Source organism: Symphalangus syndactylus, chromosome 2, assembly GCF_028878055.3.
Source record: "Symphalangus syndactylus isolate Jambi chromosome 2, NHGRI_mSymSyn1-v2.1_pri, whole genome shotgun sequence".
NCBI lineage: Eukaryota > Metazoa > Chordata > Mammalia > Primates > Hylobatidae > Symphalangus > Symphalangus syndactylus.
In genome coordinates, this window is record NC_072424.2 from 84,388,134 (window position 1) to 84,532,312 (window position 144,179).

Consider the following 144,179-nt stretch of genomic DNA (forward strand, 5'->3'; position numbering starts at 1 on the left):
AGACAATAAAGTAGTTTAAGCTAGTAAAATAGAAGGTGCCACAGCAACCTGCAAAGCCGGTGTGAAGGAACAGCTTGAAAAAACCTGGAATTTCTACTGACTACAGACAAATCCAAGTGCTGATATTTTTATATCAATTACTGGCCAAAATGGTGTGTTTATTTTTTAAAGCTTGTACCATGGAATTTATAATCTAATCTGGAAAAATGTTTGAAAGGGATGGCTAGAAAAAAAATTTGGGTTCACAGGCACTCACCAAATAAGAACGCCAACAATCACTAAACTGCATTTTTATTTAAACAACATTAATTACAGTCTTTCCTCGTGCATGTCCTCTTTCCACCTTCAGGAAGGCTTCTGGAACTTCAGAAAAAGGAAAGGTTTGTTCAATAACTGGCCGGATCTGTAAAACATAAGAGGTTGACCGGTGGATAAAAAAGCCTACATCTTTCAAAGCAGATGGCATTGCTAATTAGTTTCTTCACAGTGTCCCTTAAGCCACAGTCTCTCTCGAGTGTCTCTCCAGTGGACCCAGGTCAGGCTCTCACACGGGCCATGATGCTGCCTCCACTCCTGCCTCACTGCCGCTTCTCTCTTTACGGCCCCTCCCACCCCACTGCCCGGTCTTACTTCTCCTCTATGCTGGTCTGTCACTCTCCTACTCAGATCCCTTCAACAGCTCCCACTCTGGCATTCGAAGACCAATAGCATCCTGAGCTCAGCCCTCATCCAGATTCCATGCTTTGCCAAAATGCTCTACCTGTCATTTTCTCCACATGGTATGTTTATGCCTCTGCTGGTACGAGTCAGTAAGCCCAGAAATCCTTCTCTGAAAATTCCACTGCCCTTCCCGCCCAGGTCTCACACTGTGTTTCCTCATGCCCCAGTTTGCAACATGTTGTCCCTTTCAACTACCACAGGAACCAAGTGGCCTTCCTCACAGACTGTAATTGTTACAGCTGAGTACACATCTCAGCCACTCTGTGCTGTATGGTAAATACCAAAGAGAACATCCCAAGGTCCTTGCTGTATGTATCCATCTGGCTCCTTACAGAGAGTGCATGGAAATAGTTTTGTTTTGTTTTGTTTTTTAATTTGTTAAGTGTTTGGCATATCTACCCAACCAGAGCATAAAGTACCTGTGGGATAGGGGACTAAGCCACTTTGCTTGCATCCCCCACAACACCCAGCATAATGCTAGACATACAGTAGGAGCTTCATCAATGTCACTTAGATGAAAGCTAATAAGGTAAGTGGAAAAAAAGCACCTCATGTGAGCTTTCTGGGCTTCGAGAATACTTGGCCCAGGCTGGAGCTGCCCTGGCAGGCTTTGCTAAACAACGGTGCAGCTGGTTACAATTTACAAGAAAGCCAGCTCATAAATGTTTCAATGCTGCTGGGTCTTTTCACTGTACTATCAGTAATGCCAGCAACCTCCTTCTGAAACTAGGTCCCAGGTAACATCCTCTCTCTTCATGCAAAAATCCAACTGAATTCTTCCTTTTCAAAACTTTAAGCAAAAATCAATAGTTATCTACCGGGTATCTCAGTGGCCTGCCTCCCATAGCTCCACTAGCAGGGATAAGTTATCAGAAGGCATAAGCCAACTCATACATTTTATGCTTTCCTTTTACAAGATGAAGAAGTGTTTTTGTGACATTCAGATGCATCTGATGAACCTTCCTCTTGGATGAATTTCACAGCCCAGCCACCAGAAGAGCATCTTAGACTCCAAAAGTTCCCTTCTCCAAAGAGCTGAAAATACTTTTGTACCCACAAATCACAATAAGCTGATAATAAAAGCAACAGCTGGCACATACTGGCCTCACTATGCGCCAGGCACTGTTTCAGGGGCTCTATAGATTTCATCTCATTTAATCCCCATAACGATTTTCTGGGGTAAATACTGTTATTCTCATTTTACAGATAAATAAATCAAGGAACAGAGTTAAATAAGTTGCCCAATGTCACATTTCTGATAAATAGCAAGTCAGGATTCAATCTGGTGCCATAATCTGCTGTTACCACTATGCACTGAGCCTTTCCTATAGCATCTGCTGCCTACGCCTACCCCTAAAACCTTAAAGGAAGAGAAAGGGAGCCAAGGACCATAAGGATTTATCACAGCCTGCATGTTGGCCTGCCTTCCTTGTGCCAGCTGAGGACCTGGTCTCTCGACCCTGTGTCCAGGCCACCAAGATGACAGATGTGTGGTATACGGGTGCCATCCATGCCTATGGAGGACATCATTATTGCTGATCCCCCGCAAGCTGAGCATGACCTCAGAATCTTCACCACTGCAACCACTATTAACTGCTCTGAGCTGGCTTGTGAGACGAAGCCTATTTGTCTTCTATTCTCTCCAAGAATAAGGCAGAGGGCTGTGGTGAGTTCCACTTTAGGGTGGACTGCATTAATGTTGCAGAATGGAATGCATTAACGTTTCTTGGCCCAGCGCAGTGGCTCACATCTGTAATCCCAGCACTTTGGGAGGCCAAGGCGGGTGGATCACCTGAGGTCAGGAGTTTGAGACCAGCCTGGCCAACATGGTGAAAGCCATCTCCACTAACAATACAAAAATTAGCTGGGTGTGGTGGTGTGTGCCTGTAATCCCAGCTACTCAGGAGGCTGAGGCATGAGAAGCATTTGAACCCGGGAGGTGGAGGTTGCAGTGAACTGAGATCACGCCACTGCACTCCAGCCTGGGCAACAGAGCGAGACTGTCTTCAAAAAAAAAAAAAAAACAAACAGTTGTTTCCTGTATGTCCCACATGAAACCTGAACCTATCACTCCTCCAAAGCCCCTGGGACGCTGTTTTCAGGATGCTGTTTACCTGGAAAAGGAATCACCGGAATGCATGCCTAAAATGCACAGTCCAAGGCCTCCTGTTAGAACAACTACATCAGAACCTGTAGGGGTGGGGCAGAAACAATGCTTCCCCGGTGATCTGCATGCACCCTAAAGTGGGACTCACCCAGCCCTTTGCCTTATTCTTGGAATCCCTAACTTGTACCGTGCACATACCCATCCATTCCACAGACTGACAAAGTGTCTGCCTCCTAAGGCACTAAACCAAAACAGGCTGAACTCAATGTTCAATTTAGAACTCTGACCGGGGACACAGATCCTGAACTGATGACACAGGCAGCTTACAGTTACTGCCCACTTTAATCTGGCTGGTCAGGCCTATTGTGGCAAATAACCCGAGAGGGCTGACCACGGCATAATGAGTCATTCAGCAATTCCCGTAAGTGACAATGGAAAAAAAGGTTTCAAATTGAAGGCAGGCAAATGCCACTGCTGGCTGAATCTGTGATAGCAAACAGAGATTAACTGGATAATGAGACAGTGTCTATGTACAGCCTCACATCAGACCTAGAATACTTGTTTGTTAAGGACAAAGGGATCAGAGTTAAAATCCAGAGCGGGGAAAGAAAGGTTACTCACAGTGAAGTAGGGATGTTTATGTGATGACGCTGCTATAGTCCACCTGGCACAGGGAGCCCCGTTATAAAGCAGGCAGGCTCAACACCATGCTTCCCACTGCGCAGACACACAAGGCTCATGGCCGGCCAGGGACGCTCACAGCAGCAGCCCTCATTCAGTCTTGGATTCATGTGTGGGGTGCTGATTGTGTCTCACATCCCTGCTACAAAGGCTGAACCAAGCCAAGCCCCAAGATTTGGCACCTGCTGCCTGACATCACTTCTGTGAGAATGTAGGGACGACGGGAACCTTAACCTCTCTGGATGTGGCCTTGGAATATTGCTGCTTACAAGCCGCTAGGCAAGTCCTCCCTCCTGCTGAGGCAAAAACCCTCTCTAACGCTTGAGGGGAAGACAGTACAGAAAACCTCTCGCTACTGCAAGAGCATGAGGCTGCTGGTGGAGAAGGACACTGTCTAGGCAGCCATGGCAGCAGGCAGAGGTTTTCCTTCAATTCCCGTTTTCCCAGTGACAATCACAAAACAGTAGAGTTAACATATCCGAGTGGGTCTCTTTTGATAGATTAGGAAACTGAAGTGCAAATGATTGAGTGGTAAGTGCAAGGTCAGAGCTGTCAATAGCAGAGCCAAAACAAGGACCCAGGACTCCTAATGTCATTACTGCATGGGATGGATGTAATCTGGGAAGTCACAGTCTATTCTACTTCTTTTCCTAGACCGTTGGCCTCTTCTTCCACCAGGCACAGACGCTGCAGATCTCAGAGGGTGAGGTGTGTGAGGGGACACTGACAGGTGACAAACACCAAGGAAGACCTAAGGGCTCCTGGTCTGAGTCCAAATCCACACATCTGTGGACAGGTACCAGGACCGCAGTTCCAGCACTACCTCCTGGACAGGTATGCCCCTGACCTCTGTGAAAGGTTCAGTATTTCCCAGGTTGGGGTAAAGGCGAAGAAGGGGACTTAAACTCAGTCTACCTTTAGATAAAAAGAAGACAAAAGGAATAGGTGAATTTTGCTCTCAGTTGCTATTTCTTGGAAACTTCCTGCCCCAGATGGCAAACTCAAAACTGGAAGATAGGGTGAGACAGGAGGGGGATGGCAGATGGGGGAACTCTCCAAGAGAGTAAATGTGCCATTTGGGAAAGCATCAAGGACTTGTCCCTAGCTATGCCTGAGAAATGCACTTCCAACAGCCAGAAGGTGAGAGGAGAAACCCCATATAAATTTCCTCATAGAAACAATTTCAGTAGCATCAGAAGAACCTCAGAAGCACTGAGGCCATGGGATCCATGAGATACTTGCCACATCAGGCAAGGCAGCCCTCTTCCAGTGGTCCTAGGGATTCTGTCCCTAATCATTACATTCTTTCTATGGAGCAAAATCCAGTGGCAATAAGGAACTTAAGGTTTAGAATGTACTTCGTTGCTAAACGAGGGCCCAGCTATTCAAGATGGACCTGGGAAATCACCTACCTCAGAACTCATTACATTTTTCTCGAAAGCTGCAGTATCCAATATAGTAGCCTCTAGACACGTGACTATTTACGTTAATCAAAAGTAAGTAAATAAAATGAAAAAGTCAGTCTCTCAAGTTGCATTTGCTACATTTCAAGTGCTCAGTGGCTTAGTGGCCACCAAGTGAATACTGCAGACAGAGAACATTTCTACCACTGCACAAAGTTCTATAGGACAGGCTGCTTGAAAGGTAACTGAGTGTGACCAACACATTTCTCCACCATCTACTGGGTCAAGTAAGTGCTAGTGGGCCTTCAGTAAGTGTTCTGAATTGAACTCAAATATGGTGCATAGGAACTATTCTGATGCTGGCTAAAATAAATCAACTGAGAAATCTATATCACTGCTCAACCAAGATGCTTGGCTGGCATCTAAGATTTTGAATATACCTGTGAACATTAAGCTCCTAACATCAGAAGGCTTACTAATTATATGAAGAATAAACATGTGTAAATAAACATTCAAAAATATCTTCCTGGCTGTGTGCAGTGGCTCACACCTATAATCTTGGCACTTTGGGAGGCCCAGGCAGGCAGATTGCTTGAGCTCAGGAGGTCGAGACCAGCCTGGGCAACATGGCAAAACCTTGTCTCTACAAAAAATACAAAAAATTTAGCTGGTCAGGGGCATACCTGTCCAAGAGGTAGTGCTGGATAGTGCTACATGGGGGGCTGAGGTGGGAGGATCACTTGAGCCCAGGAGGTCAAGGCTGCAGTGAGGTGAGATCACACCACTATACTCCAGCCTGGGTGACAAAGTGAGACCCTGTCTCAAAAAAAAAAAAAAAAATCTTCCTCCCATACTTCATTTTTAGCCATCTAGTTTCCCACCTCAGGAGCAACCAAGATTTCTAGTTGCTCTCATATCCTTTTGAGGTATTTTATGCATTGTGGTAGGCAGAATAATGGCCCCCAAAGATGTTCACATCCTAATTCCCAAAATGTGTGAATATGGCACCTTACATGGCAAAAGGACTTTGCTGGTGTGATTAAGTTAAGGATCTTGAGATGCAGAGATTATCCTGGATTATCCAAGTGGGCCCAGTGTAATCTCAGGGTCCTTATAAGAGAAAGGCAGGAGGGTTAGAGGTCAAAGATTAACAGAAGCAGAGGTTGGAGTGATGTAGCCACGAGTCAAGGGAGGTACAGCCTCTAGAAGCTGGAGAAGGCAAGGAAACAGATCCTCCCCTATAGCCTGCTTCCAGGAGGAATGCAGCCCTGCCCACATATTTGGACTTCTGACCAAAATCTTATTATTATAAGATAATAAATTTGTGTTGTCTTAAGCCACCACATTCATAGTAATTTGTTACTGCAATAGGAAACTAATACATGCATATATAAGAAAATATGTATAAATATTTTCCTTCAAAACACAGTTACACAGTCCTTCTTAGCAGCAGGTATCATCTGAAGACTGCCTCACCACCACCTCCTCTCAGTCCTGCAAGATACTGAGAAATACAAGATGACAGAGTAAAATACCAAGAATTCAAACTCTAGGTAACAATGTCGGGGTGATTATTTAAGCAGAAAACTATGAAGACTGTAGAAGGAACTGTCCGAAGGGTCAAGAGACCTGGGCCCTGCCTATGTGACCTTGAGCACATCATTTAATTTCTTAGGGCCTCTGTCCCTTCAAATGTGACATCACAGCAGGATGAGGGATAAAGGGATGAAGACAGTAAACTAGACAAGTGCAAGGCTTTCCTCTTTCCAGTCTGTGAGTATGCTATTCAATGGCATATGCGTGACCTGAATATAATTTTTGCTATATCTCCCCCCACCAAAAAGTAAGTGTGTTAAATAGTATGAAAACGGGAACTTTTCTGTGCTTAGGAGAAAATGCCAATAAACTGTAGGCACGAGGCATGTCAGTACCAACCCATTACGCTTAAGGGGATATTTATAAATCATTCTTTTTGAGAATGCCCAGAACAGCAGTTTGCAAACTAGTGTCCAAGAGCCCAGGGCTCCTTGGCTGTGTGGAGCAGCTGCGGGGAAAGAACATTTGCAGGCGAGGTCACTCCCTGCCACCACTTCACCAGCAGAGCAGCTCCTCCTCTGCCCATTCTGTAAACTGGAGCTTGGCCTGACTGGGTTTCAGTTAAAAAACATTTAACTACTAGTTTAAGATAAGGATCGGCAAACGTTTTCTGTAAAGGCCTAAATAGTGAATGTCTTAGGCTTTGCAGGCTTCACATGGTCTAAGTTCTTCTTCTTCTTCTTTTTTTTTTTTTTAACAAATCTTTAAAAATATAAAAACCGGCTGGGCGTGGTGGCTCATGCCCGTAATCCCTGCACTTTGGGAGGCCAAGGTGGGTGGATCATGAGGTCAAGAGATTGAGACCAGCCTGGCCAACATGGTGAAACACTGTCTCTACTAAAAATGCAAAAAATTAGCCGGGCGTGGTGGCGGGCACCTGTATTCCCAGCTACTCAGGAGGCTGAGGCAGGAGAATCGCTTGAACCCAGGAGGCGGAGGTTGCAGTGAGCCGAGATCATGCCAATGCACTCCAGCCTGGTGACAGAGCAAGATTCCAACTCAAAAAAAAAAGGTAAAAACCATTCTTGGCTCAGAGGATGTGCAAAAACAGGCCTCAGATTGAATGTGGCCCACAGGCTGTAGTTTGCCAAACACTTTATCTAAGATATAATGAAAATACTAGGTAACTTAAAATTCAAACTGAAATTGTGCCCAGATAGGATGAATATGGAGTCCTACGACATGCAATAAGGCTTTGTGATGACAGTCATGTGAAAACAATGCCTAAGACTGGATCTCCAGGAAAAACAGACTGTGAGGTCCCCACATATTTAGGAAATTTCATCTCCTCTTCACTTTTGAGCCTGACAATAGTGAGCACATTAAAGGCAGGAAACCAAAACATTTACTGAGTGCTGCACTGGGAGACAGCAAAGGTAGGGTTGGTGTTCATAAAGAAGGCAGAAGGACGATGCTATTAACAGACTGACAGAGAGTGCTCATTATTGTGGATATTAATATCGGTGGCTTCTCCATTTGTACTGGGGCATGCAGGGCTAACAAGCAGAATTTAGACTCTATCAGTAATACTCATTAATCCAGATTCTTTTTTTTTTCCCTTGAGATGGGATTGCCCTATGTTGCCCAGGCTGGTCTTGAACTCCTGGGCCCAAGCGATCCTCTCACCTCAAACTTTTAAGTAGCTGGGATCACAGGCATGAGCCACCACACCCAGCTCAGATATTAAGATAGTTTAGGCCAGGCACGGTGGCTCACGCCTGTAATCCCAACCTTTGGGAGGCTGAAGTGGGCGGATCATGAGGTCATGAGATCGAGACCATCTTGGCTAACACGGTGAAACCCCATTTCTACTAAAAATACAAAAAATTAGCCAGGCGTGGTGGCAGGCGCCAATAGTCCCAGCTACTTGGGACGCTGAGGCAGGAGAATGGTGTGAACCCAGGAGGCGGAGCATGCAGTGAGCTGAGATCGCGCCATTACACTCCAGCCTAGGCAACAGAGCAAGACTCCATCTCAAAAAAAAAAAAAAAAAAAAGATAGTTTAAATCACAAGTGACCAGTAACCAGATCTTCTTCACATTCTTAAAAACAAGTCTCTAATGAAGTAAAATGGTTCAGAGGGTAAGATAATGGGTAAGTAAAAAGATAAGGGGCTTAGAAGATAGGCCACAAGATAAATTCCAGACACTAAATATATATACTAGTTTTCAAAAGCTGTCTATTTTAATATCTGTCAAAGGCTGAGTGTGGTGGCTCATGCCTGTAATCCCAGCACTTTGGGAGGCCAAGGCAGGTGAATCATTTGAGGTCAGGAGTTCAAGACCAGTCCAGCCAACATGGCAAAACCCCATCTCTACTAAAAATACAAAAATTAGCCAGGTGTGATGGTGGGCACCTGTAATCCCAGCTACTCAGGAGGCTGAGGCAGGAGAATCTGCTTGTACCCAGGAGGTGGAGGTTGCAGTGAGCTGAGATCACACCACTGCACTCCAGCCTCGGCGACAGAGCAAGACTCTGTCTCAAAAAAAAAAAAAAAAAAATCTATCAAAATTATAAATGCATGTATCTTGACTCAGCAATTGCATTTCCATGAACAGAAATGGTTATATATACAATTAGGTACTAAACATAAATATTGGGTTATCCACTGAAGCATTATTTGCAAAAGACTGAAATTAAACAAATTATGGTACACCTATACAAATACTACGTAGCTGTTAAAAAAGGAATGAGAAAGCTTTTATATCCTGACATAAAACAAAGTTGAACATATGCTGTTAAAAAAAAAAAAAAAAAAGCAGGTTGCAGCACAGTATGTTATCCATTTTGTTAGGAGAGAAAGAAGAGAGAGAGAGGAAAAAAATTATTTTTCCTGTTTTGATAGAGTATCTTTGGAATACCCAAGAAACTAGTAATATTGGTTGCATCTGACAAGCAGAATCTCAGTGACTGAGATATAGCAGTCAAAAGAAGATCTCTTGAAATAACTTTTTCCATTTTTAGGGTTTTTGAACCTTATGAATGTATTTTTTCAAAGTTCAAGTATTTTAAAAGAGTTGGCTCTGTTGTTTCATAGCTTTTCACCATCAAAAAACAACTGTAGCTTTTCTGACAGTTACCTGCTAATGAGAATCATGAAGCTCTCAGCCAAAGCTTGGAAGAATTTAAATGTCCTCCTCCAATTTAACAAATCTCTACCAACCACACAACATGTAAGTAAGATCTGCTGTGTCATTCTTTCCAATTTCCCAAGATAAAAAGGCAATGACCTCTCACATCCACATAGAAGCAAGGACACAAGACAGCTGGCCTCATCAAGGCATCCAGTGCCACATACCAACTTCACAGTCCCAGAACCCCTCATTGCCAGAAATGACTCCCAAGCCCAAACAGCCTGTGCAGGAGAGGAGAATCAAAGCACAAGGCACATTTGCTCACTCAACCTCCTTGGAGAATACTTCAAGGACATCTTTTTTTGTTGTTGTTTATCATGTCCTATTTTAGCCATTACCAGTTATCTGCCAAATGTAATAGGTAGATATATACAAGTCACCTCTCATCTCTGTTGGGTAAACAGTAATTTCCAGGCAGAGAGAGAGTCACAATATTTTGAATACAAAGGAGCAGTGGTAAGCATGTGGACAGCCTGGAGCAGATACCAGGACAAGCACAATCGTAGACTTCTAGAGGACAAAGACCTCTCTAATAATGGGGTTCCAACCACATGAAGCACTTACTTGATGATAATTCATTCTCTTCTTCCTAGAAATAAAATAAGCATTCCTGTGGGATGTGGGAGAACCCCACAAAGAAGGAGTTACACAGTCACAATAACACTGAGCCCCTGTCCCTATCAGAACACACCAAAACTTAGAAGTCCACGAAAAGACACATAAGCCTGGAACCCAAATATTTGGGAAATAATAACAGGCCATCCTCTTTCTTATATAGTTCCTTGGCTGTGAGAGAAGAAAAACCTTAAATACATAAAAAGCAGCCATTAGTTCCCAAAAACATTCCTTTCCAAAATGGAAATGGAAAGATGAAATATGCCAGCAAGGAGCAGGGGCCAGAAGAAGAAAGCCCACCTCCAGGGGCTCTGTCCAAGTGTCTCAGAGTGGTTCACGCAATGCTAATGCTAGCCTGCTCTAACTCCAGTCCCTGCCCACTGCAAAGTGACAAAGATAAGACAATGTATGCTGAAGTCCCAAATCAGCTTCAAGCACTAAGAATACAGCTGAAAGGTGGAGAGGGAAAAGCACAAGAGTTTTGGTTCCATTTCTGCAAGTTTGAGCACATCCCGTTTTCTTGGTGAGTCGGCTTTTTCATCTGTAAAATGAGAATCACCCTATCCATGATCTCACACAACCCTCTAAAAGTTCTCCATCCTATAAGTCCATATAATCTCTCAATAACATAAAAAATATCAGCATCAGAATACCACCTTCTGGGTTACTCCTCTAGAGATGGGATGTCAGGGTGGTTTAGACCATGTAAAAACCCAAATAAGCAGGTGGCAGCTGAGGAAGCTTTCAATCCCCAGAATCCCTGAAAGACCCTTTGACATCCAAAACAGGATGACCAGATGGTAAGCAACAGTCCCTTTCCCACAGAGTCCACAGCAGGACAGACACTAGTAGGCAGAGTACACCAGCCAGTTGTCTTCACCCAAATCCCCATCAATCCTCACCCACCCTAGCCCTGGCCACTGACTGTCTCAGATGGACTATTTATTTGCCCTTGATTTTATTATACCCACCTAGAAATCAGGAGACCTGGGGATCTGACAAAATATTAGCAGCCCAATGTAGACCACAGCTGTGCTATGATCTAACCAAGTGTCTTGGAATCCTATAACCTCCCTGGGCCCGCCTCTTCATCTACTAAACCAAGGCAGTTTGACTAGATGAGAGAAGCTCTTGTGCAGATGGAGCAGTCTGTGTCTATGCCTCCCATGGAGGCAGAACCAAAGACACAGCATGTAAACTTGGCCATGTAAGGCAGCACAAGGTCAGGTGAGCAGGCTACCTCTGTAGAGTCCCCACTGACGAGGCTCAGTGGGTAGGTCTACAGGAGGTGCTCTAGAAATACAAAGGCTTCCAATCCAGGTTTCCAGGTGCACGTACCTTTCCCGCATCCACCAGTTCTGCAATGTCATCTAAACATGGACCACTGGCCATGAAAAATGCCCAGCGATAATGGACTCCTTTCCAGAAATGCTAAAAAAAAGAAAACAAACATGTGAAATACCGAAAAACATAAAATCTGACTAAATGCAGATTTAGGGAAAAGCATTTTCTGGATGACTATGACAAACTGATTTCTCATTTCATGCTGACAAAATGTGTGCACAGCACCTTGGCACAATGACTGACAGAGAATGGATGCTCCATAAATGTTTAAGAAATAAATAACTCAACAAAGACATATCCATGTCACTCAGGCTCTTTCTCTAAACTGTGACTGAAGAACAAGTAAGCACAGGAAAGCTTTCCTTAAAATGATCGTCTAAATGGTTTTCCACAGTGGGTTTCCTCCCCACAAGGAATCAGGGGCTGAGAACTCTAGGCTTTCCCTACTAAGGTTTGAATAAAGCCCAGAAGCACCAGAAAAGAGGTTTTCACCAAATTCAAAAATGTTTGGGGGACAATAAGTCACCAAAATATGATCTTAGACAAAAAGCCCAATCACAATTTTTTTTTTCTGACTCTGACAGGAATAAAGTGGCTTTAAAGGCAAAACAAAGTGCAAAGTTCCTTATACATCATGGCTGAATCTTTCCCTACGGTTATGGCAAATACAAAGCCATCTAATCTATTATGGGGCAATACCTCTCCAAATGAAGATGAGTAAAAATCTTACACCAAGAGGGTTCATGACCACTCTACTGCCACTTATAAATGTTATTCTTTGTTTATTTGAGAAAGGGTCTTGCTATGTTGCCCAGGTTGGTTTTGAACTCCTGGTCTCAAGCAATCCTCTCACCTCAGCCTCCCAAAGTGCTAGGATTACAGGCGTGAGCCACTGTGCCTGGCTGTAATTGTTATTCTTTATGTCAAAGGTAGGGTAGGCCATTATGGAAACAGCAAATGAGCTGAGGTTCTCCATGATACCTCAATGACCTGCCCAACCAAACCTTCATCAGATGGGAGCAATGTGAGGTAGCAGAGGGTCAGCCAGTACCACAGTGCTGCCCTCTCTACAACAACCCACAACTGCGAGGTGAGCTCAGACTTCTTTGCCACTGAGCTTACACTCAGTATGATATAAGCTACTACCATGGCGTGAGGCTGAAAAATGCAAAGGAAACCCCCTACAACAGCACTTACTAGTTGCATTATTTTTGTTTTGTTGTTTTTTTTAGTTATGTTATTTTTGTCAGGCTACCTCTTTCAGCCCATTTCCTGTAGAATGGTGGTACCACCACCTAGCTTGCAGGATTGTTGGAAGGATTAAATGAGAATGTATACAAAATGCCTCACACATAGGAAGTATTCGATCAGTACTTGTCCAGTGCTGAAAGTGAAGCTTATTGAGGAAAGACTGAGACAATACCAATTCAGTTTAAGAATGTGGAAAGAAAGAAAAAACTAAGCAGTTGCCTAGGCAAAGCTTCCCACTGGGTGTGCCAGAATGGCTTACTGGGTGAGTGACCCTATAGATTATTGTCTAACCCAGAAAACCGGTGAGAGTTAAAGGATTCATCATTAATAATTACCCCAGGACTACAGATGTAAAGAGAGTCAAGCTTACTCTAGAATTGGTGTGATGAGATATTGACTCCCTTTAGCCCTCAGGATAGCCAGGCAAAGCCAGGGCTGGTAGAAGTCTCCAGATTGGCTGGTCTTGGAGGAGCAGGGCTTGGTTTGTTCATCCCTATTACCCAAGGCAGCCTCAACGTGCTGTTCAAATACTATCATTTTCTATGTCTGTCATTCCATGAAAGATGTTGAGATGCACTGGTTTATGCAACTAACTTAAAAAGAAGAGACCAGGCACACTGGCTCACACCTATAATCCCAACACTTTGGGAGACTGAGGTGAGACGTTGCTTGAGGCCAGGAGTTCAAGAGTAGCCTAGGCAACATAGCAAGACTCTGTCTCTACAAAACAAGAAAAAGAAAAAAGCTGTTTGAAGGATTATGTGGCTAAATGCCAGAAGCACTGAGAATGTCCCAAGCTTACTGTGGATCCAGTTAATGACAATCACAGAAGATCTGTTCAGATACTTTTCCCTAAGGTCTGGCTTCATAGACTACAATTAAAACATTCTGGTAATTGTTTAGGGTATTAAAGAAGGAACAGAAATGGTCACAACTGCCACATCTATAACTCTTCACAGCATGTGGCTCTGTAAAGTGAAACTTTTGGTCTGTAATAGCAGAATTTTTATATTCTGCTACAAGAGGTCTGTGTTTTTCCCCCCAGGCCACTATAGGAGAGAAAGTAAACCAAAGCAAGCAGGAGAGTCAGACGCATGAGGCTTTAACTACGTGCACAATCAGAAAGACATTGAAAACTACTTAAAAGGTTTTCACTTGAGATTACCACTATCATCTTTCAAGTAGGAGGAAAAGAGAATGAAGAGAGCTGTGCCTGTTTTACTCTCCAAGGACAACTCTGAAGGTTAACTAGTAAGAGGTCTCACTGGAGTACAAACTGAAATCTTACAGAATACTTAAACTTACATTTTAAAGCACTGGAAAATCTGGGTTTTGTGAAAGAGAAAGAAGAGACAAAGGACAGCTAAGTGCCCTTTCTTCACCACAAAGTACCCTGTGGACACCGTTTCTGGCTACTGTCTGAATCAAATGAAAATAAAGAACACTACAGTGCAGGGCTTGGTTTGTTCATTTCTATTACCCATAATATTTCGTAAGAATTGAGTCATGGTCTCCTCCATCATGGCTCTTTGTTACGACCTCTAAGTATTTAGTTAGTACACAGAATTCAAGAGACCAAAGTCCTAAGTTTCATCCCCATAAAAGGTCCCAAGTTAATATCTGGAATAAATAAAATGCTAAAGATAATTATCAAGCCAGTCATCTCACAAACGTGAGTCAGTGTTGGTCGGACTGACACAGCGACTCACAGCCTTTTTACCACTGAGGAACTTTCTACTGCCTTGTTCCAGAGTCTCAAGTATTTTGCTTAATTTTAAAAAATAGAATTTTTTTTTTTTTGAGACAAGGTCTTCCTCTGTTGCCCAGGCTGGAGTACAGTGGCACGATCACAGCTCACATCCTCTGTCTCCCAGACTCAAATCCTCTGGCCTCAGCCTCCTGAGCAGCTGAACTACAGGTATACACCAACATACCTGGCTAATTTTTTTATTGTTTTGTAGAGATAAGCTCTCACTATGTTGCCCAGGCTGGTTTCAAACTTCTCAGACTTAAGCAATCCTCCCATCTCTACCTCCCAAAATGATGGGATTATAGGCATAAGACACCGTGCCCAGCCTATCTTTATTTTTTCTATCATGTATTCCATTTCAACATCAATTCATATTTTAAACCAATGATTTATAATCACCACCAGTTTATCCCATGAAATTATAAAAGCCTCTGTCCCCACTGTGATGACAACAGGCTATGAGGTAAAGTAGAGAGCACACACTCAAGCTCTGCTATTAGTATTGTAACTGAGGCTCATCTGCCCTAGTCTCCAAGGCCCACCACTCACTGATGTGTGCAATTTGGGTGAGATGTATTCAGTTTTGAGCTTCACACAGCCCTGGTAAAAGTGGCCCTGTTTCAGAGTCAGGCTGACTAACCAAGTCCCAGAAACTCCCATCATGCCATTAATAGCTGGAGTTTCAAATTTACACGGAATATGCAGTGTTAGAACAAGTTGATACAATCCCAGCAAAGGCATGAGTGGAGGCTTACTCAAGTAAAAGTACAACTTGTTTTACTCATAGACCTCTAAATGTCTGAAAGCCCAGTCTGGGAATCACTGGTCTATCCCAATACAATGAAAACAGCAGCTGTAAGTTTTCATCTTTATATACAAGAGACTTAACATCTTTATATATAAGACATGAAACAGAGAGAGGGTCATCAGGTAGAGACAAGAAGGAAGCACGGACAGTACATCAGATGTAATCAAGAGAGGCAATAAGTAATAATAAAGGCAACATTTAATAAGGGCTTTTTATGTACTAGGCATTGTGCCATGTCTCCATATGGACTACTTCATTTGATCCTTACAACAATGCGGTAAGGTAGATCTATTAACAGCCTCATTTTACAGGGGAAGACATTGGGGCTTAGAGACATTCAGTAACTTGCACAGGGTTACACAGCTACTAAGTAGAGGTCAGATTTTGAAGCCAGTCACTGTGACTGCAGAGTCCATGCTTGCAGCCACTGTGCTATGCGGCCTCCAAGAGAAGAGAAACTGGCTAGGTGGCAAACCAATTTCTAGCAGCAGAAGGCTGCTTGCAGTCACCAACCAAGACCCTTCTTCCTACCTTTAATGTCTTCGAACCTACAGTGACTCCTGTCTGCAACATGCCATCTGCTATGCCCAATCGGTCCATGTTCAGGAGGAAAGGAGTCACCAAAGTCACATAGGTGGCTCCTGACCATTTCTTGAGAAAATCTGGAGCCCATGTTTCAGTGGATCCGCCAACATTGTCAAGGATAAAATCAAACCTGGAGAGGAAGAACCAAATCAAAACATGGTTGTCAGGCTTTACACTGGACTCTGATCCTCATTCCCTTCCAGTACCAGTTGGCTTAGGGTTTATTTCAGTGACAAATCTTAAACTGTGCTGCACCTCGCCATCCTACAGAGGGGTGGCTGCTTTGATGGAGACGGAAGGACATACCCACTCGCTGGATCTATGACTTTTCTCCAAGGTAAGTTGAATGTGACTAATTTTTGTCATAAAATCATTTCATTTTCTAGTACTTTAGAATGGCTTCAGCAAGTAGTTCTGAACAGCGAGTGGTTTTGGCTCACTACAATGCACAGAATAGCCCCTCACAGCTAAAAAAATTTTCCAGCCCAAAATGTCAATAGTTGAGAAACTAAGGTTGCCAAGGTTGAGAAAGTCTGACTTAATTAAGCTTTGTAAAAAACTGCAAAGCCTTCTGTTCACTATAAAGTATTCTTTAGTGCACATGGATACTTGAAAGTAAAGTATGAGATTTTCACCTACAAGAATGATTTGCTTTTATTCTCTCTACAGTCAGAAATGCTCATGGAAGCATCCTCTTCACCTTCTGGAATTTTCTATCATTTGGCTTCAGGTACAGCATCAAGACAATGCAAAAGGAGAAATGAACAGCCTGTTCTAACACGCCAAAAAAATTCAGCCATAATGGAATCCACAGAAGCTGACAGATATTCAACTTCTTACATCTAACCTAAAACTTCTGTAATCACTATATTCTATTGAAAGGGGATAAAAATAAGCTTTGAAATAATTTTGAAAACAAAGATCTATATAGAGAATACATGCATATAAATTAGCAAATCAGTTGATGAATTCCTCTTTGGTAAATCTTTTCTCCCAAATTCATCTGGATGTCAAACATTAAAGTTCCTAAATCCGCTTTGGCCAACTTTGTGGATCTTGAGTCTTTTATAGAACTAAACTAAAGAAGGGCAAGGCCGGGTGCAGTGGCTCATGCCTGTAATCCCAGGACTATGGGAGGCCAAGGCGGGTGGATCACCTGAGGTCAGGAGTTCGAGACCAGCCTGAACAACATGGAGAAACCCTGTCTCTACTAAAACTACAAAATAAGCCAGACGTGGTGGCACATGCCTGTAATCCCAACTACTCAAGAGGCTAAGGCAGGAGAATTGCTTGAACCCGGGAGGCGGAGGTTGTGGTGAGCCGAGGTCATGCCATTGCACTCCAGCCTGGGCAACAAGAGCGAAACTCTTGTCGAAGAAGAAGAAGAAGACGAAGAAGACGAAGACGAAGAAGACGACGACGACGACGACGAAGAAGAAGAAGAAGATGAAGAAGAAGAAGAAGATGAAGAAGATGAAGAAGACGAAGACGAAGAAGAAAAAGAAGAAGAGAAGAAGACGACGAAGAAGACGAAGAAGACGAAGACGAAGAAGAAGACGAAGACGAAGACGAAGAAGAAGAAGAAGGGCAAATAAAATCTAAGGATATGAAATGCAGGAGCATGATGATCTTAATAGATGACCATTCTTTTCACTAAAAAAGTGTCTACTTCATTTCCAAGTTCTGAATGAACAAATCTGAGAATACTTAACTTAAAGAAAACTTAAGGGCAGCCTGGCATTATAGAACAGGCATTGTCTGAGAAAGAAATCTGGAGACCAGGTTGTGGATCCAGCTCTCCCAGCAAATGACTGGTGGCATGACCTCGAGTATGCAAAAACTCATAACTCCTCTGCCCTTCACTTTCTCAACTACAGCATCATAGGGTTGGACTGAAGGATTTCAAAGCCGGTTCTTGCTATAAAAGTCTAAGATTCAAATACCTAAAAAGCTGCTATTTGGAAGGAGGAACATATTTATCCTAGGTAGACTGAGAGGTCAAACTCCAGGCAGAAATTACAAAGATAAATTTTAACTAAAGCTATCAAAGAAAAGAAGTAGTAACGGCTTGCATTTATAAGCCACGAAGGTCCCCCTACTAGAAAAGTACAAGCAAAAGGAGCAAGACCATTTGCCAGGGAGAGATGCCAAGGAGGGAAGCATAGCACCAGTTTGGGAGCCTAGACTGAGTGTCCTCTAGCCTTCCATCTGTCAAGTTCTCCTATTCTCTGGTGACAAATTCCAGACATGTATAAAACTTAAGGTAGGCCAGGTGCGATGGCTCATGCCTGTAATCCCAGCACTTTGGGAGACCAAGGCAGGCAGATCACTTGAGGCCAGGAGTTCAAGACCAGCCTGGCCAACATGGTGAAACTATCTCCACAAAAAAAAAAAATAGAAAAATTAGCTGGGTGTGGTGGTGGGTGACTGTAATCCCAGCTACTCAGGAGGCTGAGGCACAAGAATCACTTGAATCTAGGAGGCAGAGGTTGCGCCAAGATCATGCCATTGCACTCCAGCCTGGGCAAGAGAGTGAGACTTCATCTCAAACAAAAACAAATACAAAAAAAAACAAAACAAAACCCCTTAAGGTAGATAGAGGGGAATGGGTAGAACTTGGCCCCAGTATCATGTTGCTATTCCTAGAAGCATCAGAAGATACAAGATCGGGCCGGGTGCAGTGGCTCACGACTGTAACCCCAGCACTTTGCAAGGCCAAGACGGGTGGATCACAGGGTCAGGAGTTCGAGACCAGCCTGGCCAACATGGTGAAACCCCATCTCTACTAAAAATACAAAAATTAGCCAGGCATGGTGGCGCACACCTGTAATCCCAGCTACTTGGGAAGCTGAGGCAGGAGAATCGCTTGAAACCAGAAGGCAGAGGTTGCAGTGAGCCAAGATCGCGCCACTACACTCCAGCCTGGGTGACAGAGTGAGACTCCATCTCAAAAAAAAAAAAAAAAAGATACAAGATCAACCTAAACTACTGCTTTCTAGAAGCCAGATCTCAGAGACCTGTCATGTCCTCACTCTCAAGGCGCTCAAAGAGGCTTAGGCCGTGACACACAGACAAGAGGGTAGCTGACAAAATCTCTGAAAGGGACAATGTTAGTCCTTAAACATGCCAGGCATGTTCCGGACATGGGAGCTTTAGGTTTGCTGTTCTTTCCAGCTGGAACAATTGTTCTCCTAGATTCCCTCAATAATTAAATAAATATTATTGAGCACCTACTACATGCTACTACACTCTTCCAGCTGGAAGGATACAGCAGGGAGCAACACACACACACACAAATCCCATTCATTTGGCTTGCTCACTAAAGCCTCCACTCAAATGTTGCTTCCTCAATGAGGCATTCTTTAACCTTGCTATTTATAACAGCCTCCTCCCTAGTCTATTCCCTTTCATTTTTTTTTCAGAGCACCTACCACTAAAACCGCCCAAACAAGAATGTAAGCTCCATGAAAGTGGGCATTTGTCTGGTTCACCACTGTAGCTGGTGTTTGGAACCCTGCCTGGCAAGAGTAGAAGCTCTCTGAACAGTTGAAGGAATGATGAGTTGCCTGGCTGCTGCTGGGTGCACCACCAAACGACTGCTAGAGGTTGGTGGCACTGGCTGAGAAAGGCTGGGCGGCACCAGATAAGCACTCCCTTTTTTCCTTTTTTCTTTCTATTTAAAAATATACTTCTACTCAATGTGGGCAAGAGTAGTTGACTTCTGAAAACTAATCAAAAGAGGGAAAACCTTTTAAACAGAAGCAGTAAAATAGCTTTCCAAATACTCCTCATTTCTGCTCTCAGCTTCAGCTTGGTCTTGGCTGGATAAAGGTCAGAGCTGGAGTCACAGTCAGAATCAACATGACCCAAGAGAATTCCTGAATGCATTCCTGCTTGGTACCTCAGGCCAAACCACAGCCTGGCATTCAGACACACTGGGAACATCCACAGTGCTCCCATTATCAAGATTTAGACTTATACCATTTCTCTTAAGCCTTTTTTAAGCCAAAACATGGAAAGTATGTTTTGGGCTAATCATGTATTTCATGAACTACTCTATATTCTTCCTGTGGTGACAGATGCCACAGAAGGGAACACATTTCCAATTTTGTCTTCAGGCCTCTTACAAACCAGCATGTTAACTTAAAAATTAGCAAAGACCATGTAAGCAAAATACCTTCCTCAGTACTTATCCACATGCTATTACGGTGTTGTATTAACATCTGGAATTAAAATAGAAGCCAACCTAAGTAACTTCTAGTGACATGGAATGTTTTCATAGATCCTTCTCTAAGATTCCAACATGACTGTAAAGCCACCAAGCCATCTCAGACCTGCATAATCAACTGTCCTTGTTCCCACTCCCAGTGTGAACATTGTTCTAATACATACGGTTTTAAGGATTTCAACTGCTCTTCCACACTTCCAGATTTGTAATCAATTACATCATCTGCACCAAGCTTCCTTACAAGTTCACTGGCATCTTGGGAGCAAACTGCTGTCACATGAGCATCCCATGCTTTCATTACCTGCCCCCCACAAAAAGAAAAAAAGAATAAAAAAGGGAGAGATTAGAAAAACTGACTGCATTGAAAAAAAAATCACTGACACCATGTATACATATATCAGACTAATCTCTAGAGAACTTTAAGTACATCATCTTAACCAGAACTATAGGAAGCCATCTGTCAGAGACTAGTAAAAATGATTAAATTTTTGTTCAGTAAGAAAATCCCAAGAAAGAGATCTCGTTTTCCCTATATGAGACAGCCAGCCACCATATTCTCATGAAGTTATAACTAATCCACTTAGAGAGGGACTCAGTGCCTCAACAGTAACAGAAAAGACAGGAGTTGAAAGCCTCAAATTTGCCAGGTGTGGTGGCTTACGCCTGTAATCCCAGCACTTTGGGAGGCCGAGGAGGGTGGATCACCTGAGGTCAGGAGTTCGAGACCAGCCTGGCCAACACGGTGAAACCCCGTCTCTACTAAAAATATAAAAAATTAGCTGGACGTGGTAGCGGGCGGGCACCTGTAATCCCAGCTACTTGGGTGGCCAAGGCAGGAGAATCACTTGAACCCCAGAGGCAGAGGCTGCAGTGAGCCGAGATTGCGCCATCACACTCCAGCCTGGGGTACAAGAATGAGACTTCATCTCAAAAAAAAAAAAAAAAAAAAGCTTCAAATTTAGCACTTTCAAGGATAGCAAAGTTAAATGGCCCAAAAATAGCATGTCTTCAGAAAAATGACTATTTAAAATGTATATAGAACATTAAAATGCCACATATCTTCATTTGCATCTCTAATAAGTGTTAACACAATATTGAATCAGAAAGTGTGTCAAAGTAACGAGCTATTAAGTAATAGGTAATATACGAAAAGGTTCTCTTAAAAAGAAGGGTAAGAAACTATAATCATTTTTTCTTAAAAACTTGGATCAGGTCCTCTCCCTTGTAGTAAGAAAACCTAAATAAATGTTACCCAGGTTTTAAAATGCAGATGCCTTATATTTTAAAATAATAAAGAATAACTAGATTTAAATTAAAAGGAGAGCTGAATTCTAATGTTATTCAGAATTAAGTATCCAGAAAGCATCCTGCTCCAAAATTGCTAAAATTTTTTTCTATAATGTTAATTTCATAGACTTAAAAGGGGGCTATTTTCAGCTAATTTGAGAATAGCCACTTGAAGTTTACTAAGAAATTTTTGTGCAATTTTGTGAAATTATAGATCATAAGAGATCATTTGTTTTCTCAATCTTGTCCTAAGTATCAATTTCCTGAGCTTCCTTAATATAAGATGCAAAGGCTCACTAGAATACAAGGGATCTGTGTTTGTCTGGTTCACTACTGAATCCCCACTCCATGGCACACAAAGGTGCTACGTAAATTTCTGTTAAATACAAAATGTAAATAAAGGGTTTTTAACTTATTCATAATCTTACCCAATTTCTCACTTTTAAAAAGCAACATTGACCAAAGACTTATATATCCTGAAAAACTGTGGGGAACTGAAACATTTAGGAGTGATATGATATACAATTTATTGTTTATGGGCTGCAAACAGAGACACTTGAGTGTAATGATACGTTGCTTTTCACAGCAACTCCTGAATCAAATTCAAATATGTGAAGAATAAAATACAAGATGAATAGTTCATTGTGACCATCCTTTCTCTAATACCTATATTAAAAAAGAAACTATTAAGGAAAAAGAAAAGTATGTTCTAAGCACCTACATTTAATATATGTTTTTCTTTAAACAGTATTAAATCCTCAGGAAGAATCTGTCACATGTCGAAACAGGTTTTATCCCTCAAATTTCTAGTTTTTCCTTTCCCATTTAGAGCTATTTATTATCTTTGAACATTATGAAAATGTTTTAAAAACAGTTTTACTTAATAAAAATTTTTCATGTAATATAAAACACAACTATAGAAAACACCTATAGGCTGGGTGTGGTGGCTCATACCTGTAATCGCAGCACTTTGGGAGGCTGAGATGGATGGATCACTTGAGCTCAGGAGTCTGAGACCTGTCTAGGCAACATAGTGAGACCCCGTCTCTACTAAAAATACAAAAAAGTAGCTGGGGCTGGTGACGCATACCTGTGGTCCCAGCTACTCAGGAGGCTGAAGTGGGAGGATTGCTTGAGCCAGCGGGGGTGGAGGTTGCAGTAAGTCAAGGTCGTACCACTGCACTCCAGCCTGGGTGACAGAGTGAGATTCTGTCCCCAAAAAAAAAAAAAAAGAGAGAAAGAAAGAAAACAGCTATAGGGTGAACACCACCCAGATAAAGAAGCAGCATGCTGGAAGCCATTCCAAAAATTCTCCTGTGTGCCCCAAACCACAGAAGCCCCTCCTACCCTTTCCCAAAATAATTATCCTGATTTTTATGGTAATCACCTCCTTGCATTTCAAAAAGTTTATCACCCAACAATGCATTCTCTAGACACTAGACACTACAGTCTTGTGCATTCTTAAAATGTGGTATCTTTTAAATCTTTATTATTTATTTTTGGGTTTCTTTGGTTTTTTATTTGAGACAGAGTCTCACTCTGTTGCCCAGGCTAGAGTGCCGTGGCATGATCTTGGCTTACTGCAACCTCCACCTCCAAGGTTCAAGTGATTCTCTTGCCCTCAGCCTTCCGAGTAGCTGGCACTGCAGGCACGTCACATCACGCCTGGCTAATTTTTGTATTTTTAGTAGAGATGGGATTTCACCAGGTTGGCCAGGCTGGTCTTGAACTCCTGACCTCATGTGATCCACCTACCCTGGCCTCCCAAAGTGCTGGGATTACAGGTGTGAGCCACTGTGCCCAGCCTTAAGTCTCTTTTAAATCACAGGCTCCTGTTCTATCCCTTTGCTTTCCTATAATTTATCTGTGGAAGAATCTAGGCCATTTGATCTGTGGAGTTTCCCACAGTCTGGAATTTCTAACTGCACACCCACGGGACAGTTCCACACGTTGCTCTGTCCTCTGTATTTTCTGCAACTTGGCAGATGGATCTGGAAACTAGATCTGATTCCATTTCAATCCCTTTAGCAAAATTATGGACAGTGTCTGGCAAAGCTAGAGGAGGCACATCATGTCTGCTTGAGGCTCTATTATCTTAGCAACTGTCAGTGCTTAATACCTGTATCTGCTTATTGTGGTTGTGAAATAGTGATCTTCTAATTCTACTTCTTTTTATTTAAGTAGTTGGAATACTTTCTTTTTTTTTTTTTTTTTTTTTTTTTTTTTGCAGGGGATGGAGTCTCACTCTGTCCCAGGCTAGAGTGCAGTGGCGTGATCTCTGCCCACTGCAACCTCTGCCTCCTAGGTTCAAGCAATTCTCCTGCCTCAGCCTCCCAAGTAGCTGGGATTACAGGAGCCCACCACCACGCACGGCTAATTCTTGTATTTTTAGTAGAGACAGGGTTTCACCACGTTGGCCAAGCTGGTCTAGAACCCTTGACCTGAGGTGATGTGCCCGCCTTGGCATCCCAAAGTGCTGAGATTACAGGCATGAGCCACCGCGTCCAGCCTGAATACTTTCACAAAATAACACTGCCCCTCATATCACTGCCCCTCACATATTATTTTGTCTGCTCAATTATACAGTTCATGTAGGAAAGGCAAGACAAATGCTTAACTGTTTTTCTTGATCAGTTTATAAGATAATAAATTGGTTCCCTATCAAATTCCAAAAGTGACCTCTTTTGAAAAAAGCACCATGAACTCATGGATTTAAATATATTTAAAAGGTTTCAACCCATTGTAATGGTCATTATTATTACTGAAGCTCAAATTGTTACATCTTTGGGCATTTCTTCAAGTTAGCTCTTGAGTCTTTTGACATGACCTGACTAGTCTTTGATAGCTTCCTTGTTATTTAATGTATTCCAGGTTAATTCTTGTATATTTGTGACCTAGATCTGAAATCACCTACTTCTCTAAGAAGCCCTGCCTTGTTTTAGTGAGAAATGATATTTCAAGTGATGGTTTTACATACACACATACATAAAATATCTCTTGAGTTCATATTGATACTTCCAATTCTAATTTGAGACTATAAAATCCAGCACTTTGGGAGGCTGAGGCAGGAAGGTTGCTTGAGGCCAGGAATTCGAGACCAGCCCAGGCAACACAGCAAGATCCCATCGCTACAAAAACGTGAAAAAATTAGCTGGGCATGGTGGCATGTGCCCGTAGTTCTACCTGCTCAGGAGTTTGGGGTGAGAGGATCATTGAGCCCAGGAGGTTGAGGTTGCAGTGAGCTGTGATCATGTCACTGCATCCCAGCCTAGATGACAGAGCAAGACACTGTCTCAAAAATAATGACAACTGTTGCACTGTATTTACCTTGTCAGAGCATATGGCTGTTCCTATACTCTCTCCTTCTAAGCCCTCATTTAGTTTTGTTCTACAGGTAACTGCGTTGAACATTTACCACTAGTCCTTAAAATGTCTTCATAGTCATTCCTAGTCAGAAGCTCATTATCTAGTAGCTTCCTCAGAAAAGGATCAGAAGAACAATATTCCCTACGTTCTTGATGTTGATAACAGTCTGTATGTGTCCATGATACCTGAAGGCCTGTTTTGTTGTATAAAAGATTCTTGGCGCACTCTTCCTTGAGTATCTTAAATATGTTACTCCATTTTTTCCTGCCAAAAGTGTTACTGACAAAAAGTCTCATGATAGTCTAATTTTATTTCTCTTATAAGTCACGTCATCTTTTTTCTTATATGGACACATAAGTAGCACATGTGCTATTTTGTCTAGATTTCCAAAGGATCTATTTCTTTTTTCTTTAAAGGCCAGTAATTTCACTATCATTTTTCTCCATATTTTTATTAGTAATTTTCCTTGGTGTTGCTCAGTCTGGGTCCATGTCCTTAGAAAAGTGATGTGGCTATTCAATATGTAATTTCAAATCATTTAATTTCAGGACAGTAGGAAAGTTTAATTATTGTTTTAATATGAGTTCAATTCCCTTGCTTTGGTTTTCCCCTTCAAGGACTCCTAGTATCCATATATCAATTTTCCTTGCCTGTCATCAATATTTGATACTTTCTCTTGAATCTGTTTTTATCTTTTTCTGTTTTTTTGAGATAGGTCTCACTCTGTCCAGGCTGAAGTGCAGTGGTGTGATCACAGCTCACTGCAGCCTCAACCTCCTGGGCTCAAGTGATCCTCACACCTCAGCCTCTCCATAGCTGGGATTACAGGTATAAGCCACCATGCCCAGATAATTTTTGTATTTTTTGTAGAGACGAGGTTTTGCCATGTTGCCCAGGCTGGTCCTGAATCGCTGAGCTCAAGCCATCTGCCCTCCTCGGCCTAGCAAAGTGCCAGGATTACAGGGTGAGCCACTGTGCCCGGCCTATCTTTTTGTTTCTTTTCTAATTTGAATTTTTTTCTGCATTTTGTTTCTATTAAGGAGCATTATGTGTTGTGTTTACTTGCTATTGAGTTCCTCTTAGTTTAGTCTTCTATTACTAAATGATTTTTTCATTTAGTTTTACTTTTTTCCTGAGTTTTTCCAATTCTGATTTATTTTGTTTTTTTCACATCTTGTATTATATTTTTAATGTCTTTTAACTTGCTTTGAAATAGTAGGTGACATTTCAGGCTGTTCTGTAGGCATGTATTCTGATGTGCTTTTATTATAGGGTATGTTATTCTATACCTTATTTTCCCTTTCCTTATAATAGCTTTGTATGGGATTTAACCTTGATGCTTTTATATTACTTTTTAATTTTATTAAAATTTTTTGTTGTGAAATATAATACAAATAAAAGCATACAGAATATAAATATACAGCTTAACAAATTATTACAAAGCAAATATTATTATAACCATTATTCAAAATTAAGAACTAGAATACCACCTGTGCCCCTAAGCCTCCCAATTAAAACCTCCTCAACTCCCTTAAAAAAGTAACTACTAATTGGACCTTTACTGTAACCCTTTTTGCTTTTTTTTTTTTTTTTAAGAAGTTTTACTAAGTAGACACCACCCTTAAACACTACTGCTTAGTTTCACCTGTTCTTGAATGTGATTAAATGAAACCATATAGGATGTACTCTTGCATCTGATTTCTTTTACTCAACATTCGGTCATGATATTCATCCACTTCACTGTGTGTAATTATAGTTTTTTCATGACTGTATAATATTCCAATGTAAGAATATACCACAATTTACTTACTCATTTTACTGTTGATGGTTTCTACAACTAGAAAAACATTTGGGTTTTTCTAGTTGGGGAATTTTAACAGGAATAGCCCTGCTCTGAAATTCTGGTACATATCTTTTGGTAAACACACTTGTATATCTATCTATAGGTTATAATCCTAAAATAGGAATTCTTGTGTTGTCCTCTTTTTTTTTTTAGAAATTTTACAATTTATATTCACATTTAACAGATGCCAAATGGTTTTCTTAAGTGGCTGTATCAATTTATACTCTAACCAGCTGTGTATGATATTTCTCTTTTCTTTTTGCCTCTCTCCCTCTTTTCCTTTCTTCTATTTATTTATGCATTCAACTCATATTTACTGAGCCTCTGGATTGGATTCTGGTTATCAGATGATAAGTTAAAAGAAGTTAAAGTGTGCATCCCAGGAATCCTCGCCTCCTTCACCTAGTTCAGTCAACAGACAGACAGGAAGCCCCCAGCACCATCTGAGTTCTCAAAAAGTCTAAGCTGGGTCTGGGGTGGTCTATAACACCCAAACCTCCCTCCTGGAAAGTAATGTGGCAGAGCCTCTGAGGCTACTCGCTGCCCCCTACTGGGGAAAAGAATCTCTCTCCTCATCCTGAGAGAGGCTTAATCAAGCTCCCTCTTCTAGGAGCCAGTCAGTTACACATCTGACCACAACAGGAGCAGCCACTGGGCCCCATCATTTTCCTGGAGGCTTGGGGAACTTTTGGTTTGTTTTGTTTTATTTGAAGTAAAATTCATATACATCACCATTTTCACAATTTTAAAGTATTTAAAGTATACAGTAGTCTCTAGTACACTCACAATGTTGTGCAACTATCACCACTAATTCCAGAATATTTTAAGCGCCCCAAGAATAAGCCTCACACTCATTAGGTAGTCATTCCCCACTCCCTTCTCCATCTACCCCCAGCCCCTGACAACCACTAATCTGCCTTCTGTCTCTGCAGATTTGCCTGTTCTAAACATATGATATAAATGGAATCATACAATATGTAGGACCTTTTGTTTCTGGATTTTTCTCACTTAGCCTGTTTTGAAGATTCATCCATGCTGTATCATGCATCAATATTTTATTCCTTTTTATGGCTGAATAATATTCCATTATATGTCAATACCACATTTTGTTTATCCATTCATCAATTGATAGACAGAGTTATTTCCACATTTTTTTACTATTATGAATAATACTGCTATGAATATTCATAAGATTAGGCTTAAATGTATGTTTTTATTTCTCTTGGGTATATCCCTAAGAATGGAATTGCTGGGTCATATGGTAATTCTATGTTTAACATTTTGAGGACCCAACAAACTCTCCCACAATGTCTGCACCATTTTAACTTCCCACCAGCAATGTATGAGTGTTCTAATTTATTTACATCTTTGCTAACATTTTTTATTTTCTGTGTTTGCTTTTTATTATAAGACACAGTATCTCACTGTGGTTTGGATTTGCATTTCCCTAATGACTAAAGATATTGACCATCCTTCCATGGACTTAGTGGCCACTTGTATATATTCTTTGGAGAAATGTCAATGCAAGTTCTTTGCTAGTTAAAAACTGTGCTGTCTTTTTGTTGTTGAGTTATAAGAGTTCTTTATATATTCTGGATATTAGACTCTTACCAGATAAATGATATGCAAATATTTTCTTCCATTCTGTGGGTTGTCTTTTCACTTTCTCGATAGTGTCCTTTGACATACAAAAGTTTTTTAATTTTGATGAATCTTTTTCTTTGGTTGCTTGTGCTTTGGGTGTCATACCTAAAAATCTGTTGCCAAACCTACAATTATGAAGATTTTGTCTTATGTTTCCTTCCAAGACTTTTTTTCCCCTTTCCCTGCCTATTCTTCTAAGAGTTTTATGGTTTTAGTTCTTATGTTTAGATCTTTGATCCATTTTGAGCTTTTTGTTTTTGTTTTTTAAGACAGAGTTTCACTCATCACCCAGGCTGGAGTGCAGTGGCATGATCTAGGCTCACTGAAACCTCCGCCTCCCAGGTTCAAGCAATTCTCCTGCCTCAGCCTCCTGAGTAACTGGAATTACAGTCACACGCCACCATGTCCAACTAATTTTTGTATTTTTAGTAGAGACAGGGTTTCACCATGTTGGCCAGGCTGTTCTTGAACTCCCGACCTCAAGTGATCCACTCACCTTGGCCTTCCAAAGTGTAGGGATAACAGGTGTGAACCACTATGCCTAACTTTGAGGGTTTTTTTTTTTTTTAATGTGATGTGAGGTAGGGGCTCAACTTCATTCTTTTGCATGTGGATATCTAGTTGTTCCAGCAGTATTTGTTGAAGGAACTATTCTTTTCTCCATTTAATGGTCTTGCCATTCTTGTCAGAATCAATTGACCACAGAGGTTTATTTCTGGATGCTCAATTCTATTCCACTGATCTATAAGTTCACCCTTATGTTTTGATTACTGTAGCTCTGTAGTAAGTTTGAAATCAGCAAGTGTGAGTCCTCCAACTTCATTCTTTTTCAAGATTGTTTGGCTATTTGGGGTCCCCTGTGATTCCATATGCATTTTAGGATCAACTTGTCCATTTATGAAAAGCAAAAAAAAGCAGTTGCATTTTGATAAGGATTGCACTGAATCTATAAATCACTTTGGGGGAAGTATTGCCATCTTAACGGTATTTTGGCTACTGTATTTCTATACAAATTTTAGAATCAGCTTATCAATTTCTACATTTTGAAGGCTTTTTAGCCTGCAAAAATTTTGATTGGAAACTAGTATTGGTTTTTGACATTGGCTGTTTCCTACTAAATTGCTAACTTCCATCTACCTGCACTGCCGATGATCTTCCTTCTTAAAAGCTTTCCTACATCTGTTATCAAGGACATCCACACACCCACTCATATTAAACTACTAGAAAGCTTAATGCTTCCTTCTACATGAGAATATTTTCCTTACAGTGAGCTATGATTGTGCCACTGCACTCCAGCCTGGGTGACACAGCAAGACTCCATCTCTAAAAAATAATTTTTTCTAATAAAAAAAGAATATTTTCCTCTTACAGAACAAGCTGAAATTACAGTACATTTACCAGACCTACCTTTCTCTCAGCTTTTAAGGAGAAATAATTTATCTTAATTTATAAATTCATGCAAACAAAATCCTCCTATTCACAAGATTAAAAAATGGTTTTACCTGTATAGCAAAAGTACCAACTCCACCTGAAGCGCCTAAGATTAGAACACTGCAATGCAAAGGAAACCACAATTAATGAGAATCTAAAGCAGACGTAACTGGATAAATGTTTTCAACATATAACTGGTTGATAAGATGATAAATAATTCTAAAAGAAAATAAAGTTATTCAGCTTCCCAAGATATATTACACAAGGATTTTTATTTTAGGTTCACCAAGAAACTGCAGTTGCTTAAAATAAAGACATTCTATGAGCTCTGTACCAAGAATATCAAATACCGAAAATACCAATAATTTGTTGGTTTAAGATAACTCAGATGGTCCTTTGTAACATCTGCCTTATAATTTTTCTAGGCTAAAATTGTTAGAGCTTCCTCTATGAGAGGGAGATTTTGGGGCCCTTTTTAATTTGTTATGCTTAGCTGTTCTCTAAGAAAAATCACATTCCTGACTACATTCTCACCAAAGCGAAATAAACATCTTTTGTTCAGACATGTCAAGTTCATCAACTTTCATAAATGAAAATCAATTCCCATCCTCGATGTGGCTTCCTGTTAAAGCAGAGGAATGTGTCCAACCAGCACAACCATCCTCATACTGCATGTTCTTACCATGTTAACTCACAATAGTCTTGAAGACTAGGGTGCTCAGCCTGGATCAGTCAGGGCAGGAGGGTTGGGGCGGGACAAGGGTGAAGGGGTGAGGGGTAGGGTAAGGGATTATGAACTCTCTGAAATTGTGAATTTCCTAAAATAACATGTAAAATTTGTGCGATGATGCATATGCTTATTGACAAGGAAAGGAATCTAGACCTATCATCCATTTCCCAAAGAAGTGTGCAATCCAAAAGAGAATCACAAGTCAAAAAACTGCTTTCCATGCTCTTACATTTTATTCTTAAATTAAGGTAGAGCTTCAGAGAATTGCCTACTTGGACTGGATGGTTTCAAGTCCCAGAAAATTGTTTGTCCTGTACTTTGGTGTCACGCTACTGATCGAGGCTGAGGGACATTATAAAAAGTGACTGTTTGATATCTGATACTGTATTAGCTAAGGGGATAGTGTTGACAGAATTCATGAGAATTCTCTTTATGACAGCTTACAAAAAAACATTTTTCTGAACACTAAGTGGTGGCAGTATCTGTCCTATTTAACATCACCATAAATTGAATAACTGCTAGTGTGGGTCCCTACTGCCTTGGCTGCCGGAAAGTGCAGGGAATTTTGCCACCTATCTCTAGCAAGTACACCAAATCTTGGAACACGCATTCTATCTATAACCTTAACCCTAGTTTCATTTCATTTTTTTCTACCTTGCCCAAATCATAGAAGGCTGTTTGTCACCCTTATTTATAGCTTAACAGTTACTACTAAAATTTCTGAGCCAGTTGTTCCCATTGAAATTAAAACCATTAAATGTAATTAAGACAAGTCTTCCAAATTGTGCTCCTCCTAGAAGGATTTATAATTTCCAAAATTATAAAGACTAGAAGAAATTTTAAAGATCCTGTTAGGGTTCAGAAAACAATACCCCAGAGCATGTCACTTTGACTTGCTGAGTACTTTGAAGTAAGGAAGCAGCCTCAGAACGAAGGTCTCTCTGACCTTCTCTCACCATCCTGGCCACGGTCTCTCATCCCTTCTCTTTGTCTCTCCTGAAGTGCAAAGGGAGGATTTCTCTGAAGCTCCCTCAGAAGGAATGCTATTTTCTTGGGCCCCCTCCCTATAATCTCACCAAACATAGAAGATTAACTCACATGAAAGAAGACTAGAGTAGGTGCCACACCCACAGCCCAGATGAATTTTGTCCTAGGCTACTGTCTGTTCTTTGGGCCCATTCATCTCCCCTCAAAATAATTTGCTCTTCCTCTAAAATTGCCTACATACTCCCCTTCCCTCCACCCTATGAAGAGGGTATGTAGGCATCACCCATTTGGCCCTTCTTTGAGGTTCATACCTTGTGTGACTTCCATGCACCTGCACCTTATTACCTGCCCAGGTCTGCTGCCACCAACACTGACAGTGACCCCACCCCTCCAGTAGTAGAGCTGCCACACTGCCATGCATGCAGTGCAGAGACTAGAGGACCAGTTTACCTGGGGCCCACAACAACCACTGCTGGCCCTCATGCACAATGACCACAGTCCTGAGGACTAGTCCACCCAAAGCCTGCCATCCACACCAGCAGCAGGAATGCCATGTAGCTGGATGTGTCACCTAGTGACCTGAGGACCAGACTGCCTGGCATCCCTATGTCCAACAAAAGTACCCAACAGGCCAAGCGCGGTAGCTCACACCTGTAATCCCAGCACATTGGGAAGCCGAGGCGGGCAGATCATGAGGGCAAGAGATCAAGACCATCCTGGCCAACATGGTGAAACCCCATCTCTACTAAAAATACAAAAAATTAGCCGGGCGTGGTGGCGGGCGCCTGTAGTCCCAGCTACTCGGAGAGGCTGAGGCAGGAGAATGGCGTGAACCTGGGAGGCGGAGCTAGCAGTGAGCCGAGATTGCGCCACTGCACTCCAGCCTGGGCAACAGAGCGAGACTCCGTCTCAAGAAAAAAAAAAAAAAAAAAAAAAAAATTAGCTGGGTGTGGTGGCACACGCCTGTAGTCCCAGGAGTCTGAGGTAGGAGAATCATTTGAACCCAAGAGGTGGAGGTTGCAGTGAGCTGAGATGGCACCACCACACTCCAGCCTGGCAAGAGAGTGAGACCCTGTCTCAAAAAAAAAAAAAAAAAAAAAGGTGCCTAACAGCCTCCACAAACTACAGCGTAAGCCACTGAGGAATTACTGACACCACTGAGGAATTACTGACACCACTGATAGTGATTACAGCCAAAGAAATCATACAAAGACACTGCATGCAGTGGCTCATGCCTGTAATCCCAGCACTTTGAGAGGCCGAGGTGGGCAGATCACGAGGTCAGGAGATCGAGACCATCCTGGCTAACATGGTGAAATCCTGTCTCTACTAAAAAAATACAAAAAAATTAGCCAGGCGTGGTGGCAGGCACCTGTAGTCCCAGCTACTTGGGAGGCTGAGGCAGAAGAATGTCATGAACCCAGGAGGCAGAGGTTGCAGTGAGCTGAGATCGTGCCACTGCACTCCAGCCTGGGTGACAGAGCGAGACTCTGTCTCAAAAAAAAAAAAAAAAAAAAAGAAATCATACAGAGACTACACTACTGTGCTCACCCAGGAACAAAGCCAAAGCACTCTACTCAAACAACACAACAGATACATCTATAGGAAAAAGTACTGGAAGTACTAGCCAGAGCAATTAGGCAAGAGAAAGAAATAAAAGGCATCCAAATTGGAAAAGAGGATGTCAAATTGTCCCTCTTTGCAGATGACATGATCTTACATATAGAAAAAGTAAAAGATTCCACCAAAAACCTCTTAGAATTGATAAACAGATTCATTAAAGTAGCACAAAATCAACACACAAAAATCAGTAGCAGCCAGGAGCAGTGGCTCACGCCTGTAATCCCAACACTTCAGGAGGCTAAGGCAGGCAGATCGCTTGAGTCCAGGAGTTCAAGACCAGCCTGGCCAACATAGCAAAACCCATCTCTACTAAATACAAAAATTAGCTGGGCATGGTGGCACACGCCTGTAGTCACAGCTATTTGGGAGGCTGAGGTGGAAGGATCACTTGAGCCCAGGAAGGCGGCGGTTGCAGTGAGCTAAGACTGCACCACTGCCCTCTAGCCTGGGTTACAGAGCAAGACTCTGTCTCCAAAAAGAAATTTTTTAAAATAAATAAATATAAATAAAAATTTAAAAATCAGTAGCATTTCTATATACCAACAATGAACTAGCTGAAAAAGAAATCAATTTCATTTACAATAGCTACAAAAAAACCACTTAGGAATAAATTTAACCAAGGAGGTAAAAGATTTATATAATGAAAACTAGAAACACTGATAAAAGAAATCAAAGAGGGCTAGGCACGGTGGCTCACACCTCTAATCCCAGCACTTTGGGATGCCAAGTGGGGGAGGATCGCTTGAGCTCAGGAGTTCAAGACCAGCCTATCTCAAAAAAATACATATAAATTAAATAAATAAATAGAAGAGAGCACAAAAAAATGGACATCCTATGCTCATGGATTGGAAAAATAAATGTTGTTAAAATGACCAAACCACCCAAAGCAATCTATAGACTTAATTCAAGCCTCATCAAAATATCAATGACATTCTTCACAAAAATTTTTTAAATCCTAAAATTTGCATGGAACCACAAAAGACCTTGAATAACCAAAACAATATGCGCAAAAATAAAAAAGCAGAAGGCATCACCCTACCTGACTTCAAACTATACCACAAAGCTACAGTAACCAAAACAACATGGTACTGGTATAAAAACAAACACATAGACCAATGGAACAGAATAAAGAACCCAGAAATAAATCAACCTATTTATAGCCAACTGATTTACAACAAAGGCAACAAGAATTGATGTTGGTGAGAGGATAATTTCTTCAATAAATGGTGCTGGGAAAATTGGATATCCATATGCAGAAAAATGGAAACTAGATGCCCATCTCTCACCATATATAAAAACCAACTCAAAATGAATTAAAGACTTAAACATAAGACCCAAAACAAAACTATTAGAAGAAAGCATATGGGAATATAGGCAAATATGATATAGGTAAGACTTCAAAAGCACAGGCAGCAAAAACATTAATAAATAGGACTATATCAAACTCAAAAACTCTGTACAGCAAATGAAACAACCAATGAAGAGACAACCTATAGAATGGGAGAAAGTATATTCAAACTCTACAACCAACAAGGGACTACTACCCAGAATATATAAGGAATTCAAAAAACTCAACAACAAATAAAAACTAGTAATCCAATTAAAAACATGCAAAGGGTCTGAATAGACATTTCTCAAAAAGAGAAAAATGATCAAGCATAGGCAAAAAATGCTGTACATCACTAATAATCAGGGAAATGCAAATTAAAACCACAATGAGATCTCTCACCCTAGTTAGAATGGTTATTACCAAAAAGACAAAAAACAGGGCTTGCTTAGGCAGCACATATACTAAAATTGGAATGACACAAAGATTAGCATTGTCCCTGAGCAAGAATGACATGCAAATTTGTGAAGTGTTCCATATAGAAAAAAGACAAAAAAAAAAAATAAATTTTGGAAAAGATGCAGAGAAAAGGGGACTCTTATACACCTTTGGTGGGAATATAAGTTAATATAGCCAATATGGAAAACGGTATGAAGCTTTTCCTAAAAGTAAAACTATCATAAGATCCAGCAATCCTACTACTGAGTATTTATCCAGAGGAAGGAGAATCAGTCATATCAAAGAGATATCTGCATTCCCACGTTTAATACAACACTATTTGCAATAGCCAAGATATGGAATCAACTTAAATGTCCATTAACAGATAAACAGGTAAAGAAAATGTGGTATATATACACAACGTAATACTATTCAGCCATAAAAAAGAAAGAATGAAATTCTGTCATTTGTGGCAACAGGGATGAGCCTGGAGGACATTATGTTAAGTGAAATAAGTCAGGCACAAGAATATAAATACCACGTTTTCACTCAAGGGGGAGCTAGACAAGGTTGAGGTCACAGAAGCAGGGAGTAGAACTGTGGTTTATCAGTCGCTGGGAAGGGTAGCAGGGAGGGAAGAACAGGGTGAGGTTGGTAAACAAATACAAAATTACAGCTAGATAGGAAGAATAAGTTCTAGTACTCTATAGCACTACAGGGTGAATACAGTTAATAATTATTGTATACTTTCAAAAAACTAAGAGAGGATTTTTAATGTTCCCAACACAAGGAAATAATCAATGTTTGACTTGAAGGATATGCTGATTGTTCTGATTTGATCATTACACATGGTATCCATGTATTGAAATATCACACTATGCCCCATAAATGTGTACAATTATTACATATCAATATTAAAAGGAAATAAATGTGTATAACTTTTCTCCTATTAATCTATTATCAGTTTATTTCAGCAGACTCAGTTATAGAACCTTCAGACGGCAGAGGTAAATTGCCCTGACAATTCAAACATAGCTTTAGTACTTCCTACATGAGGGAAAAAAGTATGAAAAGTGCTTCAAAAATACATTCAAAAATTAATTCCATGAAATATTTCACCCTCTTACTTCTGTCCATTCTTATAGAAGTGTTGCTAGTCAAATTCTCATTTAAGTTCCTCACAATGTATTACCTGCGCTCTCCAACTTTTCCTCTCACTATTTCCTGAATGGAACTCTTTTCCTCTGAGATCCTGTTCCCCTCATTCTTCCCCCTACATTGCACACACACTGGCCCATTCCTCCAGGCTCTAGAATGCTATAATTACCTGCTGAGGTCTCCCTCCCCTTGAAGGCCCAAGTCCCAGTTTTCCTCTACAATACCCTTAACATAGCCTGGAACCTGTTATCTATGCCACACATCCTTCTTCCCAACCTATTCTGCAAGCTCTTAAGGTCAGAGACCTCATATTATGCCCTGCACTGGCCACAGTGCCCTGGATGTAGCAGATGCCTGATCAAAGTTTCTTGACTTTCAAAATCATCCATGGCCAGACATGGCTTATGCCTGTAATCCGGCACTCTGGGAGGCTGAGGCGGGAGGATTGCTTGAGCCCAGGAGTTGAAGATCAGCCTGGGCAACATCATGAGATCACACCTCTACAAAAAAATAAAAAATAACCTAGGTATGGTGGTGCTGAGGTGGGAGGATGGTTTGAGACCAGGAGTTTGAGGCTGCAGTGAGCTATGATTGTGCCACTGTACTCTAGCCTGGGTGACAGAGTGAGACCTTGTTTCTAAAAAAAGAAATCATCCAATCACCATTATGTCCTACAGTCAAGGCAACAATTGCTACTGCCTCAAGTGAGGGGATCGCCTGGCTACTTGAAAGACTGCATTCAAGTTTCTTCCAGTAAAGAAAAGCTTGAAAATAATTTCTAATTCTCTCTCTGTGAATGCTGGATACTAAATATAATGGCTACTTCAGGATCCAACTGCCAAATACATCTCCAACCTCATTATTGTCAGTTCATCTCTTCCCTATAACTCTTGATCCAAAGCAACTTCATTCCCTCAAATAAAAAAGCAAAACTGTGTTTCACAGCAGGGCTTAGCAGGATGGTTCTGCAATAGCAGCTTCAGTTCCTTGTGCTGCCACCTGATGGCGACCCCAAGTGCAAAAGCAGCAAGGAGCAGGTCCAGTGAATGAAGCGCTGTTAGCTTGTAAAGGAGGCCTGAGGACACATCGTTTTCTGGTCCTGTAAACTCCACATTTTGTGCAGGTTTCAACCATATCTTTCTTCAAAGTCCCCAAAAAGAGAGTAGGCAAAATAAATTTTTTTTTTTGAGACGGAGTCTCGCTCCGTCGCCCAGGCTGGAGTGCAATGGTGCAATCTCAGCTCACTGCAACCTCTGCCTCCCGTGTTCAAGGGATTCTCCTGACTCAGCCTCCTGAGTATCTGGGACTACAGGCGCCCACCACCACACTTGGCTAATTTTTTTGTATATTTAGTAGAGATGGCGTTTCACCATGTTGGCCAGGCTGGTCTCGAACTCCTGACCTCAGGCAATCCACCCACCTCAGCCTCCCAAAGTGCTGGGATTACAGGCGTGAGCCACCGTGCCCGGCGGCAAAATAAATTTTCAAGCCAACAATAAGCCGGTCGGTCTTCTAAAGTCTGAAGTCTTGTGGCTCAACTAATTATTCTTGTTGTATTCATCACAGCACGTTCAATGCAAAGGGAAGTAACTGCTGTTGCTGACCTCCCAATGGCCCTTCACTTAAGTCCTACACAGTGGGAATACTTTTTACCTAGCTTGCTGTAATGGCCACACTATATATTCGAATCTCACTGAAGTAGAAGCCTATTTGTGATAGTGAAGAAACGTGTGCTGTATTTGTTGGTTTATATAAAGTGTACAGAAATACTCTACTTGAAAAAAGCACTGTTATTCAAAATCCCCAAGGTTTTTAATTGCATGGTTCTATTACTTCTTAAGTACACATATAGAGCTTCTTTGGAAGTCAGAGGGGATTGTACTAGTGACAGATATTTTTTAAATATGGGGAAAATATGAATAAGTATTACACTACTCAGGCATTCTTAAACCCTAAAATCTAACTTGCTCTGTCCTTTTTGCCTAATCTCTGAATTCTCCCTAAACATACATTAAGGCACTGAAGCAATGTTGGCTTCTTTCCCACGACTGTGTCACTTTTTATTTGGCATTTGGGCACCTAAGCCCTCTACAATCACAGTTTTCAGTATTGTAATCTTATGAGGTAGGGCACCAACCCCTTAGCTGCCTTACAAAAAAAAAAACAAAAAACAAAAAAAAAACCCCACAAAACATGCTACAAAACAGCAAGACATCCAGAAGTAGAAAATCATCTTCAAGTTTCTATATTCTGACTTGATCCCAAAAATCTTTGAATGCCAGGGCTGGGTATCTAGAGTCCCAGGTTCAGGTCTCAACTCTCTCTCTAATGGAATCCCTGGCCCTCAGATTTGTCACCTACAAAATGATGACGACAGAAGTGTACTCTGGGAGTCGATGAAAAAGAACAGGTGCTTTCCATGTAATTTAAGCTTATATTTTGTTTCTCCACCTTTGAAACAGACATATATGGCCTTCACGACTGCCCCAGATTTATGGTGAAAAAAAGCCACATTATAAGATTAGTGTTATCCATTAAATCCTAATGACTTATGAACAAAGAAGATTTAAATATGGTGAAATCAACCATCAGTAGAAACAAATGGTTTTAAGAAATAAGGATTATGCTGAAAATGTATCTCATCTTTCACCTTCACAAACTACTTTTTTTCTCAGCCTTGTGGAGGTTCTGAAACACACACGACTTTTAAATCGGGGGGAAAATAGATAAAAGAGAGCAAAGTATCTTAGCATAATATGCCAGGTTTACTGTCTTAAAGTGAGTGAGAAACTTAATCTGAATAAGTGGAAAAATATAGCTACAAAACAAATCAACCAAAGGAGACCAAGAGAGCCTAGATTTATGTGTCCTCTTCTTCTAAGCCTCTGTAATTCATGTTGACATTCCCCAATTTACAGAAGAGTTTGCGTGTGAATTAAATGTTTAGAAAGTTAAACACATTTTCCCAAGAAAACAAAGCTATTTATATATCTTGGTAAGGTGTCCAGGGTAAGTCATTTATGAAGACTTAGTTAACCCATAATCAATGAAGAACTTTATACACAGGATAACAATGGCTTTGTTGTCTGAAGTGTATTCAGAATTTCAACCAAGGGTACTGGGAATGTATCCCCCCAAATGGGATAGGCAGTGGAAACCATCCCAAATCACTGGTTCCTTCAATCTTATACAGAAGCAGATAGAGGGAATAAATGCTTGTGATGGGCAGGGCATGGTGGCTCACACCTGTAATCCCAGCACTTTGGGAGGCCAAGGCAGGTGGATCACCTGAGGTCAGGTGTTCGAGACCAGCCTGGCCAACATGGCGAAACCCCGTCTCTACTAAAAATATAAAAATTAGCCAGGCATGATGGCGGACACCTATAATCCCAGCTACTTGGGAGGCTGAGGCAGGAGAACCATTTGAACCTGGGAGGTGAAGGTTGCAGTGAACCGAGATCACGCCACTGCACTCCAACCTGGGCGACAGAGCAAGACTTCGTCTAAAAAAAAAAAAGAAAAGAAAAGCTTGTGATGGTGACAATAGGGCATAAGACAGAGAGAAGTAGTGAGGTCACAGGATTTACCATGGAGCCAATGAAGCCGAAGCCCTTCACTTACACAGGGCCCAGAGAGGAGCCCCAGCAATATTTTGCATAGACAGGTTAGATATGAGTTCTATATTTCTTTTCAAATAATATGTCAGTATGTTCAATTCTTTGCCTTCTACTTTTAAACTTCCTCATAAAGCAACCTTTTACAATTACCTACTCCACCCTAACTCATTCTGATCAGCTGCTCCACCCTGACTCATTCCAATCAGCTGCTCCTCCCTGACTCATTCCAATCACCTGCTCCTCCCTGACTCATTCCAATCACCTGCTCTACCCTAACTCATTCCATCATCTACTCCACCCTAACTCATTCCGATTACCTGCTACCTGCTCTGCCCTGACTCCCGCCAAAGCACTCACCCCGTCATTCTCTTTAAATTAGCCAATCGGAATTAGTTTATTCTGTGCGGTCTAACCCTAGCCAATAGGGGAATGAAAGAGCAGCAGGGGCCACGTGCATCAGGGATAAGAACCCCTTCCCCTCCCTTGTCCAAATGTGTGCTCGCCATTGTTCCATCTGTAAGGATGCACCCTTCTATATAGAAGTAACTGGCCTTGCTGAGAATTAAAAAGAAAATTTTATATTTGAGTGCTATTTCTTTTTGTGGCACCGAAACTTTATATGTAACAGACATATGTTTTTGTAAAATTTGTAAAAGATATGCTAACCACAATCAGTTAAGATTGGTCTTTTTTCACTCATCAGTCTTGCTTTTTTCTCAGGTGATACTAGATTTGGCTAAAGGGAAGTTGATTGGAAATATACTTGTTTGGGGTTTAGTGGAAAATACTGATGTGGTTTGTAGTCACTTCTGTGTAGAGTTAAGTTATCCCTAGCTGTCCTAGTTTAAGAAATGCCTTCCAGGGATTTCTTCCTACCTCTCACAAAGTCAACTCACCTAAGCCACATGACATTTCCTTAAGGCTGTGTATCACTGCACCCAGCACAGGGTCATGTGAGTAGTGAAGGAGAAAGAAAGTTAAACAAGGTTTGAAATGTACAACGCCAGAAGCTAGTCTGTGGAAAATTCCTCCAATTAAAAAAATGTAAGAATTTACAAGACACTATATGGAAGAGGTTAACAACCAACTAATCAGGATTGTTCATTAAAATACAACAGTATTTTAGGCTTATTCACTACACAAGAAAACGTGAAATGCCTTGAAATCTGTAAACCAAAAATAAAATTCTAAGGCCCCAGCCATCTGAATGGACTCCTCTTCTTGGCCAAGGACATTCCAGAGTTGCCTGAAAATCTAGTTCTGCTCATGATGGGAGAGGAGGTTGCAGGCCTCATTATACCCCTGCAGCATTAACATCAACACAGACCTTCAATCTGATAGCAAACATTTACAGTCTATTCTCTCTAAAGCTGGCTACTTGGAGGCTTCATCTGCACGACAAAACCTAGGTCTCTACAACCCCTTATCTTAACCCAGACATTCCATTCCACTTATAATAAATCTTTCAACCAACTGCCAATCAGAAAATGTTTAAATCTACCTATCACCTGGAAGCCCACCCCTCTTCAAGAGGTCTCACCTTTCAAGATCAGACCAATGTAAATCTTATGTGTATTGAGGGATGTATTGTCTTCCAAAAATATATAAAAGCAAGTTGCACCCTGACCACCTTGGGTGCATGTCATCCTGAGGCTGTGTCACAGGCATGTCCTTAACCTTGCCAAAATAAACTTTCTAAATTGACTGAGACCTGTTTAAGATATTTTGGGTTCACAAATCTTATAGCTCGTATATAAAAGGAGCTTGGAAGACATCGTTCCAAATTTGACAACAATCTTACATTTTACACAACATGAACAATAATGAGTAGTGCTGAGGAAGGTGAGAGAGCACGGTTTACGAACAATGTCAGGTTTTGGCTTAGGGTAAACCACAATTAACTGACATTAGGATTACAGAGGAAGAGTTGGGATGGTAGTTGGTAAGTGTTGTTTTGCTCAAGTTGAGTTTGAGATATAAAGAGAACATCTAACTGGAACTCAGTAAGAGGACAGAGTTAGAAATACAGATCTGCAAGTTACCAAACTATAAGTAGAAGCTGGGAGTAGATGAGATAACCCTGGGAAACAAAAGGAAGAATACAGTGGAATACTGGGAAAACAGCACATTTAAAGGGCTGGAGGAAGAAGTGGGGGCTTCTAAAAATGACAAGAAATGGTCAACAACAAAAAAAGAAAACTTAAAAGTCTTAATGTCCCTGAAACCATACAAAAAGTAAGTATTTAGGAAGTGGTCAACAATGCCAGATACTTCAGAGAGGTCAAATTAAAATAAAAACTGAAAAATGTCTTTGGGCTTGGCAACTTAAGTCACTTAAGTTAGCTACGACCCCAGTGAGGGCAGGTGCAATTGAAAGGCAAGGCTAGACGCTAGATTACAGTCCATTGAAGAGTAAATGACTTCTAAACCTCACGAGATAGTTAACCTAGTCACTTAGAAAGCTATTGTATAAAACACAAATGTCCAGGAGTGAGGTTTCTGCTATTCTTTTAAGTGCCCACTGCCCCCGCCCCCCTACCCAGGACTCCCTGGAAAATAGACCCTGAAGCAAAGGAAGATTGATTTCCATCACACTGACCAAGCCAGGGCCTCCACTCTCACTCTCCTTGCCTCCTCAACCCCATACTTTGTTTATGCAAGAAAACAGCTGGGGTTTCTTTCTACTTCCCCTTACCCCCCTAACAATACAACCCAGTCAGGTGCAAATGAAAACTTAAAGTCCAAAAGGGTAATGGGCTTGGGGAGTGGGAAGAAACAGGTGGTGGTGGGGTGAAGAAAAGGCCTTAGAATGCATTTGAAAGAAGAAGGCTGTCATTTTAATTTTAATATAAGCATATTGGTAGGGAATAAACCCAACGTTTTTAAGTCTGGGCCTAATTCTATAATTCTATAACAGAATTAATCAGACACCTAATTTACACTTACATGACAAAATTTTACTGCCATAAAACCTAATATCAAAAAAAAAGTATTCCTAAATTCACTTCATTGAGTTGCAAGTATACACAATTTAAAAGTGAAATTTATTTTGTGGAGGAGGAATAGTTCAATTCCTAACACTGTTGCCCACGATGGAGTGCAGTGGCACGATATCGGCTCACTGTAACCTCCACCTCCCGTGTTCAAGCAATCCTCCTGCCTCAGCCTCCCAAGTAGCTGGGACTACAGGCATGCAACACTACACCTAACACCTTTTAATACTTCTGTCAAACAGAGTGAAGTACAACTTTCCCAGCAAGACATGAATTTCAGGCAGAGCATGAAATATTCAAGTGCACCCATGACACTTCCAATAAATAAAATCATCAAATCTTACCATATTCAAAAAATATCCGGTTGTAACAACTTTTTAAAAAAATTTCTACTTATCTTGAGAGCCCTAAGTTATCTATGTGTTCCTACTGAACAAATCATGAAGAAACTATAGATGGGCTGATAAAAAGGAAATAATTTTCACTTGACATTTTCTTTTTCTTTTTTTTTTGTTTTGAGATGGAGTCTTGCTCTGTCACCAGGCTGGAGTACCGTGGTGCAATCTCAGCTCACTACAACCTCCGACTCTGTGGTTCAAATGATTCTCCTGCCTCAGGCTCCCGAGTAGCTTGAACTACATGTGTGTGCCACCACGTCCAGCTAATTTTTGTATTTTTAGTAGTGACGGGGTTTCACCATGTTGGCCAGGATGGTCTTGATCTCCTGACCTCGTGATCCACCCACCTCGACCTCCCAAAGTGCTGGGATTACAGGCATGAGCCACCACGCCCGGCCTCACTTGACATTTTCTAATGATATCAATGTGTGGACAAAATGACAGTATTATATGACATCAAGAATAAACTATTTCCTTGGTTAACTGACACTGAGCTGCTGCAGAAAAGTAACTACAGAACAAAAGGGAAAAAAGGCAAACATCATCGAACCCTAGAAAGATTTGTCCTAATTTCAAATAAGCTGTTTGCTATAAAGAAATCCTGTAAAATCTTCCAAGGTGCTGATAGGTGTTTTTGTCATTAATTTTTTTTTACTTAATTGATTAGAAAAAAAGACAATGCATCTTTGATAACAAACACTGATCTGCTTTGTGCAGACTAAGGCATGCCTTAATGCCAATAGCTAACAGAAAAAGAAGTCATTGCTTAGCATATTGAAGCCAAAATATGCTCCATCAATCACAATGAATAGTCGAATGGAAAATCCACTTTGGACACTGGAACTTCTGAGTTTAGGTACAATAAAATCTCATTATAGAATTTCTTCATTAAAAGTATTTTTTACAGTATTTTAAGGTGCTCACATCTCTCATGTGACTCTCACAAATAAGCAGTTAAAAGAGGAAGGCCATTATTATAACCCATGTGTAGTAATTTCAGTAAACTGAAATTTCTGAGAGCAGCAAGTACCAAGTGCTATGGTCTGAATGTTTGTAATGTTTGTGTCCCACCAAAATTCGTATGTTGAAATCCTAACCCCCAGGGTGATGGTATTAGCATCAGGTGGGGTGATTAGGTCATGCAAGCAGAACCCTCATGAATGGGATTTGTGCTCTTACAAGAAAGAGACCCCAGAGATATCCTCACCCCTTCCAGAATATGAGGACAAGCGAGAAAGGTGTGTCTCCTCACCAGACACAAAACCTGATGTCACCTTGATCTCAGGCTTCCCAGCCTCCACAACTGTAAGAAATAAATTTCTCTTGTTTTTAAGCCACCAGTTTATGGTATTTTGTCATAATAGCCTGAACGGACTAAGCAAGGTCTCACTGTGCTCACTGAGTCCCTCAGGACAAATGCGTCCTACAGGTCACAACATGTGAATGCAGCAGAAGTCCATGATGTGAATTATTGAGACTCTTTGCGATGGGTTTCACTCTAGATTGGTTAACATTGGCTAAATCAATAAACAGACCCAACTCAATATAACATATCATCACCTAATAAGGTCTAAAACCTTCCATTTCTCAAAGCTCTCCTCAAAACCTACACTGTCCTATACTCATAAACTCAGAGGAAACCACAAAGAGACCATAAATAAATAGCATGTGGTCACCTGGTTAGTTAATGGCAGAACAGGACCCAGGGCTCCAACTTCCCAGTTCCAGGCCATTGTTGCTTAAACAGAAAATAACAGAGTACCAAAGAATTACCCACAAAGCCAACAACAAACTGAGGACTCACACCAATGTCTCTGAGAAGAGATAGATCTTTGTCTCTAAATTTTTTAATTTTTCTTATCTTCTAAATTGTTTTTTACAGTATATTGAAAGTATGTCCACAGAGACCTGAACCAGTAAAAGAAATGAGAGCTCTCTAACAATAGTGCACTAAGTCATGCAGGCATAGAAAACAATGTTTTTAAAGGAAAAAACAAAACAATAAAACCAATGCTGTTGCAGAGTCTACAATTGCAATACAGGTCTAAAAATCTTTAATAAGGTTTTTGCAAGGTTATTAACTAAGAGAAACCATTAGAAAAATCTATGTGGTCAAAACTAATTTAATTTAAACAAAGTGTTGACCAAAATGGCAACTTCAAGAAAGATAAGCCACAATAGCTTAAAAAGTAAACAGGGTTGACCTTTAGAATAAATATTTACCTTGAATTCTCAGATAAAGGGTAGCACCTCATTAGATGAATAGCTTTCACAAGCTTTCAAAAATACAGCTATTAAACTTTCATTAAATTTAATGCTCTATCACCAAACACATTAAATGTAAAGTGCAATGTTTCATAACAATAGAACAGAATCACACAGACTTTAGTTATGTCACCAGCACAATCCTTAGTAATGAAAAAAAACTAGGTTATTTTAATTTATTATAGTTTGACCTACAGCTCTTTCCTTCCTTACAATTGTTAAATGGTTCTTAGTATCTAGTTTTCTCCACATCAGTTTTCTCTATGATGGCAACTTTCTAAAATACAAAGAACCCCATAATATCCTTGCTAAAACAGTAGCCACCATTTACTGAGTGCCTCCCACGTGCCATAAACTGTGTCACCAGTTTAATGTGCATTACCTCATATAACCTTCAAAACAAAACTCATTAAAAAGTGAGTGAGTGGGTCACCCAGCTGGAAAGCAACAGAATCTACATATAAACTCAAGTACATCTGAGACATTTCTGGTCACCATGTTGCTGCTAACCCAAATGAGTACACGCTCAAGGCATTGGGGAATCAGAATTGACCTAATGGATATTAGGCATTGAGACTGAGAGAACTTAAGAATATTCAATAGTTGTGCAGTCTCTTTATAGAAATATGCAAGTGTGAGAATAACTCCTGGGAGAGGTAGGGAAAAAACATCTTCACCTTGACATCATTCTTTAGAAACCGTATGGGATGATTCTTAACCTTTTTAGGAATTTCATCAAAAAAAGATATGGATCTTCTTCCTAGAGAATCACATATAAAATTTTGCATTATTTTAGAAGGTTCTGACTCCTAAAGTCCATTCCATCCACACATCTCAGTTAAAAAATTCCCAAGTGATTGGGCTGAGAATCCACAGAATGAAGCTAAGAACGTGCAAATTGATACAAATAGAATGCTTTGGAAATTGTTTTCAAATGTTAGTACAGCTCTGTTCATGTAAATGATACTAAATTTCAAAGCTCTGACAAATCTACTGCAAGGAACTCACAGAAGAAAAGAAAAGAGGTTTAGATGCTGCCACTGACTGATACACTTACCGTTTTCCTGTGCAATTCTTGTCATTCAGGCCACCAACTTTGTTTATAGCAGACCAGGCTGTGAGAGCCACATATGGCAAAGAGGCAGCTTGAGTATGAGTGAGTGATTTGGGTTTGTGAGAGACCTACATTTGAACACAACAGTCAAAAATAAGCAATGACTTGCAAACCTATGAACACAATTAAGCACATTTACCTTCACAGGAATCCAGTTGACCCCTGAACAACAGGGGGTTTGAATTGTGCAAGTCCACTTATACGTGGATTTCCTGCCTCTGCCACCTCTGAGACCAGCAAAACCAACCCTTCTTCTTCCTACTCCTCCTCTTTCTAGTAACTTGAAGACAACAAGGATGAAAATCTTTATGATGATCCACTTAATGAATAGTAAGTATACTTTTCTTCATGTTTTTTTTTTTTTTTTTTTTGAGACAGAGTCTTGCTCTGTTGCCCCGGCTGGACTGCAGTGGTGCGATCTCGGCTCACTGCAAGCTCCGCCTCCTGGGTTCATGCCATTCTCCTGCCTCAGCCTCCTGAGTAGCTGGGACTGCAGGCGCCTGCCACCACGCCTGGCTAATTTTTTGTATTTTTAGTAGAGATGGGGTTTCACCATGTTAGCCAAGATGGTCTTGATCTCCTGACCTCGTGATCCGCCCGCCTCGGCCTCCCAAAATGCTGGGATTACAGGCGTGAGCCACTGCACCCAGCCTATGATTTTCTTAATAACATTTTTTCTAGCTTCCTTTATTGTAAGGATACAGTATATAATATACATAACATATTCTAGCTTCCTTTATTGTAAGAATACAGTATATAATATAGATAACATATAAAATACGTGTTACTTGACATTTTTGAGATCGAGTCTTGCTCTGTCACCCAGGCTGGAGTGCAGTGACGCAATCTCGGCTCACTGCAACCTCTGCTCACTGCAACCTCCACCTCCCATGTTTAAGCGATTCTCCTGCCTCAGCCTCCCAAGTAGCTGAGACTACAGGCGCCCGCCACCATGCCTGGCTAATTTTTGTATTTTTAGTAGAGACAGGGTTTCACCATATTGGCCAGGCTGGTCTCCAACTCCTGACCTTGTGATCCACCCACCTTGGCCTCCCAAAATGCTGGGATTACAGGTGTGAGCCACTGCACCCAGCCTTAGTTGGCTTTTTATGTTATCGGTAAGGCGTAAGTTTTAGGGGAGTCAAAAGATGTAGGTGCATTTTCTACCTCACAGGGGTAGGTGCACCAACTCCTGCATTGTTCAGGGGTCAACTGTATTTTCATAGATAAATCTATAAAATTATTCCAGTTCAGTGTTTGTTGCATACCTTACTCCAAGATTATCCTTAATAAATATTGCATAACTCTATCTGTTGCATATCTTGGAGTAGGGTAAGCAATATGCATACCCTACTCCAAGATTATCCTAATATTGTATAGAATAGCTCTACCTGCCTCAATATGTTCAATAATGTTCAATATGTTATGTTCAATAATGTTCAATATGTTATGTTCAATAATGTTATGTAGGCTACATTATCAGATATAACTACTTCATTGTTTATAAAAAGACCACATCAATATTCCCATTAGTCCTGAAGTAAATCCAAATAAACCTTGAACTCTCAAAAACACATCCTAATTAGTTTTTGAGATCAGCTGTTTCCTTTACTCTCATTTCCTGGAAAGGAAATCTTTCTAGGTTTTCTCTAATCTCAGTAACAACCTTTTTCCCCTTCCTGCCCTCCCTTCTGTAGCCAATTTCCTCAATGTTAACCCCTTTCTCTCTATTCCATTTGTAGGTCTCCTGACTGTATTTGATTAGAGTCCTGTTTTTAAAGTTATTCTAAACTGCTGGATATTTCCATGTCTCCATTGATGACTAATCCATCCTCTCTACTGCCTATATCTGCTTTCAACTATTTATCTAGGGTAAAACCAAGCAACACAGCAGGGTTCTAGATCTCATTCCAAATCCCTGCTCCATGAGAGAAAAACAGCTACGTTAGCAGGCAGTGTTACTGAATGGCATCAAATACTTTTTTAATCTCTCAAAAATTCCTATATTCTATATTATCTCTTTATAAACTGCCCCATCAAACATAAACTATATCTGAAAAACACCAATTATTTCAGAGATATTTGCCAGTCTTTGTTTAAACTTTCTAATGCATTTCAGCAGAGTTGGTAAGTTACCTCATTCCCACTGACTACAACAAACTCTGAAAGAGTGCCTTGTTTCCAAGGAGGAACTGCAGCCCAGACCTGAAACACACACACATAGACAGCTTCATTAGAAACACAGATATTTTCTGACAAAAGCTAAGCATGAAAGTGTTCCCTAATATATACCCTGTGCTGTGAAAAACACAGAAGTCAGCACTACACCAAGTAGGAGTGTTATTTTCATGATATAAATTTATTACTTAGTATGATTCTGGATTTATCAAGTCAAACCATGCTGGAAGCAGATGCCAGCATATCCTGCTGCATTTACTGACTACTTCGAGTCCCAATAAGACCACAGTCTCTGGGGTTTGAGTCCTGGCTCCACCACTTATTAGCTATGAGACCTCTTTATAGCTTGGCTTCCTCATCTGTAAACTGGGCCTAACTTTATCTACCTCAGAGGGACTAAACGGCTTATTTTATAAAAAGCAACCAGAACAGTGTTAGCTATGATTATGAACTATCATTTCCTGGTACAAAAGTTCAAAGTGACAAGTAACAGATTATTATACCAAACTTAAGCTATTTTAAAGCCATCTCATCCATAAGGTAGAAATTGTCATTTAAAGGCCCTTTCAAAGAAAACAAATACCCTAATCCTATATATTTTAAAGTCCTGCATTTCTTAAGTACTAAATTTAGAAAACACAAACTCAAGTACAGTCAAGATATTTTGGAATTGTTTGTGAAAAAATGTAACAACAGAACCAAAAAAGTGATGGTTCTAGTCAAAGCTCAGTGTATTTGTTGAAAAAAAGAAAAAAGTTCAACAGCATAGAATATACTTCTGAAACAGAATGAAATTTGCACATTTAGTAAAGGAATATGTGGGAGTTCAGTCAGGGTGGTGGGAAAAATTGTAAGAGGAAAAATTAAAAAGATAGTTATATGAAGCAGACACAAACCTACTTGGAAGGCTGGGGGTGTTGCACAGCTTCAGTAAAAGATTTGGCTGAAAGCAGCCTAATTCTCTTTAACTTGAGTTGATAGCAATAGAGCAAATAACTAGGGAATGTGGGGGAGTTTATCTAAATAGTTTGTTTACTCACGTGGTCCTAAGACCAATCTTTGATCTTTCATGGATGCATGATTGCTCTCTACTGTTGCGGGGGCAGGGCACGGTCAGCAATGTTAATTATCCTCTAGTGGTGTTTACTCGAGACCTATGTCATTTAATCTGTACTAAATAAATGCAAACTTTGCCAGTTTATGGGGTGGATGCTGCAGATTCAGGGAGCAGAAGCCCCTTAGCTGCACTGACAGGCAAAATATCTGTGTCAGTGTGCGTCTCTCATCCATCGCTGGATCAGGGTCTGTGGGTTGGATCCCCATAGGAATAGTGGCATTTCCTAACTCACCTCATCTCCAGGCTTGAAGTATTTCACATCAAGCCCACATTCCATCACCACACCAGAGACATCCCGACCCAGAGTCAGAGGAAATTCTTCTCCTTTGATTTTCACATGTAAAGGATCACGCTTCATATTTAAAGCTGTAGCTCCATAACCACCTGTAAAATACAATTTATCTGTTTCCTTCAAATGTAAGTATGAAATGCTTTTAAAACTACCACAGGGTTATAGTCCGGTACAATTTTAGGTCTTCAAGATGTAGATTATAAATCATTCTATTACAAAAACACATAAGTGTATGTTCACTGCAACATTATTCACAATAGCAAAGACATGGAATCAACCTAACTACCCATCAGTGACAGACTGGATAAAAAAACTGTGGTACATACACACTACGGAATACTATACAGCCATAAAAAGGAACGAGATCATGTCCTTTCCAAGGACATGGATGGAACTGGAGGCCATTATCCTTAGCAAATTAACACAGGAACAGAAAACCAAAGTGGGAGCTAAATGATGAGAACACATGGACACATAGAGGGGAACAACACACACTGGGGTTTTTCAGAGGGTAGAGGGTGGGAAGAGGAAGAGGATCAAGAAAAATAACTAGTGGGTATGAGACTTAATACTTCAGAGATGAAATAATCTGTACAACAAACCCCCATGACACAAGCTCACCTATGTAACAAACCTGCACTTGTACCTCTGAACTTAAAAGTTTTTTAAAAAAGTAATCAACCTCATAATTTTTTGCCATTACATGGGAAAGCATAAAAAGATTTTCTTTAAAAAAAAATTTACTTGGAAAGTGATAATCACTTATTAAAGCCACCATTGTTCAAAATATTTTTGAAGTTCAAATTTTGAAATTGTCTTCAGAACTTTTAGTATTATCTTTTATACAGTTTTGCTTTGTTCTTTGAAGATGATGTCTTTATTAACATATTCATGTCTTTATTAATGTATTCATTCACGAACTTTTTAAACAACAAAATATTTGGTGCCAGGTCTGGTGAAGACAAATGTTTAAGCTGTTTGAAGTCAATAAATAAATAAGGCAAGAATATAAAGTACTTGATGCTGACAACAGTTTACGAGTAATGATCCCCACATCCTTAAAAATGTTTCTAGAACAACATCTTTGAAATAAATTGGAATAAATTCCTGATTGACAAAAAGCCACTTGGCTGCATCTGTTGAGGTGTAAACTCAAGTTGTTTTATTTTACATCTTTTTATTTATTTATTTATTTATTTATTTATTTTGAGACAGGGTCTCGCTCTGTCATCAGGCTGGAGTGCAGTGGCGTGATCTCGGCTCATTGCAACCTCTGCCTCCAGGGTTCAAGTGATTCTCCTGCCTCAGCCTCCCAAGTAGCTGGGACTACAGGCACACACCACCACAGCCAGCTAATTTTTCTATTTGTAGCAGAGATGGGGTTTCACCATGTTGGCCAAGATGGTCTCAATCTCCCGACCTTGTGATCCGCCCGCCTCGGCCTCCCAAAGTGCTGGGATTACAGGCCTAAGCCACCGCACCCGGCCCATTTTATTTATTTTTTTAAGAGATGAAGCCTCGCTCTGTTGCCCAAGTGCGGTGATGTGATCTTGGCTCACTACAACCTCCACTTCCTGAGTTCAAGCCATTCTCATGCCTCAACCTCTGGAGTAGTTGGGATTACAGGTGTGCGCCACAATGTCTGGCTAATTTTGTAGAAACAGGGAGTCATCATGTTGGCCAGGCTGGTCTCAAACTCCTAGGCTCAAGCGATCCACCCACCTTGCCTTCCAAAGTGCTGGGATTACAGGCGTGAGCCACCGCACCTGGCCCATATCTTTTTATTTTTAAGAATATTTACAGGCCAGATGTGGTGGCTCACATCTGTAATCCCAGGACTTTGGGAGACCAAGTGGGAGGACTGCTTGAGTTCAGGAGTTCAAAACCAGCCTAGAGCTCATCTCTACTAAAAATTTAAAAAATTAGCCAGGCATAGTGGTACATGCCTGTAGTCCCAGCTACTCAGGAGGCTGAGGCAGGAGGACTGCTTGAGCCCAGGAGTTTGAGACTGCAATAAGCCATGATCACACCACTGCACTCCAGCCTGGGTGACAAAGCAAAGCTCTGTCTCCAAAAAAAAAAAAAAAAAAAAAAAAACATAAATATCAGCTAAATAAAACTGAAAACATTCTTTTAATTTTTTGGTTCAAGTAACTTTGCTACTCTATAATAATCCATGGCTTCCATATACGTGACTTTTCTCAGACCCAAAAGTATCTGTTATTCTCTCTTCTGCCTGACATTTTTCTGAGAACATGTCTGCCATGTGAGGCTCTCCATGATAGGCACCCTGCCTACCTCTCCAGTGTCATGTACCAGTCACTCCCTGCCCCACAACGCATGCTCCACAGTCACTAACCGGCTCTGTATGTCTTCCCTTGCCCTGCACCCACTCCTGTGGGCAATCCATTAGATCTTAGGGATGAGGAGAAAGCAGCAAAGGAGCCTAAGGCGGCTGTTTAAAGACGTTCAATGCCGCTGACAGGAGACAGGTTTTCAAATAAGGTCCAAAGATGCTAAGAGGCTTTAAAACAAACAAACAAGCCTGGATCTAACAGACCTTCGGTAACCCTGCCAGGAGCAGCTGCTGTGTAGTGTGCTTTTGAGAGAATGGGAAATAAGGGACTGGAGACATGAGAAGACTGAACTCTCTTTAAAACAGTTTTGTTGTAAAGGGAGCAGAGAGATGGACAGTAGCTCAAAGTGGCAACTGGGATGGACAGAGGACTTTTGAGTGGTTTTACTTTTTCTTTTTTTTTTTTTTTTTTTGAGACAGGATCTTGCTCTGTTGCCCAGGCTGGAGTGCAATGTCGTGATCTCGGCTCACTGCAACTTCCACCTCCCGGGTTCAAGCGATTCTCCTGTCTCAGCCTCCCGAGTAGCTGGGATTACAGGCATGCGCCACCACACCCGGCTAATTTTTAGTAGAGATGGGGTTTCTCCATGTTGATCAGGCTGGTCTCCAACTTCTGGTCTCAGGTGATCCACCTGCCTCGGCCTCCTAAAGTGCTGGGATTACAAGTGTGAGCCACCGTGCCCAGCCTTTTCCTTCTTCTTAAGAAAGAAGAAATAACAGCAAGTCTGTATGCTAATGGGGATGATCCAGTAGAAAAGACAAGACTGATGATGCAGGAGACACCTGCTGAAATGATATCCCAGAGTAGGTGAGAAGGGATGGGATCAGAAACACAAGCCGAGGGCTGGCCTTATGTGAAAGCAGTGACAGCTAATCCATACAGCAGGAGGGAAGGTAGAAGATACAGAGAGAGATGCTGACAGGTGGGTAGTTTGCATGAGTTGTGTTACTAATAAAAAATCAAGACACATGGGATAAAGTGTTTGAAAGGTGGGAAAGTCCCAGAAAATCTAAGCTGATGGCCATTATACCAACATTACACATTTGCCATCTGGGGAGTTAGGATTATACTCTGTCAGGGAAAAAAAAACAACTTCACTTGTAATATTCACAAAAGCCACGTGCTTCACTTTTCCTGCCTTACATTCCTTTTCCACTGCTAAAGATAATTAAACAATTATTCACTGAAACTTCTATGTAGTTTGAACAAAAGAAGTGGACATTTAGCCGTGTCAAACTTTAGCTGCTGTTTAAGAGCTGCAGAAAGGTTTCAGTCCTCTTGGAGGTACAGAGCCTGCAGCCCAAGGTTGTTTTTAGTTTTCTTGGTCCCCTGATATGCTAATGCATCAACTGAGTAGCCTTGGCTCACTGTTACTATCTAACAAGCCCCTGAACCCAGAATGTAGTCAGCTGGCAGTTAGTAATTGAGAACCTGTTCGGTGACACAGATAACTGAATGGGGCCCTTAAGTGTTCCATCCCATTGACAGTGGTTGACACCTTGACTTGTTCAGAGTTGGGCCAATTCGAAAAATCCTAAATCTGTCATCAGTTTAAAGACTTTAATCCCATCTAAAGACACCAAACTTTGTTGGTATGATGCTGTTGGCTACATTTTTTCCCCATGTAAAAATTCTTCATTTCTTTAGCCATTTCTATGATTTATTATTTTATTTCCAACAGTAGTGGCCATCTCCAGAAAAACAGCCAGCCTTCATTTTTCAAATAAAATAGACATATTTCTTGCTTTCTTGTCAAGGGAAATAACTGCTTCCTACAGTTTACAATCTTCTACTCATTATTTTATTTCCCCAAGCTACTGTTTCAGATATCTTCTGTGACGACAATAATACATCCTCAAACGGGAGGAGAAAAAAAAAGGATAACTTGCGAATAATATTACCCATTCAAGTCATAAAAAACTAAGATGTTTCAAGAATACTACATAAAAGTAAAATGTTTTACAGTGTTATATTATTAAACAGCAGCCAAGAAAAGTCTAGATGCAGCCATTCTGTTTAAATGAAAATGTACACGGCATAAATTACGCATGTGCATTTAAAGAAATAAAAAGCTAACAGATCTAAATGAAGACAAAATGTAAAAATTACTCATGGATAAAATACTGCTAATTTAAGTTTGTTATCTTAAGTCAGAACAAAAATATAAAAAGGCATAGAAATAGTGACTGAATGACAACTGCATATGTGAAGCACTGGAACAGGTTGACAAAACATGGGATCGATCTTGAAAGAACTTACAATCAAAGGAGATGAAAAAACATGCTGATCATTGAGTACAACTTACCACTAAAAGACATATCTTATAAAAAACTGAACTCTCTTCAAGCCTAATATAAAAAGAATAAAGGAAAACGGCACGCCCAACTGGTAGTAGCAATTACTACTTCAAAACAAAGAATACAAATGTAGATTTCTTGAGACAATCACCGTAAAGTCATTTTAATTCATTATTTTTATTTTTATTTTTTTTTGAGACTCTATCGGCAGGCTGGAGTGCAAGCGCGCGTTCCTGGCTCACTGCAACCTCTGCCCTCCGGGTTCAAGCGATTCTCCTGCCTCAGCCTCCCACCAACACAGTGAAACTCCCGTCTCTACTAAAAATACAAAAATCAGCTGGGCGTGGCGGCGCCATGTCTGTAGTCCCAGCTGCTTGGGAGGCTGAAGCAGGACAATCGCTTGAACCTGGAAGGCGGAGGTTGCAGTGAGCCAAGAAGGCGCCCTTGCACTCCAGCCTGCCGATAGAGTGAGACTCCGTCTCAAAAACAAACAAAAAACCCCATAAATTCTAAACTGACTAGGAAACATAACTATACTTCTGAAGCCTGTGACGGATCTCAGAATACCACAAAATTCCCTGGACAGAAATTTAGCTACAAAGATAGGCCGGGCGCAACGGCTTGTCTGTAATCCCAGGACTTAGGAGGGCGGAGGCAGCGGATCACCTAGGTCAGGAGTTCGAGACCAGCCTGACCAACATGGTGAAACCCCCATCTCTACTAAAAATACAAAAAATCAGCCCGGTGTGGTGGCATGCGCCTGTAATCCCAGCTACTCGGGAGGCTGAGGCAGGAGAAATTGCTTGAACCCAGGAGGCGGAGGTTGCAGTGAGCTGAGATCAGGCTACCGCACTCCAGCCTGGGTGACAGAGTGAGACTCGGTCTCAAAAAAAAAAAAAAAAAAAAAGTTAGCTACAGATACAGTTCTCAAGTCTGAACTCACATATTTAAGGACGCATGAAAACAATCAAGCTTATATTTTGTCAATACAAATGGCCAGAAGAATTCCCTGGCCATTGCAATTTCAAAAATTTTGGAAATATTTGCAGAGGTATTGTTAAAAACCTAAATGATTCATTTATGTTAACCAAAGAAGCGTAGTCAAATAATTTTTTAAAACGGCATACCTTATGAAAGTGATTTTTTTAAAAAGGTAAAAATGTCTTGAAAACTTACTTCTCATATTAACGTCTATAGGATTTACACTGGCAGCGTGAACTTTGACAATGACTTCATTTGGATAGTGTATGATAGGCATCATCATGTTCTGAGTGAATCGAAGCACTTCATTCTTCCCATATTTATCAATCACCCAAGCAGGCATGACAGTGCTCCTTGAAGAGGTAGTACTAATCCTTCTAACTGAAGGCTTTTGGACAACTTTCCTTCTCCAGAAGCAAACCGCAATGCATGCATTTCTTCTAAGTACACAAGTCTTCAGAAATTCCATTGTAAACACTGGTTGAACTGCGTCCTCAAATTCAAATACACTTGGACTGGATCAAACTCTCACCCCTGAATTCAGTCCAATTCTGCCAAACCACGGGCTAGTTAAAAAATTAAGCATGCAAAACGGAGCATTCGAAAATGAAGCTAATCTAACGGAGAAACTGAAAGAAGAATACGGAACTGTTATTCCGCTCTTCGCATAAGAAATGCTCAAATTAACGTTCCAGTCAGTATTCTGTCCATTCTCCTCCCTCACTTTCACCCTCTCCACTTTAAAAAAAAAGGGGGCGGGAGATTAAAAAGCAGGTGCGCAAACCCCCTAGATCCCTTCCCTGTCCTGGGAGCCCTCGGCGGGACAAGCAGACACCGCTCGCAATCCAACGCCAGAGAATAGAACGCTTGCCGACTGCCGCCGCGACCCTGGCCCGGAATCTCCTTGCCTGCCCGCTCTCCTTAGCCGCCGGGATGGCTTTGCGGCGCCAACCAATCGCCTGCAAAGATCATTTCCTCGGGCTGCAATTCAACCAATCCAAGTACTCGGTGTTGAAGGGCTCAGTGACATTAAAGATGGCTGCGCCCATGTAACATCACTAGCGACCGGTGACCTCTTTTTCCTCCTTGCCTGGCTCCTGTGGTGGCAGGCTGGGCACAAGGACCATGCTGGGCCGGACCCTCCGAGAAGTGAGTGGAATTGGCCCGCTGAGGCCCCCGGGAGAGCGGAAAGCTTAACGGACTTCGTTTACAAAGAGTCCCTGGGCCTTATCACGCATCTTGGCCCACCTCGCTGCCTCCTCTAGAACTGAGTGGGGGATAAGTACCTTTCGGTTCTTAAGGTGTACTCGCCGTACCCATTCAGGAGTTAGGACCTTAGCAGGGAAATCTCTGCACCGCGGATCTATAGGGTGGTGAATCGGCTTCTCACCATTAGACATTTGCTCTGGTGTAGGTCGGGCTCCGGATGGTCTCGGAGTGGGCTTTGCCAGATAAAGGGGGCTTGCGGGGCCACTTCAGTCTCTCTTCTGTCCCCGACACTTAGCTGTAGTTGTCGCTAAGAAGCCCGGCGAAACTGTAGTTTGCAAAATTCAAATGAGTAATTTTTGGCTTTTTTCAAAGAATTCGTTCTCTAGGATTTACCTACCACTAAGATACCAGTGATTCCCTAACCCGTGTCTCCATTTCCTGGACGTCATGTTTGAATTCTAGACTGTATTTGTGAATGCCTTCTGGGCAGTTCTTCTAAATCTCACATAAGCACCCTCAAATTCACTTTAATCAGTGTTGAAGTAATCATTGTAACAGGACTTACCTCTCAACCCCGTCTTAAAAAAGCTCTGATATTTCTGAATTCTTAATAGACTCTTTTTAATGGCACAACTATTATCTCATTTGCCTTTAGATTCTTCCTCATCTTTCATATCCAATAAATCACTAAGCCCTGTTCATTCTATCTGGCAGATATGGTTGGAATCTGCCCTCTTACGTTATTTCTGCTGTTATAGCTTTAATTCGGGTCTTTTTGCTTCCTGGTTCACATCACTCAACCTTAGAACTGTCTGCAGGCCCATTGCTATCAGAGTCACATGAAGCACCTGTTAAAACTAAAACTCTCTCCCACTCTAGACTTAATTAGATCTGTGTGGTAAGTTCGGGAGTGTGGTTTAATGGAGGCTCCAGGTGATTTCTGATAAGAAGTAGGCGCTGATGACCTAAACTGCCTTCCATCTTCCTTTTTATTCCACCCTAGAAGTTGTCGTTTTGTTATAATTACAGGCTGCCAGCTGGGAAACAAATTATAGATAGCTGTAATATATAATGAGAAATGTAAATCCACAGGCTTTAAATAATAGTTCTTCCCCAAAATACATTATTATGTTATCATTTTATTATTTTTTTTATTTTTTTATTTTTCTTTTTTTATTAATTTTTTTTGCATACAAAAACAATAAACATTTTCTAAAAATACATACAAACAAAAAGATGCGTATCAAACATATTAGGAAGGTTGCACAAGGGAAGTCGGGGAATAGAAATGGGGGGTGGGAGTTAAAATAAATGAGAGAGGGACTTTATATGGATCAGTGATAATAACTCAATCCTCTATTTGACAAAGAAGAGGGAGAAGGAAGAGGAAGAAAAAGAAAGTGGGATAAAGGATCAGAAAGGGAGGAAAATAGAAAAAATTAGAGTATGACTCCAGGGTAGACCTGTTTTGTTGTCACTGAGTTGGTTGGTTGGTTTGTCTGTTGTATTCTTCATGTTTCGCCAAGTTGGCCAGACTGGTCTCGAACTCCTAGCCCGAAGTGATCAACCCGCCTCGCCCCCCAGAGTGCCGGGACCACAGGCGTGAGCCACCACGTCCAGCCCCCACATTGCTTCTGGCCTCCGTGGTAGACCTCCCAGACGGAGCAGCCAGGCAGAGGAGCTCCTCACTTCTACCCAGACACGGGGCGGCCGGGCAGAGGGGCTCCTCACTTCCCAGACGGGGAGGCCAGGCAGAGACGCTCCTCACTTCTTCCCAGACAATAGGTGGCCGGGCAGAGGCGCTCCTCACTTCCCAGACGATGGGTGGTCGGGCAGAGGCGCTCCCCACTTCCCAGACGATGGGTGGCCGGGCAGAGGCGCTCCTCACTTCTTCCCGGACGGGGCGGCCGGGCAGAGGCGCTCCTCACTTCTTCCCGGACGGGGCGCCCGGGCAGAGGCGCTCCTCACTTCTTCCCGGACGGGGCAGCCGGGCAGAGGCGCTCCTCACTTCTTCCCGGACGGGGCGGCCGGGCAGAGGCGCTCCTCACTTCTTCCCGGACGGGGCGGCCGGGCAGAGGCGCTCCTCACTTCTTCCCGGACGGGGCGCCCGGGCAGAGGCGCTCCTCACTTCTTCCCGGACGGGGCGGCCGGGCAGAGGCGCTCCTCACTTCTTCCCGGACGGGGTGGCCGGGCAGAGGCGCTGCTCACTTCCCAGACGGGGCGGCCGGGCAGAGGCGCTCCTCACTTCCCAGATGGGGCGGCCGGGCAGAGGCGCTCCTCACTTCCCAGACAGTGGGTGGCCGGGCAGAGGCGCTCCTCACTTCCCAGACGATGGGTGGCCGGGCAGAGGCGCTCCTCGCTTCTTCCCGGACGGGGTGGCCAGGCAGAGGCGCTGCTCACTTCCCAGACGGGGCGGCCGGGCAGAGGCGCTCCTCACTTCCCAGACGGGGCGGCCGGGCAGAGGTGCTCCTCACTTCCTCCCGGACGGGGCGCCCGGGCAGAGGCGCTTCTCATTTCTTCCCGGATGGGGCGGCCGGGCAGAGGTGCTCCTCACTTCCCAGACGGGGCGGCCGGGCAGAGGCGCTCCTCACTTCTTCCCGGACGGGGGCAGCCGGGCAGAGGCGCTCCACACCTCTTCCCGGACGGGGCGGCCGGGCAGAGGCGCTCCTCACCTCTTCCCGGGCGGGGCGGCCGGGCAGAGGCGCTCCTCACTTCTTCCCGGACGGGGGCAGCCGGGCAGAGGCGCTCCTCACCTCTTCCCGGACGGGGCGGCCGGGCAGAGGCGCTCCTCACCTCTTCCCGGGCGGGGCGGCCGGGCAGAGGCGCTCCTCACTTCTTCCCGGACGGGGCGGCCGGGCAGAGGCGCTCCTCACTTCCTCCCGGACGGGGCGGCCGGGCAGAGGCGCTCCTCACCTCCCAGACGATGGGAGGCCGGGCAGAGGCGCTCCTCACTTCCCAGACGATGGGTGGCCGGGCAGAGGCGCTCCTCACTTCCCAGACGGGGCGGCCGGGCAGAGGCGCTCCTCACTTCCCAGACAGGGTGGCCGGGCAGAGGCGCTCCTCACTTCCCAGACGATGGGTGGCCGGGCAGAGGCGCTCCTCACTTCCCAGACGATGGGTGGCCGGGCAGAGGCGCTCCTCACTTCCCAGACGGGGCGGCCGGGCAGAGGCGCTCCTCACTTCCCAGACGGTGGGTGGCCGGGCAGAGGCGCTCCTCACTTCCCAGACGGTGGGTGGCCGGGCAGAGGCGCTCCCCACTTCCCAAACGGGGCGGCCGGGCAGAGGCGCTCCTCACTTCCCAAATGGTGGGTGGCCGGGCAGAGGCGCTCCTCACTTCCCAGACGGTGGGTGGCCGGGCAGAGGCGCTCCTCACTTCCCAGACGGTGGGTCGCCGGGCAGAGGCGCTCCTCACTTCCCAGACGGTGGGTGGCCGGGCAGAGGCGCTCCTCACTTCCCAGACGGTGGGTGGCCGGGCAGAGGCGCTCCTCACTTCCCAGACGGTGGGTGGCCGGGCAGAGGCGCTCCTCACTTCCCAGACGGTGGGTGGCCGGGCAGAGGCGCTCCTCACTTCCCAGACGGGGCGGCCGGGCAGAGGCGCTCCTCACTTCCCAGACGGGGCGGCCGGGCAGAGGCGCTCCTCACTTCCCAGACGGTGGGTGGCCGGGCAGAGGCGCTCCTCACTTCCCAGACGGTGGGTGGCCGGGCAGAGGCGCTCCTCACTTCCCAGACGGTGGGTGGCCGGGCAGAGGCGCTCCTCACTTCCCAGACGGTGGGTGGCCGGGCAGAGGCGCTCCTCACTTCCCAGACGGTGGGTGGCCGGGCAGAGGCGCTCCTCACTTCCCAGACGGGGCGGCCGGGCAGAGGCGCTCCTCACTTCCCAGACGGTGGGTGGCCGGGCAGAGGCGCTCCTCACTTCCCAGACGGTGGGTGGCCGGGCAGAGGCGCTCCTCACTTCCCAGACGGTGGGTGGCCGGGCAGAGGCGCTCCCCACTTCCCAAACGGGGTGGCCGGGCAGAGGCGCTCCTCACTTCCCAGACGGTGGGTGGCCGGGCAGAGGCGCTCCTCACTTCCCAGACGGTGGGTGGCCGGGCAGAGGCGCTCCTCACTTCCCAGACGGTGGGTCGCCGGGCAGAGGCGCTCCTCACTTCCCAGACGGTGGGTGGCCGGGCAGAGGCGCTCCTCACTTCCCAGACGGGGCGGCCGGGCAGAGGCGCTCCTCACTTCCCAGACGGTGGGTGGCCGGGCAGAGGCGCTCCTCACTTCCCAGACGGTGGGTGGCCGGGCAGAGGCGCTCCTCACTTCCCAGACGGTGGGTGGCCGGGCAGAGGCGCTCCCCACTTCCCAAACGGGGCGGCCGGGCAGAGGCGCTCCTCACTTCCCAGATGGTGGGTGGCCGGGCAGAGGCGCTCCTCACTTCCCAGACGGTGGGTGGCCGGGCAGAGGCGCTCCTCACTTCCCAGACGGGGCGGCCGGGCAGAGGCGCTCCTCACCTCCCAGACGGGGCGGCCGGGCAGAGGTGCTCCTCACCTCCCAGACGGGGCGGCCGGGCAGAGGCGCTCCCCACCTTCCAGATGGGGCGGCGGCCGGGCAGGGGCTGCAATCCCAGCACCCTGGTAGGCCAAGGCAGGCGGCCGGGGGGTAGAGGCTGCCGCGAGGCCACACCACGCCACCGCCCTCCAGCCCGGGCAACACCGAGCACTGGGTGAGCGAGACTCCGTCTGTAGTCCCAGTACCTCGGGAGGCTGAGGCGGGCAGAGCACTCGGCGTCAGGAGCTGGCGACCAGCGTGGCCAAGATGGCGAACGCGTGCCTGCATCCAAAGGAGAAAAGGCAGGCAGCGGTGGCGGGCGCCGGCAGTCCCAGGCAGTCCGCGGCGCGGGCAGCAGCAAGCCGAGTAGATTGTAGCCTGGGCCAGAGAGGGGAAAGAAAGAAAGAGAGAGAGAGAGAGAGAGAGAGAGAGAGAGAGAAGGGAGGGAGGGAGGGAGGGAGGAAGGAAGCTTTTTAAGACCATTCTTTTCTGGCCAGGCACAGTGTCTCTCGCCTGTAAACCCAGCACTTTGGAAGGCTGAGGTAGGCAGATCACGAGGTCAGGAGTTCAAGACCAGCCTGACCAACATGGTGAAGCCCCATCTCTACCAAAAATACAAAAATTATCCAGGTGGTGGCACGCGCCTGTAATCCCAGCTACTCAGGAGGCTGAGGCGGGAGAATCGCTTGAACCCGGGAGGCCAAGGTTGCAGTGAGCTGAGATCGCACCACTGCCCTCCAGCCTGGGCGACAGAGCAAGACTCTGTTTCAAAAAAACAAAAAAAAAAAGACAGTTCTTTTCCTAAGTGAACCTCTAATGCTGTCTGTTAACTAAAATGTCTCCACTTCATTACAGAGAAATAAATGCCAAAATGTCTTGAATAGAGAATAATTATACAGGTTGAACATCCCTAATCTGAAAATCTGAAATGCTCCAAAATCCAAAACTTTTTGAGCACCAACATGATTTTCAAAGGGCGTGTTCAAAGGAAATGCTCACTGCAGCATTTTAGACTTGAGATTTTTGGGTTAGGGATGCTCAACTGGAAAGTATATAGTACACATAGAGTACTCCAAAATCTGAAAATATCCAAAATCTAAACACGTCTTGTCCCGAGCATTTTGGATGAGGGATACTCACCCTGTAGTATAGTAAGTAGTTCAGAGCATGAGTTTTGGAAACAAGATCAGTCCTCGGTTGAATCCCAGCTCTGCTACTTTTTTTTTTTTTAAGACGGAGTCTCGCTCTGTCACCAGGCTGGAGTACAGTGGCACAATTTCGTCTCACTGCAACCTCTGCCTCCCAGGTTCAAGCGATTCTCCTGCCTCAGCCTCCCAAGTAGCTGGAACTACAGATGCATGCCACCACGCCCACCTAATTTTTGTATTTTTAGTAGAGACGGGGTTTCACCATGTTGGCCAGGATGGTCTTGATCTCTTGACCTTGTGATCTGCCCGCCTTGGCCTCCCAAAGTGCTGGGATTACAGGCGTGAGCCACCGCGCCCAGCCAGCTCTGCTGCTTTTTAGCTATGTGACCTCAGGTAGGAACTTCAGTTTTTTTATCCGTAAATGGAGATAATAATAGCTTCTCAGTGTGGATGTAAAGATTAAATGATATATTAAGCACTGAGGACAATGCCTAGAACTAAGTACTAGCTATTATTAACATTAATTTTGTTACAGGGACAAAATTACTAAATTATATGTATTTGCATTTTTCCCTTCCCTTACTTTCTAAGAAGAGTGGTTCCTGAGCAAGGCTTTGAAATTTTTCTAAGGAGGTATGTTAGTTGTCTACGGCCGCATAAAAAATTACTATAAACTTTGTGGCTTAAAATAACGTAATCTCAGGATCTCACAGTTTTCTGGGTCAGAAGTCTGGGCATGGAGTAGCTGGGTTCTCTACTCAGGGTCTCACAAGGCTGAAATCCATGTGCTGCAGTTGTACTGCAAGGTATTACTAGGGCTAGAGTTCCATCTGGAGCTCCAGCCCTCGACCTCGTTGGTTTTTGGCAGAATTCATTTCCTGTGGTTGTGGAACTAAGGTCCCATTTTCTTGCTGGCTGTGTGGATAGTAAAGTAAGTGAGCTGAAGGGCTGGAGACATGGGATGCCTGGAATTGACAATTCGGGAGATTATACGGATGTTAGTAATGATGTATGTAGTCTAGACAGTGACCAGGAGAGTTGGCAACTGGGGTGAGGTGAAGGAAAAGTTTGTGCAAAGTGAGATCAAAGAACTGAAAAATCAGGTGTTGGTGTACATGGACTTGAAATTTGATGTGAACAAGGGAAGGATAGGAGCAATAGTAACGAAGATAACAGCGCGCTAGGTAACAAAATTGTCAATGAATGAAAAGTAGTACTAGGGAGGCTATAGGTCAGCATACTGAGGAGCGTGGTGTCATCTCCCAAGGCATGTGCTTTGGGTGAGCGGGATGTTTGAGAGAAGAGGGAAGAGAAGCATTGAGGAACAAGGAGATCATCTGTCCCCTCTCCCACTGTGGACTCTTGGTATGTGGTAGGTAGGTGCTAAACAGGAGAAGCAGTGGCTGTCAGGGAAGGCCTAGTTTCCATTAGAGAAAAGATGTGCCAGAGAGAGAATTTTTTTTCTTTTAGCAAAGACTTAAAATTTAACTTCGTTTTATATTCAGATTTGACACCTGCAGTTTTGTCCCGGGGAACTGTATATGTGATTTATATTTCCTGATTCTTATGCTCAGTCCATTTAGCTGATTAGCATCTTTGTTTTCACTTCTCTTTTCCAATTCCCTTATTGATTTTTTTTTCTCAAATCTAGAGTTCCTAAAAATGGTCTTAATGAAAATCGGCACCATTTAAAGTGAATACTCCTAGACAGTCTTATTTCTTGCTGTTCAACCACAATTGTAACACCTTAGCTTTTACCCTCATACCAGTCTGGAAGCAGCTTGAGACTAGTAGGCATTAGGGGACTTGAGAGGAGTCAAGGAAGGAGAGAAAGTGGCAAATGCAATTTTCCTCATTATTACAACTTAGCCATGGGATGCACCTGCCTACATATATTTGTCTCTCTAGCTCTGGGTTTTTGCTAGTTCTAACTCTCTTCTACCCAGCCTACTGCCATCTTTGTTCTTCCCATTCCATACACATGATGTTAAAACACACTGCTCTCTTTTGTTCCTTCTAGCTTCTTTCTTCTAGAGGGTTTACATTTCTTTTTTTTTTTTTTTTTTTTTTTTGAGACGGAGTCTTGCTCTTGTTGCCCAGGTTGGAGTGTGATGGCACGATCTCAGCTCACCGCAACCTCTGCTTCCCGGATTGAAGCGATTCTCCTGCCCCAGTCTCCCGAGTAGCTGGGATTACAGGCGTGTGCCACCACACCTGGCTAATTTCGTATTTTTAGTAGAGACGGGATTTCTCCATGTTGGTCAGGCTGGTCTCGAACTCCCAACCTCAGGTGATCTGTCCGCCTCGGCCTCCCAAAGTGCTGGGATTACAGGCCTGAGCCACCGCACCTGGCCACGGGTTTACCTTTCATACAAACCATTAGATGAACTCTCTCTTCTTGTTACTATAAAAGTCACTTCCTTAAGTCGGACCTTGCTGCCCTCCGCATCCCTGCAGCAGTCCAGCAGCCTCCCCATGGAAGTCCTTTTCCTCTTGTCGGTGAGCATTAGGGATCCTCTTGATGACCTCTTCCCATTGCTTGTTGCATTTAAAACCCTCAGCCCCAAGAATGCCATTGCTTTGATGATTTACTCAGTAGCTGAGAGCAGATGATTTGGAGATTTCCCCCTCAAATGCAAACTTCTGTTGCTTTATGGGACACATGAAAATACTGTCAACTTGGTGGACAAACTAAGCTTCCAATAGAGTAGAGATAGGAATGGTGAAGACTGTATATTATGAAGTCACCCTGTCCTTTACTACTTGTGTGACTTTGGGCAAATCACTCAAGGTCTCTGAGCTTCAGTTTCTTCATCTGTCAAATGAGATAAACAGTACCTAACTTGTGTGGTTGTTTGTGTGTGTTTTTTTTGTTTGTTTGTTTGTTTTGACAGTCTGGCTCTGTCACCAGGCTGGAGCGCAGTGGCGTGGTCTTGGCTCACTGCAACCTCCGCCTCCCAGATTCAAGTGATTCTCCTGCCTCAGCCTCCCAAGTAGCTGGGACTACAGGCACACGCCACTACACCTGGCTAATTTTTGTATTTTTAGTAGAGACAGAGCTTCACCATGTTGGCCAGGATGGTCTCCATCTCCTGACCTTGTGATCTGCCCACCTCGGCCTCCCAAAGTGCTAGGATTACAGGCGTGAGCCACCGCTCCCGGCCAGTGTGGTTGTTTTAAGGGTTAAATGAAGTAATAATGCATGTAAAGCAATAGAGCATGCCTGGCTCTTGGGAAATACTCGGTAAATACTATTCCTTCCCCTAGTCTCCTTTTCTCTCAGCTCCCGTCTAATCCAATTATCTTTTCATAAAATCTCCAAAGTTTTGGTGTCATCTTTTACTTCTTGTTATTCATCCCTTTTATCTGATTAGTAAGTACATGTTATTATTACTTCCTACAGGAAATATTAGACACTCGTGACTCCATTTCAGGCCCTACTTCCTGTCAATATACACTGGTATTCACTACTTCCCAGTCACTTTCGGTGCAGTTTTTTTTTTAACTCCTTCTTTACCAGCCTTCCTAATGTCTTCCCTAAAGACAGAATTTCAGAAAAGTTTGTTTTTACTTTGCCTTTGAACCCGTATTTTACAAGCATTTCTCTCAATTCATAGTGTCTCTTACTTGAACTCCACAATAGGTATAAAGATCTTATTTAGAGAGCCATAAAAATCCTGCAATGCCTTGTCCAGTTCACTTCTCTTTTTTTCTCTCTGGACTGCCTGTGTTGCAGCTAAGCTACCCTCTGTACGGAATCTGCCCTCAGCCATCCTTCACCCATGCTGGGCCTCAACTCCCCCTGGACAGGAAGGTTTACCTAACTTACTGCTGTTGTTTGTACAGCCTGACTTTGAAACCAAAAGTTAGCTAAGGAGAAGAATGTCATGTCCTCCACCTGTCCTCAAGCTGATCAGTGCATCACCCTTCATCCACTACACTAAGTGGAGAGGTAATAGGTTCTCTTGATTTTGAACCCAAGCCTCACTTTAAAATGTTATACTTAGCCACTCCATCTCCCCCCACCCCCACCAATATAACATTTGAAACTTCTGCAGACGCAGTAAAAGGTTTTTGAATTGTATACACTATAGGTTTCTGCGGCACTGAAACAAGGCCAAATTACACCAACAGAGCTCTGTCAAAAATGTCTCTCTCTTATCAAGAAGACCAAGTTTCTAAATGCCTACATTACTGTCTCAGAAGAGGTGGCCTTAAAACAAGCTGAAGAATCAGAAAAGAGATATAAGAATGGTAAATTGCTTTTAACTATACTTAATTGTTGTATCTCCAGAGAAGTTTAATTGGTTGTAGCAGTCTCCATTTGGCAAGTGAAGCTTTAAACATAAAACATAGCCTTATTTAAAGAACTTGTCATGAGGATAATAAAAATGAGGGTAATGGCTATGTGATGCTTCATAATGTCCAACTGTATTAATTTCTGCCATAAATTTGATTTCTGAAGAAGTATCTTTGCCAAAAACTAGTAGTTACTGTAATAACATGTATTCATGTATCTTTATATTTTAAACTATCTCCTTTATCACTCTTTTGGCTTTTTAATGCAGGACAGTCACTTGGGGATTTAGATGGAATTCCTATTGCAGTAAAAGACAACTTCAGCACGTCCGGCATTGAGACAACATGTGCATCAAATATGCTGAAAGGTAAAGTTTAACTGATCAGAGCATTGATAATTTTGTAAAAATAGATATTTTTCGCTTTAAGGATAATAAAATACCAAGATAATCTCAGACTAATTATATCTTTGAAGGAAATATTTAGAATATAGTATCACCTTTTTTTTTTTTTTACTATTTGCTGTTTTAGAATGCAGAATTTTTCTTTAGAGGTCAGCCAGCTTAATGAATGCTATCTCAGAAGTTTTCAAAAATTCGATTAATATTTAGGAAGACTCAGTTCAGTAACTAATTACCAACTGGGTGCGTACCTGTAATCCCAGCTACTTGGGAGACCGAGGTGGGAGAATCACTTGAGCTCAGGAGTTTGAGTCCAGCCTGGGCAACATAGTGAGACCTCATCTCTAAAAAACAAAATAAAAAAACTGATTACCATAAATGCACTACATAACCTCTACCTTCAGCTCATTAATAGCATGGGAATAAGTATGAACTGGCTATCATCAATACCCTTCTCCTGTGGGTGATGTGAGGATTCATTAACATCTACTGACCAGTTATTTTTTATTTCCTGATTCCTCTATCTCTTATAGCACAGTATGGCAATGCTTAGATTTATTCTTTAGAGTTTGGTCAAAAGAAAGCAGGTTTATCAAGATATTTGGATCCTAGGAAGAAACAGAAATAGAAAAAAGGTTATTCAGAGTACTAGACGCTAAAAATAATATTCTATGAGGAATATGCCCCACCTTCCTCTAATATGCAGACTGTTGTTAATTATTTTGGAATATATACTAGAGCTTTTCAATAGCTAGAGAAAATTTTAGTTGAAAATAAAGATCTATTTCTACTGGAAATACATAAAAATTACTGTGTGGTATAACATCATATGAAAAGAAAAAGTCAAGTACAATGAGCAAAATAGAGATTTACTATTTCAAAAATACTGGGTACATCTCTGACTATCATGCAATATTTTGTAGAACTAACTGTTAAAGTCAGTGTTTCTAGATTATAAAAATAGTGAAGGCACAGACTATCTTTGGAAAACATACATTAGCGGTAGAAAAAAATTACTGGAAGAAAGTACAACTGATTATTTAAATTAGGGATAATTAATACATAGCACTATGAATTGCTTAATTGCAGTTTAGACTCTTGATTTTTTGTTTTTTGTTTGTTTGTTTGTTTGTTTAAGATGGAGTCTTGCTCTGTCGCCCAGAGTGGAGTGCAGTGGTGCGATCTCGGGTCACTGCAACTTCCGCCTCCCGGGTTCAAGTGATTCTCCTGTCTCACCTCCTGAGTAGCTGAAATTACAGGCATGCACCACCAGACCCAGCTAAATTTTATATTTTTAGTAGAGACAGGGTTTCTCCACGTTGGCCAGGCTGGTCTCGAACTCCTGACCTCAGGTGATCCGCCTGTCTTGGCCTCCCAAAGTTTTGGGATTACAGGCCTGAGCCACCCCGCCCAGCCGACTCTTGTTTCTTACATATGATTTGCATGTTCACTGTTTTGTTTCCTATAAAAAGGTAACTGGCCTTTTGGCGGGAACCACCATCATCCAGTAATTCACCAAAATGATGAACACAGAGGGAAAGAGGAGAGGCACCCGATATGTGTTTTCCAGGCCTTTTAGAAAACAGGGAGTTGTTTGCCACGTACATGCAAACCTGTAAGAAAGGTGATATTGTGGACATCAAGGGAATGGGTATTGTTCAAAAAGGAATGCCCCACAAGTGTTACCATGGCAAAACTGGAGAATGTACAGTGTTCCCCAGCATGCTGTTGGCAGTGTTGTAAACAAACAAGGGCAAGATTCTTGCCAAGAGAAAGAATGTGCATATTGAGCACAGTAAGTACTGTAAGAGCTGAGATAGCTTCCTGAAATGCATTGAGGAAAATGATGAGAAAAAGAAGGAAGCCAAAGAGAAAGGTACCTGGGTTCAACTGAAGCGCCAGCCTGCTCCACCCAGAGAAGCGCACTGTGTGAGAACCAATGGGAAGGCTCCTGAGCTGCTGGAGCCTATTCCCTGTGAATTCATGGCATAATAGGTATAAACAAATAAAAGACTTCTGGACTGTAAAAAAAATAATAGTAACTAAATTTTTTTCAGGTTATATACCACCTTATAATGCTACTGTAGTTCAGAAGTTGTTGGATCAGGGAGCTCTACTAATGGGAAAAACAAATTTAGATGAGTTTGCTATGGGGTAAGTAAAATTGAAATCTTCTCTTGAGTTTCTTCTATCTGTGCCTTTATTTTCACTAAATGTAGTTACCTAAAAGGATTGAGGATATAATGCCAGTTTCTTAGTCCCTCTGTGAGATTATGTTCAGTTGTTTAATAGATACATAGTCATCTCTAATTTTGCTTTTGGTTTGTATTTCCCTGATGACTAATAATGTTAAACATCTTTTCATGTGTTTATTTTGCCATCCCTGTATCTTCATCAGTGAGGTAGCTGTTCAAATTCTTTGTCCATTTTTTGAAATTGGGTCATCTTATTATTGAGTTGTAAGAATTCTTTCTGGCTCATGCCTGTAATCCCAGCACTTTGGGAGGCCGAGGCAGGTGGATCACCTGAGGTAGGGAATTCGAGACTGACCTGACCAACATGGAGAAACCCTGTCTCTACTAAAAACACAAAAATTACCCGGGTGTGGTGGCACATGCCTGTAATCCCAGCTACTCGGGAGGCTGAGGCTGGAGAATCGCTTGAACCCAGGCGGCAGGGGTTGCGGTGAGCCGTGATCACGCCATTGCACTCCAGTCTGGGCTACAAGAGTGCAACTCTGTCTCAGAAAAAAAAAAAAAAAGAATTCTTTCATATATTTTGGGTTCAAATCCATTATCAGATAGGTGCTGATTTGCAAATATTTTCTTCAAGTCTCTGGTTTATCTTTTTATTCTCTGAACATGCCTTTCAAAGAGTAAAAGTTCTTAATTTTGATAAAGTCCAGTTTATCAATTTTTTTCTTTTTTCTCTTCTTTTCATTCTTTTTTTTTTTTTTTTTTTTTTTGAGACAGAGTTTTGCTCTTGTCGTCCATGCTGGAATGCAATGGTGCGATCTCGGCTCGCTGCAGCCTCCGCCTCCCAGCTTCAAGCAATTTTCCTGACTCGGCCTCCCAAGTAGCTGGGACTACAGGCATGCCCCACCATGCCCAGCTAATTTTTGTATTTTTAGTAGAGATTGGGTGTCACCATGTTGGCCAGGCTGCTCTTGAGCTCCTGACCTGAGGTGATCTACCTGCCTTGGCCTCCCAAAGTGCTGGGATTACAGGCATGAGCCACCACGCCCGGCCTTCTTTTCTTTCTTTCCTTTTTTCTTTTCTTCGTTTCATATAGACAGGGTCTCACTGGATGGCCCAGGCTGGTCTCAAACTTCTGGACTCGAACTGTGCTCCCAGCTTGGTCCAACAAAGTGTTGGGAGGCACAAGCAACTGTGCCTGGCCCATTTTTTCCTTTATTTTTTAAAGATGGGGTTTCACTGTGTTACCTCATCCTTCCGAGCAGCTGGGACTGCAAGCACACATCACCTCACCTGGCTGAATTTTTTTCTTTTATGATTCATGTGTCCTAAGAAATCTTTTTTTTTTTTTTTTTTTTTTTTTTTTTGAGACACAGTTGCGCTCTTGTTGCCCAGGCTGGAGTGCTTGGAGTGCAATGGCACAATCTCGGCTCACTACAACCTCCACCTCCCAGGTTCAAGCGATTCTCCTGCCTCAGCCTCCCAAGTAGCTGGGATTACAGGTGCGCACCACCAGCCCCAGCTAATTTTGTATTTTTAGTAGAGACGGGATTTCACCATGTTGGCCAGGCTGGTCTCAAACTCCTGACCTCAGGTGATCTGCCCGCCTGGTCTCCCAAAGTGCTGGGATTATAGATGTGAGCCATCGGGCCTGGCCAAGAAATCTTTACCTAACAAAGGTCACAAAGACTTTTTTCCTAGAAGTTTTATGGTCTTAGCTTTTACATTTAGATATGTGATTCACTTCAAATTAGATTTTTGTATATAGTATGAATAAAGTCCATTTATTAAACATATGGATGTCCATTAACTCCAGCACTAATAATAAAAAAGATTATCCTTTTCTCGTTGAATGATCTTAGGTTTTTTTGTCAAAAATCAAGCACATTCATGTAGGTCTGTTTCTGAACTCTGTTGCATCTCTGTTTATTCCAGTGTCACACCATCTTGATTATTATAGCTTTATAGTAAGCCTTGAAATTATGTAGTAAGAGTCTTCTAACTTTGTTCGTCTTTTTCAAAATCATTTTACATAATCTAGTTCTTTTATATTTTGATATGTTTTAGAATAAGCTTGCTAATTTCTACAAAGAAGTTTAATGGGATTTTGATTGTGATTGTGTTGAATTTATAGATCAACTTGGAAAGAATCGGCATCATAATACATGTCTTCTCATCTTCTCATCCATTTTGTTTGACTCAGGAATGTTTTGTTTTTTTTTTTTTTTTTGAGACAGAGTCTGGCTCTGTCCACCAGGCTGGAGTGCAGTGGCACCATCTCGGCTCACTGCAAGCTCCACCTCCCGGGTTCATGCCATTCTCCTGCCTCAGCCTCCCGAGTAGCTGGGACTACAGGCACCCGCCACCACACCCTGCTAATTTTTTTGTATTTTTAGTAGAGACAGAGTTTCACTGTGTTGGCCAGGGTGGTCTCGAACTCCTGACCTCGTGATCCGCCCACGTCGGCCTCCCAAAGTGCTAGGATTACAGGCCTGAGCCACCGCGCCCGGCCTACTCAGGAATGTTTTTATGATTTCCTGCATGTAAATTGTACATATAATTTGATTTATTCCTGTGTTTTATGTTTCTTTTCTTTTTTTTTTTTTTTGAGACAGAATCTCATTCTGTCACCCAGGCTGGAGTACAATGGTATGATCTCGGCTCACTGCAACCTCCGCCTCCTGGGTTGAAGAGATTGTCCTGCCTCAGCCTCCTAAGTAGCTGGGACTACAGGCACGTGCCATCACGCCCGGCTAATTTTTGTGTTTTTAGTAGAGATAGAGTTTCACCGTATTGGCCAGGCTGGTCTCAAACTCCTGACCTTGTGATCCACCCGCCTCGTCCTCCCAAAGTGTTGGGATTATAGGCGTGAGCCACTGCCCCCGGCCATGTTTCTTAATGCTATAGAAAATTGTATTTTTTTCAGTTTCTAATTGTTTATTGCTAGTACATTGAAACATAATTGATTTTTCTATATTGACCTTTTATCCCATGACCTTGTTAAAGCTCGCTTATTAGTTCTAGTTGATCTTTGTGGATTCTGTAGAATATTTTATGTAGCAAATTGTGTAATCTACAAATAGAGTTAGTCTTATTTCTTCTTCTTGCCTTACTGCACCGGTGACGGCCTTAGGTGCAATGTTGAATAGAAGTGATGAGAGCAGATTTCCTTGCCTTGATCTTGATCTTAGGGAAAAGCAGTCTTTCACCAAAAGTACTTTATACTTACCCTTTTATGACACTTGTCACATTTGTAATATTTGCTTGGTCTTTGTTCTCTGTTTTATAGAAACGAGTCCTTGCTTGTGTAGTTCAAAGTGGTATGTCTTGGAATTCATTATATATATGTTGAATGAACTAATCCATGGAAGTAAATTTGAACAAAGGCTTTTAGGAAATTGCCTTCATCAGCTGATCAAAATTAACATCACCAGTGAGGGTGAAGTGGATGTTATGTGCCTCCAGATGTAATTGTCTGAGGATACAATATCACCTATGTAATATTCTAGCTGAGAATGTATAACCTGACTCTAATAATGGGGAAACAAAAGATAAATCCAAAATGAGAACCATTCTATTAAAATATCATATGAAAACAAAAAAAAGGGCTGTGAAAATCTTCCAGGATAAGAGATAAAGAAAGTAAAACCTAACATCATAAAACTTAAGAAATTTAGGGGATGCTGGGCCTGGTGGCTCACGCCTGTTATCTCAGCACTGTGGGAAGCTGAGGCAGTAGGATTGCTTGAGCCCAGCAGTCCTAGACCAGCCTGGGCAACATAGTGAGACCCTGTCTTTACTGAAAAAAACACAATTTAAAAAGACAGGGAAAAATATTTGTGACCTTGAATTAGTCAGAGTTCTTTTAGATAGGACACATGAAGCACAAATCCACTTAAAAAATTGATAGACTTGGCCGGGCGTGATGGCTCACACCTGTAGTCCCAGCACTTTGGGAGGCTGAGGTGGGCGGATCATGAGGTCAGGAGATTGAGGCCATCCTGGCTAACACAGTGAAACCCTGTCTCTACTAAAAATACAAAAAATTAGCTGGGCGTGGTGGCGGGCGCCTATAGTCCCAGCTACTCAGGAGGCTGAGGCAGGAGAATGGCATGAACCCGGGAGGCAGAGGTTGCAGTGAGCCGAGATCGCACCACTGCACTCCAGCCTGGGCGACAGAGCAAGACTCCTTCTCAAAAAAAAAAAATTGATAGACTTCATTAAAATTAAGAACTTCTGTACTTTGAAATATGCTGCTAAGAAAGTGAAAACGCAAGCCACAGACTGAGAGAAAAATATTTGCAAACCATGTATCTCAGAAAGAACTGATATCCAAAATACATAGAACATTTCCCACCTCAATAAGAAAACAAGCAACTCTATTGGTGGCGGGCGCCTGTAGTCCCAGCTACTCGGAGAGGCTGAGGCAGGAGAATGGCGTGAACCCGGGAGGCGGGGCTTGCAGTGAGCCGAGATTGCGCCACTGCACTCCAGCCTGGGCGACAGAGCAAGACTCCGTCTCAAAAAAAAAAAAAAAAAAAAAAAAATGAACAAAAGATTTAAGAAGACATTTCATCAGAGATTAAAACATAGTTGACAAACATGAGAAAATGCTTAATATCGTTGATCATTAGGGGAATTCAAAATTAAAATCACAATGAGCTTGGGCACAGTGGCTCACACCTGTAATCTCAGCACTTTGGGAGGCCAAGGCATGGTAGTGGATGCCTGTAGTCCCAGCTACTCAAGAGGCATGAGAATTGCTTGAACCTGGATCACTTGAAACCGGGAGGCGGAGCTTGCAGTGAGCCAAGATCGTGCCACTGCACTCCGGCCTGGGTGATAGAGTGAGACTGTCTCAAAAAAAAAAAAAAAAAAGAGACAATGATAACTAAATGGAAGACCTGACTCTAGATTTGATCCAGGAAGGGGATAAAATGCCATAAAGTACTTTTTTTTTTTTTTTTCTGAGATGGAGTCTCGCTCTGTCACCCAGGCTGGAGTGCAGTGGCGCGATCTCGGCTCACTGTAAGCTCCGCCTCCCGGGTTCATGCCTTTCTTCTGCCTCAGCTTCCCGAGTAGCTGGGACCACAGGCGCCTGCCACCACGCCCGGCTAATTTTTTGTATTTTTAGTAGAGACGGGGTTTCACTGTGTTAGCCAAGATGGTCTCGATCTCCTGACCTCATATTCCGCCCTCCTTGGCCTCCCAAAGTGCCGGGATTACAGGCGTGAGCCACTGCGCCCGGCCAAAGTACGTTATTGAATCAGTTGACAGAATTGAATTACATACAGTAGATTAAAGTATTGTAGGCCGGGCACGGTGGCTCACCCCTGTAATCCCAGCACTTTGGGAGGCCAAGGCGGGTGGATCACGAGGTCAAGAGATTGAGACCATCCTGGCCAGCGTGGTGAAACCCCGTCTCTAATGAAAATACAAAAATTAGCCTGGCATGGTGGCAGGCACCTGTAGTCCCAGCAACTGGGGAGGCTGAGGCAGGAGAATTGCTGGAATCCGGGAGACGGAGGTTGCAGTGAGCCGAGATCGTGCCACTGCACTCCAGACTGCCAATAGAGCGAGACTCCATCTCAAAAAAGAAAAAAAAGTGTATTGTATTGATATTAATGTTACTGAGATGGATAACTATACTGTGACTGTATAACGTGATATCCTTATTCTTAGGAAATACACACTAAAGTATTTAGGGATAAAGGGCTATGATATATATGTAAGTTACCCTTAAGATACCCTTAAGTTTCTATCATACTTTGTGTATGTACAAATGTACACAGAGCACACAAGTAGTAAAGCAAAGGGATAAAATGTTGACCGTAGGTACATCTGGGTAAAGGGTATAAAGTGTTTTATATGTTATTTTTATTTTTGTAATTTATCTGAGAATAAAATCATTTGAAAAATTTAAAAGTAAGTTATTAGCATTCCACTTACAATGTTTTTCATAGAACTTCTGGTTAAGGGAGAGATTTCCTCAGAAGACTTAACTGTTTGAATGTAACCCTTTTCAGCTGGAAGACCTTGATTCACAAGGGAAATTATCTTCAGTTGAATTGGATGATAAAAAGAGGCAAAATCTTTTCTTAGCAGATTAGCTTTCTCTACTTTCTACCGCAAATGCTCTTCCTTCCCATCCTCCACAACTGTCAATTGATGAAAGCTACATCTGAACAGACTTCTCACCTTTTTCAATTCAAGCTACAGTGGGTTCTTAAATGCTCAATGAGTGTCAGAAGCAAATAATGTACTCAGAAGATGAAATTTTCACATAAAATGAAAGTTTTACTAAGGTATCTTGCTTCGCTTCTTCATCAGATCTGGGAGCACAGATGGTGTATTTGGACCAGTTAAAAACCCCTGGAGTTATTCAAAACAATATAGAGAAAAGAGGAAGCAGAATCCCCACAGCGAGAATGAGGATTCAGACTGGCTGATAACTGGAGGAAGCTCAGGTGGGAGTGCAGCTGCCGTATCGGCGTTCACATGCTATGCGTAAGATGCTTTTCTCTATCTGTATTTTAAAACCCACCCAAATACAAACAGTCATAAACTGTATCCAGCAATAGAGTAGTTCATACCTTGGTATTTTTCTTTCTAGTGAGCTATATGTGCTCAAAGGTATATCAAAATTATATCTTGAGTTGCACTCAACTGTACAGTACACTATGTATATTTAATACTTTTAACTTTAAAATAACAAATTTTTCTCCATAGTGTCTGGTTCTCTTAAAATATGATTTTGTGGATCTTGCAGAATAAAGCATTGAACATAAATGAACTTCATTGCATTTCATTTTTAAATAATTTGAGTGTGTGCTCACTGTACAAATATTTAGGGACTAACATACAATGGCTGTAGTTGAGTGCTGCTGAACTAAACTGTTAGTAATGTTTATCCTTCAGCAAGATCAATCTTTTGAAAAAAAGGAAAAAAGAAAAGAAAAAATGCTAATATGTATTAATAAGATATTTTAAATAGTGTTTTCAGAAATCTGCAATTAAAAATGTACATCAGTAAATAAAGTTTTTTCAAGCTTGTTAGGTGCTGATTCTGTTTATCTCTCATACTTTGTATTTGGTAAGAATCCATTGATCATATTTTCAGTTCCATTTGTAAAGCATTTCTTAACTACCAAAAGAAAAGAAAGTAAACATGGCCGTTGCTGTATTTATCAGTCTCAATTTAATCAAAATGAATGTGTTTCTTTAGTAATAGTTTTGTATTTTATCTCCCCTTAATTATCCATTAAAACTAAGTTCTTTCACACACATTGCAATCCATAAATTATTTATATTTTTTTAGAGCTATGGAGATATGAGTTCTACAGATTTTTTTTCAGTTTTCCTAAAATCTTATTAACAAGTAAAACCATTTCATTTTATCTCTGTGGAATTTTATAGCATTGCATTAATATTAATGTGAGTTCTGACAAGTTAGGACTGCAGGATTAGGTGCTTTTTTTCTGTCCTCATCATCCCACTTAGTGTTCATCTTTCTGAATGTGCTTTGAGTAGATGGCATTTTGACACATAATTCCTATGGAAATGTAAGTTTTACTTTCACGTAGCCGTCAGTGAATGCTAATAAGAAAATGTATCTTTTAAAATTGTGAAAGCAACAGTCTGATTTTGTAGCTTAACTTGACACTGTAAGAAAGGAAATATAATTTGCATTTTCCATAGGGCACAAGTGCCATGTTATTGTTAGGAGCATTGTTCAGTCCAAAGCTTCACTTTAAATATAAGCAACAGAAGCACAGACCAAAAATAACTTCAGATTGAATGTATCCCAAACTGTAAAGTGTTCTGCTTTTGTTTCCTCCTTTTTGATTTGTTTCCCCCTTTTTGATTTGTTTCCCCCTTTTTGATTTCTTTTACAATAGTTTTTAAAATAGGACGATTCCTGGAGTACTGTGCAGCCACTAAAAAGGATGAGTTAGAGCACTATGCAATGACATGGAAAAATAACCAAGATAAATTGTTAAGTGAAAGATAAGTTGCAGAACCCATTTCTGTTAAAAGTAACAATTGCATACATATATATGTCAGTCATTGCATGGAAGTACTGGATGTCTGGATGAATGCATGTCAGAACTGGTAACGGTTATTGTGGGGGCTGTGATTATAAGAGAAATCTTACTTTATACATCATATAGTTATATAATATTTTAATTTTTATAGTAGATATGTACTATTCTACAGCACAACTTTTGTTTTCCTGAAATGGTTTTTTAATTGTGGTAAAATGCACATAACATAAAATGTACCAGCCTAACCATTTTTAAATGTACAGTTTAAAAGTATTAAAAACGTTGTGCAATCAGTCTTCAGAACACTTTTCATCTTGCAACGCTAAAACTGTGTACCCTTCAACCCTCTTCTGGTAACCACCTTCTACTTTCTGTCTTATGAATTTGATTACTCTAGTTATCTCATGTACGTGGTGTCACATAGTATTTGTCTTTCTGTGAGTGGCTCATTTCACTTAGCATAATGTCCTCCAGGTCCGTTTTTTGTTTTTTTAAAATAAGAACAACACAAACTCTGTAGGTAACTGGGTAAAGAAATGAACAGTCACTTTGTAGTTGAGTAATGCATGTACAAATAAGCGTGCAAAATTATTTAAAATGCACATTAATAAAAACTTTTTGGTTATCACACTAACAATTTTAAAAATTACTAGTACTCAGTGGTGGTACTGAAACTTTAAAACACAATCTGACTCACTGCAACTGGGAATACAAATTGACATAATCTTTCTGACAAGTAATTTGACAGTATATATCAGAAACTTATGTGCACTAAGTCTACTTCTTGGAAGCTAGCCTAAAAAGTACTCACACATAAGCAAAAATTTATGTTGAGAGATTTTCATTACAAAGTTATTTATTAAATAGTTATTCTAGTTAGAAACAACATAAGTGTTTAAGTAAATTATTATACATCTTTATCCATGATTCTAAATGGGGTGGGTAGCAAAGGGCTGTATCTGAATTTCCAGGAGGGGCATATTTAGTCTGTAAAATTGCCATTAATTTGATTTGTTTTCAATATCAACATCAGACTCTGTCTCAAAAAAAAAAAAAAAAATCAACATCAGAGGAAAGTACAAGATTTATGTGTATATTAAAAGGAGAATGGACTTTAAAATACCAGGAATCACCAATTTATATGATGGAATATTACATATACTTTACATTTTCAGGAATTTTAATGACATAGTAAAAGGCTAATGTTAAAAAAGGGATGGAAACATGATTACAGAATTATCTCAACGATGAAAAAATTCATTTTTAAAAAGACTTGAAGTTAATATGCTAAAAACAGTGTTTTCCTCTGGGTATTGGAATATTGAGTGCCTAAAGTTTCTATACTTTATGAATTCTCTGAGATGAACATGTGTTACTTTTGTGTAATCAGAGGAAAATACAGTTTAAAAATATACAATTGAAAGGGTAGATTCCAAATATAATTAGAGATATATCATTCTTCTAAAGATAATTCCATTTAAATTCCAGGGCTTTAGGATCAGATACAGGAGGATCGACCAGAAATCCTGCTGCCCACTGTGGGCTTGTTGGTTTCAAACCAAGCTATGGCTTAGTTTCCCGTCATGGTCTCATTCCCCTGGTGAATTCGATGGATGTGCCAGGAATCTTAACCAGATGTGTGGATGATGCAGCAGTTGTGTTGGGTATTTATATAATTCTATATCATTTGCAACAGTTTTTCTATAAAACAATATATCTGTCATTCATAAGTATTGCTCCTTACAGGTGCACTGGCTGGACCTGACCCCAAGGACTCTACCACAGTACATGACCCTATTAATAAACCATTCATGCTTCCCAGTTTGGCAGATGTGAGCAAACTATGTATAGGAATTCCAAAGGTAACTTTTTCTTTTCATTACTTTACAGAAATACCGTCAAGCCCAGTAGAGAGCACAGACTTGGGAGGCAGATTGGGTGGGTTTGAATCTCTGCTCTGCCACTTTTATTAATCATGTGAGTTGAGTATGTGACTTAATCTCTTTTAGCTCAATTTCCCCATCTGTAAAATGGGAATAATAAAAATATTGACTTCAGAGAGATTTGTGAGGATCAATTACACAGTCATGTTAAGTCTGTAAATTGTTTCTGTAATGGGCAAGATAGTAAATATTTTAGACTTTGTGGACCATACAGTCTTTATCATAACTACTTAACTCTGCCATTATAGTGAGAAAGCAGCCACAGACAATATGTAAGTGAAAAAGTGTGTCTCTGCTCTAATAAAACTTTATTTTCAAAAACCAGCTGGCTTGTCACATCTGGCCTATGGGCCATAGTTTGCCAATCCCTAATGTAAAGAAAGGACTTAGCCCAAAGCCATAGCTTGCATAGTAATGCCTCAAAAAATGTTAACATCTTTACTGTTATTATTATTACTACTGCATCTATTAGAGTAGCAACTGAGTAATGAATACATGAATGTTATAATGTTAAATTACTAACCTTTTAAAAAATTAAGCCTTGCAATATATTAATACTTTAAATCTTTTAGGGAGATAAGTTACCCTGCAGAATAATGAAGTTTCACAACCTCAGCACTGTTGGTGTTTGGGGCTGGTAATTATTGTGGGAGACTGTCCTGTGCATTGTAAGATGTTTAGTAGCATCCCTGGCCTCTACCCCTACATGCAAGTAGTACCCCACCACCAAAACCACAATCCCACAACCAAAAATGTCTGCAGACATTGTCAAGTGTCTCCTGGTTAGGGAAAAGGAGACAAAAGTAACCCCCAGATAAGAACACTGCTATAGAGAAATACTACTTTATTTAAAATCTTCCGTTAAGGTAATATATGTAAGGGCAGGTGCAGTGGCTTACGCCTGTAATCCCAGCACCTTGAGAAGCCAAGGTAGGAGGATCGCTTGAGATCAGGAGTTTGAGACCAGCCTGGGCAACATCCAGAGACCCTATCTCTACAAAAAGTTAAAACAAAATTGTGAGGTGTGGTGGCATGCACCTGTGGTCCTAGCTGTTTGGGAGGCTGAGGTGGGAGAATTGCTTGAGTCCGGAGGTTGAGACTGCCGTGAGCCATGATTGCACCACTGCACTCCAGCATGAGTGACAGAGCAAGACCCTGTCTCAAAAAAAAAAAAAAAAAAAAGGCAATATCTGTGTGTTCTTTTAAAAAGAATATATTTACAGAGAGCACAGGCTTTAAAACAGACCCAGTTTGAAATCTTAGACCCTCTACTTACCTGCTATTTAACATTAGGAAAGTAACTTTTTATATCGAGATTTTTCCTTAACAAAATGAAGGATTATAATACCTACATCACAGGCTTGTTAAAAGCATGAGATGAGAGAATCTTTGAAAATCATCTAACAAGGTACCTGATACATGAGCAATTAACATATATGCTGATATATGCCAATATGCTGTTAAGTACCTGATACATAATGAGTATTTAACAAATATTTTCCCCAACCAGATCTCCAATCTTTAATGTTGTTATATCCAGATCATAATATTTAGTACTGTGCTTTGTCATACCATAAACACTCTTAAATGGATTCAATCTTTCTAGCTACCTACCAGCAATTTTATCATATTTTCTAATGTATTACCAAAGGTCCTGAAGTATAAATTTTTATAAAATAATCTATGCAGATGAAGTACAAATTTTTATAAAATCATCTATACAGTTCCAATTTTGTATCTTGACTTTTTCCTACAAGGAATATCTTGTACCAGAATTATCAAGTGAAGTACAGTCTCTTTGGTCCAAAGCTGCTGACCTCTTTGAGTCTGAGGGGGCCAAAGTAGTTGAAGTATCCCTTCCTCACACCAGTTATTCAATTGTCTGCTACCACGTATTGTGTACATCGGAAGTGGCATCGAATATGGCAAGATTTGATGGGCTACAATATGGTAAGATGGCTGGGTTATTTTATTTTTAAGGTAGTTGTAGCAAACATTTGAAAGGTTCACTTATTAGTGACAAAAAAGTTAATGCTTGAGATAATGATTCAGAAAAGTTAATCAGTGAATCATTTTACCTTTGTCATTTTAGACTTGTACTTACACTGTTTGTCATAAATATCTGTGTATGTTTGGTTTGCTTCTCGGGACTGTGAATAACTTGAAGGGATAGTATCTTGTTGTATGCTCAGTCCTGCTAATGTAGTACCTGATACATGGTAGGAGCTCAATAAATGTTTGAATGAATGAATGAGGGAGTGAACAAATGGAGTTTCTTTCTTGGTTCTTTTCTTCTCTCTCCATGACCAGTCAGTCAGTCAAAAGGCAGATAGGGAAAAGAGACCATTAAGGGCAACTCCCTAAACTTTAGTATTGGTCACAAAAATGTGAATCTAAATTAGCCAGGCATGGTGACACATACCTGTAATCTAAGCTACTCAGGAGGCCGAGGTAGGAGAATCACTTGACAAGGGAGGCAGAAGTTGCAGTGAGCTGAGATCACACCACTGCACTCCAGCGTGCGTGACAGAGTGAGACTCCATCTCAAAAAAAAAAAAAACAAAAAAAGTGAATCTAGGCCTGGTTTTAGCCAAAACTTTACTGACTTTACTTCCTTTCAAGTAATATTTACCCTTTTCTTGTTTTCAGGTCACAGATGTGACATTGATATGTCCACTGAAGCCATGTATGCTGCAACCAGACGAGAAGGGTTCAATGATGTGGTGAGAGGAAGAATTCTCTCAGGAAACTTTTTCTTGTTAAAAGAGTAAGACAACTCATTTAGGAATTTTCTTCATTCTTGAAACCTCAAGTAACATGTCTCTATCAGGTCTTATAAGTCAAGGTATTTAGTAAAGACACAAAATCTTTATGATTTGAATTAGAAAAGACCTGTTTATGGCACTTTTGGGTCCTGGTATTGAAAAACAAAAGAAATATTGGTACTTTAGCTAAATGATTGGTACAAATTACAGGCAGTCCTCCATATCTGTGGGTTTTGCAACATTGGATTCAACCAAACACAACTAAAAAAAATTCAAAAAATAAAAAATAACATACAACAATAAAAAGTAATACAAATTAAAAAGCAATACAGTATAACAACTATTTACATTGCATTTAATATTACAAGTAATCTAGGGATGATTTTAAACGTGCAGGAGGTGTGCACAGGTTTTATGCAAATACTGCACCATTTTATATGAGACTTGAATATCCTCAGATTTTGGTATCCAAAGGGGTCTTGGAACCAAACCCCCAGCAGACACCAAGGGATGAGTGTAAGTAGGAAGCCATTAAGGATTTTAATCTCGCTAAATGTCCCTTGGGTATTACCACATTGGTTTATTGCTATTAGAGCCTTAAGCAGGGAGTTGTATTGTCTCTTGAAAAATGTATTGAATCAACTTAGTTTTTTCTTATATTATGTATGTCTTTGCTCTAAGAAAGAATTCAAAATGACTATGACTCCTTCTTCAGTTGTCTTCATTATTAGTTTATTCACAATCTTGTGAACAGGCCTCATCTTCTATACCACGAAGAGTGTCTAAGAGGACATGAGAAGTGTGAAAAAGCAAGATTGGTTATTGTAACGAAGAGCTTCTTGGAGTTTTTCTCCATGCCCTCAATGGCAGAAAGCATTTTATTCATTTGTGCATCCTCTCAGGGCCGATAGTTAGAATTACTTTTTACTTTTGAGACAGTGTCTCACTCTGTCACCAAGGCTGGAGTGCAGTGAAGTGATCTCAGCTCACTGCAGCCTCGACCTCTTGGGCTTAAGTGATCCTCCCACCTCAGCCTCCCTAATAGCTGGAACTACAAGCATGTACCACCATGCCCAGCTAATTTTTGTATTTTCTGTAGAAATGGGATCCTACCATGTTGCCCAGGCTGGTCTCCAACTCCTGGGTTCAAGCAGTCCACCCACCTCAGCCTCCAAAGTGCAGGTGTTACAGGCATGAGCCACCATGCCAGGCCACAGGATTGATTACTTTTTCTAAGAATACTATTTGAGGCTGGGCCCAGTGGCTCATGCCTGTAATCCCAGCACTTTGGAAGGCCGAGGTGGGCAGATCACCTGAGGTCAGGAGTTTGAGACCAGCTGGCCAACATGACGAAACCCTGTCTCTACTAAAAATACAAAAATTAGCTGGGCGTGGTGGTGGGCACCTGTAATCCCAGCTACTCGAGAGGCTGAGGCAGGAGAATCACTTGAACCCAGGAGGCAGAGGTTGCAGTGAGCCAAGATCATGCCACTGCACTCCAGCCTGGCCAACAGAGTGAAACTCCATCTCAAAAAAAAAAAAGAATACTATTTGATTATGTTCCAGATTAAAAGACTGTTACCATATTGACCAGGTGTTTGTAATGACTTTGGAGTAGGAAAAGAAAATGAAATATTGCTAAGAAATTTTCTAAGCAAAAACTTTTATTAAGCTAAAGATGTTACTTTTGCCACATATTACTGATTAGAACCATATTGTTTATCTCAGGGCACAAGTTGATGAATTATATAGGTCATTGTAACAGCATAAAGAGAAATTGAAGGAGAGGAGTCAGAAAGCATTTCTCATGATCACCATTTGGGGGTTCTGATAAAGTTAAAATTACTGCTGGTATCCCTAGCTCCTGAGTCAGTTCCAAGTTGGGTCAACTTGGGTGGACAAAGGTAATAGGAAAAATGGGATTTTTAATACTTGTTTTATTTTAAAAAGTCAACTTATGTGCCAGGAAGAGTTTGTTTGTTTGTTTATTTATTTATTTATTTATTTATTTATTTATTTGAGACGGAGTCTCACTCTGTCACCCAGGCTGGAGTACAGTGGCACAATCTCAACACACTGCAACCCCACCTCCTGGGTTCAAGCGATTCTTCTGCCTCAGCCTCCCGAGTAGCTGGGAGTACAGGTGCCCACCACCACGCCTGGCTAATTTTTGTATTTTTAGTAGAGATGGGGTTTCAACATGTTGGCCAGGCTGGTCTCAAACTCCTGACCTCGTGATCCACCCACATTGGCCTCCTAAAGTGCTGGGATTACAGGCATGAGCCACCACGCCCAGCCAGGAAGAGTTTATTTTTAATTGACATAAATATTTACTTATGTACCATGTTTATATCTACCTTTTGCTATTTATCTTCTATTTGTTCCATCTGTTCTTTCTTCTTTTAACCTTTTCTTCTGCTTTTTTTCTTTAAATAGTAATTTTTCTCTTAAAAAGATCTAAAATGAGAAAAATAGTGTCATTTATATTTACCTACATATTTAGTATTTCTGGTGCTTTTCTCTCTGCTCTAGAGATATAAATTTCCATCTGGTATAATTTTGTTTTTACTTGAAGAACTTTCTTTAATATTTCTTGTAGTCATTTGGGAGTGAATTCTTTCAGCTTTGGTTTATATGTAAAACTCTTTATTTTGCTTTTAATTTTGAAAGATATTTTCTCTGGGTTTAAAAATATAGGTAAGGTGGGCACAGGGTGCACTCCTGTAGTTATAGCTACTCAGGAGGCTGAGGTGGGAGGATTGCTTGAGCCCAGGAGTTAGAGCCTGCAGTGAGCTATGATCACACCACTGCACTTAAGCCTGAGCAACAGAGCAAGAGCCCATCTCTTTAAAAAAATAAAAAGTATAGGTTGCTTCTTCTTTCTATACTTTAAAGGTTTTGTTCCATTGTCTTCTGGCTTACATAGTTTCTGAGAAGTCTGTTGTCATTCTTATGGTCATTCCTCTGTATATAATGTATCTTTTTTCCCTCTGGCTGATTTTAAGATTTCCTCTTTATCATTGATTTTCAGGAATTTGACTGTGATGTGCCTTGGTGTGGTTCTCTGCATATTTCTTCTGCATAGGGGTTTGTTAAGCAGCTTTGATCTGTTGGGTTATAGTTTTAATCAAATTTGGAAAATTTTGGCTATTATTTGTTCAAATAGTTTTTCTGTCCTCCATCTGTCTGGGACTCTTTTCACATGTGTGTTAATCTGCCTGATGTTGTCCCACAGCTCACAGACACTACATTCTTTTTTTTTCCCCCAGTCTTTTTTCCTTCTCTGCTTCCTTTTGGCTAGTTTCCATTACTATTCTCAGAATCACTGATCTTTTTTTCTGTTATGTCAATTCTTTCCAGTATATTTTTTATACATTGTATTTTTTTCTCTAGAAGTTCCATGTGGGTCTTCTTATCCCTTCAATTTCTTCATTATTTTATGTTTTCTTCTACCTTCTTGAACATATAGAACTTATTTAGGCTGGGTGCAGTGGCTCACACCTGTAATTCCAGCACTTTGGGAGGCCAAGGTGGGTGGATCACTTGAGGTCAGAAGTTCAAGACCAGCCTGGCCAACATGGCAAGACCCTGTCTCTAGTAAAAATACAAAAATTGGCTGGGTGGAGTGGCATATGCCTGTAATTCCAGCTACTCGAGAGGCCAATGTACAAGAATCACTTGAACCTGGGAGGCAGAGGTTGCAGTAACCTGAGACTGTGCCGCTGCACCCCACCCTGGGTGATGGAGTGAGACTCTGTCTCCAAAAAAAAAAAACAAAAAAAAAAATATTTATAGTAACTGTTCTAATGTTCTTATCTACTCATTCCAGCATTTTTGCATCTGTTTGTATTAATGCTTTTTCCCTCTCTGGTTATGGGTCATATTTTTTGCTGCTTTTCATGTCTGTATATTGTGAATTTTACATTGTCATTTGCTAGACTTTTGTTATATTCCTTTAAACAGTGTTGGGCTTTTTCGCAGGATGCAATAAAGGTGCTTGGAATTTGTTGGATCTTTTCAAGGCTTCTTTTAAAGCTTTGTTAAGATAAATCCAAAGCAGCCTTTAGTCCAGGGCTAATTTTACTTTACTTTGAGGTGATGCTTTGATCCTGCATATATTCAAGTCTTTTCGCTTTGGCTGTCAGAAACACAAACTATTCCCAGCCCTGTTTGAGCTCTAGGAATTGTTCGGTCCACTGCTCTTTAGGGATTGTTTCCCCAGCCTTGGGAATTTCTTCTCATGCATTCATAGATCAGTGCTCAGCCAAAGACTCAAGGAATCTCCCTGCAGATCTCTTGAGCTCTCTCTATGTGCCACTCCCTCCTATTCAGCACCCTGCTTTGTAAATTCTAGCTGCCTTTGCCTCCTTGAACTTCAGATCTCTGTGCCTTTAACTTACCCCCGCCACATACTGTTTAGCTTTCTCTCTGGAATGAGGCCTGAAAACTGCCCCTAGGCATTAAGCTGGGGAAATCAAAGGGCATATCTCATTTTCTTTTCTTTTTTTGGAGACAAGGCCTCACTTGGTCACCCAAGCCGGAGTGCATTGGCATGACCATGGCTCACTGGCAGCCTCGACCTCCCAGACTCAAGCTCTTCTCAGCAACCCTCAACACTCCCCACCCCCCAGTGAAGCTAGGACTACTGCAGAATTTTTTGTAGAGACAGGATCTCCCTCCCTGTGTTGTCCAGGCTGGTCTCGAGCTCCTGGGCTCAAGGAATCTTCCCCGCCCAGCACACCGTAGTCTCTCAAAGTGCTGGGATGACAGGCATGAGGGACCACACCTGGCCTGGCTTACTTCATTTGTTTCTCTTCTCTCATAACTTTTTCTCCTGAACGTCTGTTGTCTAATGTCTGAATATGGTCATTTCATATATTTTGTCCAGTTTTCTAGTTGTTTAAGAAGGCAGAGTTTCTTAGTTCTTTTTTGTTTTTTTTTTAATCCCCTATTCTGAGAAGCAGTCTTCGTTCATTTTTGCTGCTATAACAGAATGCCTGAGACTGGGTGATTTATAATAAACGGAGATTTACTGGCTCACAGTTCTGGAGGCTGGGAAGTCCAACACTGAGAAGCCAGCACCTGGCGAGGGCCTTCTTGCTATGTCCACACATGGCAGAAAGCAAGGGTAGGGAGAAAAACAGGGAGAGAAAGGGAAAGCACATGGTGGGGGCTGAACTTTCCCTCTTAGAATGGCACCAATCCCACTCAAGAGTGGAGTTGTTATGGCCCAGTCACCTCTTAAAGGCCCCATCTCTTAATACTGTTACAGTGGCTGTAACAGTCATTTCAGCATGACCTTTGGAGGGGACAAACATTCAAACCATAGCACAGAATAAATCCCATTAAATCCCATCTCCATTACTCCATCTTGGATGGAAGCAGTTCTTCTTCTGAGCCGTATTTAAAGTAGGAAGAAATTTAATAGAGAACAAGTATCTGTTTTTTTTGTTTTTTTGTTTTTGACACACAGTCTTGCTCTGTCGCCAGGCTGGAGTACAGTGGTGCGATCTTGGCTCACTGCAACCTCCACCTCCTGGGTTCAAGAGATTCTCCTCCTGCCTCAGCCTCCCCAGTAGCTGGGACTACAGGTGCCCACCACCATGCCCGGCTAAATTTTTTTGTATTTTTAGTAGAGTCAGGAGTTCACCATGTTGGCCAGGCTGGTCTCAAACTCCTGACCTTGTGATCCGCCCGCCTCAGCCTCCCAAAGTGCTGGGATTACAGGCATGCGCCATCAGGCACGGCTAGTATTTGTTTTTTATAAAATTCGGGTTTTGTAATGTGGTGTTTAAACCACTTAGTTATTGTCATTGTGTAAATTATACTTGATGCCTGCATTGGTCTCTCTGTAGACCTGGTGGTCAAGAGTAAGGACCTATGATATTTCTGTACCACTCTTTTAGAGTAAAACGTATTTCACATTTTTATCATATTTTATTTGGCCCTCAGTAAAACTGGAGCAGGTATATCCATTTTTACTGTTGTGGAAACTGAGGTTTAGAACAGTTAGTTCTTACTAGCCTCTCCTAACAGCTTCAGAAGAATCTAAAGGATTTTTTTTTCCTTTTCTTGGTATCATTGACTTATGGTTACTCCTATGTCTGGCTTTTTCTTTAGTCTTTTTAGTAAAATAAGCATTCTTGAATTTCACATTTCTATCCCTGGGCTGTACCTATCCATAAAATACAAAATTCAAATACTGCATAGTCTACCAGTCTATCTTAGTTACCTTTAGAAAGTCATTTATTGCTGTGTACTTTACTTTCCTCACCAATGAATATTCTGGTTTAATGATAGCCCTGGAATTATTAATATTTTGAGATTATACATGTAGAATTGCATCTACTAGTGAATTCTGAATTCTGATTGATTATATATACAAACTCTTAGAGTGGCAACACAGTGGAAGAGAATTCATTTTTATATGTTCAGAATCTTAGTGGTGCCTCCTCATAAAAGCCAAGAATCCAGTGATTCTTTTTTTTTTTTAAACAATGCCTAAACTCTTTATTTAACCAACCAGTATTTCTGATTTTATTCCTGATGCAGGATTTTAAAACCTTAGAAGTCTATAAATACTGTATTCAGACTTTCCACATCAAGAGAAAGGGGCCCAGGGCAGAAGATGTCAGGCCCCAGGCTGTTTTGGGATGGGAAAAGTGGCAAAGATTTCTCAACAGTCTGTGTCAGTTTTCTAACTTAATTGAAATGCCTTTAAGCTCTGCTTCATCCCCAAACTTTCCCCTATGGCGTCTATGATAGAAAAACACTCCTCTCTGATATACGCCCCACCACTGGGGAGCTGGGGGGAAGAGAATGGGCATTACACAGGCAAGCCAAACTTTTTGTTCAGCCAGAAAATGGAAATCCAATGGTTCTTTATCAAGCCTAATGTAAGATAATTGATTAAAAGAAAAATACAAAAAAATCCTTAAAAACGTCACCCACTTTTTTCCCACAGAAACTATGAAAATTATTTCGTCAAAGCACAGAAAGTGAGACGCCTCATTGCTAATGACTTTGTAAATGTTTTTAACTCTGGAGTAGATGTCTTGTTAACTCCCACCACCTTGAGTGAGGCTGTACCATACTTGGAGTTCATCAAAGAGGACAACAGAACCCGAAGTGCCCAGGATGATATTTTTACACAACCTGTAAATATGGCAGGTGAGGATTCCTCAGGAACATTCTGGTTTTCTTCAAATTCTTAGGCAGGTACCCTGGTCTTCAACTTAAGATTCTAGCTAGATGGTTCCCTAAAAGCAAAAGTCTATCCTTTTGGAATGCTTAGGAGTGTGTGTGTGTACATGTATTAGTCTGTTCTCACACTGCTGTAAAGAAATACCTAAGACTGGATAATTTAATTTAAAACAGAGGTTTAATTGGCTCACAGTTCTGCAGGCTGTACAGGAAGCTGAGCAGCTTCCACTTCTGTGAATGCCTCAGGAAATTTAAATTCACAGTGGAAGGTGAAGGAGAAGTAGCCATGTCTTACATGGCCCAGCCAAGCAAGAAAGGGGGAAGGTGCTACAGACTTTTAAAACAACCAGGTGTTGTGATAACTCACTCACTATCACGAGAACAGCACCAAGGGGAATGGTGTTAAACCGTTTATGAGAAACCATCCCCATGATCCAGTCGCCTTCCACTAGGCCCCACCTTCAACACTGGGGATTACAATTCAACATGAGATTTGGGTGGGGACACAGATCCAAACCATATGAGTACATATGCTTGCACTCTCACCACACACACACAAACACAACACACTTAGTAGTTTTTTTTTTAACTTTTATTTTGAAAAATTTAAAACCCACAGAAAAGCTGAAAAAGTGGTATAATGAATGCTGATATGCCCTTCACCTGGATGTAATCTTGTTAACATTATGCTTTATTTGCTTTGCCCTTCTCTTCCTCTTTCTACACACCCACACTCACACACACAACTTTGTTTTTACCTTAATCATTTGAAAGTTTCAGATGTCATGACACTTCACCCCTTAATTCTTTTGTACAAATCTTATAAGGATAAATTCTCCTACAGAACCACAATTCCATTGTCATACCTAAGAAAACTAACATGATTGAGTAATAATTCAAATATAGTTTATATTCAAATTTTCTCAGTTCTGCCAAAAGTGTCTTTTATAAGTTGTCTTTCCTCCTGATATATTACATTGGTTTATGGTATCTTTTTAAACTCTAGAATAATCACCCCACCTCTCCTTTTTCTTTAAAACCACATCTGGCTGTGCTATAATTTTTGTTTCAATCATCAAACATAATGTAGAAAACTTAAGAGGAAAAGGAAAGTCTATTACATTTACCTATACTTTTGCTTACTGTGTTCTTTCTTCCTTCCTGAAGTACCAAGATTCTTTATTTTGTCACTTCCGTTTAGAGACATTTCTTTAGCCTTTCTTGTAGGGTAGGTCTGCTGATGAAAAATTATCAAAGCTTTCCTTTTGAGAATGTGTTGATTTCCCTTTGATTTTTAAAGGTTATTTTTGCTGGATGTAGAACTCTGGTTCAACAGTTCTTATCTTTAGCACGTAAAAAATGTTAAGAGCCCAGTCCATTTGTGCTGTAGGATGTCCCATCCATAATCAGGATTTGTCAGATTGCTTCCTCATGATTGGGTTGAGTTAAACATTTTTGGTAGAAATACTACATAATCCTCATGTCAGGAAACAGTTAACATCAGTTTGTCTCACTTTTGGAAACCAAGTTGATCACTTTGCTAAGGAAGTAACTGCTAGATGTTTCCTTATAAAAAGGTACATTTTTCCTTTTATCATTTTTTAAGCAATTTCTGGGGTAATATTTCGAGACCATGTGAATATCCTATTTTCCAATAATCTTGAACCCAGTTTTAGCATTCATTGATCGTCCTTGAAATATTAGCTACAGAATTACAAAATTCTGGCTTTACTAAATTTGTCATTCCTTCTACATTTATTAGCTAGCAGTATTCTCTAAAGAAGAGCCTTCCTTTTTTTCTTTAATTCAATGTATTATAAGCAATTACTTTCAGTATTGTTTTTGATGCTCAAATTGCCTTAAATTTGGCCAATAAGAGCCCCTTCAAGTTATATGTATCCCTTAAAACTGTCCCCATTAATTTTTGAAAACTTGTTTTATGATATAACAAGATGGTCTGGGATTTTGTACTTTATCTGCCCAAACCTGGAATTAAAACTACCCTGAGCTAATTTCTCATCTAATGGATTGCCAAAAATTCAAAAACTGAACAACATACTCTGTTTGCAAGGCTGTAGGTGGAAGTTCAAAATGGTACAACTTCTTTGCAGGGGAATTTTGCAATATCTAATTACATATGCATTTGTCCTTTGATGAAGCAATCTCCTCTTCATCTAAGAAAATTTCAAGAATACCAAAAAAATACATACACAAGGTAATTCTCTGGGGCATTGTAAAAAATAGCTAAATATTGAAAACAATCTAAATACCCAACCATAGAAGACTGGTTTACTCAATTACGATAAAACCAAGTAATGGAGTACTGTACAGCAGTAAGAAATGAATGAAGAAGGTTTCTGTGAACTGGTACAGAATGATTTCCAAGATATATTGTTAAGTAAACGAAACAGTAGAAAAGCATTATATAGCATAATATTTTTGGTTGTTTTTTAAACCTTATCCTGTATTGTACTTATTAGCACTGTAAAGTGGAAGAGGTCTCTGCTAATTAGGATGGAGAATTAATCACCTACTGGGTTTCCTTCTTTTCCCAGGATTGCCAGCAGTGAGTATCCCTGTTGCACTCTCAAACCAAGGGTTGCCAATGGGACTGCAGTTTATTGGACGTGCGTTTTGTGACCAGCAGCTTCTTACAGTAGCCAAATGGTTTGAAAAACAAGTACAGTTTCCTTTTATTCAACTTCAAGAACTCGTGGATGATTGTTCAGCAGTCCTTGAAAATGAAAAGTTAGCCTCTGTCTCTCTAAAACAGTAAACATATCTTACAAATTTAAATGACTTTTAGGCTGGGTGCGGTGGCTTACACCTGTAATCCCAGCACTTTGGGAGGCTGAGGCAAGTGGATCACGAGGTCAGAAGATCTAGAACAGCCTGGTCAACATGGTGAAACCCCGTCTCTACTAAAAATACAAAAATTAGCCAGGCTTAGCGGTAGGCGTCTGTAGTCCCAGCTACTCGGGAGGCTGAGGCAGGAGAATCACTTGAACCCCAGAGGCGGAGGTTGCAGTGAGCCGAGATCGTGCCACTGCACTGCACTCCAGCCTGGGTGACAAAGCAAGACTCTGTCTCAAAATAAATAAATAAAATAAAATAACAGAGATTCTATACTCTAGAGAGTTAAATGGTCTTGCTCAAGTCTTGTAGTTAGGTTTCTTATTAATACAGTCATTCCATGGAATTACTATTTAAAATTCCTGTGACAATAATAAATAATGTGTCAGCATTTAGTAAGCATTCACTAAGTGTACAGTACTTCTACAATAACACAAGATACTTGTTCCTCAAAAACAATGCATTCTGCCATAATGTTCATTAAAGAGTTTACAGTAAAAATAAGATTAGGGATAAACTTCTCAAAAATTGTACATCTGTGTAACTAAACCACTAACAAAAACATGAATAGTCCTTCTAGAGGTAACCTGGATAGCCTAGGCAGGCAACTTATCATGTGGTGAAGGCCGCCTCAGGGGTTGTTAAAAATGCACGGAAACAATTGAGTGGGATTATTGGTTTCTGAGCACTGAGCAGAGCAGGTGGAAGAGGAACTTTGAGCATAGGAGGAAATGCAACCCGTCAGGGCCGGAATCATGCAAATCTCAGGGGTATGCCTCGCTGGGGAGGAGCCCCAGGTGCAGGCACTCCTTGTATTTCCCTAAGAAAGAGCTGAAATGACTGAGAACTTTCCTTTCCTCCTTAGAGTTACAATTTTACTTCTGCTATTCCAGAGCCCATGCCTAGAAGCCAGAACAACTCCATGTTACACTGAGTTCACGCTCCTATTTACTGATCACAAATGAGCTCATTGATGTCATAGAAACATTTATTGTAACCTAACAGACCATCACAGATTGGAAACTTGGTAGATAGCAGAGCATGGTATTAGTGAAAAAGGTTCAAAATACACAAGTAACATACACTCTGAAAAACGTGCAGATAATTTGCTGATGATGCCAAAGAGGGGATGCGCATGGCAAGACTTTGCCTTACCCTAGATTCTCTGTGTCTCATGGTTTCCTTTTCCTCTTGACTGTCTTTACAAGTGTTTTTTATTTTGGCCTCCTGAGCCCAGAGATATTAATGGAGATCTGTATGCAATATTTGACAGAATCTAATGGAAACCATCCATTTACTCATGATAAAGCTTTATCATTGGATTTCTGTGTCTTCACTAGAACACCATTGTCATCTCATATTGATCAGTTATTTTAATCCAGCACTTACATGTTGTTGATAAATGAAAGCTGAATTGTTACTTAATAAATTCACTTCGTTTAGTAAGAAAAAATTGTTTTCTAAATATGACGTTCATGAAGAGAAAATAATGAGTCAGAATCATCTGCAGAACCACTGGAATGTTTCATCGTCGCCTGTTAGTTTTCATAAACAGTTTTCTGTCCTCTCTGAGATCCTCCCACTCCCAAATACTCAACCTGATTAACTTCACATAGAAGTTTTATGTGCCAGGCTCAATAACATTCTTATAAATTTTGACTCTGAATCCCTGAAAGAGGAAGAAATCCATAAGAGAGAAAATTGCATTACTTTATAGCAAGAAGAAACCGTTTTAAGTTTTTTAATTACTCAGACACCACAACATCCTAGATGGAGGAAACCATTTTAGTTGAAGAAGCAAATATGATGTCAAAAGCAAGTAAATAAATAAACCGTTGCCCCAGTCTGTTTTTATGTAATGAATTAAAAAAAAGAGAGAGAGAGATGGGCTCTCCTTATGTTGCCCAGGCTAGTCTCAAACTCCTGGGCTCAAGCGATCTGCCTCCCTCAGCCTCCCAAAGTGCCGAGATTACAGACACGAGCCACCACACCTGGCTGAAATAATAATATTCAATATTATATATTCAATAATATTCAATATTATTTCAGATAATATTATCTCTTGTTCCTGTATCTCTACATGAGCTGCACTAATAATTTGAATCTGGAAATTAAAAAGTGAAACATTTACCATTCTCATATACTGATACCCAACTAGCATGAAATGATACCTAATTTGTTTTTCTTTCCTCTTCATTTTGACTCTTAATCTAGTAGGTCTCATTTTGCCAAGTCACTGTCTGGGAATTTAAGTGATAAATACTTTCTTTGTCTCAGCTAATTAAACTCTAAAATTATTAGCAACAGAACTTCCAGAACAGAGTGTTTTTGAAAGGTGAAGATGTCTACACGTGTAAGATGAGTTCCTTGATAAGACCTGAAAGACCCAAACCAAAGCAAAAGTTTGAACACATGTCAGAGTGAAAAAATGATGTGATCACCTGCCACCACAGAGAGTCAAAGGAGCAAGTGGGAAAACCGCTGCACCATGCTGGCCCACACTTAGCGTTACCAAGAAAAGCAACTGATACCCAGGAGGCAGAATGTTCCCTTTGAGTGGCTGACGCCAGGTCCTCTGTGATGATATCAGACGGGGCTGTTTAAAATTAAAGATGGCATGGTATAGAAGAGGAGCTTGCAAAATGACAAAAAAAGTGCTTATTCCTATTAGGAAATACCTGCACCTCCTAATATAAATAAGTAACTTTAGGATTTTAAACAGGATCTGAAGGATAGTGAAAAGAGAAATAAGTAGGTACTAATAAGTAGACCTCGGGATTCAGCAAGCTGTGTGCCATACCTTATTTGATTCAAAGCAGGAGAGTAGGCCAGGCGCGGTGGCTCACACCTGTAATCCCAGCACTTAGGACGGCCGAGGCAGGCGGATCACGAGGTCAGGAGATCGAGACCATCCTGGCTAACACAGTGAAACCCCATCTATACTAAAAATACAAAAAATTAGCCAGGCGTGGTGGCAGGTGCCTGTAGTCTCAGCTACTCAGGAGGCTGAGGCAGGAGAATGGCATGAACCTGGGAGGCGGAGCTTGCAGTGAGCCGAGATTGTGCCACTGCACTCCAGCCTGGGTGACAGAGCGAGACTCCATCTCAAAAAATTAAAAAATAAATAATAAAAAGCAGGGGAATAAAATAATGGAACTTTAAAAATATCTCATAAATTTTCATTCATTAACTACTTTTAATCCCCCTCCCTTTCTTTTTTTCTTTTATTTATTTATTTATTTTTATTTATTTATTTTATTTTTTTTTTTGAGACAGAGTCTTGCCCTCACCCAGGCTGGAGTACAGTGGCACAGTCCTGCTCACTGCAGCCTTGACCTCCTGGGTCCAGGCAATCCTCCCACCTCAGTATCCCAAGTGTGGCACCACCAGGCCCAGCTAATTTTTTTAATTTTTTGTAGAGTCAGGGTCCTGCCATGTTGCCCAGGCTGATCCTGAACTCCTGGGCGCAAGCCATCTGCCCACCTTGGCCTCTCGAAGTGCTGGGATGACAGGAGTGAGCCACCATTCCCAGTCCCCCTCCCTTTCTTCAAACATCTGGTTATCTGTACCAAGGCACAAGCCTAGGAAAAGACATATCCGTTGTGTTTAGAAGGACCCAGAGGAAGTTTAAAATAGAAGGCTTTCCTCAGTTATTTCATAACTTAAGCAATGTGTACACTAGAACATAAACCTGAAAATTTAATAAAGGCAAATAACACGAAAAAAAAACCAAAGGCAACATTAAGTAAAAGTAATTATTACAGGATTTCGGAGGAGCTTTTTTATTTATTTTTCTTTGTACCTCAATAGAATATAAACCCAAAAATATTTTAGGCAGTTTATTAAAAATATTACAATTGTATAAAAGTAAATAGTTGAGGAAATCCATGAAGTGATAATAAAAGTGAGGAAGAAGAATAAAACCGGGAATAGATTAAAAACAAAAAATGCTTGTCAGGGTATCTATATAGATGCTTAATATTGGATAGTATATGATATGGTGGGAAATAAGCTTTCCTAGTGGGGTAAGGCCACCAGATTTAAAAATCAGACAAACCTGAATTGAATCTTGTTGCTGCCATTTCCCAGCCGTGTAACTTGTCTTGAGTTTCAGTATCCTGACCTGTAAAATAGGGATAATATCCACTCCTTGGGGTGGTCGGAGGGATTAAATTTAAGTGACACACTAAAAGCACATAGCATGATACCTGACAGAATAAGCACGCAATATTTTGTAGCTATAAATAAATGCATGCAATCATGAATTTCAGTCATTTTCTTATAGAGGCCTCACAGTAAACTCTTACAGAGGCCACAATTTGGCTATGTCACAATTTGGCATGTGGCCAAATTATAATTTACTGAAAGCTTATACTAGAGACCAGCTATATATTTTCCTGATGATCTGGCTTCCCCTGAGAATAAAGTTTAAAATATCTGGAAGAACTGATAGACTACTTTTTTTTTTTTTTTTTGATACGGAGTCTTACTCTGTTGCCAGGCTGGAGTGCAGTGGCGGCAATCTAGGCTCACTGCAACCTCTGCCTCCCGGGTTCAAGCGATTATTCTGCCTTGGCCTCCGAGTAGCTGGGACTACAGGCACGCGCCACCATGCCTAGCTAATTTTTGTATTTTTGGTAGAGACGGGGTTTCACCATGTTGGCCAGGATGGTCTCAATCTCCTGACCTCGTGATCCGCCCACCTTGGCCTCCAAAAGTGCTGGGATTACAGCCATGCGCCACCGACGCCCGGCCACTAGACTACTTATTTAAACAGCAGTTTCCAGAGGCTTGGCAAGGTGGCTTATGCCCATAATCCCAGCACTTTGGAAGGCCGAACTGGGTGGATCACTTGAGTCCAGGAGTTCGAGGCCAGCCTGGGCAAGATGGTGAAACCCCATCTCTACCAAAAATACAGAAAATGAGCTGGGCGTGGTGGTGCACGTGTGTAATCAAGATCGCCTGAGCCTGGGAAGTGGAGGTTACAATGAGCCGTGATCGTGCCACTGCACCTCAGCCTGAGCAAAAAAATGAGACCTTGTCTCAAAAAAATTAAAATAAGCAATGTCCATGAGTTTTTGGTAAAGAATTGGCCACTCCAGTGATAGAAAACCTGAAAGTCTTCGTGATGTGTGAACCAAATGAAGAACAGGGCTGACAGGCATTTTAAAGAATGAAGGTTCCAGGCTGGGCACGGTGGCTCATGCCTGTAATCCCAGCATTTTGGGAGGCCAAGGCGGGCGGATCACAAGGTCAGGAGATCGAGACCATCCTGTCTAACACGGTGAAACCCCGTCTCTACTAAAAACACAAAAAATTAGCCTGGCATGGTGGTGGGCGCCTGTAGTCCCAGCTACTCTGGAGGCTGAGGCAGGAGAATGGCATGAACCCGGGAGATGGAGCTTGCAGTGAGCCAAGATCATGCCACTGCACTCCAGCCTGGGCGACAGAGCAAGACTCCATCTCAAAACAAACAAACAAACAAAAAAAAGAATGAAGGTTCCCCCAAAATGGCCAACCCATATTCCTATGGGGAAAGTGTTTTTGATAGAACCAAATTCTTCCTCATAAAAAGCAGTTCCATTCTAACATATAGACATAATTGAGGCTCCAAAATAACTGTATCTTCAGTGCAATTCCTTTAACATGGGAAAATTTTAAGGTAAATGTTACCAGCAGCCAATTAGTACATTCCTCAGGGAAAATAAGTTAATGAAGTACCCATAAGTCATCTAATTGTAAGCAATTTCACTCCTTGGTGAATCTTCCATAATAAGTTAGTTGCCAAATGGGCCTACAGGTCAATGAATAATATGATAAAATTGGTGGCAGATATCTGCCAAAATGATAATCGGCAATTTTACCATAGTTCACTTAGCAGGGCCAATTGTCTATAGAGGCCAGTCATAGTTTAGAATACTTATATGATAGGGGCATATACATCTAAATTATCCAAAACTGTTTTCAAGTAATTAACATACTAACTAGAAGGAAGTGAGGCTGGAGTTCAGAATTTGAAGACTTAGAATAACCAAGGATATTCTAATTCTAACACGGTGCTCTATCAGAACAGTTCTATAGACAAGCATGTAAGAAAAAAATCTATTTTTTTTTCAAATTATGTGCAAATTATCTTCTTAGCGATAGCACTTCATTTCTCTGTGGAAATGGCCACTTGGATAGCAGGTAATTGGTGCAGAATTAAGGTGGTGCTAATGGTAAAAGAAGTGAAGCACTATAAAGTGAAAATTAGAAGAATGTAGACTTTAATTGGATTAGAGGATAGGGGAGAATGGAGGGAAAGAAAAATTATTTTTATCAAATGAAATGTTCACAGCTGGAAGAATGGTATTACCATTCATATTAAATAACAAGGGAAAGCAACAACAATGTGTAGGGGCTGGAGAACTCTACAGCCAAATGAGAGGCCTAACAGGCAGGGGAAAAAGAGGCAACTAAGTAAGATGGAGTTTTGGGAGTCAGAGCATAAATAATGAAGTCTTTATATTTGGTTCCTTTTTTTCCCATGTTTTATTATTTTATTATTCTGCACCAATTACCTGCTATCCTAGTGGCCATTTCCATGGAGAAATGAAGCGCTACTGCTAAGAAGATAATTTGCACATAATTTTAAAAGAAATAGATTTTTCTTACATGCTTCTCTATAGAATTGTTTTGATAGAGTACTGTATTAGAATTAGAATATCCTTCGTTATTCTAAGTCTTCAAACTTAATTCCAGCCTCACTTCCTTTTAGTTTGTATGTTAATGACTTGAAACCAGTTTTGATAATTTAGATGCATATACCCCTATCATGCATATATACAACAGTGAACACCCACATACCTACCACCTATTTTAACAGGTTTTGTTTTTCTAATTACAAAGGTAATGCATGTTCTCTGTAAGAAAGGAGAAAAAGAAAAGCACTGTAAGAGAAAAAAGAATCACTTGTCACCTCACCATCTAGTATATATATTGTTAAAAACTTTAGACAAAATAAATATGTTGGAGTTCATCTAAGCAAAAAATGATTCATGAATCAAGAGCATTTGGAGCCAGAAGAGGTTCTGAGAACTCTAAGTAGTAGCATGAGCAGTGAGCTTTTATAGGCTGAATACAGAAGCAAAGTAGAGAAATCATCTGATTGGCTACAGCTAGATGTTTTCCTTATTGGGGCATGGTATGATGAGCCATTTGCCTTATTTGGGTATGGTCTGATGAGAGGTCCCTAACCATATAACCAGTTGGTTGGTTGGCTGTTTGTGATTGGCTGAGGCTTTTTTTTTTTTTTTGAGGCTGAGTTTTGCCTCTTGTCGCCCAGGCTGGAGTGCAGTGGCACAATCTTGGCTCACCACAACCTCTGCCTCCTAGGTTCAAGAGATTCTCCTGCCTCAGCCTCCCAAGTAGCTGGGACTACAGGCACCTGCCACCACACCCAGATAATTTTTGTATTTTTGGTAGAGATAGGGTTTTACCGTGTTGGCCAGGCTGGTCTCGAACTCCTGACAGGTGATCCACCCACCTCGGCCTCCCAAAGTGTTGGGATTATAGGCATGAGCCACCGTGTCTGGCCTTTTTTTATTTATTTAAATTAAATAAGTTACAAGAAATGTTTGCAAGTTAAGTTCCTGTGTGCTTATTTAAGAGCTCTGGGTACAGAAGCAATCCCATGAAAATGGCTTCCTGCTTGTTTTGCTTAAATAATATGTATATGCTTATGTAATTATATGTATTTTATTAATAAAATTGGTGTGGCTGGGCACTGTGGCTCACGCCTGTAATCCCAACACTTTGGAAGGCCAAGACGGGTGAATCACAAGGTCAGGAGTTCGAGACCAGCCTGGCCAAGATGGTGAAACCCCGTCTCTACTAAAAATACAAAAATTAGTCAGGCGCAGTGGCGGGTGCCTATAATCCCAACTACTCAGGAGGCTGAAGCAGGAGAATCACTTGAACCCGGGAGGCAGAGGTTGCAGTGAGCCAGGAGGATCACACCACTGCGCTCCAGCCTGGGCAACAGGGCAAGACTCCGTCTCAACAACAACAACAACAAAATTGGTGTTATACTTCACAAGTTATGCAGGCATCACCACGTGATTCCAGAACTTTCTCATTATTTCAACAAAGAAACTCTGTACCTATTAATAATCACTCCCCATTCCACTCCTCCCAGCTCCTGGCAACCACTAATTTACTTTCTGTCTCTCTGGATTTGCCCGTTCTGGATATTTCATACAAATGGAATCATACAGTATGTGACCTTTTGCATCAGGCTTCTTTCACTCAGTACAATGTTTTCAAGGTCTATCTATGTTGGGGCATTTATCAATATTTCATTGCTTTTTATGACTAATATTCCGATGGGTAGATACATTACATTTTGTTTACTCATCATTAATTGATGAACATTTGGGTTGTTCCCACTTCGTTGCCATTATGAATAATGCTGCTATGAGCATTCATGTACAAGTGTTTCTGTGAAAATATTTTCATTTTGTCTGGATATATACATAGGTTTAGGATTGCTGGGTGCTATGGTGTGAATGTGTCCCCCAAAAGTTCACGTTAGAAACTTGGTCCTCAACACAGCAGTGTTGAGAGGTGGGACCTTGGGGAAGTGAGTAAGTCATGAGAATTCTGCCCTCGTGAATAGATTAATCCACTCATAAATTAGTGGATTAATGGGTTAGTTATCATGAGAGTGGATCTGTTATAAACACCTGTTTGGCCCTCTCACCATGTGATGCCCTATCCCGCCTCAGCACTCTATGGAGAGTCCTCACTGTCTAAAAGACCCTCACCAGATGTGATCCCTCAATCTTGGACTTCCCAGCCTCTAGAATTATAAGAAATAAATTTCTTTTCTTTGTAAATTATCCAGTGTGTGGTATTCAGTTATAGTAACAGAAACAGACTAAATCACAGGTACTGTTTAACTTTTTGAGGAACTGCCAAAGTCTTTTCCAAGGTGGCTGCACCATTTTACATTCCCACCAGCAATGCATGAGGGTTTCAGTTTCTTCACATCCTTGCCAACAATTTTTGTTTTCTCTTTTTGATTTTTGCCACCTCAGTGGATGTGAAGTGTATTTCATTGAGGTTTTGATTTGCATTTCTCTAATGACTAATAATATTGAGTATATTTTCATCTGCTTACTGATCATTTATATATATTCTTTGGAGGAGAAACTTCTATTCAAATCCTTTGCTCATTTTAAATTGAGTTATTCGTCTTTTTATGTTGAGTTTAAAAGGTTTGTAAAGAAACACATCTTTTAGATACAAGCCCCTTATCAGATGGTATCTGATTTATAACTGTTTTCTCGCATTCTGTGAGTTGCCTTTTCACTTTCTTAATGCTTTCCTTAGGAGCAGGAAAGTGTTCCTTTTTTATATTATTATTTTTTTGCCACACACTGTCAGGGGAAAAGTTTTTCAGTATAATGAAGTCCAATTTATCTGTTTTTACTTTTGTGACTTTTGCCTTTGATATCATATATCAAATCATCAAATCTATCTGTAATAATTGTTAGCAAATGATATGAGGAAGGGACCTAAATTTTATTAAAAATACCACATAACCCAGTACCTGTCCACACTATTATTCTAGTCTAAATGCTTCTATATACTCAGGTCTGATTTGGGGCCATTGTTGAAGCTTTGTTGGTTTTTCTTAAGGTGACCCCAAAGTAGCCTGATTATAACATTCAAAAGAAACAGTGATACCTACAGTTTTGCTATTGCCCTACCTTTGTATAAACAAGTGTCTTGCAGTCTAAAGCATGTATTCAATGTCTGTTAAATTGAATTAAATTGAAAATCAGTTTTAGGGAGGAGAAATGTGAATAATAGAATAGCCAACACTGTGATCCAGCCTTGTTCACAGTTTCCATTTCTGTTGAGGTCATCTCTGTTCTGAGCCAAAACTGCTCTTTCAACACTTTTTTTTTTTTTTTTGAGGCAGAGTCTCACTCTGTCGCTCAGGCTGGAGTGCAGTGGCGTGATCTCAGCTCACTGCAACCTTTGCCGCCCTGGTTCAAGCAGTTCCCCTGCCTCAGCCTCCTGAGTAGCTGGGATTACCGGCGCCTGCCTCTGTGCCCAGGTAAATTTTTTTTTTTTAGTAGAGACGGGGTTTCACCAACTTAGCAGGGCTGGTCTTGAACTCCTGACCTCGTGATCCACCCGCCTGAGCCTCCCAAAGTGCTGGGATTACAGGCGTGAGCCACCATGCCCAGCCTCAACACATTTGCAATACAATCATGGTAATCATTAGTTTTGTTTGTCAAATATTTCCAGTTCTCTCCAGTTTCAGACCCTCTTGTGGTTAGGTGGGATCTTGTGTTTAGTTCCAGCCAATGCATCGTAAGTGGAAGTGTCACGTGTCTGAGCCAGAGTTTGCTAGGTTGATATCCTCTAGGGTTTTCTTCTCCCTCCAGCAATGTTCAAAATGGTGGCTGCTCTATCAGCCCAAGTCCCTGAGTGACTTAAGTGTCAGAGAGCTCTGTCAACTTAATGGATGGGTAGCACAAGCAAAAAATAAAACTTTTTCCACTTTTGTTGTTTTAAGCTGCTGAATTTTGGGGTGGAATGTTAGTGAAGCATAACATGGCCCATCCTGAGCGTCTACCAGTCACTGTCTTTCTGACTTCTCTTCATTCACTGGTCTGCTTTTCAAACCAACCCAATAGTACCATAGATAGTTTTGGGGTTTTTTTGGTTTTTTCTGTTTTTTGTTTTTTTAATGAACATAGAAATTGACCCTTCTGGCCTTAAAGCTTGAAACTTATATTTGTTTTATCTGAGCCCCTTTCTCAGTAACCACCTTCAGGCCTCTCAAAAAAAAGTTTCAAAGAACTGAAACTCTCCAGATCACCATATCCAGACAATGAGATGCCAGACCCCTCAGGACCCCTCATTCATTGTGATTGCTTCCTTGCCCCTCCCTAGTTCCTGTCTTCTTACACACTGTTACATTTCTTCCCTGCTATATAAACCTCTAGTTTTAGCTGGTCAGGTAGATGGATTTTAGACTCAGCTCCCACTTCCTTGGCTGTTGCACCAGATTAAAGCCTTCCTCATTGGCAGTACTCATTGTCTCAGTCATTGGCTTTCTGTGTGGCAAGCAGCAGGACAAAACCCCTGGTTTTTCAGTAACGCTTTCTTGAATGAGAGGTAAGAGGTTTCAGGTAGAACATGAAGAAATTGGCCTGGAAATGATTTCACAGTTGCATCCTCAGTCACTCTTCTCACATGCATGACAACTTCAACTACATTTTGGGAAAGCCCACCATCCATATATAGATGTTGTGTGCTCCAGAAGTGCCTGAGTGCCCGAAAAAGTGAAATGCCTGGGAAATTTTTTTTTTTTTTTTTGTGAGACGGAGTCTCGCTCTTTCACCCACGCTGGAGTGCAGTGGCGCGATCTCGGCTCACTGCAGGCTCCGCCCCCCGGGGTTCACGCCATTCTCCTGCCTCAGCCTCCCGCGTAGCTGGGACTACAGGCGACCGCCACCTCGCCCGGCTAATTTTTTGTATTTTTTAGTGGAGACAGGGTTTCACCATGTTAGCCAGGATGGTCTCGATCTCCTGACCTTGTGATCCGCCCGCCTCGGCCTCCCAAAGTGCTGGGATTACAGGCGTGAGCCACCGCGCCCGGCCGAGATGCCTGGGAAATTAACATTTCCATAAAAGGTAAAAGAAACATGGACTTAGTTACATTAAATAGGTAACAATTTACAGAGAAAAAGACAGTCTGTGTTATGGGGCAAAACCTTCAACACAGTCCAGAAAGATCACTATAAATAAATGTGAGATTAGATTAAGTCACCAAATTTGGTAGTTATTTAACATTTTGAATCCATTCCACGGCCTTTTATGTTTCTATTTCATGGACGTTCACAAAACCCTTGACATTCATGTTGTGTCCATTTCCCATACACACTGAACTTTGAGGTCTCCCCAAACTGGTATAAACTTTATAATAAATTAATATTGTGTATATAAAATTTGACAAATTACTGTCTTTTGAAAAAAAAAAGAAAAAACAGTGTCCCACTCTGTCACCCAGACTAGAGAGTGCAGTGGTACAATCTCAGCCCACAGCAACCTCTGCCTCATGGGCTCAAGTGATCCTCCCACCTCAGCCTCCCAAGTAGGTGGAACTACAGGCACATGCTACTGCGCCTGGCCAATTTTTTTTTTTTTTTCTTAGAGATGGGTTTTCTTTCTTTCTTTCTTTTTTTTTTTTTTTTTTTTTTTTGCCCTATTGCCTAGGCTGGTCTCAAATTCTTGGACTCGGGTGATCTGCCTGCGTCAGCCTCCTGAATTGTGGGAATTACAGGTGTGAGCCACCGCACCTGGCCAAGTTGCTGTCTTGACGTAGAACTTTTATAATACTAAGGCTTAATAATCGTGACTCAGATGTTATTAGAGAAAGAGAAATAATTAGCATCACATATCAAAGAGTTTCAATGTACACTGGGTTGTTTTTTGATTTTGTTTTGGCTAGATGATTAAGGCTACTATAAAATTGACTTTGAAATCAGTCTATAAGCTAAATTGCAGTGCAACCATTATAGGCAGGTGACTTAAACATTAGTTGAAAGTATCGTTTTTATTATTATCATGTGCTATTTTTTATGAAAACTCTCACAGTGGCCAAAGACAAATGTAGTTTCAAAATATTCCTGATCAGATCATGATGTTGCATAAATGTTTGATCAAATGCATATACCATATCTAAAAAGTAAACATTATGAATCAAAAAGAAAAATAATACTAAAATATTTACATAGAGATCACTTGCTATCTTCTTTGTCTGAAATCCACATCTTCTCTTCCACCTTTCGTCACACACACACACACCACTTATGTTGTCAATACACCACTGCTTCCATAAAACTAAAAGACAAAAATAAATAGAAGTTATGTTAATTGGAAGGAAAGAGGTAAAATGATCACCTCTGATTATACAATTGCATACCTGGAAAACCCAAGAGAATCAACTAAAAAGATATCACAAATAATAGAAGACTTGAGTAAGGTGAGTGGGTACAAAATTAGTGTTCAGAAACCAATAGCCTTTTCTATATGCAAACAGATCTGTTGGAACTGCACTGTGCAACACAGTAGCCTATAGCCTCATGTAGCAATTTAAATTAACTTAAAATTTGGTTCATTAATGACACTAGCCACATAACAAATTCTCAATAGTCACTTGAAATTTGGGGAGAAATGGAAATTCTGGAACTATTTTCCATAGACCACATTGAAAAAAATAAGTAATAAAAGTCCAGAAATATTTGGAAAAAGAATAATCATGAGAAACAGCACTATCAGATATTTAAAACACATTTTAAGGCAATAATAACTAAAATGTCTACATTTACAAATACAAATAAAACAATAGAAATTTACTCTAACACATATATAAATTTTGCTTATAAAGGGAGGTGGTTCACACCTGTAATCCCAGCACTTTGGGAGGCTGAGGCAGGTGGATTGCCTGCGGTCCAGAGTTCAAGACCAGCCTGGCCAACATGGTGAAACTCCATCTCTACTAAAAATACAAAAATTAGCCAGGCATGGTGGTACACACCTGTAGTCCGAACTACTCAGGAGGCTGAGGCAGAAGAATCCCTTGAACCAGTAGGCGGAGGTTGCAGTGAGCCGAGATCATGCCACTGCACTCCAGCCTGGGTGACAGAACGAGACTCCGTCTCAAAAAAAAAAAGAATGCCTTTCAAAATAGTAGTAAAAGATTAATGATTCCATAAATCAGGATAACTTGGTGGCTATCTAGAAAAAAATAAATTCGTATCCCTATTTCACTTCTTATTCCAAAATAAATTTCAGCATAGCAAAGATTTAAACATAAGATAAAACTATATTACAGCATTGCTTCATATAGCAAAACATTGGAAGCAATCTCTATGCCCTTTAATGGTTAAATACAGTATGATATATCCATTACATTTAAGATGATTTTGCCATTGGGAAAGAAAACTAGTAGCTTTATTATTGTAGAAGATTATATGTAGTAAGCTGCCGTGTGTGTAGAATTTATGTAGAGGCTTGTCCATGTAGGGAATACAGGAAACTGGTTCCCTCTGGAAGGGAAAACTAAGTAGCTTTGGGATGGGTGGAAGGAGACTTGGTTTTTACTGATGACTCTTTTGCACCATTGAATTTGTACTATATATATATATATATATATATACACCCACACACACACACACAAGTTAATGTTTTAAAATAAACATAATTTATTATAAAAACCAAGGCCTGAAATTTATAAAAATATTGTATCTCCCTTACTTTAGTATCACCTGCCCCAGATTTATTTCAGTTCTTTACATAAGAGCTTCAAAAAGTCTATGGGCAGCAATTTCAGGCTTCAGTGCAGTAGACTCTTGTCTAGAAGATTCAAATTTAACAATTTACTTAATAAGCGTTTAGCTAGTAATGGGGACGTAATATTAATACCCTCAGTAAGTACTTGCTCAAATGTAATTTTATATTATTTAAAGAAGACTTAACAGCAAACAAAAATAAGTACTTTGTTTTACAGCAAAAGTGAAGGGCCAGTGGTCTCTAGTCATTCCATGATGTAAACATATAAATGAACTAAATGATGAGGTGCTGAATGAGCTCAGAGAATTCTAATTAGAAGAGTGCTTCATAGACTGGAGCCAAGTGGCACTGTACGCAACTGCCACCGTTAAGATGCTGCTAAGCACTGTTCACAACAGCAAAGATACAGAGTCAACCTGTGTCCAACAGTGGACGAATGGATAAACGAAATGTATATCTACACAATGGACTATTATTCAGCCATGAAAAATGAACAAAATCATATCATTTACATCAACATGGATGGAACTGGAGGTCATTATGTAAAGTGAAGCCAGGCACAGAAAGGCAAATATCACATGTTCTCACTCATATGTGGGAGCTAAAAAAGTTGATTTTACAAAGGTAGAGAATAGAATAATAGATGCTAGAGACCAGGAAGGGTGTGCAGGTGGGAGGGGGGATGAAGAGAAGTAGGTTAATGGGTAAAAACATACAGTTAGATAAAAGATATAATTTCTGTTGTTCAACAGCTGAGTAGAGTGACTATAGTAAGTAACAATATATTGTATATTTCAAAGTAACTAAAAGAGAGGACTTGAATTGTTCCCAACACATAGAAATGATAAATACTCAAAATGATGATACCTCAAATACCCTGACTTGATCATTACACATTCTATGCATGTAACAAAATATCACATGTATCCCATAAATATGTAAAATATTATTTATCAGTTTTTTAAAAAGAGTCTGCTAAGCCTTAGGAGTCTCCTCCACCTCCCAAAACACTTCTATTTTGCTTTACAGTTTCTAAACTTACACGAAGCATAACTTATGTCTCATTTGCCAATAGAAATGGCATTGTCTAATTCCAAGATTAGCTGTTTGACAGCTCAGACAATTTAAATCTTTTAGAAGGTACAGAAAGTTTTACTGGGCATTGACATGATGGTCTTGAAACTTGAAGAAATTATTCTAGAACAAGCTTATTGTCTGTGAAAGACTACCATAGAAAACCCTTGGGTAGAAAAAATATCTGCTATGTAGCACAATTTAATATTTAGGCAATTTCTTTTTTTTTTTTCTTGTTTTTTGAGACAGAGTCTCACTCCGTCGCCAGGCTGGAGTGCAATGGTGCGATCTCAGCTCACTGCAACCTCCACCTCCTTGGTTCAAGCAATTCTCCTGCCTCAGCCTCCCAAGTAGCTGGGACTAGAGGCACACGCCACCACGCCCCGCTGATTTCTGTATTTCTAGTAGAGATGGGGTTTCACTGTGTTGGCCAGGATGGTCTGGATTTCCTGACCTTGTGATCCACCCACCATGGCCTCCCAAAGTGCTGGGACCATGCTCGGCAAATTTCTTTTTTATCAGCAGTTGTTTTAAAATTCAGGACAACCAATTGAAACATAAAGGAAATCTATTGATAATTAAATTTATTGTCCAGCATTTGTCAACAGATTTCATGGTAAAACCCAGCCCCTGTGAGCCTCAGTTTCCTCATCCATCTAATAGGGATAATAACATCTGCTCCATTGACATTGGAGAATTACCATGAGAACTGAAGACATGAAAGCAATTTGAAAGATGCCAAACAATTTTATCTTATTTTATTTTATTTTTGTGAGACAGGGTCTCACTCTGTCACCTAGGCTGGAGTGCAGTGGCACAGTCACAGATCACTGCAGTCTCAACCTCTCAATATCCTGGGTTCCAGCAATCCTCCTGCCTCAGCCTCCTGAGTAGCTGGGACTAGAGGCTACTATAGGCATGTGCCACCACACCCAGCTAATTAAAAAAAAAAAAATTGTAAAGATGGAGTCTGGCTACGTTGCCCAAGCTGGTCCTAAACTCCTGGGCTCATGTGATCTTCCACGCTTAGCCTCCCAAAATGCTGGGATTGCAGGCATGAGCCACCGTGACCGTGACCGGCCTACAATTTTAAATAGACCATTATCATTACTTATTTAAAAAGAGGCAACTAGTCCCTTCTAAATACATCCGAATTGCCCAATTCATCTGTCTTCACTGACGCTAGGGTTGCAGTGTTGAGCACTGAATTGGTAGTTTAATTTCCTGTCCAGGAAAATGATAATGTAACAACTAGATGCAAAATACCCAATCCCCTTTCCTGCCTTTCCTTGTCTCCCACAGGGATTGATCCCTAGAGTCCTCCCTAGTCAACCTCCTGCCTGCCAGTCCGTCTCTGAGTCTGCATACTGAGCAACCCAATCTGTGATAATTTGGTACCAGAAATGGTCTGAGAAAGCAATGCTAAGATGGGATTTTGGAGCTGGATCACATGCCATCTGGCTGGCATTGAGAACCCCATTGCCAGTTGTGGGAGAGACACAGACAGCACAAGGCAACAGTGCAATTGTTAAAACTTTTACAGGCACAGTGGCTCACGCCTGTAATCCTAGCACTTTGGGAGGCCAAGGGGGTGCGGATCACCTGAGGTCGGAAGTTCGAGACCAGCCTGGCCAACATGGCGAAACCCCCGTCTCTACTAAAAATATAAAAATAGCAAATTAGCTGGGTGTGATGGCGCATGCCTATAATCCCAGCTACTCCGGAGGCCGAAGCAGAAGAATTGCTTGAACCCAGGAGGCGGAGGTTGCAGTGAGCCGAGATCACCCCACTGCACTCCAGCCTGGGCAACAGAGCGAGACTCCATCTCAAAAAACAAAACAAAAAAAAACTCAACTTTCATTGGTGGTGGCAAATGTACTGGCTGGTGCATTGTACCAGGCATTTGAGCAGTGTAGAGGAAACAGTCACCAAAAGGACAGTAAAGGTGGCTATCGCTATGCTTAACCAGTGCTTTGGAAAAAGAAAACAAAAGACTAAGAGTGATTAATCAACTTTCAAAAGCTAAGAGTGGCAGCCAGAAGGCCTCCTTGGTAGCATATGATGAATCGCTTTTCTCCTGCCACCGGGATGCAGGGAAAGCTGAGGACCAGGCTCAGAACTTCTCATGAAGGTAGTTTTAAAGAAGGTTAATCTCTCAACCTAGGCAGGTTTGCTCTGCCAAGGTCAGAGCTCTGATTGACAAGAAATAGGAGCCTGACAGCAGGACGGGGGCATCTGGGTTGAGGCACCTACAGAACTGAGGTCCATCCCTCCCCTACTGTGGGCTACTACTCCTCTCTTCTTGAAGACAATGCAGAGGCTGCTCCCCTGCATAACAACATGTGCCCCCCAGATCCGTCCCAACCTCCTATCCTGGCCACTAGGCCAATCCCTAGGTCTAAGTCACCACATAACTCAGCTGGGGAGGAAAGGGACTAGACACAAAAGAAATTGTAGGACCCGGTCAGCAAGTGCAGGCAGGAGCCAGCGGAGAAGACATGGGACAGGATGTCCGAGGGTGCTGGATCAAGGCAGGCAAAACGTTATTTTGAATAAGAAAGTGTTTATTGAGAGCACTATTCTGGAATACAGGATTCAACACTCTGGCAAGGCCCCAGGAGATGGTGCAAACATGCTGTTAGGAAGCCAGGGAAAAGCAGTGGTCCATGCTAAGTGTGACTGAAATGCCAGAATTGCCTTGGCAGATAGATCACAAGGCTCACAGAAGTGGACATGCTAGAACAGAATAGATGTGCCATGTAAGGCATGGATGACAATGCTCCGCGGGAGAGTCCAGAGTCTACACAGTTCGCCAAGGGAATAAGGAACAGCTGGGGAGAGGGCACCAACATCTCTAAGGATTCAGTGGTAGCTCTTCTCTGTAGGCCAGGACCCCTTGTTAAAAAAAATTATTAAGAATTTTGGCCGGGCATAGTGGCTCACACCTGTAATCCCAGCACTTTGGGAGGCTGAGGGGGGCGGATCACAAGGTCAGGAGATCAAGACCATTCTGGCTAACACGGTGAAACCCCATCTCTACTAAAAATACAAAAAATTAGCTGGCCGTGGTGGTGGGCACCTGTAGTCCCAGCTACTCGGGAGGCTGAGGCAGGAGAATGGCGTGAACCCAGGAGGCAGAGCTTTCAGTGAACAGAGATCGCACCACTGCACTCCAGCCTGGGCGACAGAGCAAGACTCTGTCTCAAAAAAAAAAAAAAAATTATTAAGAATTTCAAGAGGGTAACAGTCTGTCTTTACAGGACTGGGCTCTCTGTGTAGCAATGAGGATGATAGGACAGTTCCGTTTTCCCCCTACAAACACCCTTCATAGAGGCCAAGTGGGAGTACTTAACCATCAGTAGCCAGGTGGATGCAATTATTGTAATGACTAGCAGGGTGGAGTGGCAGCCAAGAGGCCTGACCTGTGCAGAGAGGCATGGAGATGGTTAACGAATATAATGTGCTTAGGGAAAAATACATGAGGAGACAAAAAGTACTACATAATCTGTACAAACAAATCAAGGATGGAGGTTCAGGACAGTCATTCCAATGAAAAGTCAGGATGTCTTGCCCAGTTTTCAGAACTGAGCCAGTTTTGGGTCCCAGAACCCATGAATTGAAAGAGAGTCTGGGGCCAGGCGCAGTGGCTCACACCTGTAATCTCAATACTTTGGGAGGCCAAGGCGGGCTAATCACCTGAGGTCAGGAATTTGAGACCAGCCTGGCCAACATAGTGAAACCTCGTCTCTACTAAAAGTACAAAAACTTCACCGAGCGCGATGGCACATCTATAGTCCCAGATACTTGGGAGGCAGAGGCAGGAGAATCACTTGAACCCAAGAGGCAGAGATTGCAGTGAGCCGAGATCACACCTGCACTCCAGCCTGGGTGACAGAGCGAGACTCCATCTCAAAAACAAGCAAACAGACAAACAGAAAACAAAAGAAAGAAAGAGAGGCTGGGTGCCCAGGAAGGCACAAGTACTCACAGTATTGATTTCCCGATTCTTCCTCAGAGAGGTGGATAGCCATTTAATTGGGTAACTTCACACTGGAGAAAGGGGACTATCCAAACATTCTGAGGACTGCTGGACACAGACTCCAGGTTGACAGTAATACCCAGAGACCTGAACCACCATCATGGAACCCTGTTAGAGCAGGTGCCAGGACCAGCTTTGTGGATGTACGACGTGTGCAGCCACACAAGACTTCGCATTCAGAAGGTTCTATGTGTGGTTTAATTATTGGTTTAATGCTCTACTGTTACCCTCTTGAAATGCTTAATAATTTTTTTAACAAGGGGTCCTGTATTTTCAGTTTGTGCTAGGCCCCTTAAAAAATATATATGCAGTTGGTCATGGTGGGGAATATATGAGGGGCCTGGTAATAAATGGCGTTATGGCTCAGGTGTGGCTTACAGTGAATTCACTGGGTCTGCACATTCATCCATAGTCATTTCCTAGTCTCTGAATGTATGTTTGGAATAGACATTCCTGGCAATTAACACAACCCCACACTGCTCCTTTGGCCAGTGGGGCAAGAGCTGTCAGGGTGAATACAGCCAAGTGTAAAGCTCTGAAATTGGTACCCTCTGACACACACACACACACACACACACACAAAATAGTAAAGCAAAAACAATATTGCGTCACAGAGGGTCTGGCAGAAATGAGTGCCACCCTTAAAAACGTAAAGTATACAGGGGTGGTGAACCCCATCCTATCTCCATTTAATTCACCATTTTGTCCCATGTAAACAAACAAACAAAAACAATTTGAAGGGTAACTGTGGACTAAGGAGTAGCCCTGATTGCAGCTGTTGGGCCAGATGTGATATCTTTGCTAGACCCCATTTAAATTTCACCAACTGTCCAAACAATGCCTCTTTTTCTTTTAAGGTATAGGAATCCCATATGAAAACATACATTGCACTTATGTGTCGGTCTAGAACAATTCTGCAGCGTTTCACCCTCTCTCATATCTTTTTTTTTTTTTTTGAGACGGCAACTCTTGTTGCCCAGGCGTGACGATGGCGTGATCTCTGCTCACTGTAACCTTCGCCTCCTGGGTTTAAGCAATTCTCCTGCCTCAGCCTCCCGAGCAGCTGGGATTACAGGCATGTGCCACCATTCCCGGCTAATTTTTTGTTTTTAGTAGAGACAGCATTTCTCCATGTTGGTCAGGCTGGTCTCAAACTCCCGACCTCAGGTGATCTGCCTGCCTCAGCCTCCCAAAGTGCTGGGATTACAGGCGTGAGCCACCATGCCCAGATCACCCTCTCTCATAGTTTAAAAGTATAGGCCTTTAATTTTGTAGGATGATCATCCACTTGGGTGTGTCCAGTGTTTCCCCATGGCCAGACTAGAGCCATAGATTCTTGGAAGGAATACTACAACAGTGATTCTGTGCTCTTTCTTAGCCCATCACATCAGGAATACAAGGCCAACCCGTCCCGCCACTTGTTGATATTTCCCTTGATCACTCGTATTTGGAGTCTGCCAGTTTTCTTGACTGTGAAGTCACCAGTCCTCCCTTTGCATTTGGTTGGTTATTTTGTGCAGAAATATTCTGAGATTATGCCAACACCTGTTCCTCACCAAACTTCTACCTACCAGCCTTAGCATCCATTGATGACCTCATCTCTAACAGCTACCACAGATTGGGCTGCCAAATGGTAATTATCTATTTCCATTATTCCTTCTACAATTACCAGCTGGCATTCCACTGAAAGGAAGTGCTTTGCCTTTCTCTTGTTTATGTAATCATGGACTCATGGATTTCTATCGTAATCAAGGTTTATAATTCTATACTCTTATTTATTTTTATGCTCAAATTGTCCTCTCTTTGGCCAGGGGATACCGCTTCAAGCTAGCTTCTATGTTCTGTCTTACCGCCTCATCATTCTTTGCATATTTTTACATTTTCTGACACAAGAGGATATTTCTGTGCCCCCAGTCCAGTGGGGGCCCGCCTTGGTATTTGGAAACCAAGATCTGAGAAGGGAAGCTTCACTTAAAACGTTTTTGAACTTTGCATCTGCTCCCCAATATTTCTGTTTTCTCTAAGTTCCTTCTTGTTTCTTTTTTTCTTTTCCTTGCTAGAGGCTTTCTTTAAATGCTTGGCCATTCTTGGCTGTCTATTTGCATGTGAGTGAGGCATTGAAAAACCTGTGATTAGAAGATATGTGTCGAGAAGAGAGGGAGAGGTCATTGACTGGTAGATTTTACTTTAGGGTTTTAGGGTGATCTGGCCAGGCCAATTCACTAAATTTGAGTGACAATCCATTTTTTTTTCTGCTTATGGCTCGGTCAGTTTTTATCAGAAGAATCTTCCAGTCTCCTCCCTAAAAAATAGTCACCTAGATGCCACTGTTCTTAGAGCTGAGTTGAGCAAAGAGCTAGGATCCCACACCTGTTTAGTAGATTTCTATATAATGCCCACATTCAGTGTGGAACTTTCACCCTCAGCTATGCCTGGTGTCGTCAACCCTGGAGTCCCCAAGATTCAGCCTCTTTAAAGAATGAATCTTTAAAGCAGAGGACATACAGAGCATTCAACCTACCTCTTTTACAGATTTTTAACCAGTGCTGTTTTCTGCCTGGTGCCTCTAGCTCCTGAGCTTTTTATTTTGGGAGGTCGGGGGTGAGGGGAGTGAGGCATCCTTTGGCCAGAGTAAGCCTGGTTCTAGACTTTTCCTGGGGATACATTTTGATTTTTCTTATTTCCCAAATCAGTGGTTCTCAGTCAGCGGAATTTTACCCTCAGGAACATTTGGCAATAACTGGAGGCATTTTTGGTTATCACAACTAAGGAGGGGTGCTACTGGCATCTAGTGGGTAGAGACCAGGGATGTTGCTACAGATGCCATCTATAGTGAAACATTTTATGGCTCAAAATGTCAATAGTACCAAGGTTGAGAAACCTTGCCCTAAATCATTTAGTGCAAACACTTCCAGCTTCTAGTTTTTTTATGCTACTTCGTTTTTTTCTCTTGTTCTCTTTGTTTTTGCGACTTTTAAAATCACATTGCCTTTTAAAATTATTTAATGTAATTTAGGAGTTGTTTCCAGAGGGAGTGATAGTAAACATAATTGTCTAATTGGCACATTTAACCAGAACTCATGTGTTGACATGTGAATTCATATTTGCAAAAGTGTTTCAATTCCTGTGTCAAACACCGGCATAGACAAATGTTCAGTGTTGGGAAGAATGTGTTAACCCAGGAGTGAAACAGAAAGCATGCAGGGTCCGCTAGAAAGAGACTTTGTGTCTTATGTAACATACAATTGTTCTGAAGGTAAGCCATTAATTTTTTAAATTAAAAATGCAGAAATAAAAGCTGCAGGCAACAACAGCAGTAGGTTTGCAGTCGAAATGTAAAAATACTTTTTTATTTTCACAGGGGCTGACCAGAATTTTTATGAAGGACATTTGGCTCCTGCACCTCCATACATTATGGGTTTGTTTGTTTGTTTGTTGAGATGGAGTCTTGCTGTGTCGCCCAGGCTGGAGTGCAGTGGCGCGATCTCAGCTCACTGCAAGCTCCGCCTCCCGGGTTCACGCCATTCTCCTGCCTCAGCGTCCGGAGTAGCTGGGACTACAGGCGCCCACCACCACGGCCGGCTAATTTTTTGGATTTTCAGTAGAGACGGGGTTTCACCGTGTTAGCCAGGATAGTCTCGATCTCCTGACCTTGTGATACACCCACCTCGGCCTCCCAAAGTGCTGGGATTACAGGCGTGAGCCACCGCGCCCGGCCTGGTTTTTTTTTTTTTTTTTAAATTAAATTAAATTAAATTAAATTAAATTTGTTTGAGACAGGGTCTCACTCTGCCACCCAGGCTGGAGTGCAGTGGCGTGATCTCAGCTCATAGCAGCCTCAACCTCCAGGGCTCAAGTAATCCTCCCACCTCAGCCCCACACCACCCCAAGTAGCTGGGACTACAGGCACATACCACCACGCCTGGATAATTTTTGTATTTTTTGTAGAGACGGGGTTTCACCATGCTCCCCGGGCTAGTCACGAACCCTACATTATGTTTAAACTTACCACGCGTGCCTAAGAGTCATTAGCATTTCCCATTGGTTGCTCTGGTTAGTGGTGTTGGCTTAAGCTGAGACTAGATAACACAGGACTTGCTGCATTTACACTGAATCTTAAGACAGGAACACAGCAGGCCATCAGTAAAGAGGTTTGTAAGTAACTAAGTGTAAGGATACAGAATGGAAACTCTTTAGTGTGTACCCAGAGACTCCATTCCCTCCGCACCATGGACTCGTCATTCTCTGAAAGCTCCGTGTGCTAGCATTGGGCATATTAAGTGTTTTGGTCTTTTATTCTGGCACCTCATTTAAAAGTATAACACTTTCGTGAAGTCCTTGAAAAATTAATAAACCCACTTATTTATTTAAATAAAATCAAAACTGTTTTTACAAAGTCTAATTAGAAATTGCTCTGGACTAGAAAACAGCTTTAAAATGATGTTGTTCTTTTTTGTTGTTGTGTTGTTTTTGTTTTTGAGACAGAATTTCGTTTTTGTTGCCCAGGCTGGAGTGCAAATGGCACGATCTTGGCTCACTGCAACCTCCACTGCCTGGGTTCAAGAGATTCTCCTGCCTCAGCCTCCCGAATAGCTGGGATTTATAGGCGCCCGCCACCACGTTCAGCTAATTTTTTCGTATTTTATTTATTTATTTATTTGAGATGGAGTTTCACTCTTGTTGCCCAAGCTGGAGTGCAATGGCATGATCTTGGCTCACTGCAACCTCTGCCTCCCAGGTTCAAATTATCCTCCTGCCTCAGCCTCCCAAGTAGCTGGGATTACAGGCATGCGCCACCACGCCCGGCTGATTTTTTGTATTTTTAGTACACGGGGTTTCTCCATGTTGGTCAGGCTGGTCTCGAACTCCCGACCTCAGGTGATCGCCAGCCTCGGCCTCCCAAAGTGGTGGGATTACAGGCGTGAGCTACCATGCCAGGCTAAATTATGTAGTTTTATCATTGCTAGTTTTCCAATGGACTTGGGAAATTAATATATTCCCTATGAAGGAAAATAAATCAAATTAAGTAAAAGAATGAATCACTGTGCTAACAAGAATGACTTTTGCATACCTCTGCAAAATAAGCTCAGTGAGTTTTTGTGAAATCAAATGTATGAAATATAAGTTAAAATAAAGTTTTGAGGAGCAGCTTTTTTTTTTTTGAGACGGAGTCTTGCTCTGTCGCCCAGGCTCAAGTGCAGTGGCACAATCTCGGCTCACTGCAAGCTCCATCTCCCGAGTTCACGCCATTCTCCTGCCTCAGCCTCCCGAATAGCTGGGACTACAGACATCCTCCACCATGCCCGGCTAATTTTTTGTATTTTTAGTAGAGACGGGGGTTTCACCGTGTTAGCCAGGATGATCTCGATCTCCTGACCTTGTGATTCGCCCTCCTTGGCCTCCCAAAGTGCTGGGATTACAGGAGTGAGCCACTGCGCCCAGCTCCGAGGAGCAGTTTTTAAGTGTATTCTCTACGATTTTTTTTCGTATTTTAACTCAAGCTTTTTCTTATTTTTGGTCAATAAGGATTTTTATGTAGTTAAGAAAATTATCCTTGTTAAAAGCAAAGTCTTTGGTTGAAAATCATACACATACTCTCCCAATATATCTGGATATGTCCTTTTCCATGAAAAACCTCTATGGTTCTCAAAAACACAATAGAAATACCTATATAAGGAAAACTTGATAAATTTACATATTCAATATTAAAGAATTGCTTCAATTGTGTAAATAGTTCCATTTGCTATTATTTGAAGAAAAAAGTATTTAGGTAGCGTAAAAAGGAAATGTAAGCCTGCATTCATGATGGTGTTTATTATAGATAAAATGCTTCTGAAACTAAATGATTTCAGTACTCCTTGACGTAAAAGTAAAGGCAAAAACATACAATATCATTTCTTTCTGATGTCATTTCCCATTCTCATAAAGAAAGCAAGTAAACACAATTGCATTTCAAATAAAGTAACTTGGTTGGCTAAGGTTAAATCAGGTTTTAAGCTATCAGGAAATTTCTTCCTTCAGAGAGATTAGAAGACCTACCTGTTTCTCCTGGACATGAAACAAAGTTCCAGTAACCATAGCCATACAGAAGATATGTCTCCCAGAGCCACACTAAAGTCATCACGTCCAGTCACTGTCATCTAAGACACTGGTAGTTAAACACATTTTAATCTGTGGCATTGAATAAAGGTGATATTTCTATGCTGTCAAGTGCCAGTAGAGTAAATGAAAGACTAAAATAACGATTGAAAATGCTCCTATCTTTGAAAAAAACCTTTTTGTTATTATTAAGAATATCAACCTCTTTGTTAAAAAATTAGAAAATGCAAGTAAATTAAAAGAAGGAACCTGTAATCCCACCATCCAGAGGAAACATGGTTGATCTGTTTCTATAGTGTATATTCTTCTAGACTACTGAATAATCGTATGCACCTTGAAAAACTTACATAATATAGAAAAAAATCTTTTGTACAAATAGCATTATATCCAGTCCTTTTAAAATAATCTGGACTTTTAATTCCAGAGGTCCTGACATGATCTTTTTCCTTTGAAAAGCAAAGCCTGCCATCTGGTTTCTGCAGGTCATTAAAGGGTTTTTGCTGGAGTTTATCTGGCAGGGGACTGCCAGGCAGTTGGGCTTTGGTGGCAAGTCCTGACCTGCCAAGTTGGCGGCATCACATGACAACTTGCTCCAGCCTCTCCTTTGTAATGAATTTGGCTTCTACTGCTACACAAGACACCCTTGGAGACTAAAACCTATAAATGTTATGCATTCCTAGACTTGGAGAGAAACTATAACTACCAAGCCCATTCTTTGTCCTAGATTCAAATGAAAACACTGTAATGTGACCTCCCACGGGTTTTCCTCGGTAATAAACTTACAGAACTTCTGAAAAGATTACTAATAATTAATTATTTTCTTGTCCCCTCCCACCCCTTGTCAAATGACTCTGAAATCTAATTTCTTTTCCTTCTGACAAACAGAAAAAGGAAAGCTACGGAAGCTCCCTGTACAATTCCCTCACCTGTTTACAGCCCATTCCTATTTCAACAATCCTAGGAACTGGCAGAAAGAGAGGGTGCAGGGAAGAAAGGGTGTTACTTGTCACCCAATGCAAGCAAACAAGATGTTGTGGAAGAAATTATGTCCTTCCAAAATTTGTGTGTCAAAGGGCCTTTAAAGAGGTAATTAGGTGGCCAGGCACAGTGGCTTATGTCTGTAATCCCAGCACTTTGGGAGGCCACGGTGGGAGGATCGCTTGGGCCCAGGAGTTCAAGACTAACTTGGACAGCATAGTGAGACCCTGCCTCTATTTGTTTTTAAGTTTTTAAAAAGAGGTAATTAGGTTAAATGAGGTCATTGGGTGGGGCCCTAATCTAATCTGACTGATATCCTTGTAAGAAGAGGGAGAGGCACCAGGGGTCCATACCCGAAGAGGGATGACTGTGTGAAGAGGCAGCAGGAGAGCAGCCATGTGCAAGCCAAGGAAAGAGACCTGAGGGGAATCCAACTCTGCTGGCACCTTGATCTTGGATGTCCACCCTCCAGGACTGCAAGAAAATACATTTCTGTTGTTTAAGCCATGCAGTCTGGTACTTTGTTCTGGCAGCCTGAGCAGATTAATACACAAGGCAAAAGAACACCTAAAACGTTTCCCTGAAGAACTATCTAGACTTTCCCCTTGATAAATCTCCTCAGTCCAGCAACCTTACAAAGACACACACACACACACACACACACACACAAATGTATCTAAAGAAGTTCAGTAACTACCAAATGATTAAACTTAGAACTTGACTGTTTACAATCAACGCTGTCTTCCAAAAGGTTACATCTTAAAGGCTCTTGTCTGGTATGTGTGTATTCTTCCTTCTAGCTCTCCAATCATGCTCTCTTGAGTCATTTCACAGCTCCCTAATTGGTTTTATATTTTCCAAGTGCCAGTTTTCTGATAAAAGCTGTTTACAGCCTCACCACTTTTGGCAGAGGAGGTGGAGGGAGGTGGAGGGACTGTTGACAGAAGCTGTTTCTAAGAAACTCATCTCTTGTTTTCCATTGATACAGTCTGTGATGGAAGAAGAGTCCTAAGGGACAAACTTAGGGAACAAAATATAAAATACCAAGCAGGGGAGTGATTCCTTGCAGGGTGATTGATATTCACACATCATTCAACAGCTGTGGATGGAACTCCTCCTCTGTGCCAGGGTGGTAATATGACCTCCCATGGGTTTTCCTCAGTGATAAACCTATGGGACTTCTAAAAAGATTATTAATAATTAAGTAACAGTTTCCTTGCCCCCCTCCTGCCCCTAGACTCCAAATTCTAATTTCTTTTCCTTCTGATGAACAGAAAAAGGAAAGCTAATCTTGAAGCTCCCTGCACTGTTCTCAAACCTGTTTATAGCTCATTCCTGTTTCAACAGTCCTAGGAACTGGCAGAAAGAGTGAGCTCAGGGGATCTAGCCATGAGAAGTTAGCCATGAATGAGTTAATGGTCCAGTTAAGTGTGTTGTTTTAATTAATGAACCCTGAGACTAACGCTGCTTTAAAACAAAACTGTGTGCATAAAAAAAAAAAAAAAACCTCACATTCTGAAGGCACCATAGAGATGCTTGGTGATTAGAATGAGGAAAGGAGGAGAGGGGATGGACTCTCTGGAGGGCTAAGAGGCAGGAGTGGAGTGAGGCAGTGGTTTACTTAGAAGGCAGAGACAAGAGGAGGCAGGGGCTAAGGAAGAGGAAGGCTTGACCTTCTCTCAGCTGTAACTGCAGGGCAGGTCGCAGCTCAGCACAAATGCTGGGCTCCTGGCATGGCTTCCTCTGGTAAAAACGTTTTCTGACAATGAGATGTGAGGTTGGACCATGTCCTCTTGGTTAATTAACATGTAGCTGTGATGCCTTCTCTGTGGGGAGCACGCCTTGCTGGTATCAGGCTCCGCCAGCCCTCTAGGCTCCAAGTGACTCTCAGAGGCAGGCCTAAGCTTGCTATTTCTCAGCCAGGAGAGAGAAGCACTGGTGCATACACTGCAACCCCCAGATCAGCAGTCACACTGAATACCACTCCCCTTACCCCTTCACCTACCTCAGATCTCCCCCTATACCCACCCCATACACCCGCACCATGGGGCAGAGAGCAGCTTCCCAAACAGCACCCTGGATCAATCAAGCCCAGAGCTGTGTCCTTGGGAAGTTTTCTAGATCTATACCTATGGAAGATAATCAGCCCATAGAAAACTAAGGGTTTTACTGCTTCAGAAGACAGAGAAACAGAGGGAAAGACTACATAGGAAAAGTACTGTACTAGACAGTAACAGAAAAAAAACGACCATAGAAATGAACTTCCTATTAGAGGCCTGACCCAGGGCCTTTGTGACTCGGTATCTGCTCCTGAGCCTCCCAGTTTAAAAAGCTGACAGGAGTTCAACAGATAAATTTGACCTAGAGTTGAAAGAAGACATTCAAATTCCCAAAAGACAATGACTTCCAGGGACACTTGTGGGGGTTTCTGTTACTTCATAGTTTGAACCTTTAAATCTTACAGTACAGGGGATATGATAGAACTCTCTTAGATTCGAATAAACCCTCAGATTCTATTTCTGCCCCTCAAAACAGCAGCCAGGCCAGTCTTTTTCACAATTCTCATGCTCATCTTGGCTGATCCTAGTGTGTTTTCTTTGCTTTGATTTTCACATGTACCATCTCCTACAGCTAAGCTTCTGTGTTAACCTCCTGCCATCGTCTCTTTCATGGGCGGCCCAGTAAGCCACACCTCCTGAGACTCATGCACTTGTACAGTCTTCTCCTCTTGAAGCTGGGCTGGCCCTGTGACTGTTTCGAGCAATGCATACAATGTGGTGGAAATATTTCTGGGACTCCTGAGTCCAGGCACCAAGATCTGGAAGCTTCTCCTCTTGTATTTGGGGGAAGCTGGCCACATTGTAAGAAGTCAGACTATCCTGAGACTGTCGTGATGACAGAAAGCCCAAGCTAGCCAGGTGGAGAGATCACACAGAAAGAGATGCCTGGCCAGCTGTTACCTGATATGCCATCATGTAAGTAAAAAGGCCACCTTGGATGGTCCAGCTCATAGATGCCATGTACAGCAGAGGTGAGCCATTCCTGCCAAGCCCTGCCCAATTGCAGAATTGTGAGTAAATAAATAATCGCTATTGTTTTAAGCCACTATATTTTGGGGTGAGTTGTTACATAGCCATTGAAAACCAAAACACCTCTCTCCACCAAGTCATTTCCATCACTTCCTTCAAGACGGAGGCCAAGTCACCTACGTTGGAAATGTACTTGACAAACTCAATACAGCTCATCTTATTTTAGAATTTGGTAGAGTTTGGATTATGCAGTTCTATGCCTGCTTTTGGTCAGTTTCATACATTTACCTATCCCTAAAATTAATAATGACAATGGCCAATGCTGAGCATCATGGATCAGGCACTGTGGTTGGGAATAATATTATTCCTATTTTACAGATGAGGAAACTGCGGCACTGAGCGGTTAAGCACCTTATCCAAAGGTGGTTCTGTATAAGTACCCTTCTCAATGTCCTTGTCCCTCTATTGCTTTGGTGATATGCACTCTGAACTTGAAGTGCTAAAAAGGAAGCTGATGTGGAGACAACAGAATGGCATCTGCTTTGCAGGCAAGAAGATAAAGGAAGAAGGAAAGAGATTAAACTAAGAGATGCAGAAATTGTAGTATATCAGCCGGGTGTGGTGGCTCATGCCTGTAAACCCAGCACTTTGGGAGGCCGAGGCAGGCGGATCACGAGGTGAAGAGTTCCAGACCAGCCTGACCAACATGGTGAAACCTCGTCTCTACTAAAAATACAAAAATTAGCAAGGCATGGTGGCGCCTGCCTGTAATCCCAGCTACTCAGGAGGCTGAGGCAGGAGAATCGCTTGAACCCGGGAGGTGGAGGTTGCAGTGAGCCGAGATAGTGCCACTGCACTCCAGCCTGGGTGACAGAGCAAGACTACATCTCAAAAAAAGAAAAAGAAAAAAGAAAGAAATTGTAGTACATCAGTGATGAGTACTGGAGCAGTAAGTTCATATAGGCCTGGGGGAATTGACTGGGCTGATTTTGTCATTTGTGTGTTTGGGATGAGATTTATATGAAGAGTGGTTCTACTTTGATTGGGATGCATGTGAGATGACCTGCTGCTTTTTATTTAGTTTTTGTAACGAGCTTTCATTTGTACTAACTTGGATGGGTTTCTCTCCATTGTCATGAAAAGATTTCTGGCTAGGGTCGCCTCCAAAAGATCCTATCTAGATGACCAGAGGAGATGGCTATAAAAAAAGACATTATAAAATATGCTTACTGGTTATGCAGCTTTCTACCCAGTGAAACATAGATTTCCTGACAGATTTTATGTTAGGAGAGAAATGAAAGACTATGCCAGGAAACATGAAGTTCTTAGGAAATAATTTGGTTATAAACATATTTCCTTAATAGGATACAATTTGATTCTAACTCTCATTACCTTTTGACAAGAACAGTAAGACACCGGTTGTTTAGTCAGTGATTCGTGAAGCTTTCGCAAATGTTCACAGCCCACTGGGGTACACAGAGCAGATGCCTACATCCATCCTTATTTTGCTGACGGGACTGAACTAAAGGGCTTGAAGACTGCCCAAGATCACATATGCAGTCAGTCAGAAGCTGCTCGAATCTTCAGGTTCCCGGATCAGTGCTCTCCCTACCACTGAGCATTATTCCACGCTGTCTTTTTAACTCATGTGGATGTCAAGGAGATTTCCTTCTGGCCGTACAGATCTTCAGGTTCCATTAAAGTCTCTCTCTAGTGCTAAGTGTTTTGTGGATAGACGTCGTTATTATATCATGGTCAGTTGGGGAGCTCTTCAAAATATAATGCTGATCATGAGAAATATAATGCTCATCATAAAGTCATGTGCTTGCAGATGTTTCCCTCTATGACCAAAATTTTCAGTGCTCTGGGGGGCATTCTAACTTTGAAACATTTTATGCAACCCACTTCTACCAACTTTATGAAGATTACTGGAACCTCCATTCTTGCCACAAAGGCGGCCATATAATCAAATTTCTTGACCTTCCTAACTGTGGCATAGCATTCAAATGGGACAACAGGGGAATCTTTATTCACTTCCTGTGGATATTATGAAACATTCTTTTGTAAGCCACAACTACCTTTTGCTCCTAAAGTGGCAAGGTCAGTGAATTCTGTATAATGCCATCATCCCCTCCCCAAACCAAGAAGGCTATTCAATTTTTGTATTATTTTGGAATGTTTCAACTTCATAATCCTAATCTTGTGGTCTTTCATTAGTCTTACCAAAGATGGTTTCAGCCCCGGAACAAGGAGGCAATCAGTTTAAGGAAGGAACTGTTATCATCCTTGCTTCAAAGTTAAACTATAAACTAAATTCTGCCCGTGGTTAGCCTAGCGTGTGCCCACGAATGAGCAAGGATAGCCAGCCTGTGAGACTAGAAGCAAGATGGAGTTGGCCATGCTAGACTTCTCTCATTGTCATTATCTTTGCAAGGGAGGTTTCAACTCCATTTACAACTTTTGTTTTTTAACCATAAAGGAAAGCATTACTCCTGGAGCTAAGAGGCTAAAGGGACTGTGCTAGTCCTCTCATGCTAGTCCTCACCTCTGCACAGTTGGCATTTGAGGCCAGATAACTCTGTTGCAGGGACTGTCCTGTGCAATGTAGGATGTTAAGCAGCATCTCTGGCCCTACCCAGTAGATGCCAGTAGCACTTCCCACTCCCACCAACACACACACTAGTGGGAAAATGTCCCCTGGGGAGCAAATCACTCCAGGATGAAATCTGCTGTGTTCAATACATGGAGCAAAAGGCCTACAGGGAACTTTCCCCTGCAATCTCCATCTCTTGCAGGGCTTTCATGGAGCTCTCTGCCAGTGACTGAATCTTGGTTTACTTGCAGTAATTCTATTCACGTAGCGTTCCAAAATAAAATGTATTGAGCATTCACCATATGACAGACTTTTTAGTGAGGGCTTGTCACACATTGTTTCATTTAATCCTGACAATACCCTGAGTAGAATTGTGAATGATCCCCCATTTTACTTTTTATTTTATTTATTATTATTATTATTATTATTATTAAGATGGAGTTTCACTCTTGTTGCGCAGGCTGGAGTGCAGTGGCGCGATCTCGGCTCTCCACCTCCCAGGTTCAAGTGATTCTCCTGCCTCAGCCTCCCGAGTAGCTGGGATTACAGGCATGTGCCACCACGCTTGGCTAATTTTTTCTATTTTTAGTAGAGACGGGGTTTTACCATGTTGGTTAAGCTGGTCTCAAAACTCCCAACCTCAGGTGATTCACCGGGCTCGGCCTCCAAAAGCGCTGGGATTACAGGTGTGAACCACCGCGCCCAGCCTATTTATTTATTTTTGAGACAAAATCTTGCTCTGTCGCCCAGGCTGGAGTGCAATGGCATCATCTCAGCTCACTGCAGCCTCTGCCTCCCGGGTTCAAGCAATTCTCCTGCCTCAGCCTCCCAAGTAGCTGGGATTACAGGTGTGTGCCACCACGCCTGGCTAATTTTTGTATTTTTAGTAGAGACAGGGTTTCACCATGTTGGCCAGGCTGGTCTCAAACTCCTGACCTCAGGTAATCCACACTCATCGGCCTCCCAAGGTGCTGGCATACAAGCATGAACCACCGTGCCCGGCTGACCTCCCATTTTACAAGGAGGAAACGGGCTTGGCAAGGTGAGGTGACTTGCCCTTGATCACCTAGAGAGTTGTTGGCACAGCTAGGAATGCAGAGGCGGTGTCCAGAGCCACCCCTTTGACCACAGAATGCCACTGTCCCTTTTCTGCAGACAGTGAAATGGTTAAGTTAGGATTCATAACAATGGGGCAAAAAAAAAAAACAGACTTAGGGGGTTTAATGGTTTCTAAAAACTCTTTTAAGTCTGTGTAAGTCTGTCTCCTTTCATTGCAATGTTTTTTTATAAACACCAGGGGAGCAATAATCATTTGAGCAGTTAAATGGATTTAAGAAGGTAAAAATCTATATTTTTTTAGTCTTGAAATTATATCGAATCATTTGCCATTCTCACTGGACTATGGCCCTCCACCCCTGCAGCTACCCCTCTTCTCTCCCGCTGCTCCTCAAGCCCCATTACCTGCACTTACAGTTTTCTTTTGATTTTCCAAACAAGGTGGCATTTTGTATTTCAGATATTACTCCAAGGAACAATATTGAGGAATTTCATGGACAAAATACTAAGAAGGAAATCAAGTGAATCAAGCACAGAAGGAAGAGAGTGGAAAAAGAAAACTGAAAGTAAAAATATTTTCTAGACCCCTTGAAATAAAGCTTGAAAAACCATAGTGCTTTGCAAAATATCACATTCAATTGCTAGCTAAAAAAAAATAAAAAAATAAATTCATTGGAAGTGCCATTGGGACAGCAGAGGGTGAGGAGGTCTTGTAAAGTCTCTGGCTGATCTTGTGAACCACACCCCAGGGTTGGGGCCGGGGTTTTTAGGCTCAGGCCTCTCTGATATGGTAGGAAGGTATGAAGAGAATCTTTTTGTCTTTTTTTAACCATTAATCTTTCTCAATGCAGCAGGAGACCGTGGGGGTCCTGGGTCTGGGGGTCTGCTTTTCTTCCGAAGCTGAGCCAGGCTCAGTATCAAGGAGCTGACATCAAGACACTAATTGTGAGGGAAAGGAAAGAACATCTTTAGGTAAGCCCACCTGCCCTGTGATTGCCTGTAATGGGGTTCAGGACACACTGGCCCCAAATATGGCACCTTGGCATTGGAGAAAATGGCAGAAGCAGGAAGGTCTCTCTCACCTTCCCCTCACCCTTCTCCCTTGAATCTTGACGAAGATATGAAATAAGGTTTGCCAAATTACCTGCTCTATTTATGACCTCCCTTGAAGCAGGTCATAAAGCCATCATTCCAGAGATGCCCTCCCCATACCCAGACCAAAGAAGGCTCCTTATTTCTGAAGACACAGGGACACAAAGAAGAATCTGAACAAACAGGCCTTACTAAGTTTTCCCCAGTTAATTCCCATTAGACATGCCCTTTTTCCATTCATACTTCTCCACAAACATTCACTTCCTCAACGACCTACACAAAAAAAATACACAGGTTTAGTCCTTTCTTTGGATCTTCATTCCTGAAGGCTGCTGTGCCACAGGAAATGTTAATGCTTTTCTCTTATTAATCTGTCTTTTGTTATAAATGCCTCAGACATTTATAACATTTCCAACCTAAGATGGAAAAGAAAAATATTTCTTTTTTCTACTCCTGAGAGCCACCTAATGTGTTGCAGACCAAACCCACAGCAATCCTGTTATCTGGGAGTTCATCTGTGATCTTGATTAGAACTAACATAGGAAACAGATAGATGTGAGTTGCTTACAGAATAAGATTAGAATATGAAATCACATTTAAAATTTAAAAGCAACATGTTAGCAACGGCTCTAACCACAGTTCTCCCTTCTTTTTCAAACCCAGGGGTCTGGTCCAGATCTTGTATTGCTTGAAGAAGGTTCTAGGTATTACCTTTCCTGAAAGAAAGACGTGGTCCTAAAGCCCCTCCAACCCACCTTTGCTCTTCTCTTACTTCATAAAATAGTGAGCATCAAATTATTTGAGGAAAAGCATTTAAGAATTTTTCTTTTTTAGAGGCAAGTTCTTGCTCTGTCACCCAGATTGGAGTGCAGTGGTGTGATCTCAGCTCACTGCAGCCTCAAACTCCTGGGCTCAAGCAATCTTCCCACCTCAGCCTCTTGAATGGCTGGGACTGCAGGCATGCACCACCATGATTGGCCAATTTTTAAATTTTTTTGTAGAGACAAAGTCTCCCTATGTTTCCCAGGCTGGTCTCGAGCTCCTGGGCTCAAGTGAGCCTCCCACTTCAGCCTCCCAAAGTGCGAGGATTACAGGCATGAGCCACCATGCCTGGCTGGGTATAAGAATGTCAATATGCTTAGGTTTAGATAGAGTTTAGTGTTTTTCAAACGACAGATTGCAATCCCTTAAAGGTTAATGAAATCAATTTGGTAGGTTGCAAACAGCACTTTAAAAACAAAACAAATAAACAAACAAACACACTAGTATCTGATGGTAGGTCTTGTCTTGTCTAAAGCCCTGCAGCGTGAGGCATATTCAGAAAAGGTCAACCCCGAGTCCCATCTGGAGGGGCATCCTCTCTAGGTCACCATTTGTCACAGTCAGTTTTAGGGGCTTGAGGAAATTTAATTTCCATTTCAGAAACTCACTAATCTAGTTGTGACCAAACCTTTTCCTACCAATCTAACCAAGTTTGCTTATAAACAATCGCACTGAGACCACAGCCTTCTTCCCCAACGTAGGTGCAGATGAAATAAAGAAGTTTAGAGCAGTTTTTTCTAACGTGGGCTCTCTAAGAAAAGCCTGCTACAGTCAAATATTTGAGAAACACTCCGTACTGTTATCTTCTCTTATAGATTCCTAGCCTATAAAAGAAGAGACCCATTTAACTTTGTTTAACCCGTTATGTCCTAAACTTTTTTGATCGTGGAGTAACCTCTGTTAACACTTCCACTACCCTAGCCTGAGCCCTTAGCCTGATAGCTACTCCCTTTTGGGCTGACTGCAGCTGCCTGCCTCTTAGCTTTGTGACTATTGTCACACAATGTACGGTCTTTACTCAGCAGCCCGTAGTAGGTCCTCACCAATTTCTTGATGGAGTAGGAATCATCACTCTCACTTCTTAGCTTTTATTTAAAGAGTAAGTTTCTATTCTAAGTTGATTTCTACAACTGCTGTTTATGGAATTAAGTTGAATCTAGTGGTGGTCAGCTGATCACTGTGGGTGAAGTCTGTTGGTTGCTTTTTACAGTATTTTACGTTCCTTCTCCTCTTGCTTCGTGTGTGCTGTGCTGCGAAGCGTGACGGAGCACCTGCCTCTGTGTGCACAGCACCGTGAACTCAATCTTTCAGCCACTTTCTTTTTTTTTCATGTTTAAATAAGAGATAAGCCAAGGTTGGCCAGGGCATGTGGACTCTCCATGGAGTTCACTAACAAACCGAATTTATGTATCGTTGCAAAATAGTCAACACTCCAGTCTGTTAGAAACAGGTGCCAAGAGAGGAAATGTTTAATATTTTCCACGTGGCGTGGGCTCTGTCACAGTGTTTCCAACCAGAGTCTGTTTACCCAGTTAAATCATAGGTTCAGAGTCTTCCTTTTGCCTCAGTAGTCTGTCTGGTGGCTGGCTCGCAGCCCGCTTCTACACAATCCCCTCACTCTGACCCTGCATCTTCGATGCCGCCATGCTGCCGAGCCGCTGCTACTTCTGGGTGAAAACCTAGTTCTAGCTCCCTCCAGAGTCAGCTGGTTTAGCTATTTGAAAGCTACTCTTTCAATGAACCGTTCTTTGTCATTTCAGAAATGAACCCTGCTTTCCAGCATTTGGGCTGGACAGGGTTCTCCAGGCTTGCTAACTGCAGCAGCTGTTTTCTGTCCCCAGTAAGAGCCAGGGTGACATACTTACCTGCCCAGAGCCACCCTCGGCAGGAGACTCAGGGAGAAGGGCCCCCAGGACCAGAGTAAGTAGTGCCATGGCCCAGACTTCCTCTTAGCCCATCCTGCTTTTTCCTCATCCCCTACTTCTCATCCTCTCTGTTTTAATTTCTACTTATTAATATTTTCTTCCCACATATTTAAACAGCTCCCACCAAGGAAATAATGTCAGATGTGTTGCTTTTTCAACTGATGGGTTCTAATCATCATGTTACCAAATTCTGCACATCCTTGCCAAGTAAGGCTTGGCTCTCTAAAGGTTTAATTTGTTCATTGTATCAATAAGTATTGCCTCTAACTACATACTAAATAGTTCTAGACTATGTACCAGACACAATCCTTGCCCTTGCGTATGAGCTAAGGAAGACAGATAATAAACAAGCAAAACATATAGAATGTTAGTGATAAATGCTCAGGAGAGAGAATAAAGCAGTGATGATGGGTTGGGGACAGGGGTGGGGCTGAGATTCTAGATGGGGCGGCCAGGGAAGGGAAAGTCCTCTCTGACAAAATGGTATCTGCAAGACCCTTAAAGAAGAGCCGGAGAGAGATGTGTGGGGGAAGCACGTTCCAGGTGATGAATTTCAGGACATATTTTCCCAGAGTATGAACCTTGGAATTAAGGAAAACAGCAGAAGCAGAAAAGTCACTCTAACCTTCCCCTCTTCTCGCCTGAAGCAGGTCAAATTAAACCTAGGAAGGATTTTTCTGACTTTCCCCTGAAGCAGGTCATAAGACCCTCATTCAAGAGGTACCCTCCCTATATGCCAAGGAAAGGGACATCCTTATCTCTGAAGACCCAGGGACACACAGAAAAATTTGAGCAAAGAACCCTTGCTAAGTTTCCCCCGGTTTATTAGCACTAGGTCATATTTCCTTTGTCCAATCATACTTCTCCATCAAACTGAGCATAAAAAATACACGGGTTTACCTGTTTCTTTGGGTCTTCATTTTCTTATGAAGTCTCCCATGCCATGAAAAAACTTATATTAAATACATTTTTATACTTTTCTCTTATTAATCTGTTTTCTATTATAGGGGCCTCAGCTGTGAACCTAAGATGGGAAAGAAAGATACTTATTTTCCTCTACATAGGTCTAGGGGCCAGCCTATGCCAAGGTCCTGGGGTGGGAATATGCCTGGGAAGATTAGTGTGGAGGGGGTAGCAGGCTGCTGTGACGATTAAATGTGCATGACGTGCCTGGCATATAGATAGCACTTAATAAGTGATAGCTAGAGTTATGAGTCACTCATCAGTTGTCTATGGTTTGATTCATAGAAACAGGTGCATAATTATCTGATTAAGTAGGCCCAAGTCTGTTTCTTGGCTTCAAGAGGAGTGTTCAAGGCTGGGCGCGGTGGCTCATGCCTGTAATCCCAGCACTTTGGGAGACCAAGGTGGGTGGATCACCTGAGGTCAGGAGTTCATCACGTGTGGCCAACATGGTGAAACCCCATCTCTATTAAAAATACAAAAATTAGCAATGCATGGTGGCACGCACCTGTAGTCCCAGCTACTCAGGAGGCTGAGGCAGGAGAATTGCTTGAACCCAGGAGGCTGAAGTTGTAGTGAGCCAAGATCACACCACTGCACTCCAGCCTGGGCCACAGAATGAGACTCTGCCTCAAAAAAAAAAAAAAAAAAAAAAAAAAAAAAAAAAAAAGAAGAGTTTTCAGCGTGATCCCAGCATCCATCCCATCAACATTCCTAGTTTTTCTCCATCAGAAAGGTAATGAGGCCATTGCCCAAGCAAAAAACATGTTGATGAGAGGATTTCCTTTACCTACCACGGGGCGGTCATTCTCACAGTGTGGTCCCTTAAGCATCAGCATCAGCATCACCCAGGAACTTGTTAGAAATGCAAATTCTCAAGCTGCGCCCAGATCTACAGAATCAGAAACTCTGGAATGGGGCTCGGCTATCAGTGTTTAAAACACTGGGTGATTCTGACGTGTGCTAAACTTTAAGAACCACTGCCTAGAGTTTCTCTGTTCTCAAAGGCAGGGGGAGGCTTCATTAGGTCACTCAGTCATTTCCTTTGCCCTCTATGGAGTAGTTACTGAAACACCAGGGATTTGATCTAGGTCCTGTTGCTCGCTGCACAGAAAGCCAATCACTGAGTATTGCCAGGGAAGAAGGCTTTATTCAGGGGCTGCAGCCATGGAGAATGGAAGATCAGTTTCAAATCTGTCTCCTCAGCCCACTAAAATTCAGAGTCTATATAGCAGGAAAGAAATGTAACTAAGTGTGGGAAAACAGGAATGAGGGAGGGGATAAGGAAGAAGAGCTGATCCACAGGCAGCAGCTGGTCAGTTTGGCAATCATGATGTGCAAGGGGTCTGGTGTTTCCCAGATGTGGTGATTGGGTAAGTTTCCATTCCTTGACTCTGTCTGGGAGGCCTGATGGCTGGTGTCCTGAGAAAAGAACTCAGGTTAGACAAACGTAAGTTTCTCAAGTTTTAAGATGGGGAAGGTCAATTTCTGTATTTATTCAAAAGAAACCACAAACATGAGCTCTATGGAACCAGTGCGCCCATTTGAGAACCATGTTATGGGAAGGACACTTTGTTCTTGTTGCTGTTATTTTAAGTTTCCTGAGATGCTCTGTGGCTCTGTATGGTTGTTACTCACCAGGATCTCTAGAGACAGCCCATCTCCCTCCCTAGACTGATGTCACCAAATTCTGAATGAAAACAACTCCAGGTAGGCTCTGAGACCCACCCAGAAGATTTCCTCTACCCTGGTTACTTCCTCCAGCATTTGCAAAAATGGCACTGACCACCTCGGAGAACTATTTTGATTGTTGTTATCGTGGAATTTAAACAACAACAACAAACAATAAACTTTCAAAACCAGCTTCAGATTTTCAGACAAGACCCAGCATTTATTCCTTTCCCTGTCCCAGGATGATGTTATCTTGCTATGTTCTGTGAATCAGGTAGAGCATGATGCTCCAGGAAACAGGGCCACTTCCAGTAACCTTTCCAGCATTGAGAGGTCAAGTGGCCTAACTTTTCCATAGGAAATGGTGCAGTTGACTTACAAAACAACCCTGCTGGTCCCGCATTGGAATGACTTGGGGAAGGATGGGCTGGAGGCAGAATGGAAAGGAAGGGTCTCTGGAAATCTGATTTATTGCTCTTTAGTTCAAACCCTTCTGGTAATTACTGTTGGTCTAAGCTGGCATTCTCAAAATTACCCCCAAATGGAATTACCTGGGGTTCTGTTTAAAATGTCAATTTTGGGGACTCCCAAACAAGTGCTTCTAATGCAAGTGGTCCTTCACATTTTCGGAAATATAGGAAAGATACGGCCTAAATTTCTTAACTTCATAGAAAAAGGTTCTTCATGATGCAGGGGCTGCTACTTCTCTAGAACAATCTCTTACCAGTCTCCTTTTGCCATTTAGAATAATATTTGTTCTTATTTTTTTGGTAGTCTTTTACATATTTTATTTTATTTTATTTTACTTTAAGTTCTGGGATACATGTGCAGAATGTGCAGGTTTGTTACACAGGTATATATGTGCCATGGTGGTTTGCTGCACCTATCAACCTGTCATCTAGGTTTTAAGCCCCACATACATTAAGTATTTTTCCTAATGTTCTCCTTCACCTTGCCCCCTACCCCCCAACAGGCCCCCCGTGTGTGTTGTTCCCCTTCCTGTGTCCATGTGTTCTCTTTGTTCAACTCCCGCTTATGAGTGAGAACATTCCGTGTTTGGTTTTCTGTTCCTTTGTTAGGTTGCTGAGGATGATGGCTTCTAGCTTCATCCATGTCCCTGCAAAGAACATGATCTCATTCTTTTTTATGTCTGCAGAGTATTCCATGGTGGATGTGTACCACATTTTCTTTATCCAGTCTATCATTGATGGGCATTTGGGTTGGTTCCATGCCTTTGCTATTGTAAATAGTGCTGCAATAAACATACGTGTGCATGTGTCTTTATAGTAGAATGATTATATTCCTTTGGGTATATACCCAGTAATGGGATTGCTGGGTCAAATGATATTTCTGGTTCTAGATCCTTGAGGAATCGCCACACTGTCTTCCACAATAGTTAAACTAATTTACATTCCCACCAAGAGTTCCCATTTCTCCAAATCCTTGCTAACATCTGTTGTTTCCTGACTTTTTAATAATCACCATTCTGACTGGCGTGAGATGGTATCTCATTGTGGTTTTGATTTGCATTTCTCTAATGATCAGTATGATGAGTTTTTTTTTCATATGTTTGTTGGCCACATAAATGTCTTCTTTTGAGAAGTGTCTGCTCATATCCTTTGCCCACTTTTTGATGGGGTTTTTTTTTTCTTGTAAATTTGTTTAAGTTCCTTCTAGATTCTGGAAATTAGACCTTTGTCAGATGAGTAGATTGCAAAAATTTTCTCCCATTCTGTAAGTTGCCTGTTCATTCTGTTTGCAAATGATATGATTCTATATTTAGAAAACCCCATCGTCTCAGCCCAAAAAGTCCTTAAGCTGATAAGCAACTTAAGCAAAGTCTGAGGATACAAAATCAATGTGCAAAAATCACAAGCATTCCTATCCACCAACAATAGACAAGCAGAGAGCCAAATCATGAATGAACTCCCATTCACAATTGCTACAAAGAGAATAAAATACCTAGGAATACAGCTTACAAGGGACGTGAAGGACATCTTCAAGGAGAACTACACACCATTGCTCAAGGAAATAAGAAAAGACACAAACGAATGGAAAAACATTTTGTGCTTGTGGATAGGAAGAATCAATATCATGAAAATGGCCATACTGCCCAAAGTAATTTATAGATTCAATGCTATTCTCATCAAACTATCATTGACTTTCTTCACAAAATTAGAACAAAACTACTTTAAATTTCATATGGAACCAAAAAAGAGCCCATATAGCTAAGGCAATCCTAAGCCAAAAAAACAAAGCTGGAGGCATCATGCTACCTGATTTCAAACTCTACCACAAGGCTGCAGTAACGAAAACAGCATGGTACTGGTACCAAAACAGAGATATAGACCAATGGAACAGAACAGAGCCCTCAGAAATAATGCCACACATCTACAACCATCTGATCTTTGACAAACCTGACATATATTTTATATATATAGTTTCTTCTTAGAAATTTTATTAGAAAGGTCTGCTAAAATTTATTTAAAATATTTTCAGCATCAATTTGATCATTTCTTAAAATTTAGCTTATTTATTTAGAGACAGGTTCTCACTCTGTCCCCAGGCTGGAGTGCAGTGGTGTGATCATAGCTCACTGCAGCCTCAAACTCCTGGGCTCAAGCAATCCTCCTGCCTTAGCCTCCTGAGTAGTTGGGATTACAGGCATGAGCCACTGATGTGTGCGTGTGCATGTGTATAGATAGATAGATTATTTATACAGAGAAATATTACCATTCTCATTCCTCATCCTCTGTGTTGGCTTGATCTTTCACTGTTTTGTCATCAGTGATCTACAATTTCACAATGATGTGCTTTGGTGTTGGGTATTTTTTGTCCTTGATGCTTGGCTCTGGGTAGACACTCACTCTGTTCTGGGAAATTTCCTTGATAATTTCATTTCCTCTGTTTTCCCTTTCTGGAACTCCTTGTCATTCAAATATTGGACTTCCTCAACTGATTTGATTTTTGGATTTTATCTTTTCTCTATTTCTCTCTCTCTGTTTCTCTTTCTCTCTCTCTCTCTCTCTGCTTTCTTGGAGACTTCATCTTCCAACTAGGGTTACCAGATAAAACACAGGATACCTAGGCAAATTTGAATTTCAGACAAACTAAGTCTTACATGGGACACACTTATACAAAAAAAGTTGTTTGTTTGCTTGTTTGTTTGTTTTTTGAGACGGAGTCTGGCTCTGTTGCCCAAGTTGGAGTGCAGTGGTGTGACCTCAGCTCACTGCAAGCTCTGCCTCCCAGGTTCACACAGTTCTCCTGCCTCAGCCTCCCAAGTAGCTGGGACTACAGGTGCCCACCACCACGCCCGGCTAATTTTTTGTATTTTTAGTAGAGACAGGGTTTCACCATGTTAGCCAGAATGGTCCCGATCTCCTGACCTCGTGATCCACCCATCTCGGCCTCCCGAAGTGCTGGGATTACAGGCGTGAGCCACTGCGTCTGGCCTTATTTGTTATTTTTATAAAATTCAAATTAAATCCGGAGTCCTGAACTTTTCTTTGCTAAATTTGACAACACTTTTTTTTTTTTTTTTGAGATGGAGTCTCACTCAGGCTGGAGTGCAGTGGCACAATCTCAGCTCACTGCAATCTTCACCTCCTGGGTTCAAGCAATTCTCCTGCCTCAGCCTCCCTAGTAGCTGGGATTACAGGTGCACACCACCATGCCTGGCTAATTTTTGTATTTTTAGTAGAGACAGGGTTTCACTATACTGGCTAGGCTGGTCTCAAACTCCTGACTTCAAGTGATCCACCCACCTTGGCCTCCCAAAGTGCTTGGATTACAGGCATGAGCCACCATCCTCTAGCCAATTTGACAAAACTTCTAACTTTACTATTGAATTGTTCCTTTATGTGGTCCCTTTTTTAATCTCCAAGATCTCTCAATTGTTCTCTAAATGTTCCATTATAATAGCCTCTTTTGTTTCTTGAATAGGATACCTTCTCTTTTCTCTCTAGAGAGATTGAGGGCTTTTAAGAAGCTTCCTTCTGGCTGGGAGTGGTGGCTTACGCCTATAACACCAGTACTTGGGAGACTGAGGCAGGTGGATAGCTTGAGCCCAGGAGTTCCAGGATCAGCCTGAGCAACATAGCAAAATAAATAAATAAAAGCTTCCTTCTGCTGCCACTTTCTCTCTCTGTCTCTCTCTTTTTTTTTTTTTTTTTTTTTTTTGTCTCTGCCTTTCATGTTAGATTTCCTCACATGTCTGATGGTCCTTTCTTAACAGTAGCAAATACTTCTGTTCATATTTAAGAATGATGCACTAAATGGCTATCTGGGAGTTGTTCAGGGATGTAGGTGGAACCTGTTCATTGATTGGGCTCTGTACCATTATCTGTTTCACTGGGGGCTTCTGTCAATATCTTTAGGTCTTCTCTCCTTAGCTGGTCAGGTTCCCAAAGAGAAAACCTCTAATTTCCCTCCTGGAAGGGATAAGGGTGACTGTTAGCATTCTGGGAGGTAAAGTCTGGAGGAAGACTAGGGCCAAGCGGTCTCACTTTTCTGTAACTAATCTCCTAATCCCCGTTTTCAGCATGGGATCCCTGCCTCTGTGTGCCTGGTGTCCCTGAGTTCAGAATCCCTCTGGCTCAACCTCTTCAGAGAGTCTTGCATCAAAAGGAAGTAGAGGGCCCTTCATCCTGTGTAAGGCAAGGGAAGTGACCTGGGAGACTATTCCTTATGTAGATTTTAAATTAATTTTCCTGTTTTTTCCACTCCTCTTAGATCCCCCATTTTCAAAGTTACTTGATTCTTCCAGTTCCTGAACATTTCTGGGGGCAAACTTACTTCTGGCTTGGGTTTCAGCTTTCTGTGATCTGCTAAGTCAGTTACCACTTGTACATGTGTTTTCAAACTTGCAAAATTTTGTTGCTGTTGCCTCCTCTCCTATTCTTTTTGTCCTTCAAGTTTATGCCTCTCAAATCATTTTACTGTCATTTTATCAGAATTTTGGGAAAGAACAGTAGCAAATACTTCTGTTCACTACATGAAGCTTAACCAGAGGTGGTGGCTGGTGTTTCATTTAGAAACTTGCATCCATTCATAAGTAAGATTACTTTATAATCTTCTATTCTTTTAATATCTTTTATCAGGCTTTTGTATTACAGATTTGCTGGCCCACAAAGTAGTTGCCTTTTCATCCTTTTCTATGGCCTGGAGTAATTTAAATAACATGGAATTATCTATGTTAAAGATTAGATAAAACATGGCTATGAAGTCATCCAGTCCCCTTCCTCTTCCCCTTCCCCTTCCCCTTCTTCTTTGCCATCCCCTTCCCCTTTCCCTTTCCCTTCCCCCTTCCTTTTCCCTCTCCTTCCCTTCAAGACTGAGCCTCACTCTATAGCCCAGGCTGGAGTGCAGTGGCACAATCACGGCTCACTCAGCTTTGACTTCCCGGGCTCCAGTGATTCTCCTGCCTTAGCCTCCTGAGTAGTTGGGAGCATAGGTACACGCCACCATGCCCGGCTAATTTTTGTATTTTTTGTAGAGATGGGGTTTCACCATGTTGTCCAGGCTGGTCTCAAACTCCTGGGCTCAAGTGATCTGCCCACCTTGGCCTCCCAAAGTACTGAGACTACAATCATGAGCCACCGCACCTGGCCTTCTTTTTTCAATGGTAGATTTTTTAGTTGCATTTCCAATCTCTTCTATGGTAATTAATCTGTTCAAGTTTCCCACATTTCCTTGGATTTATTTTGTTAATTCATATTTTGCTAGAAAATCATTCATTTTCATTAGGTTTTTATACTTGTTGCCCCAAGTTTCTTATAGTAGTCTCTGATGATTTTGTTAGTCTTTATTTAAATTATATCTCCTTTCTCATTCTAATTCTTGCATATTTTTCTTCTCTTACTCCTTTTTCTTGTCAGGCTCATGAGGAATTTATCTGTCTTATTAGTCTTTTTGAAGAGCCACGTTTTGATTTATACTTTCTCTCTCTATATATATATATTTTTTGGTTTGCTTTCTATGTAAGTTTTTATCTTTGTTAATTTCCTTTTCCTTTTGGTTATTGCTCTTTTTCTAACATCTTAAGATGAATATTTAGTTTATTTATTTCTCATCTTTCTTCCTTAAAAAAATGTAAAACTATAAACATTCCTCTGAGTAAACCTCCGCTGTGTCCCATAGGTTTGGTGTAAGTTATTCTTTTCCTTGCTTTATAGTTTGTAATTTTCCTATAAAATTTCTCTTTGATCCACCTGCCATCTAGTAGCACATTTCTCAATTTCCATGTCATTGAGAATCTTTTAATCATATTATTTGTGTCTCAATTCATTGAATTATGATCATGTGATTTGCTAGATCTCACTTTTTAAAAATGTATTTTCTTTATGACCAAATACAGAATTTTTTTCTTTTTAGTGTCTCATAAACACAGCAAAATATGCTACTCTCTATTTGAGGGATATAATGTCTACATATAGCCATTAAGTCAATATTATTGATCATATTAGTCAATTCCTTTCTGTCCTTAATTATTATTTATGTTTTAGACCTGTTCACTCATGAGAGAATATATTGAAGTCCCTCACCTTCATTGTACAGTTTTGTTGGGTTGTTGTCGCATTTCTGATTGTTTTTGCTTTAGGTTTGGCTTCTATATTGTTTGGTACCTAAAGGTTTTTCACTGTTATATTTTCCTTAATGATAGTATTTCTTATATTATCATTACATAGTAACCCCTTGTAGTGCTTTTCTTCTAAAATTCCACTATGCATTAACATTTCTACTTCTTTCTTTTTGTTTGCATTTGCCTACTCTTTGATTTTCAGCCTTTTTTATTACTATATTTTAATTGTGTTTCTTATATAAATAGGTTTTGCTTTTTTAATCCAGTGGAATAGTTTGTCTTTTAAAGAAAGAATTTAGTCTTCACATTTTGTGTGTGACTGATATAGTACTTGATTTTATTTCTTCCAACTTACTTTTTTTAAAATTTTTTTTTAAATTGAGACAAGCTCTCACTCTGTCGCCCAGGCTGGAGTGCAATAGCATGATCTCGGCTCACTGCAACCTCTGCCTCCTGGGTTCAAGCGATTCTCCTGCCTCGCCCTCCCGAGTAGCTAGGATTATAGGCATGCACCACCATGCCCGGCTAATTTTGTATTTTTAGTAGAGATAGGGTTTCACCATGTTGGCCAGTCTAGTCTGGAACTCCTGACCTCAAGTGATCCACCCACCTCGGCCTCCCAAAGTGCTAAGATTACAGGCCTGAGCCACCATGCCCAGCCCGATTTACTTTTTCTGTAATTTATTTTTAGTGTTTTTTTCTTTCTTTCCTTTATATTAGCTTGCCTGAACAAACCATTCTTTCCTGGTTGCATTCTGACACATACTTCTCTACCTGCATTTGAAAACAAGACACTATTATCCTCACCAATACTCATCTTTTACCCTACTGAGATGCTTCCGTTTCCTCCTGATACCTTCACTCTAACAAGATGAGAGCTTTAGGATCATTTTACTTTCTCTCTCCTCCCCTCATTAGCCCCTTAGAATCTTATTTCTCCCTCTCCTTCCACCCACCAAAAGTTGCTATTTTCTCATTTAAGCTCCTATCCCCACCCCTCCCCGACTCAGACACTCCTCTCCAAGCTTTAGTTTGCTGGGAGTGTGTTCTGCTTTTCTAACTGATTCTCCTCTCTCTGGCTGCTGGCCCTTTTTAAATGGGTTGTTATTTTTTTTTTTGTGGGCTCATAGGTCTCAGGGTTTGGTGGCTTATGTGTTCTAAGCGGCGGGAGCCCCACAGGTGGCAGAAGGTCCCCACAGACTGAATTGTAGAAGCTGCCAGCACCCTGCTAGTCACCTGCAGGAAACCAGCCAAACTTCTCACACTGCCCCAGCTTCCAGGTAGAGGACTCAGTCTCCCATTCAGCTCCTCCTTGGCCCCTTCAGCTAGGAAAACCCAGCACAGTCACACCAGGCTTGTGTTGACATTAGCCCTGACAGCCCCTCTCCACTCAGGATTGACTGTCTTCCCTTCTTCACCTTTGACATTATTCTCTAGGCACCTGCCCAGCCCACTGGAAGAAGGAAGCTTACAATTCTGTCTGCTTGGAACCCACCAAAGCCTGAGGCCTCACTGGCACCCAGCCATCCACAGGAGTTAGCAGCTGTTTGAGTGCAGAGAGGAAGAACTTTTGGAGTCGGAGGTGGGAAAGATAGAAATTGCATCCAAATTATCACATCCCCAGAACCCTCTTTTGGCCCTGTAAATTATTTCCATGGCCATTGATCATGCAACAGCATGGATGAAAAAAGTAGAGTTGGAATGAATAGCTACAGTCCTGGTTAACACCAGCTTGAATACAAGCTCATTCCACTCCCAAGTTTCAGGCTGGCCTATCTGGGAGACAAATGCCAACTACTGTGGTCCTACACATTTTTAGCACCACTGCATGCAGAGATAAGAGAGAGTTACTGCACTTCCATTATGAAAAAAAGCAATCAAAATGGCTTGGAGTAAAAATGTAAATCTTTCCTAACCCTGCTTTATCTGATGAGATATCTACCTGCAGTGAGGAATCACTGCAAGTTTCCCCTCAGAAGGTGTAAAGATCAGGCTAGTTCTGGGAAGGAAGATTGAGTGAGCATATAATTAACCTAAATGGAATTAGATTTCAGTTTCAATGAAGATTCCCATTAAGGCTGAAAGCAATACAGTGACAGCAGTGCAGCCATAACCACCCACTGCCTGTAGGAAGATGTGCTTGAATTACACCTGGCTGTGCACCCCATTATCACTTCACAAAAGTAGTAACTTGAGGTGGCCCTCTGTGGTCACCATGTCCTTCAGCTGATGCCACAAAGGAATACTAGCTTGGATGCAATCAATACTCCAAACATACATTACTCATGTATCAGCACATGACAAGAGGGTGACAGTGGTTAATCAACTAATTATGACATGCCCTTTTCACCCCATAGTATGTGACTTATTGAATATTCTTGTATTTTTACGTTTAGTTGCAATGGAAAGGGTATGGCAACTATATTTTATTCAAACTGTGTCCATCAAGAAGGGAAAATCCGTGTGTGTGGTTTTGTTTTTGTTTTTGTTTTTGTTTTGAGACGGAGTTTCGCTCCTCTTGCCCAGGCTGGAGTGCAATTGTGCGATCTTGGCTCACTGCAACCTTCGCCTCCCAGGTACAAGTGATTCTCCTGCCTCAGCCTCCTGAGTAGCTGGGATTATAGGTGTGCACCACCACACCCGGCTAATTGTTTTGTATTTTTAGTAGAGACAGGATTTCACCTTGTTGGCCAGGCTGGTCTCAAACTCCTGACATCAAGTGATCCACCTGCCTAGGCCTCCCAGAGTGTTGGGATTACAGGGGTGAGCCACCGCGCCCAGCCAAATCCATGTTTTTATATCCCTGGGGGAGGCGTTGCCAGGGCCTGCCATACTGGGGCAAGCAGCTATTCCAGAGTCTTTGTCCTGTTTACCCATTTCAAGTCTAATGAAAATGTTAATTCTCTTTTAAAAGACTTAGGAAAGAGGTCACACAGTGGCATCCTGTGAGCTGCTGCAACCCTCAGATTTGTTTTGTATGAGTAGCAGGTTTTTTCATTGTGTTTTTGTTTTTGTTTTCTTAATGAATTCACTGCCAGTCTTCAAAACTCAGCCCTCAGGTTTGTTTTGTATGAGCAGCAGGTTTTCTCATTGTGTGTGTGTGTGTGTGTGTGTGTGTTTTTTTTTTTTTTTTTTTTTAATGAATTCACAGTCTTTAAAACTCAGAAAATCTAACGGAGAAGTCTGGACTTCTAGTTTTTCTTGGAAAAAAAGATTGTCTGGCTACCCTGGGCCCAAATTCCCTCATGGTGACAAGTGGCAGGACTGAATAGCAACTGTTTCTGCTCTCCCACTGGCCCCAGGCCCGGCACTTTTTTATTTTACACCCAGCAGCTTCTTTCCCTTTTATCATCTGGCTAGCTGCTGACTTCAGAGTACCATCAGGTAGAGATAGTCATCAGAAGACCACAGTTCCAGTCCCCACTGTACTGGGAAACCCTTGGCACCTACCATCACAATTTTAAGCCCTTCTTCCATATCAGGAAACTGGGACCAGGGTGGTGAAGTGGCTTGCTTGAGGGCATTAGCCCAGTGTTCTTTCCAATGCATCAGCGATGAGCAACCTAAATGCAGACAAAAGTGCTTCTGTTGCTCAGAGAAAAGGTAGGGTACCGGGAGCTGAAGGGGCAGGGAGGAGGGTGTGGTGCAGGATGACTGCCTCACCTGCCAGATGTGTCTACAAGGACAATCCCCATTCTCTTCCTGTTTCCTCTATAGACAAATAATGTTCACCACTCCACTTCCTTGTTCCTGCACACCTACTACTTTGGATTCAGAAGAGAAGTTCCAAGAATCCCTGAGTCCACAGCCTGACTCTGGTTTGCAGAACCTCTGTCCAGACCAGCCAGATCAGAATACAAAGGAAAGTGACACATCCTGGATCTCAACCCACTTTGTTGGGAAGTCTTCCTGATAAATTTAGAGATAACCCAAAGCCCTGGGGACTTCCTCTTGATTTGAATCTGCTCAACACCTGCCCCCCACCCCCACTCCCCCACCACCCACCCACCGCAGATGAAAATGTCAACTCTGCAGAATTAATGGATCTGGGAATCACCTGGGGACCTCTCGTTAAACTGCAAATTATGATTCAGAGGGTCTGGGGAGGGATCTGAGACTCTGCATTTCTAACAAGCTCTCCAGTGATGCCCACGCATCACCGGGGCTGGAGAACCTTCCATCACTCCAGCAATGTTCACTATCACTGCCATTCTCGCTCTTCTTTCTGGGGCCCTTGCTCATTTTCTCCATGGTATCCTTCTTTTTTCCTATTCTTTTCCTCTTTTCATCCTTCTTTTTTTCTTCCCAGCCAACTCACTATTCCTATACCCCTACTAACCCCCAATGCTCCTCCACTCAAAGATGAAGAAACTGCTGCCCTTTCTTCCTCCAGACACTCATCTCCCTCCCTCCTCTCCTCAGCTCTGTAGTGCCAGGAAAAGAAAGATCACCATTTACTGACAATTTTGTGTGAAGCACTGTCCCAAGTGCATTACCCATATTACTTAATTCTCACAACAACCCTGCAAAATACACATTATTTCTGCCATTTTAGACATGAGAAAATTGGGACTTGGGGTGGTTAAAGAAATCTTGTCCTCAACTAGGAAGTAGTGATCTGAGATTAGAATTTAGATCTGTCTGAGGCCAAAGTCTACAACTTTTATACTGTACCATGCTCATATAAGGTGAACAATCTAGAAGGCAGCTGGTAGGAGTGGCTTCAGCAAAAAGGAATGGAATACCACAAGCTTCACCCCATTTATGCATCCCGAACACTTCACTCCACTTTTGCTAAGTAGATGCTGTATGAGACAGTTTGACATACCAATAATGAGAGCTGTTTCAAGAATGCCCAGATTAGCTAGGATGATTGGGACCTAAATAGCACAGTAGTAATATTAAAGCCCAAAGTTGCCAATATGCCCAATTTTCAGTGTAACCTTTTATTATAAATTAAGACCCATAACTGTACACACAGAGTCTGTTACCAAAAAAGAAATTCCTTCCATTGGCCAATTATTCAACCACATGAAGTCTACTAAAGGACGATGCCAAGCCTCCCATCAGTCCACACAGGATCCATCTTGGATGGATAGCCAGTTCCTTTCTCTCTCTCTAGTTTCTCTTCCTTGATTCCACCTCTAGGATCCCCTCACTCTCTTATTGTCCTTTGCCTTATCCTGAAGATCCTACCAAGAGTCCTGGCTTCCTACCTGGGAGCATGTATCAGTTCTTCAAACCTTTGTGTGTTTCTGATTCCTCAGACTACAGCATCTAAAAAATAGACAAACTGTTCTCTTGCTTATACTGGCCCTCTCCCTCCCTTGACTTTTATTAGATACATCAAAACAAAACAAAAAACTCCTTTAAAATTCTGTTAAAGATCCTGCAAGGTATGAAGGGAGGAGAAAAGGCAGGGGCTGGGTATGAGGAAAATTCCATCTTGACATACAAAAATGTTAAAAGTCTATATACTCAAAGGAGAAGTGAAGAGTCAGACTTTTACATGTAGAATAGACAGGGAAACTGAGAGCAATATGGTGTAGTCATCAGATGTGGGTTCTAAATTCTTCTCTGCTACCAACCGGCAGTGCAACCTTGGGTAAGCTGTGTATTTTTCTCAATACCAGTTTCTTCATCTTTA

The 144,179-nt window shown here is 41.7% G+C and overlaps 2 protein-coding genes, 1 long non-coding RNA gene and 1 pseudogene across 3 annotated transcripts; 3 read left to right on the forward strand and 1 right to left on the reverse strand.

Moving 5' to 3' along the window:
- Nucleotides 1-275: 275 nt before the first annotated feature.
- On the reverse strand, nucleotides 276-56,606 carry RTN4IP1 (reticulon 4 interacting protein 1). The gene is made up of 9 exons (XM_055260361.2): nucleotides 55,861-56,606; nucleotides 49,971-50,122; nucleotides 48,580-48,648; nucleotides 46,387-46,511; nucleotides 29,865-29,913; nucleotides 20,387-20,523; nucleotides 15,941-16,124; nucleotides 11,595-11,687; nucleotides 276-403 (listed from the first exon to the last, which is right to left on the reverse strand). Exons 1-9 carry the CDS (start codon nucleotides 56,132-56,134, stop codon nucleotides 296-298), a joined length of 1,191 nt encoding a protein of 396 aa, XP_055116336.2. The 5' UTR covers nucleotides 56,135-56,606; the 3' UTR covers nucleotides 276-295.
- LOC129477900 (uncharacterized) lies at nucleotides 34,905-35,004 on the forward strand (annotated as a pseudogene).
- On the forward strand, nucleotides 56,311-93,706 carry QRSL1 (glutaminyl-tRNA amidotransferase subunit QRSL1). The gene is made up of 11 exons (XM_055260357.2): nucleotides 56,311-56,814; nucleotides 66,644-66,803; nucleotides 67,118-67,216; nucleotides 69,307-69,403; nucleotides 75,775-75,951; nucleotides 78,978-79,153; nucleotides 79,236-79,351; nucleotides 81,190-81,382; nucleotides 82,082-82,199; nucleotides 89,162-89,367; nucleotides 91,956-93,706. The coding sequence occupies exons 1-11, from the start codon at nucleotides 56,791-56,793 to the stop codon at nucleotides 92,174-92,176; spliced, it is 1,587 nt and encodes a 528-aa protein (XP_055116332.1). The 5' UTR covers nucleotides 56,311-56,790; the 3' UTR covers nucleotides 92,177-93,706.
- Nucleotides 93,707-121,583: 27,877 nt separating this feature from the next.
- LOC129463020 (uncharacterized) lies at nucleotides 121,584-126,087 on the forward strand. Its single transcript, XR_008650992.2, has 3 exons — nucleotides 121,584-121,773; nucleotides 122,376-122,504; nucleotides 125,937-126,087. It is a non-coding gene; the product is annotated as an uncharacterized lncRNA (long non-coding RNA).
- The last annotated feature ends 18,092 nt before the right edge of the window (nucleotides 126,088-144,179 follow it).

Excerpts from the sequence above, each read along its gene's own strand:
- RTN4IP1 (XM_055260361.2), bottom strand. The coding sequence starts at position 56,134 with ATGGAATTTCTGAAGACTTGTGTACTTAGAAGAAATGCATGCATTGCG. Across the intron at positions 16,125-20,386 it reads CAGTTGAAATCCTTAAAACC|GTTTGATTTTATCCTTGACA; the intron begins GTATGTATTAGA and ends CTTCCTCTCCAG. Across the intron at positions 11,688-15,940 it reads TAGGTTCGAAGACATTAAAG|CATTTCTGGAAAGGAGTCCA; the intron begins GTAGGAAGAAGG and ends TCTTTTTTTTAG.
- QRSL1 (XM_055260357.2), top strand. The coding sequence starts at position 56,791 with ATGCTGGGCCGGACCCTCCGAGAA. Across the intron at positions 69,404-75,774 it reads TTAGATGAGTTTGCTATGGG|ATCTGGGAGCACAGATGGTG; the intron begins GTAAGTAAAATT and ends CTTCTTCATCAG. Across the intron at positions 81,383-82,081 it reads ATTTGATGGGCTACAATATG|GTCACAGATGTGACATTGAT; the intron begins GTAAGATGGCTG and ends TCTTGTTTTCAG.